The 122,506-nt window shown below is 39.9% G+C and overlaps 9 protein-coding genes across 12 annotated transcripts; 1 reads left to right on the top strand and 8 right to left on the bottom strand.

The window, feature by feature from the left end:
- Positions 1 to 19,451: 19,451 nt before the first annotated feature.
- LOC120306608 (olfactory receptor 5C1-like) lies at positions 19,452 to 24,356 on the bottom strand. Its single transcript, XM_039340178.1, has 2 exons — positions 24,301 to 24,356; positions 19,452 to 20,852 (listed from the first exon to the last, which is right to left on the bottom strand). Exon 2 carries the CDS (start codon positions 20,845 to 20,847, stop codon positions 19,918 to 19,920), a length of 930 nt encoding a protein of 309 aa, XP_039196112.1. The 5' UTR covers positions 20,848 to 20,852; positions 24,301 to 24,356; the 3' UTR covers positions 19,452 to 19,917.
- Positions 24,357 to 35,769: 11,413 nt separating this feature from the next.
- Positions 35,770 to 38,553, bottom strand: LOC120306663 (olfactory receptor 5C1-like). Its single transcript, XM_039340278.1, has 2 exons — positions 38,515 to 38,553; positions 35,770 to 36,743 (listed from the first exon to the last, which is right to left on the bottom strand). Exon 2 carries the CDS (start codon positions 36,736 to 36,738, stop codon positions 35,770 to 35,772), a length of 969 nt encoding a protein of 322 aa, XP_039196212.1. The 5' UTR covers positions 36,739 to 36,743; positions 38,515 to 38,553.
- Positions 38,554 to 41,831: 3,278 nt separating this feature from the next.
- On the bottom strand, positions 41,832 to 48,892 carry LOC120306656 (olfactory receptor 1361-like). 2 transcript variants are annotated; one of them, XM_039340266.1, is made up of 3 exons: positions 48,768 to 48,892; positions 46,241 to 46,338; positions 41,832 to 43,310 (listed from the first exon to the last, which is right to left on the bottom strand). In XM_039340266.1, exon 3 carries the CDS (start codon positions 43,307 to 43,309, stop codon positions 42,356 to 42,358), a length of 954 nt encoding a protein of 317 aa, XP_039196200.1. In that variant the 5' UTR covers position 43,310; positions 46,241 to 46,338; positions 48,768 to 48,892; the 3' UTR covers positions 41,832 to 42,355. The 2 variants fall into 2 exon arrangements, with proteins under 2 accessions (XP_039196200.1, XP_039196202.1); XM_039340268.1 differs by lacking the exons at positions 46,241 to 46,338; positions 48,768 to 48,892 and having other exon boundaries at positions 41,832 to 43,367.
- Positions 48,893 to 52,299: 3,407 nt separating this feature from the next.
- LOC120306607 (lysozyme C, milk isozyme-like) lies at positions 52,300 to 56,878 on the bottom strand. 2 transcript variants are annotated; one of them, XM_039340177.1, is made up of 5 exons: positions 56,827 to 56,878; positions 56,512 to 56,750; positions 54,988 to 55,149; positions 52,980 to 53,058; positions 52,300 to 52,876 (listed from the first exon to the last, which is right to left on the bottom strand). In XM_039340177.1, the coding sequence occupies exons 2-5, from the start codon at positions 56,645 to 56,647 to the stop codon at positions 52,792 to 52,794; spliced, it is 462 nt and encodes a 153-aa protein (XP_039196111.1). In that variant the 5' UTR covers positions 56,648 to 56,750; positions 56,827 to 56,878; the 3' UTR covers positions 52,300 to 52,791. The 2 variants fall into 2 exon arrangements, with proteins under 2 accessions (XP_039196111.1, XP_039196110.1); XM_039340176.1 differs by having other exon boundaries at positions 56,512 to 56,868.
- Positions 56,879 to 64,975: 8,097 nt separating this feature from the next.
- On the top strand, positions 64,976 to 67,774 carry LOC120306645 (olfactory receptor 1K1-like). The gene is made up of 2 exons (XM_039340254.1): positions 64,976 to 65,050; positions 66,728 to 67,774. Exons 1-2 carry the CDS (start codon positions 65,042 to 65,044, stop codon positions 67,673 to 67,675), a joined length of 957 nt encoding a protein of 318 aa, XP_039196188.1. The 5' UTR covers positions 64,976 to 65,041; the 3' UTR covers positions 67,676 to 67,774.
- An 8,379-nt stretch (positions 67,775 to 76,153) lies between these two features.
- On the bottom strand, positions 76,154 to 82,203 carry LOC120306651 (olfactory receptor 1B1-like). Its single transcript, XM_039340261.1, has 2 exons — positions 81,889 to 82,203; positions 76,154 to 78,164 (listed from the first exon to the last, which is right to left on the bottom strand). Exon 2 carries the CDS (start codon positions 78,157 to 78,159, stop codon positions 77,218 to 77,220), a length of 942 nt encoding a protein of 313 aa, XP_039196195.1. The 5' UTR covers positions 78,160 to 78,164; positions 81,889 to 82,203; the 3' UTR covers positions 76,154 to 77,217.
- Positions 82,204 to 85,170: 2,967 nt separating this feature from the next.
- LOC120306654 (olfactory receptor 1B1-like) lies at positions 85,171 to 90,222 on the bottom strand. Its single transcript, XM_039340264.1, has 2 exons — positions 90,212 to 90,222; positions 85,171 to 86,229 (listed from the first exon to the last, which is right to left on the bottom strand). Exon 2 carries the CDS (start codon positions 86,222 to 86,224, stop codon positions 85,286 to 85,288), a length of 939 nt encoding a protein of 312 aa, XP_039196198.1. The 5' UTR covers positions 86,225 to 86,229; positions 90,212 to 90,222; the 3' UTR covers positions 85,171 to 85,285.
- On the bottom strand, positions 89,677 to 95,929 carry LOC120306649 (olfactory receptor 1F1-like). Of its 2 annotated transcripts, XM_039340258.1 has the most exons (3): positions 95,452 to 95,497; positions 92,381 to 92,423; positions 89,677 to 91,675 (listed from the first exon to the last, which is right to left on the bottom strand). In XM_039340258.1, the coding sequence occupies exon 3, from the start codon at positions 91,666 to 91,668 to the stop codon at positions 90,721 to 90,723; it is 948 nt and encodes a 315-aa protein (XP_039196192.1). In that variant the 5' UTR covers positions 91,669 to 91,675; positions 92,381 to 92,423; positions 95,452 to 95,497; the 3' UTR covers positions 89,677 to 90,720. The 2 variants fall into 2 exon arrangements, with proteins under 2 accessions (XP_039196192.1, XP_039196191.1); XM_039340257.1 differs by lacking the exons at positions 92,381 to 92,423; positions 95,452 to 95,497 and adding an exon at positions 95,899 to 95,929.
- A 2,865-nt stretch (positions 95,930 to 98,794) lies between these two features.
- On the bottom strand, positions 98,795 to 121,540 carry LOC120306655 (olfactory receptor 1F1-like). Its single transcript, XM_039340265.1, has 4 exons — positions 121,427 to 121,540; positions 120,826 to 120,959; positions 119,453 to 119,950; positions 98,795 to 100,094 (listed from the first exon to the last, which is right to left on the bottom strand). Exons 3-4 carry the CDS (start codon positions 119,941 to 119,943, stop codon positions 99,140 to 99,142), a joined length of 1,446 nt encoding a protein of 481 aa, XP_039196199.1. The 5' UTR covers positions 119,944 to 119,950; positions 120,826 to 120,959; positions 121,427 to 121,540; the 3' UTR covers positions 98,795 to 99,139.
- Between the last annotated feature and the right edge of the window lie 966 nt (positions 121,541 to 122,506).

The following is a 122,506-nucleotide window of genomic DNA, read 5'->3' as shown; positions in this document are numbered from 1 at the left end:
ACATTTCCCTGAAAATAAGACCTACCGTATTTTCCTGTGTATAAGGCGACTTAGCGTATAAGACGACCCCCGACTTCGGCGCCAATTTCAACGCTTTAGAAAGTCATCTTATATGCCGGAAAATACGGTAACTGGAAAAGAAATCCTCTTTTGGAGCAAAAATTTATATAAGAACCAGTCTTATTTTGGGGAAAACATGGTATATGCTTAAATCAGTAATTGAAATAATTATATCCATCCTTCATAAACACACCCAAGTGTAAGTATGATATAGAAAGCTATTTGCCTCTCTGTGTCTAGGCAGTTGTACCCCGAGCAAAATATGGCTAATTACATTTACCTACTGTGGTTCACCATGGCTCCAAGAAAAAATGTATTAGAGTCAACCCTAGCATCTCACTGTCAGGTTCAATATTATGAAAAGATACTGGCTTATTCTGGAGAGGTTGCACATGAGTGGCAGAAAGCTTCCTTGGCCTTTCTAGAGTCAGGACTGATTCAATCCCTGTTCTTCCAGCTAATGTCAGGTTAACACATTTTGCTAAGTCGGATTTGTTGACTTGTTGACAATAGGCTGGGCTCATGGTAAAGTACTACCAAGTAAATCACAGTACAGCTTTGAGCCATGTGTGCCATATAACTGAGGATATCTTTGGATCTAGTTGGCTATCCTAATCTTCTGGAGGGCCTTTATAAAAATAAACTTCAGGTTCTCGCTAGAGAGGATATTCGAATTATAGTGGCTCTCCAGGAGATATTTTTATTGACAAAAGAATTTGACTTCTTCTCACTGGGTGGAAACTTAGATCTTCTGTATCAAAGGGTAAAAAGAAGGAAGAGCATCCAGTGCAGCCTGTTTGCAGTCCCTTATATGAGGCTGAAACCCAGCTTTCCTGTCCAACTTGCTTCCAACACCTCAAATGATGCAATGGCTGACCTCGGTGTCTCTCTTCCTCTTCTGTCGTGCTGGTTCTGAAGACCACAGAAACATTTCATAATGGCAAGTGTCCAGCTGTTGGGCTGTAAGGGGGACTGGCTAGGTTAGTCGACTTGTGAATTCCTTCTAAACCCTCTTTGCACCTGTATCTCCTGAAATCCTGTTTATCTCGGAAAGAAGCTTTGTTGGGGGGAGGGGGGGAGGAAAGCAGAGATGGAGACTATTGAGATAGGAGGAATTATAATCCTTTCCAGTCTGCTTCTCTGAGGATCAATTCATTCTCAGAGAAATGTGCAGGTAGCCCCAATGTGCAGGTGTGACTTGAGTAGGAAAATGGTGAATGCTTCAAGCAACAGATTTAAGGACTCTCTTTCCACCTCATATCAAGAGTGTGATGCAACAGAGAGCCATCTTAAAAAGCTATGGGGTTGAAATTCTAGACCACTAGGTGTGTTGTTTAAGAACATGTGAGGAAAGGACATAATCTTGGACACTTACATACCTGTGTCAACCTCCTTCACCTTAGAGTAGCCTGTCATTATGGATGGGCCACTTGCAGTGCACTCCCAATGCACTTCTCCTCCACGCTTCCAGGCTTCCAATACTGAACTCTCATGGCAAAATGAAAAGTGGGGATGTCTCTGCTTATTGGTGTCTGCCTATGAAATTTTAGAATCGATCCAATTCTCTCGTTGGCAACAAGTTCAAGGCTTGCAGAGGCTTGAACTGATATGAAGTATCATGAAGATATGAAGCCTTGGGCAGAGATTATGTTGCTGCGTTGTTTTTCTGAGCCAAAACATTCTTTCCCCTCCTTTGTTTGAACAATCTGTTTTGTTTTTGGTTGCCCTACTCTCCATCAATATCCACCAAGTGCCCCAGGATGGATGTTCAGTTCCCAAAACAGTGACCAGGCTGCCATTAAAGTTGCTACTTGCAGGGCTTCCAGCAGGGTGGGAAAGAATAGAAGAAGCTTGTGCTGTTTTATATACTGGTACTTTTACCTTCAAAAAACAGAAATCTCTTCTCTTTGGAGACATCCTGTGCAATGTTCTTTGGATGTATGATATTAAAGGACCCAATCCTACTTATTTATTTGAATGTATAAGCCACCCAATTCCAATGATCTCTGTGTGGATATTGATCTGGAGCATCCACTGAGTGCTCCATTTGTGGATCGCAGTGATTTATGCGATACAAGACTAATGTTGCTGGCTGGTGATTTCACACCAAGGAGCTTTTCATGTATTTTTTATTGCTGTAAATAATTGTAATATACTTCAATGTATATGAACTAAAATTCTTTACAAGGGTGTTTGTGGGTGGGATAGGAGTGAGAATGTGGAGTCCAATCTTCCATCGTGATTTGAGGACCTTTATATGTTCTCGGACTATCCTTGTTTACAGAGCTGAAATGGTAGTGACAACCCTCACTATCTTCTCCTGAACTGAATCTCTGTTCCCATTGCAGCTCATTTTCCCAGCAGTTGCCAAAGGCCTGGACCAGCTTGAAGCCTACACTGACACACAGAAAGGAAGTGGTGGCTTTCCAGATGGACAACTGACAATTTGTGAACTTATAGGATACCAATTCCAAATGGGCTATCCAAACTGAATTGAAGTGAAAAAACAGCATCCTGTAAGTTCTGGATCATCTACCTGCCTTTGGGAAAGGCCATGGAGAGAAATGGTATGCACATGTTCCTTGCCCCGGTACATAAAAGCAAAGGCCCAACTCTATCCAGTGTGCCAAGTACACATAACATAATACACTACATTGCTGTATAATAGAAACCATAAAAGCAACAAAACAGCTTTCCAGAGGCATATTTTCTCAATGATGTTTGTTATTTCCAGACCCTAACTGGAGATATCACTATATCAACCTTTGTAAGCGTGACTCATTTCATGAATGAGATACCACCATTGCCTCTTGGAAAAGTGAGCTACACAGTATATCAACAAGAGTGAAGTTCCAATCTAAAACCTACTCACCATGACTTGGCCCCCAGGTTGCAAAGACTCAATTACCTGGACCACAATTTCTGGGAAGTTCACAACTGAGGACTCAACCTCCAGGCGAAGGAACAATCTGTCTCTCTGAGAAGGGATATCCAGGAGATGAAAACCAAGAATGTGAAGGTGCCCCTTAAGACCTCAGCACACAGAGTGTTTTGTCAGGAAGCACACCACTGCTGTTCTTTCATATGCTGCCATCGCTGCAGAAGTGAAACCTAAGAGAGAAATGATGGGGTAGAATGAAGGTAGGGCCTGGAATGGACTTGTCTTTTGTGATCTCTACTTGGAGGTCATTATGAAGAACCTGCCAATCAAAGCACGTTCTAGACCAGGGGTAGGCAACCTTGGCTCTTTTATGACTCATGGACTTCAACTCCCAGAATTCCTGAGCCACCCATGCTCAGACGTTGGGAACCCATTCTGAGCAACTGTGAATTGGGTGCCTAATAGCTTTGCTCTTCTGAAGGAATGTGTTTGCTTAGATTATTTACTTCATTTTTTTATTTTATACTTTTACCGTGAGGACAAATTCCCCTCTGGAAGACATGAGCGAAAAATCCACCAGCTTGTAAAGACCCTTTCACACAATTTCTGCCTCTGAAGGACTGGAAGTTAGTTTCCTTTTTATAACGCAAGAGAATGGGGTGAGGTGGGAAGACTCAGCTCTCCTCCTCACACAGGGCAATAAAGACAATTCCATAAAATAGTCAAAACATTTTTTAAAGCAAAATCTAGATTATTTGTGCCTGGAGATTTGGAGAAGGGGGTGGCTGAATCCATTGGAAATACCCACATGGGAGAGAGAGAGTCATCCATTCATTTTTCTTCTGAGTTCCTACACTTTAATCTCATTTAGACATGGTACATAGCTCAGCGGTTTAAGATGCTGAACTCATCTCCTGAAAAGCTGACAGCCTGGTTTTGAGACTCAAGCACCACGTGATGGGGCAAGCTTCTATTACTTACCCCAGCTCCTGCTCACCTAGCAGTTTGAAAGCATGCAAATGCAAGTAGATAAATAGGTACTATTTCAGTGGGAAAGTAACAGCATTCGCTGCCATCGGCGTATAGTCATGCTGGCTACATGACCACAGAAATGTCTTTGGACAACGCTGGCTCTCTCATCTAAGAAACAGAGATGGACACCACCAGCCCTTAGAGCTGGATCTGACTGGACAGGGGAAACCTTTACTTTTACCTTACTAAGGCAATATGGGCTGAGTTCAAGCAAAATCATAAACTGTGTTTTCAGTAAGATCTCTGCAAGATGGTGGGTGTACGTTCCAGTCCAAGCCCTGCCTATTTTATACATTTCATATATACTGTAAATGCCGGCGTATAAGACGACTTCTGCGAGCACTGAAATCGGTGCCAAAGATGGGGGTCGTCTTATACGCCGAGTCGTCTTATACGCCGGAAATACTGGTAGTTTCTGGCGTATAAGACGACGTTCTAGGAATGCGGCCGGGCTATAAAGACGGGGGTCGTCTTATACGCCAGGTCGCCTAATACACTGGCATATACGGTACATAGTACGTGACCCTTGGATCATGATGGAAATCCTATCCATCACAAATTCTAGGAAGTTTAAAAAGAATAGTTGCTAGTATCAGTTTTTTTGTTGTTGTTGAATGAAATTGGAACTGTTCTATTTCTTCTGATAGATTTTTAAAATAAATGATATTATTGTCAGATAATAATAGGGAAACACAAAAAAATAAAATGGTAAGGTCCAATCAATTTTCCTGGAAGCATCAATTTTCCAATTTCCCTCCAAAAAGATGCAACTATTTCATATTTGTCCTGCAGGTGGCAGTATAAAACTATATTTGATCTTTTAAAAAAAAACACCTAAAAATCAGATCTGGTTTGAACAGAGAGGAGGGACCTCTGGAATTCATAATGCTGTAGGATAGATTAAGAAGTCAGAAAAATATCCTGGATGAAGGCAATGGCAAGCCACTTCTGCCAAGGAAACCAGGAGTTTGGCTTGACTTCTTTGGGATCTGGTGATTTTCATTATTGACTCTGAACATGGTAACTTCTTTGGGAGGCATACAAACCCATAGTTAAAACAAAAACACAACTTTGAAAACGCTTTAAAAAAGAAATAAAAACAAGATCAACAAGACAACAAAAACAAGATTGTGGGAGACCACTCATCTAAACAGAATACAATTACTGCCCAAACTCCCCATGAGATCCCAAGATTGCTGAAGAACCACGTTTTCACAGATTTCCCAAAGGGTAACAGGGAAAAGGCTTGGCCTGTGAACTTGCTCTCATTATTCAAGCGTTCCAGCAGTTAAGCCTGGGCTGCAAAACTCCCCATGGTTTCTAAAACAGAAAATAATTACTTCTTGTGTCTCTTAATGACCATCACAATTTATGCAACTCAGATTTGGGTGCCGTAATTTAACATTTTGATGTATATTAAAGATTAGGGGACTGGAGGCCAAAGCATATAAGGAATGGTTGCTGGAATTGGGTATGTCTAGTTTAATGAAGAGAAGGACGAGGGGGGACATGATAGCAGTGTTCCAATATCTCAGGGGTTGTCACAAAGAAGTGGGAGTCAAGCTATTTTCCAAAGTGCCTGAAGGCAGGATAAGAAGCAATGGATGGAAAATAATCAAGGAGAGAAGCAGCCTAGAACTAAGGAGAAACTTCCTGACAGTTAGAACAATTAACCAGTGGAACAACCTGCCTCCAAAAGTGGTGAATGCTCCAACACTGGAAGTTTTTAAGAAGAGACTGGACAGCCATTTGTCTGAAATGGTATAGGGTTTCCTGCCTGAGCAGGGGGTTGGACTCAATAACCTCCAAGGTCCCTTCCAACTTTATTATTATTATTATAGTGTCACCTGAAGTTTTTTTAAAATTGCATTGTATAAATGGACAAGCAGGATGAATCAAGGTTTATTAATTTTTTTATCACAAAGTTTCTTTGAGTTCAATCACTGTTAAAAATAACTTCTTGGACATTAATTAAGGGTTCCATCAATTTAAAAAGAGAGGGTGCCTCATCTTAAATTTCCTCTCTAAACTGGAAAAATGACCATTTACCCTCCATGCTATGACTGCGTGATATCTACAGTTAATAGATAACTGCTAATACAGTTTTCTTAACTACAATTTATTGAATAAACCACAACTTTCTGGGGTCACATTCTTAAAGTTAAAGGATGTTTTAAGAACAACGGATGGCACAAATGCTAAGCTACAAATAAACAAGCTACATGGTGACTGAGTTCACACACTGAGCAGCAATCATTTTAATGGTGGTTGGCTGAGTAAGCTAAAAACAGATTGCATAAAACTTAAGCTATGTGTTACAAAACACAATCATGGGTTCAAATACTAAGCCAAAAAAACCAAATAGGCCTTATAATGGATCGTTGTAGTTTATGAATTAAATATAAGACTTAAGATAACATGTAAATCTAGACATTGATATAATTCAGCAAGATGGGAGCCATTTGGGATTCAAGTGATATGATAGCCTTTTACCTTTAAGAAAGAGTTGTGTATGACACAAAACAAGTATGTATGCCTATTAAAGGTTTTCTTATTGCAGTGGTGCTCATTGCATTTCACTCAATGATGGTTTAGCATGTGAACTCAAGCCATTGTGGGTGGCCAGTCCTGATGCAAGTCTTAACATGATGCACAATCCCAGTCACTTTGGGTCAGTCAGCAAATCATGAGTCTTTAAAAAGCTACAGCAATAGAGAACCCATATTTTGCAAATTCATTTAAAATCCAGTTTGGGGATGTCATTTGGAAGAGATTGACTGAACTGTTTCATTCCCTGGATGCATCTGACCTAGCAAGGAAACTTGAAAGAATGACCTTGTTTAATAGTTTAGAAGAGGGGTCTTCCAACTTGGCTCTTTTATGACTTGTGGACTTCAACTCCCAGAATTCCTCAGCCAGACATACTGGCTGAGGAATTCTGGGAGTTGAAGTCCACAAGTCATAAAAGGGCCAAGTTTGAAGACCCCTGGTTTAGAAACTTCTGAGAAGGATAAAGGATTGTTATTTATTTGATCTTGAAGCAGATGTAGTGGCAAGATTCTGAGGAAAGTGTCTCTGCCCTTTAATCCTTCCCCCCTCCCCTCCTTTAGAATCTTTGTCCCTTTCCTTCAGGTGCTTTGGAAGACAGCCCACTCACCTCATTTGCAATCAATTAGCAATGGCCCTTGCTGGCCTTCTGATTGGTAGATATGTTGAACTAGGCAGATATGAAGGCCAACTGGGGCAAGAATGCCTATTCTTTTTTTTTTCTCCTCAAGACTCACCTTGTGGCAGATTTTTTGTCGGTAAGTATTTTTATGAGGGGGATTCATTGAATCCATGCTTCATGCTAAACCGGGTTTTAGCTTAGTGTGGAATGACTATTTGAACTTGACTATTGTGAACTTGCAAACTAGAGTCTATTGAGGAAATCCTCCTAGTAGTACTTAAATAGTGGCTCAGCATGGTATGTGAATCCTGTTTTAGATTTCTGAGTGTAGTTCTCTCTCTCCCCGTCTCCTTCTTTAAAACCTGCTTTTGATGTGTAGTTCATTTTATTTTTTATTTATTTTTTAAATTTTATTTTTCATTTTTTACTTTACAACAAACAAAATACATTTTTTTCTTAACAGTACTGTGTTATATATCTCATACATATTACAGTTATTTACAGAAATTATCATACATTTTTATTTCTCTATTCTAGCCAAACATAGCATTTATTCCATATCTCGTAAAATTCTGTTGTTTCCTTGTCCTTTATTTCTAAGGTAAGCTTGTACATCTCTGCGCATTCTAGTATCTTATGAATAATCATTTCATTTGTTGGTGTCTTTTCACATTTCCAACACCGCATACACAATGCGAGCCGGTGTTATGATGTGTAGAACGATGTATTGGATTTGTTTTCTTATCTTTGGGTTAATCACACCTAATAAAAATAATTCGGGTTTAAGTTCAATTTGTATATTTGTTATCTCCTGTATCCATCTCCTTATCTGTTCCCCAAAAAATCCTTGCTTTGGGGCACTGCCACCACATATGGTAGAATGTTCCCTCCTTATTTTTGCAGTGTAGTTCATTTTAAAGGGGCCTAGGAGATGACCTTAAGATTGTAGCAATCAGAGAAACTTCTGAAACTTTTCCACCTGTATGGATGTGAAATAGAGGTGAGGTTTGGCTGATATAGAGTTTCCTGCTTGAGCAGAGGGTTGAAGCAGAAGACTTCCAAGATCCCCCCCCAACTTATTATTCCGTATTTCTTGAGAACATTTAGTTGGCTGGAGCTCCACAGCAGAGCACAGAATCTAACATTACTGAGTGGTGTGAGTATATACAAATATTGTGTCCCTGATGTAGGGGTAACATTGGCAGTGGGATACTTAAAGGCAAAGGAGTTCTATTGCATGTTTGGCCACTGTACTTATACCAGCACAAACCTATCTTCAGTGCACATGTTAATTTCCCCTTCTAATTGCCCAGATTATTTTATATGTACAAGCGTAAATGCATCCATACAACTTTCACTCTTTCCATATGGCCCTTGGGAGAGGCTGTCCAACTGCATAGGAAGGAGAAAGCAATAGGCAGAAGAATTGAGAGGAATGGGTAAAAATGAGAGGGAAAAGGAGAACTGGAGATCTCACTTTTGTGCCCATGTTGAAGGAAAATATTTTGAAGGAAAGAGTACTTATAGGACAGACAGCTGTTGGTAGCATGCCCTAGTTCTTCTAGTTTTCAGGGTCCCCAAGTGGCAAATTGCTAAACTTTGCACATTTTCAGACTTTCAATTGCTGAAAAAATCCAGTGGGTGATCTCTGTTATATGAATGTAAATGCTTCATCTTCTAGCTTGCAAGGGACTTGCTGCAAGGACCACAGAAGCTTTTAAAAGAGTTGGCACTTTACAGAGGGGTTCAGAGTGGGCTGAAGCTTTGATGGGAGGAGCCAAGAGCTGAATTGCACCATGTTCCTTGTAAATTAAATTTGGGTTCATGGGCTTTTAAAAGTTTTACTTTAGGAAGCGACTAGGCAGGAATGGAGAAGTCCGGGCCTGTTGCCTGTCTGCCAGCTACTCCTAACATTTTATTGTCCCCATGGCATCCATGTGGCATCTGCTAAGATCATGGTAAGGATTTGAAGGCAAGTTGTGAGAATCCACAGTGCTAAATTACTCAGACCCTTGCTAAGTTTCATTTTTCAAATACCGGTGGGATGACTACATAGAATGTAAGGAAGCCTTGAGATTAGACCCATCTGAATGTTGAGGAAGGAAACCATTATATTGTCCTGAAGCCTGAATCAGCATGAGCTTGGTCACTAACTGAGTGGGGCTATTTTGTCTTTGCCAAAAAGCCCGTTATGATTTATCTATTTGCACTCTTAACCATTTCATTTCATAGTTCCTCATTCACCAAAGACCAAATTACTTGCACCACTTGGTCCCTTTTGGAGGCAGATGGACAATTGCCCCAATAAATGGTACTTTTGAAGTATAGATCTGTACTTGGAAGGAGATGGATCAACACATCTCACTTAAATGGATTCCTTGAATCAGCCAAACGTAATTCCAAGAAGGTCTTTTTTGGGGTGGGTAGGTTCCCACTGACTCTGGGTTTTTGAGCGATTGGAGGCAAAGGATGATCAAAAATGCTTATTTCAATAGCTGTGAGCCATAAATAACCAGGTTTAGACATTGCACTGTGATTTGGTATACTTAACTCTGGTTTTCCAAATAAATCTCAGTTAGCTGGGCTCACAAACCAAAATCAAACCAACTGCAAGCAAAATGATGCTGCATTGGTTAGGAAGATTTGGATCTTCAACCTGACAAAAAGAAATGCTGTACCAATTACAATTCATAATGGTTGTGCATGCTTTAAAAAACACTTTCAACCTTCTACAAATGTGACTATAGCACTTCTCTACTATTTATTAAAGCAGCCCAATTTTTATCAAGCATCTCCATGTACCTGAAAATAGGATGGTGCTGCTTTAAGAGTCTACCAACATGACTCTTAAAGCTAGTAGCATTTTTTTTAGACTCGCACAGTTCCTTCAAAAGTCTGGCTTGCTTTAATGAATCACAGAGGCTGTGCTTATATGAAGTCACAAACAAATGTTAAATATACACTACCCTATTAAAATCAATTGGCCTATGCCACTTCCCACAAAATAAAGCCTATGTGTACCACTTTCATATCATTGGCATGTTGTATGTTGGTAGAGATTTTAAGGCTGGAGTGGTGGGGATACTCTGAAGATGATCAAAGCCTATGCCTGAATTAAAATCATTATGTTCTTGTTTCAGTTAATGGCTTTGCGAATCTGGAAAGGCCTGGGTCAGCTTGAAGCCTACATTGGTGCAGATGAAGGGGTGGCTTTCCAGATGGACAACAAGATGTACTGGGATTCACTAGGAAATGGTTCACACTGGGCTGTGGAAGGCGTGCCTGAAAAGAGAAAGTCAAGCAAATTTTGGCTGATTCCAGCAACATCTGGAAAAGTTATGTTGAAAAACTGGCTAGGTTTGTTTCTTGCTGTAGTGAATGTATGTTCAAGAAAAAAAATCGTCCCCATCCAACCTGTTCAGTACTCAACAAAGTCATCCCTGAGTTTTGAAGTCTATTTCAGGGATAATATGGTAGCCTTCCGGGCTTCCAATGGTCTCTTTCTTTCCAGAACATTTAGAGAATTCAATGGCCTGGAAGCAACCAAGTTCTTTCCTGATGAGACCTGTTGTTTTCTGCCCCAGATTGGAGATGCTGATCTCCCAACTTTTGAAATTGTAAGAGTGGTCCCGAATGACTTTTCCCTGACTCAGTACCACCCTCATTTTGTAGACAAACACACCTTCTACAACAGAAGCTCGAGCTCAATCCTACACACTTTTGGCCTCAACTGGGTCGTCAACACTACCGACAGAGTGATTTGGAAGCATCTCTGGGGACTTGGATTGCCTTCTTCCTGCAGTTTCAGGATTGAGGACGCAACACTCACCGTGAAGTACACAGAGAACAATCAGCAGAACTTTTCTCTGATGAGGTCAGTTCTGGAGATCATAGTCAAGAAGGTGGAGGTACCTCCCAGCACCAAAGCAATAGCAAGCTTTTGGGTCGACATAATGTATAGTGTGGTTGTGCCATTTCTTGCCACCATCCAAAAAGTGAAACCCTCTGGCGACGTGGAGCAATTTAATGAAACCGGAGCATGGAGGGGAATGGTCTATAGGAACCCTCGAGTAGAAGTTGCAATAGAGCCTTTGTGTGAGCCTTGCAGAGGCATGTGAAGCTGTGGAAAGTGCTTGTCATCTTTCATAATAACGAGGAGTAGCCCACTTCCCAGGAAATGTGTCTACTTGGGTTTTATAATGCATCGGTCAGTGTTCTTGAAGCAGGGGTCTTCAAACCTGGCCCTTTTATGACTTATGGACTTCAACCCCCAGAATTCTTCAGCCAGCGTGCCTGGCTGAGGAATTCTGGGAGTTGAAGTCCAGAAGTCATAAAAGGGCCAAGTTTGAAGACCCCTGTTTTGAAGGATGAGATTACTGCAAGGACTTGGTCCCACCTGTTCGTGGCTTAATAGAAGGCCTCTTTCCCTCACTGGTAATTCTTTTTTAATCTCCTGCTTTAAGTGTAAAATAAAGGCAGTTTCCCTTTTTACTGAAAGGAGGAGACAAAGTTGCACATTTCACAGTGTAAGCACAATAACAAATAAAATTTGTCAAGCTTCTCTTTTGCACAAAAAGTGTCTGGGTCATTATTTGTGCACAGAGGAATGATTGAGGACACTTTTCTTGAAGGAACAATCAACATCATATTCTTGGCTCATGTCAATATTGGAGACAGCCCGGGATACAGTTTAATGTTCAAAACTGCCAACCCACTTCACTATTTTGAATCCTATAAAATTCTGAATTGAATCCTTGGTCTTTTATAGGACCATATAGAGTATTATTTATTTGGCCACTTATTTTGCACATTGTTTTCAATATATACTGGATAGAAAATTAAGTCTTGGTAAAATAATTTATCTTGATGGCTTCAATTTTTCCTAGCCAAGACAAGTTTAGTTTCTTTTTTTTATCTTAAGATGTCAATTTGGTAAATATTTTAAAATTAATCTCTACTTTTTTGTCAATGAAAATTGCTACTTACTTGACCATTTTTCCCATGATGTTGAATCCCATTACAAGATGTAATTATTGCTTTTCTCCAGTGGTGGGATTCACCCAGTTCACACCAGTTTGGCAAAACCGGTAGCTAATTTTTTGTTTCCCCGGCCCAGAATGGACTTCCAAGAGTGGCATCCACACAGAGAACCCATTGTTCAGATATTTGAATCCCACCACTGCTTTTCTCCCTCTGCTAAATTCCATGTTGATGTTGGGAAGTTGTTTTTATTAATGTGGTAACCTGACACAAAGCCATTCTGCTGGATATATCCATTAGCAGTTCTAAAAATGTTTGGGTTGAATGATTATGAACACCACTGTAAGCATATAATTTTGTTTTTTGTTCTTGAGCTATGAGTTTAACTCCTGCCTTTTGTTTGGACATACAGTATTTTCTTTGCTAATGGTAACAAAGAAGAGGAAAGAGGTGGCGGGGAGGGGAGGACCTTTATTTAATTCAGTATTTCTCAAGCTTAGCAACTTTAAAATAATGTGGACTTCAATTCCCAGAATTTCCCAGCCAGCATTTCCTCTGGAGATAGATGCAAAAGTTCCTGTATTCAGATGCACTGGTCCTCCAATCAAAGGTCTAAAAGCCCTGAGGTCTTCAAATACTAAAGATTATATTTAAGAATGGGAATAATCAAGCATAATATGCAAAAATGGACAGGGTGCAATTAAGGCTGAACTAGACGTGGTACATTGTGTACATTACAAAGTTAATTCATAATACTTTCCCCCTTCCATTTTTAAACTAGTTCAATCCATTTCAATATTTTAATTACTACCATCACTGCCACCTCATGGCTAAAAAGTCAGGTAATGGGTGATGGGAAGAAGTTTTTCTCTGCCTGAGACTTTGGAAAGACTACATAGAAAATGCCAAATTTTAGCCTACATATTGTTTTGATTAAATAAAACATTGTATTCCCTCGTTGGCAATTTGTGCAAAACTGGGGTGCTGGAAATTTGCAAAACAAATTGGGATTCCTGATTGCCCATCCTTCCCACTTAGAAGCTTTTTCAGTTAAAAACAATAAAACACTTAGCTGTTAAGAGCTGGATAAAATAGAATGGAAAACAAGGAGTTCACCCCAGGCGTCATGGCGACACAGATAAAAGAAACTAGAGCTTCAGTTTCCTAGTCCGATTTCGCTTCATCTGGAGACCCAAAGAGGTCCGAAAGTCTCCCTGAAGAGGCAACAAGGAGGAAGGGAAACCTTGGGAGTTCAGAGCCAATGGCGGTTGGCCCAAATGGACTGAGGAAGCTCTTCAAACAGGCGGGAGAAAGGCTGCTGGCAAGTACGCAGACAGCCCAAGCCACAGACAGCCGGGGAAGAAGTGAAGAGCTGCGGCAGTGCCGCCAAACAGCTGACTGTCAACAATGTGATTGATCTGGGTGAGATTCTTTTTTATTTCTCTTCCCTATGGAATTTTAAAATATAATTCCCTGAATTGAATAACTTTTAAAAGTAAAAAAATCCAGGAAGACATGGGAAGAAGAGAATTAAAAGTGGCAAGAAATCTGGAATGGGGGAACAAAATTAAGGAATATAAAAAATATGCAGAAAAGATTAGAGACTGTTTGAAAAGAAAAAATGATAATCTGTTGTTGGCTATTTTTTTTTATTTGGGAAGATTTTTTTACTTTGTTGTGAAAGAGCATTTTAAATAAAAGTTTAACTACTGGATAGAGACACTATAACTAATGAGGACATCTAGTGGTGAAGGGAGATACTACAATAATACAGAAAAAAATCAGAAGACTGATGACCTTGAAACAACATCTGTGCTAAACAAAGAAAATCCTGTGTTTCTACAAAAGAAAAAACAAAGATTTTTTAAAACTACATCTTTCAACTTTAGACATAACTATTATAGAAAGTATTTAGAGACAAGATTTTTTTTTCTTTTCTTTTTTCTTTTTTTCTCTAATATTTTTGAACTTATGCAGTTGGTGTTTTTTATTTTGCTGGATTACAGCTTAAAGTAGTTGGCCTTTTTTAAAAAAACAAACAGACTGAGATTAGCCTAAAGCAGTTGGCTCCTTTCTAAACCTGGATTATAGCCTAAAGCAGTTGGCTTCTTTTTAAATTTGGAATATAGCCTAAAGCAGTTGGCTCCCTTTTAAACTTGGATTATAGCCTAAAATAGTTGGTTCCTTTTTAAAGTTGGATTATAGGCTAAAGCAGTTGGCTTTTTTTCTCTTCTCCCTGTGGACTTACAAAATTTGCCTGATTGCACAATGAGTGCACTAAACCTCACTAAAATTACAAAAAGTCCTGCTTCTGCACCTGCTTCTGGAACAACCAGTCCAGCAAGTAGGGATCTATTGAAGCAATGTTACAATGAGAGAAGACAAACAACCTCCAAAAAGAGATGCATGAGACCTTACAATTAATGCAAGAAATGATGCAGAAGAATCATCAAGAAACAAAAAGCAACCTTGATAAGCTAAATGAACAAATGCTTGACATAAAGATACAATTTGAGGTTCACCAACAAATGATCCTTAAAAATGAACAAAGAATTCAGAAGGTGGAAGATCAATCAGAAGATACTGGAGAAAAAATTGAAGCACTAATGACAGAGAATGAAAGATTAGAACAAGCAGATCAAAACCTAGAAGAAGCGGTCGCTGTTTTGGAAATGGAGAAGGTGGTACACTATTTGAGATTCCAGAACATACCCGAAGATAAAGAGGAAAATATAGCAGAAGTGATTATTAATTTATTAGCAAAGGCCTAGAAATGGAAAGACCGGAGATGCAGCAAGAAGTGGATGAAATATTTAGAATGAATTCAAGCTATGCAAGGAAACACAAATTGCTCAAAGAAGTCAATGTAAGATTTATGAAGAAAACAATGAAGGATGAGATATTAAGAAGAGTTAGAGATGATCCATTACAATATAAAGATAAAGAAATAGTAGTGCTTAAACAGATTCCAAAGAGAATAAGGGGTACTTGAAGACAATATCATTACTTGACTACAAAGCTGATTGCAAAAGGAGTAAATTTTAAATGGGTGATGCCAGAAGGGATTTTAATCAATTGGAATAACACAAGATATCGTTTGGACTCAGTGCGAAGGTAGAGGATTTTGATGAAAGATATAGTGCATTTCTGGGAGAAAGAACGCAATATCAACAAGAGGATTGAAAAAGCCAGAAACAGACAGAACAAACAATAAACAATTACACAGGTGGAAGAGAAAAAAGAGAAGATGAATCAAGAAGATGAGGGAATAGTAAAAGAGTAGAGGATTACAAGATCAACAAGACCTTAATATAAATAAACCAAAACAAAGAAGGAAAATGAATTTTTTTCAGTGCATATAAATGGATTGAATTCCCCATCAAAAAGGAAAAGAATTTTCAAACAACTACAGAAATTAAACATTAATATAATTTGTTTGCAAGAGACACATACACAAAAAAAACATCATCATAATTTTTTGGAAAATCCAAAACTTAGTAAACTCTATTATACATCAGCTCAACAACAAAAAAGAGGAGTAGTTATATATGTCAAAGAGACAATAGATTCCAAAATGATTTATGCAGATGAAGAAGGAAGAATATTAATAGTAGAAATATTTTTAAATCAAAACAGATACTTTTGAAAACAACATATGCACCAAATAATAAACAAGAAGAATTTTATCAAAACCTTCACAGAAAAATAGTAGAAATGGAATATCAAAATATATGCTTAATTGGGGATTTCAATGCAATAGTAGACGGGACATTAGACTATAAAAGCAGTAAATCAGGGAAACAAGGAAGAAAAAGATTACCTAAGACTTTTTTCAATATGATAGCGGAAATTGGTATACAAAATATCTGGAGAGAAACGAACCCAGGGAAATCACAATACACGTTTTATTCTAATAGTCATAAATCTTGCTCCAGAATTTATATGATTTGGATGATGCCTGAATTAAGGGTTAATATGCAGGAAACTGAAATAGAATTAGGTACTTGGGCAGATCATAACCCCTTAAAAATGGTGTGGAAAGGAATGCAGAAAAAATTAAGATGGAGTTTGAATCAATCTATATTAAAAGAGAAAGAATTTATAGACTTAGCAACAAAAGAAATGGAATTTTTCTTCAAAGAAAATAAAAAGATACAACATTACAAAATGTATGGGATACAGTCAAAGCATATTTTCGAGGCGTAGCGATAACATACATGGCAAAAAAAATAAAGAAAAGAGACAACAATGTCAGTTGTTAAGAGAAGAATTAAAAAAATTAGAACTTGAACTACAAATAAACCCACAAAAGAAAATATTGAAAAAACAAATGGAAATAATAAAATATAAATTAAATTTAATAGAATTAGAAAAATTGGCACAACAAATTAAAAGGGCAAAGCAAAACTTCTTTGAAAATGCAAACAAACCAGGAAGATGGTTACCTTATAAACTTAAAAAACAGAAGGAGAAAAAAATTGATAAACAATTGAAAAATGTATGTAATGAATTTTTATTGGAGGAAAAACTCCCAAATACCTGGACAGAAGGTAATGTTACTTTGATACCAAAAGAGATCTGACCCAGATCAAAAACTATAGACAGATATCACTACTGAATGTGGACTATTAAATCTTCACTTCAATAATAGCTGAGAGGCTGAAAAGAATTTTGACTGAATTTATACACCCAGATCAAAATGGATTTTTGCCAAAGAGACAATATACAGTAATTTGAGGGTAATACTAGATATATTGGAATATTATGAACTTCATCCAGGGAAACAACTGGCACTAGTATTTTTAGATGCCCAAAAGGCATTTGATAATGTTTCTTGGCAATTTATGATTCAACAACTAAAAACAATGGACTTTGGTCAAAACTTTATAAATACAATTCAGATAATATGTCAGAAACAATCAGCAAAAGTAATTGTAAATGGGGATTACACAGAGAATTTTGATATATGAAAAGACACAAGACAAGGGTGTCCATTATCCCCATTGCTATTTATCTTAACTTTGGAAGTTTTAAATAGAAACATTAGGCAAGATCCAGTAATTAAAGGATTGAAAATAAAAGATGAAACCTACAAACTGCAAGCATTTGCACATGATTTGGTATTCAGTTTAGAGGAATCTTTAGAGACGATTCCTAAACTGTTGGAAAAGATAGAACAATTTGGAGAGATAGCAGGATTAAAGATAAATAGAGAAAAAACTAAAGTGATAGTTAAAATTTTTACGGATAAACAAAAAAAGCAATTATTAGAAAAAATAGAATTGCAAATAGTCAAAAAGGTCATATATTTGGGAATATATTTGACAGCAAGATGTTCAACAATAAAAGAAGATAATTACATTAAATTGTTAAATCAAATAAAGCTTGATTTGGAAAAATGGAAGAATCTTCAGCTGTTGATGCTAGGAAGAATTGCTACGGTGAAAATGAATATATTACCAAAAATATTATTTTTATTTCAAATGATACCTATAAAACTGAAGAAAAAATTATTTGAAGATTTAAACTCTTTAATTCAAAAATATATCTGGCAAGGAAAGAAAGTTAGAATTCAATTGAAAATATTACAAGAAGCCAAGGGAAATGGAGGCTTTGGCTTGCCGAATTGGATTTTATATTATCAAATATCAGTGTTAACATGGATAAAAGAATGGATAACTCTTAAAAATAAAAGATTGCTGTATCTGGAAGGACATGACCTGCAACTTGGTTGGCATGCTTTTCTATGGTAAGGAAAAAATAAAATACACAAATACTTCCAAAACCACTACATTAGAAATGCATTATTATTAACTTGGGAAAAAATAAAATGTAAAATTTATTTGAAAATTCCAGGATAGCTTTCAACAATGGAAGCATTCATACATCCAATCAGTCTTGATAAAATATGGACATACAAAGATATTCTAAATTCTGAAGGGAACTTAAAATCCAGGCAAGAGAAGGAAAATCAGGGCATCGATTTAACATGGTGGTCACATTTACAAATGCAAGTCGGATATGATAAAGATATTAAATAATATGGATTTTACAAAGAATAGACTATATTTGATCAGACATTAACTTCTGATGAAAAGTTAATCAAAAAAATGTACAATTTCTTATTAAATTTCAAAATGGAAGATGAACAAGTAAAAGAGACAATGATAGTATGGGCAAAGAATTTTGAATATAATATAGACTTAGAAAAGTGGCAAAGTTTGTGGGAAAGAAACTATAAATTGACAATGTCAGCTTCATATAAAGAAAACTTATATAAAATGTTCTATAGATGGCATTTGCCACCAACAAGATTAGCAAAAATGTTTAAAAACATGTCAGAGAAATGTTGGAAATGCAAACACAAACCAGTTATTTATTATCATATGTGGTGGACATGTGTTAAAGCAAGGAGATGTTGGACAATAATCCACACTTGGTTAGAAAAAATGTTAGAGAAACACATAGACTATAAACCTGAATTTTTTTTACTAAGTATAACACCAAAAAAACTTGATAAGCAAAGTACATATTTGATTCTACATGTGATAGCAGCAGCAAGAATTATATTTGCACAATATTGGAAGAACGAAGAAATACCGCCAGAAGAAGAAATAAAAAAAAATTGGACTATGCAGAAATGGACAGATTTTCTTTAAGATTGAAAGAAAAAGAAGAAACAGAATATTTTCAAACTTGGGACCTATTTTATCAATGGTTAGAGAAAAGATTTAGGGATTAGGAATTTAATTTGTATTAGTGAATAAGATACTCAGACAATACATTTTTGTTGAATAATTATTATTGAACTCTGTTAAAAAATAATAAAACTTTAAAAAAATAATTTCTGACATTTATAGGTTGCGCATTAGTCAAACTTGTATTCTGTACAGAACAATTTTTGATTTTGTATGTGGCTCTTATGGAGTTTCTGAAGGCTATTGTTTTCATTTAAAAATGGTTCCATGCTTATTTTTAGGTGCTTAGAAGCTTAAATGTAAATATAAATAAATTTAAATTATGTATGTAAAAAAAAAATAGAGTGGAAAACATAACAAGAAATTAGAATTCTGTTCTGAACTTTCTTTTACTATACCAATACTATTTGTCAGATGAAACTCTCTGCATCTTTCTTCTTCTTCTTCTTCTTCTTCTTCTTCTTCTTCTTCTTCTTCTTCTTCTTCTTCTTCTTCTTCTTCTTCTTCTTCTTCTTCCTCTTCCTCTTCCTCTTCCTCTTCCTCTTCCTCCTCTTCTTCTTCCTCTTCTTCTTCCTCTTCTTCTTCCTCTCCTCCTCCTCCTCCTCCTCCTCCTCCTCCTCCTCCTCCTCCTCCTCGAAGTTTGAGAATAACCACACCAACAGTGGCAGTCATTAATCTCCCCTCCATCAACCATAGTTTGAGCAAAAAGATGGGTTTCTTTTATCTTCTACAGTTCTAAAGCTGTCAGAGACTGCTGTTGTGCAATCTCAAGTCCTCTCTTTCTCTGGAGAAAAGTTATGAAGAGATGGTCTACTCATCTTTCTTCTGTTGTCATTAGCTCTGCTTTTAGCAGAGCCATCTTCAGTTCTCCACTTTTTCCACAAAAATCCAGAAGCAGGTCTTGCTGTTTCAACAGAATTTCCTCTTAGATACATTTGATAATTAGCTAACTCAGCCTCTAGATGTGTTATATTCCATTTCCTATAATCTTCAGATCTACAATTTGCAACTATGGAATCCACAGAATACACTAGGCTAGGAAGGATATTCTAATCTGTTGGGAATGCTTCTTTCCCTCCTTCATACTTGTGCTGCTTTTATGTTTGATGACATATCTTGCTGAACCTCTTCTTGACTGCCTGCTTGACCTCAGTGTTACGAAGACTGTATATGGCAGGGTTGAGAGTAGGTATGGCTACTGTGTAGAAGACAGAAGTCATCTTGTCTGTTTGTGGGGCATAAGTGTCATCAGGCCGTAGGTACATGAAGAGAAGGGTTCCATAAAGCACCCCCACAACTGTAAGGTGAGATCCGCAGGTGGACATAGCTCGAAGTAATCCTGTTCGTCCTACAGTCCAGAGGATAATTCCATAGGAAGCTGTAATGATCAACAGGGTGATGCTCTGGATAATTCCACACACTACTAAAAGTAAGAGCTGGTTAATTTGTGTGTCTGCACAAGCCAAAGCCAGAACTAGAGGGATATCACAGAAGAAATGGTCCAAAGTATTTGCACCGCAGAAGGGCAGGCGGAATGCCATGCTGGTATGGATCGCTCCAGAGGTCATCCCTGCTGCATAGGAAGCAATTACAAGGAGATGACAGAGATGCTGTGGCATGGCAGTTGCATAGTGCAATGGGCGGCAGATGGCCACATACCGATCATAGGCCATGGCTGCCAAGAGACAACATTCGGCATCTGAGATAGCTGCAAAGATGAACATCTGAAGGGCACAGGCTGGGATGGGAATGGTGTCATAACCTTTCAAGAGCCCCAGGAGCATTTTGGGGGCTACAGTGCAGCTGGAGCACAGGTCCATCAGGGCCAGGTGGCTTAGGAAGTAGTACATGGGTGTGTGGAAGGCAGGCTCAGCTCGGATAAGAATGGCTAGAGCCAGATTCCCTGCCACACTGAGGAGGTAGATGGGCAGGAAGAAGCTGAAGAGGAGGAGCTGAAGGTTTCGTTGAGCAGTGAAGCCCAGGAGGATAAACTCGGTCACCCTGGTGGTATTGTGATGAAGAGCCATTGTACCTATTGGCATAAAAAATCACATCATACCCTTCCTCTCCTCATCCCACAAGAAATTTGACTCCGTTCTCCTTTTGTCAAGATGCTGTTTGAACCTATTTCCCCCCACTGTCTTGGAGCTATTCTAAAGCATTGGACTGTATATGCTCTCTTCCCTTTCTGTGTGGAGAACACAACAGGAATGGAACAAATTTTAAATTACCTCATTGACACTAGGATAGCAATTTCACTTCCTTTTAAGGGAGAGATTATACATATATCACCTCAAGCTTCCCAGCCTTCAACTAAATGCAGAAACAAATGATCAATATGAAAAGAAGTGATAGCAGAAATCTGAATGAAAGATTATAATAACTGCCCAAGCTAGAGAAGTTTTTTGGGGGAAAAAGGACTCCATCAAACAATGTTCTTTTATCAATCAAGAGTTTTGGTAGAACAGTGGTTAGATTGCAGTATTACAAGCTGACTCTGTTCGCTGCCAGGAGTTCGATCCTGACAGATTCAAGGTTGAGACAGCCTTCTCTCCTTCCAAGGTGGGTAAAATGAGGTGCCAGATTGTTGGGGGCAACATGCTGACTCTGTAAACCACTTAGAGGGGGCTCTAAAGCACTATGAAGTGGTATATAAGTCTAAGTGCTAAGATGCATTCGCTGCACCACCAACCTTGGCAGATTCACAAATTTTCTGTTGAGCTGACTTGTATGTATAAAATACTGCATCTATTGATACTTATAGATAGGATATTAGCATAGTGCCCACTCCCCAACTGTCCCTAAAACTAATGCAATCGAAGTTCCAGCATTCATTCTTTGAGAACTGTCATGATTATCATACAAAGATGTATATTCAGATTTAAGGCTAAATATGGGTATACACTGAATGCCAAAACTGAATCCCCCAATCAAATAAAAAACACCTTCCTAAGGCTGTATTTCTGAAGGATTGCTCATCTATCACAGAAATCAACTTCTGATTCTGCTACTGGGCAATTTCCATTATTTTGAAGAAAAATGTTGGGTACCATTGACAACTGTAGACAAGCGTTCTTTCATGGAATTGTTAAATACTAATTGTTGGGCAAGGATGACATGATTAAACCCTAAAACTGAAGATTAATGTGTAATTGTATTTTCCTTATCCAGCTTCTGATGTAGACAATCAGTTCAGTTGACATCCATTGTCATGCCTGAAATGCTACAAAATAATCTGGAATGATGACCCCTATTCTTGCCTCTTTATTTATAATGATTCCATTGTGCAAATTCTAGAGGATTGGGGCCTAGCCCTTATTGTGCTATTTACAAAAAGAGCATTCGAGACCTGCCCACTAATTAATGATCTATTAGCCTCTTAAGTATAATAAGAAAGCTCTATGCTAGACATTTATACAACAAATTAGTTGATTGGATTGACCTAGAGCATGCACTGGCAGATGAGAAAGCGGACTTCAGTCTAGATACTCTATTAATCAACACACCCTTATTCTTCAACATCTGACCAGAATATACATGTCCAAACCAGGGTCACTATTTTATACTGCATTTATTGATTTCAGATCTCCATTTAATCTAGTTCCCAGAGAAAGGCTCTAGTCTAATCTTCTGCATATAACCATTGACAGATGCCTATTATTGCTTATTCACAATCTTTATAAGAACACTAGAATCAAAGTCTGATGCAGCATGCAAGACCACTACACCAAGGAGATTCTAATCTATAGAGGAATAAAGCAAGGATTTATTCTAGTTCCTCTGCTTTTTAATCTACATGTAAATCCACTAGTGGGCCAATTAAACCCCCAAAATTAGCTAATAGACATATTGCATCCCTATTTTATGCTGATGATATAGTACTTTTATCCCAAACCCAAATTGGACTGAGATGATGTTTGAACACCCTGGCTAGTTACTGCTCTGAAAAGGTCTTTGAAATCTATAGTAATACTAAGATCGTGATCTGGAAGATAATTGGCCAGAACATTGAACAAGTCAAATACTTTAAATATTTGGGCATGGTTTTCAACAGCTCCACTAAATACAGTGCATATCAAAACTATGTTATCCAAAATCCCCCCAAACCAGCAGTTCAATCGTTTTATTTTTCCAGTATATTCCAGCAGCGCTGGAGTTGTATTCAGCTAAGGTTCATGTATAACTACTCTTCAGTGCTGGGACCTTACTCCTCATTTACTTTTACTCCTCTGGAAACGGTGCAATCCAAATTCCTAAGAGTTTTATTTCAGGTAGCCCATTAAGTCCCAAAGATAGTATTAAGGAGGGAGGCAGGACTAGCCAAAATCGAAACAGATTGCATGGATTTACATTCTTGCAAATTGGTTATAACTACTCTTTTTCCCTTCAGGTTTGAGTTTCCTACTTATAAAAGACAATTTTGAATCAGTATGGTTCATCTCACAAAAACTCCAGTATCTTGGTCTCATCAGGGAAGTGCTTCTAATGATGAGGTATGAGTGTGCACTTCGTGCACTTAAACAACATACTAAAGATCTAGAAATCTTTTTTTTTTTTTTTTTGTAATGCTGGTCTGTGACCGTAATAAAAAATTGATTGTGTAGTTGCACTTTCCTGATCTAACTCCTAATGTAGATGATCAATTAGGTTGACATACATTGTCTCTGTCTAATAACAAGCCTTAAGGAGCTTCTACAAAGAAGAGGGGGTCAACCTATTCTCCAAAGCACCTGAAGGTAGGACAAAAAGCAATGGATGAAAATTAATCAAGGAGAGAACCAACCTAGCATCAAGAAGAAATTTCCTGACAGTTGGAGCAATTAATCACTGGAGTGACTTGCCTTCAGAAGTTGTAGTGCTCCAACACTAGAGGTTTTTAAGAAGAGATTGGGCAACCATTTTTCTAAAATGGTACAGGGTTTCCTGCTTGTACAGGGGGTTGGACTAGAAGACCTCCAAGGTCCCTTCCAATGCTGTTATTCTGTTAAATGTGTCTCAATATTATTCATCCAAGGATTCACAAGGCTGGTGCAATGAATTTTTCTCAAACAAGGATGTATTGAGATATTAATATGCATGCAACTGAATGGGGGAGAAGTCACATATACTTTCATCCTATGGGTCACTTTATTTCTTCTAAAATTTTGGACTAAAACAATCCACCTTCTTCAACTCACCCTGTAGTTTAGGAACTTTATTATTTTTCTCTCTTTTCTGGTGAACCGTCTGAATTCTTCAGTCCCTTTCTATGGTGCCATCAGGATAGGACATACAGGTAGGTTAGAAGTCTAGGAATCCCTTAATCAGAATAGATAAAGGATTCTTTCCACTCCCCCCCACCCCACCCCAATGCAGCAAGAACTGACTTATCTTGATTTTGAATGCACTGAAGTAAAATACATTACTATGTAAACAGAAAGTCCCTCTGAAACTATTACTCCTTTTGGCTAATTGTGGCATGGATCGTGATCCCATCATACCTGTGCAGAGAGTATGAATCTTCTTTCTCAGTTCTTGTGAGATAGCTTTAGAAGCCTTTATTTCATGATTTCTTTTACTGTTTTATGAAGTTCTCCACCCTCCCTTATTCCACCATCATCTTCCCTCAGGCTGAAAAGATGATGTAATTCTCACTACTTCTTGAAGAAGACTCTCATGGGAACAATTTGTTTCTTTAAATGGTTAGGTGCTTCTACTTCCACAGAGACCTCTCTCTCTCTCTCTCTCTCTCTCTCTCTCTCTCTCTCTCTCTCTCTCTCTCTCTCTCTCTCTCTCTCTCTCTCTCTCTCTCTCTCCCCCTCTCCGTTCACGGGTGAATGATGAAGACTCATGGTTACAACTAACAATGCTTTATTCTCCTACTCCAACTCCAAGCAAACTGCAAAAAGCACGCAGGCCTTTATATAAGGCTTGAACCCCGGACAGAGTGAACCAATAAGAGTTCTTCTTTCTCCACACCTTGCGCATGCACACAAGGCTGGCGCCGCTCTGTCTGGTCCCGGGCAGCTTTTAGAATGCCCAGGACCATTTGCAACAATTCTGGGCCTGTTGAGTTTCCTCATCAGGCCCAGGACACAACACCCTTCCCCCCTAGATAGAACACACATGATTCCAATTCCTTACAATCATAATAAAATAAATCAAAATAAAATAATAGTCTGCTCACATGCAGACACCCTTCTCCTACTAACAGAGTTAGCCAACCAACCCACTCTCTAATGTGGAATTCGTGTGTCTATCTTCTACCCCACAAAGGTCCCATCTCCTCAACCTAGACCTGTAAAGTCCCTTGTACTGACAAGAACCTCACATACTTGCCTAGATGCTTAGGAGGGGTCTTAGCCTGTTGTGACCTATGCAAGGTTAGGGAGGGTGACTAGCCTGTCAGCTCACCTGCCCAGCTAGGCAGACCAGGACTTGTTCTTAAAGGCACCTGGCCTACCGGCCCGTCTGTTGGGCTCGCTAGACCAGGACATTTATGCACAAATTTTGCAGGTGACCCCTGGTGAGGCGTGCTGGCAGAATTGCCAGAGCTCTCCCCAGGGTCCATGAGAGCAGCTGAAATTCCCCAACTCTCTGAATTGGCTGAGGATTCCCCAACTACTCTGGATGGCTTCAGGGAACTTAGTCCCTCGAGCCCACAACCAGTCTCGGACGTGACCTGCGTTGCAGGTGTGCCCCAATACTCCCAGTCCCCTGTGGCTGAGGTGCCAGAGTCAGGAGCCACCTCAATGGCAAACCCCGCCTCAAGTGAATTCCTGTTTGGAGCTCTTGCGGATACGCATGACTCCCTGTTCGGCGCAATAGCTGAACTCTGAGGATGTCCTTGCACCACCCCTGGGAATTCCCTAGCGACCTACAGTATATCCCAGGAACAGTGAGATTGTGTCTCATAAGGTTGACCTGAAGTGTGAGATTATGTCTCAGGAGGTTGACCTGAAGTGCGACAATTCCGGGGCCCCCTCCCCCCCAAGAGCGGAGACAGTGGCGGAATCTACAGGGGACAACTGCCAACGCAATTGATCAATGTGACGCTGCAGGATGCGGCCATTGCCCAAGGTAACTTCGTATGATAGAGGTCCAGAGATCTTACAGATGACAGCAGGAACCCACAGATGACAGGAGTGTAGTTCCTAGCCCAGACCGGATCACCCAACTGTAGTCTCCTTAGTGCCCGCGGATGTGACACCTGTGAAGCCACCCGGTCTGGGTGAAACCTGTCCAATTTAGTAATGAGTCTGCAACCCCAGTGGAGTTCAGCTGGGCTCTTCCCTGTGGTCGTGCAAGGTTTGGTGCGGTGTGCAAGAAGAAAGTCAGCTAACTTGTAATGCCAGTTACCATAAGTCAGTTTCTTGAGGGCATCTTTGGTGGTGCGCACCATTCTCTCTGCCAGTCCATTGGAGGATGGATGGAAGGGAGCCAATGGTGCATGCCGGATCAGGTTGGCCTGAAGAAAAGCCTGGAACTCAGAAGACATAAATTGAGGGCCATTATTAGAAACCAGTACATCTGGAAGACTGTGTGATGCAAAAATTCCTCTCAACACCTGGATAGTCCTGGCAGTAGTAGTGGAGGAAACAGAAACAACCTCTAGCCACTTAGAATGGCTATCAACAACAACCAGGAAGAATTGCCCCTGAAAGGGCCCAGCATAATCTATATGCACCTTGGACCACGGGGTTTGAGTTTCCTCCCACCTATGTACTGGGGCCTGCGGCATTTCAGACCGAACTGTTGGCACGCTTGGCACCCATGCATCTGGGCCTTGATGGCTTTATTGAGCCCAGGCCACCAAAGATGGCTGTGCGCAAGCGCTTTCATCCTGACTATCCCTCATGCAGAGAGATCAAGATTCTAGACCTCAATGAGGCTGTGATGACTATCCTGCTACCCCATAAAAGGCACCCATTAAAGGTAGACAGTGCATGTCTCCTTTGCCAAAAACTTTGAAATGTCGCATCTGGACACGAGTCAGGCCATCCTGACAACACCCATGTCAGCACGCGTGATCAGTGGCAGTTTCAGCAGCCACATCCCTAGCATTGAGGGGAGATTCAGGCAACTCCTGAATGGAAAGAATATTTATGGCAGGTGCAGGGTCTGCTTCTACCTGAGTTAAAGGCAAACTGCTTAGGCCATCTGCATGGCCCATTTCTTTTCCAGGTTTGTGAACTAGAGTGTAGTCATATGCTGACAGGAAAATGGACCATCTCAGCATACGAGGAGAAATGATATGTGGTGTCTGTTTCTTAATAGTAAACAAACCCAACAGAGTCTTATGGTCTGTATAGACCGTGAAGTGGCAGCCATATAAGAAATCATGAAATTTCTTTATGCCAGCCACTATGGCCAAGGCTTCTCTGTCAGTCTGGGCGTAATTCCTCTCTGCAGATGACAGAGTCCTTGAATAATAATAACAGGGACTTGAGTCCCATCAGCCTTCGGATGGCTAAGAACTGCTCCCACCCCATAAGGAGATGCATCACATGCGATGCAAACAGGCAGTTGCTCATTGAAATGCGCTAAAACAGCATTAGAAGTGAGCAAGGGCTTAGCCTCATTGAAGCTCTTGTCATGGACTTTAATCCACTGCCAAGGAGCTTGCTTGTCTAAGAGCCTATGTAATGGCTCTGCCACTGCAGCTTTGTGTGGGAGAAATGCATGGTAAAAATTTAAGAGCCCCAAGAAGGCTTGCAGCTCACTCTTGGACTTGGGGCTTGGGGCCTGTTGAATAGCTTGTAGTTTAGCTTCAGCAGGGTGAATGCCTTGGGCATCAATCCTGAAACCTAAAAAGTCAGTGGAAGTGACTCCTACCTTGCATTTATCCTGCCTTAGCTTAAGGCCTGCTTTTCGAAAACAAAGCAAGACAGCCCTTAATCTTCCTGCTAAATTTTGAGATGACTCCCCAGCAATGAGGACATCATCAAAGTAGGGACAGACCCCAGGAATACCTCAAAGTGTGCTCTCCATAACACTTTGGAATATGTCAGGGGCTACATTGACTCCAAATTGCAGTTTCTTGACCTTGAATGCCCCCCTGTGAGTTACAATAGTCTGGGCCTCTGCAGCTGCCTCATCAACAAGTAGCTGTTGATAGGCCTGTGCCAGGTCAAGTTTCGCAAAAATGCCCCCTCCCCTTGATGAAGGCCAGGATGTGGCTTACAACAGGGACTGGATAACCATGCTGTTGCAATGCCTTATTCAATGCACACTTTTAGTCTGCACATATACATATTTCGCCATTAGCCTTTAGAGGTGTTACTATGGGTGTTTCCGATGGACTAGAATTCAAAGGTTCTAAAATGCCCTGCTGGAGCAATTTGTCCAGTTCAGCATCTATCTTACCTTTGAGGGCAAAAGGGACCCTCCTAGGCTTAACCCTGATGGGCGTGATGGTTGGGTCTAACCGTAGCGAAATGGGAGGCCCCTTGTAGGATCCTAGTTCTGAACTAAACACATCTGCAAACTCCTTGTAAACCTCTGCAAGGCCCAGCATTTGCAAACTGTGCAGCTCAGTTACTTGAATTCCCAGAGCCTCAAACCAATCGAGTCCAATAAGACTCGTACAATCACCCCCAACAACCACCACATCTAGGGAACCTTCAAAATCCTTATACTATACCCTAAGGGTGGCCTCCCCCTTAATGCACAGCATAGAATTTTGAAAGTCAGTGAATATTAGATTTGATGGCCTGAGTTTAACTCGAAGGCCATTACTGCTGCAAATCTTTTAAAGGTATTAATTGAAATAATGGAAAGAGCGGACCTAGTGTCCAACTCCATCAGTAAGGGAACCCCTTGCAACCTTACATTAAGGGAAAGTTTCTTCTTAAGGGGGTTGTATGTCCCTGTTCTTAGAATGCTCCTGCGCGATGTGCAGAAACCCACCCTGTTTTGGCTGGGGACCCTGGTACCTTTCTGAAGCAATTCATCCTGAGGTTGAACCTTCTGGCGACCCAAACAGACAGATGCAATGTGACCCTGCCTGCCACACACCCTGCAGATGGCGGAGCGAAACCTGCAGTCAGCTGGCTTGTGGCGTCCTCCACACCCAAAGCATTGAAGAGGTGCTTCATCATGTGCCAACAATGTCCCTTCTGCCTCCTCTCAACTGGTTGGTGAAGTCTGTCAACCTCCTCTTCAGGATACACTTCTGATCCTTCTTGCGCGTCCTCTTGATGGATGGTAGCTGTTTCTGGAGGATTCCTGGTGAGGCGCAAGGCCTTCACAGCCCCACCTGCTGCTTCCTCAGCTGCCACTTCTCACAATGCATCTTGGAAGGAGTCATCTTCTTTTGCAAAAATCTTTTCTTGTAAGTCTCTGCTCCTTAAGCCGCAGACAAAGCGATCTCGCAGCCTCTCTTCCAGATCCTTGAACTCACAAGGCTTGGCTGCTTGCTTTAAGGCCGCAATAATGTCTGCAGCAGATTCACCTGTCCTCTGGTCTCTCTGCTCGAATGTGTGCCTCCAAGCAATGACGGATAACTTCAGCTGGAAGTGTTCCTTCAACATTTTCTTCAAGTCAGCATATGCTACTGACTCCAGAGGTGCAGGGGCCACCAGATTTTCTGCAACGTCAAAAGCTTCTTGTCCACAGGCACACAAAAGAGTTGCTGCCTTCAGGCTGTCTTCTCTAATCTGATTTACTCTGAAGTAATTTTCCATCCGTGCTACATAGGAATTCCATCTCTCTGGGTGGGAGACATCGAAATCTGTCAAGCGGGCAATCTTAGACTTCGTAAAGTTTACGATCTTCACCAATCGCTTCCTCTGCAAGCTGCTGTCCAGGGAAAGGGTCTTTTAGCCGAGCTCATCCTCCAATGATGCTATACTGGCAGGCTGGGATGCTGATTTAGATGCCGTCTTCCCCTCTTCAGGACTTCCTGGGTAAATCCTTAAAGCTTTTTCTTCAGCTTGCAAAGGATCCCACCTTTGTCGCCAGTGTTACATTCTCGGTTCGTGGGCGAATGATGAAGACTCATGGTGACAAATAACAATGCTTTATTCTCCTACTCCAACTCCAAGCAAACAGCAAAAGGCACGCAGGCCTTTATGTAGGGCTTGAACCCTGGACAGAGTTAACCAATAAGAGTTCTTCTTTCTTCGCACCTTGCGCATGTGCACAAGGCTGGTGCCACTCTGTCTGGTCCCGGGCAGCTTTTAGAATGCCCGGGACTATTTGCAACAATTCTGGGCCTGCTGAGTTTCCTCATCAGGCCCAGGACACAACAGCTACTATGTGTGTGCTGTCTTGAAACCTGGCAGAAATCTATTTTAAAAATTACCATTTTTCTTTTCCTCAGCTGTTTCTTCCTGGATTTTTGTTTGTTTGTTTGTTTGTTTAATAGGTGCATATTATTATACTACTTAGTTTTCTTGAGAAAACACAATAATTACTTTATGCACGTGACTATGTATAAATACCATTTAAAATGAGGCAAACGTAGCAAACATTAAAATGTTACATGATTTGAATAGCCTAAAATTCCTCTTGGGGATGACATAAAGAACATCTTGAGCTTACTGGAGATCTTGTTGTAGGTGCTTCATCATGTGCCAACAAGTTGGTGCTGATTCTTAGCAACTGCATAAAAAGATTTTCTCCATATCCTTGCCCTGACCTTCTCCTTATCCATTCATCTGCTCTAGAGAGTAGAAGACTGCTATTAAACTGCAGGGACCTCATCCCTTTTAATTTAGGAGAGGAAGAGCAGACAGGAGAAGCAATTCTCACATATTGGCATGAACTTCTAATAAAGTTAGAAACTTCTAATGAAGTCTAATAAAGAATCTTAATAAAGACGTGGCTTCTTCTTTTAGCGCACAGCCAATATTAACCCTAATCCTTATACTGACCTGGGGACAGAAAGGTTCACCGTGCTTGATAGGAATTATACAGATTGTGTTTTGATAGAGCAAGCAATTGAGAAAATGCACCATGATGGGCGACACTTTTATTATTACAGACCTTTGTTGTCATAGTTTCTTCTCCACTATAATTTTGATGTCATTATAAAGAGTCTTTTTAGGAACCTATAACAATAAGACAGGGGGCAGGGGGATGAGTTGGTGTAGATCAGGGGTAGGCAACCTTGGGTCTTTTATGACTTGTGGACTTCAACTCTGGAAGTTGAAGTCCACGAGTCATAAAAGACCCAAGGTTGCCTATCCCTGGTCTAGTTGGTCAAAGGCCTGGAGACTAAACATATGAAGAATGGCTGCAGGACTTGGGTTTGGCTAGTCTAAAGAAAGAAGAAATAGGGGTAACATGATAGCAGTATTCCAGTATTTGAGAGGCTGCCACAAAGAAGAGGGGGTCAAATTATTCTCCAAAGCACCAGAGGGCAGGACAAGAAACAATGGTTGGAAACTGATCAAAGAGAGAAGCAGCCTTGAATTAAGGAGAAACTTCCTAACGGTGAGGACAATTAACCAGTGGAACAGCTCGCCTTCAGAAATCGTGGGTGCTCCATCATTGGAGGTTTTTAAGAAGAGACTAGACAGTCACTTGTCTGAGATGGTGTAGGTTCTCCTGCATGAGCAGGGGTCTGGACTAGAAGACCTCCAAAGTCCTGTTCTGTTCTATTCTATTCTGTTCTGTTCTGTTCTGTTCTGCTCTGCTCTGCTCTATTCTATTCTATGTATATGCTCTGTGCTTTTTATTCTCCTTCTTAGTTCTCACCCTCATCCTATTCACAGAAGACAATTAAAGACCCTTGAACTGGATTCTCCTTGAATTGAGCAGAAGAATCCCCAGGACTATTCTGATGCAACTAAAGAGATTGGTGTGGAAAAGAAATCTCCTTTCATGCTTAGAAAGTTTGCTAAATCGAGATCTATGGGCACACATGGGTTACTTGTGTGAGACATTTTGCAACATTTTCCTCACAATTTGCCCATTAGGTAAGTTTCCAAATATGTATCCCATTGAAATGGATTCAGTGCAATTGAATTTGAATTCAGATTCAGATTATTCATGCCCACAATTCCTGATCCTGCCATTGAACATGTAGCAGACCGCTTGGATTTGCAAAAGAGGTCAATGACAAAACAATTAGCATTCATGCAGATCATCTAGGTTCTGCCCTTGCACCTATGGTTGAAACTGAGATCCACAGTTCCCAAATTTCCAAATTTCCTCCCCACAGTAGCCAGTATGCTTCCCAAGGTAGATTCTACATTTTGTGCGGTTACAAAAACAAAGGATGGGCCACTCTATAAATATTATCAATTTGTTCTTTTAAATTGTGGCCATCTTTGATTGCTGTCTGCTTTGCTGTCAAATAAATTCCACTTTCACTTCAATAGTTGTCCTTTGAAACCCAGCTTGGAATGGACTAGAATTTCTTGTAGCAATTTTTAAAGAAGCAATTTCTGATCTTCTTTGCAGAAGTTGCAAACATACCAATTACGATCTCCACTCTGCAAAATTGCATAGCATAGTTCCATCCCTCCCATAAACCAACCTTTTTAATCAATAAGTCCTGAAATCAGCAGCTTCTTTTTGCGCTTTTTCAGTAAAAAGTCTAAAAAGTTTTCCAGTCTTTTTTTTAAAAAAATAGTTGTAGTTCCTTCTTAATCAAACAAGTCAATCTGGCCAATTCTGCAAATTCAGAAAGTCCCCCATCTTTATGTATATAATAAGCTTGCTGCAGTTGCCATATATAAAAACAGTTGTCTGTGAGCCTTTTCTAATTGAGTATCATAAATCTTAATAAGAATAGTTCAAGTTTCATCTAAATGTTAATTTTTAAAACTCTCTACAACATCACATCCATTTTCTTCACTGTCATGCTCTGCCCTTTCATGTTTTTTACATTTCAAACTATAATTAGAAGTATCTTTATACATCTCGGTCAATTTCTGTGGTATCATATACTGACAGTACATCATTTTTAAAAAGGTTTTCTTCTAAATTGTAAAATAATATCAATTTTAGACTTTTAACTACATTTTCTCCCTTTGATGTATCTGAATACTATAACCAAACTACTTGACCCATTTTACCATGTTCTTCTTCCATTTCAAACCTCTATAAAAAGTATATATTTTAGCAATTATATGCTGATAATTTGTATATAATTCATTTTCAAATTCTGTTTTATCATATTCTACATCCTTTTTATTTATATTAAATCTTTTTCTTGTGTGCATGAGAACTGAAAAACTAAATCTCTTTGTAGTCAAATTGTTGATTCATCTTAAGCTCCCCATTTTTCCGTATTAGCAAATTTTTATATATTATTTGTCATTCCCTGCTGTTTATTTTCTATAAACTATTTTTTAACAATAGTTTCCTTAAGATTTATTACAGCATAAAAACACAATGAAAGATTTAAGATTTAAAGGTTTAAAAATATATAAAGGGGATGTATCTTTTAAAACTTTCATTAACCTACATAGTTTCAAATTCACTTTCAATAATATTTTGCAAACTTTAGTAACTACTCAAGATGAGGGGGGAAAACAAAGGGAAATAAAGGAATTCACTTCTGACTCTTTTCAACATAGTAAAATACTAAAACATTTACAACTTCGATTTTTATATTACCTATAATTATCACAAGCCAATTCTGTAATGACACAATTATTAAATCTTCAAAATAAATTCTAAATTTCATTTTTTTTCTATTTCAAGCATAAAACCCAATATAAACAAGAACCAATAAAATGTCCTTGTTTTTAAAATAACTTACATCACCATCTTAATCAAATCCATTTTTCCCTGATGTGGGAAATGATCTATATTACTATTTACACGTATTAATCATTCTACGCTATCATCAATTATAATAACAAAAATCACTGTACTTTTAACCTTAAGGTTAACCTTAAATGGGAAATTCTTTATAATCTAAACATTTCTATTAAAAAAAATCATCTTTAGAATTTAAATAAATTATAATGTATCTTTTTAAACTTCCATTAACCTACAAAGTTTCAAATTCACTTTCAATAATATTTTGCAAACTTTAGTAACTACTCAAGCATTCTAAGTGAAAAAAAGAAAGATCAATAGCTTCATTTTCTTCCCCTCTTAAGCATAAATGGTTTCCAAATTTAATTTTAATAATCATTTTCAAGCCCACTTTATAAGTGCAAAACAATACATTGGACCTTTCTTTTAATTACTATATCAAACCAATAGACAGTCCATCCTAACTCCAATTAACTTATTAAAGTCAATCCCTCCGGTTGTCCTCATAAAATAAAATCTTTTTCTTCTTCAGAATGTCTGTTAAATTGATACAAAGTTCTATTTTTCTCAAGATATTCTCCAATATGATTTTTAAAACAAATATGTTGACATTGCTAATTTCCATTTCAGTTTTGAAGTGGAAATCCCAAATTTGATCTCTTGAGGATTATAGATTTACTTGCAACTTTTATTTGTTCAACTCACTGGGGGACTTAAATCATCTTCATAGTAAGCTCTGTTGGAGTCAGAGTTATGTCCAAAATTACACTTAAGTATTGTCAAATACTTTTGAAATAATAAGTTTCTGTACTTGATTGCATCTCTGGATTACTCATCTTTCTTCCAATTACTAGAGTAACTTGTTCCCCCTACTCCTGCTTCACAACATCTTTGGAACATAGTTGATCTACAAAGTGATTTGTTTTTTTAAAATACTTCTCCAAAATATTTTTTGCAATCTCTGTCAAATACTTTTGATGTTTCTTCATCTTCTCTTTGTTTCTCGCCCTCTTTTTTTTTTTAAAAAAAAAAAAAGGTTTCTGTAGATCAGCTGGTGTCTCCAGGCCAATCAGAATCCATTACATTTGAAAGATCTCAGCCTCCCACAAACAGCAATCGAAAATAGCAAACTATAATTCCCAACATTAAATGAAGGTGAAAAAATTCATACAAATGACAAAAATAAACCCACAATCTTTTAAATCCTTAAGTTTTCCTATCAAAATTAGAAGAAAAAAATGTTCCACACTTTCTTATTTTAGATAATGTCTGGCAACCCTCCTCCTCATCATTCAACAATAGCGATGTCTTGAAAATGGTGCAGATCTTCAAAAAGGAGTGACAGGCTGTGACTGAAAAAAGCCTTTTGAAGCTGAAAATAATTTTATCTGATGATTAAGGCAGATATTTGAGAGTGGAGATTAATTATAATGAAATTAAGATCCTTTTAGTGGGGGTTTATGCTCCAAATGAAAATAAATCTGCATTGTAATGTACTTATGGGAAAGTTAATAGAGCTGTCATATAATAATTAATGCCTAATGGGAGATATGAATGGAGTAGTCTGCTTACCAGACAGAACATCAGCAAAAGTGATAAAAATGATGCAAGGCAAACTACCAAAAATATTTCTTGAATTGATTGATATATGGAGTCTTTATTTTTCCCCCAATGTCAAACATTTTTTAAAAATGCAATTATTAATTCCACCCCCTCATTAAAAAGTAAAGCCACAACCATTTCTTCAGAAGGCTACCAATATGACTTTTGGTTCTTCCTTGCTTCTATGTTGTTATATCAAAATGCTAACATACCAAGTTCTTATATTTTGGTGCTTTGAAGACATCCTGCAGAAATATGTAGTAATGAGCTAGTAAGACTACTAGTTGATTTGATTTAAAAAGGAACTAACATTATTTTTTTGCTTCACAACTTTGCTTTTTTTTATTATTGTGTTGTCGGATTTTATTCATGCCTGATTGTAGCCAGGCTTTATCTTCTCTCATTTGCGGACAGATGTCATCTTAATTGCTGTGCAAAAGTCTTCCTGGGGAGTGGAATAATATGCATGTGCCATCAGAAGTAGGTCTTGATGTTTCAACAGAACATTCACTTGGATATATTGCATGCTAGCCTTTTACAGCCTCCAGATGTGTTGGTTTTCAGTTCCAATAATTCTCAGGCCTTCAATTTCCAGACAGGGAGTCCAAAATAGCTGGAAGATACCAGGTTCAGGAAAATATTAGAGTGTGTTAGAAAGAGCTGTGCCCTCCTATCATAATTCCACTTTTTAAAACCTGATGCCTTCCACTCATAAGCCTCTTCTTGACTGCCTGCTTGACCTCAGTGTTACGAAGACTGTATATGGCAGGGTTGAGAGTAGGAATGGCTACTGTGTAGAAGACAGAAGTCATCTTGTCTGTTTGTGGGGCATAGGTGCTATCAGGTCGTAGGTACATGAAAATGAGGGTACCATAAAGAACCCCCACAACTGTAAGGTGAGATCCGCAGGTGGACATAGCTCGAAGTGATCCTGTTCGTCCTACAGTGCAGAGAATAATTCCATATGAACTTATAATTGCCATCAGGGTGATGCTCTGGATGGTTCCACACACTACAAGGAGCAAGAGCTGGTTAATATGTATGTCTGCACAAACCAAAGCCAGAACCGGGGGGATATCGCAGAAGAAATGGTTCAACGTATTTGCACCGCAGAAGGGCAGGCGGAATGCCATGCTGGAATGAATCACTCCAGAGGCCATCCCTGCCACATAGGAAGCAACCACTAGGAGGCGACAGAGATACTGTGGCATGGCAGTTCCATAGTGCAATGGGCGGCAGATGGCCACATACCGATCATAGGCCATGGCTGCCAAGAGACAACATTCAGCATCTGAAGCAGCTGCAAAGGAGAACATCTGAAGGGCACAGGCTGGGATGGGAATGGTGTCATAACCTTTCAAGAGCCCCAGGAGCATTTTGGGGGCTACAGTGCAGCTGGAGCACAGGTCCATCAGGGCCAGGTGGCTTAGGAAGTAGTACATGGGAGTGTGCAAGCCAGGTTCAGCTCGGATAAGAACGGCTAGACCCAGATTCCCTGCCACACTGAGGAGGCAGATGGGCAGGAAGAAGCTGAAGAGGAGGAGCTGAAGGTTTCGTTGAGCAGTGAAGCCCAGGAGGATAAACTCGGTCACCCTGGTGGTATTGTGATGAAGAGCCATTGTACCTATTGGCATTAAAAAAATGTTGCGAAAAGAGGAATTAGTCAAATAATGATCTTTTTGCAACCAAGATACATTCATTGCTCCACCCTCCACCCTCCACCCTCCACCCACCTTCCAATACATAGGGAGTCCTCGAGGTACAAACCTAATGGAACCTGCCCATTAGGTTTGTAGGTCAAAAAATTCGTCAAATGAATCAGATTCAATTTGACAATTTTTTAAAATCAGATTCATTAATTAAATCAAATGGATGGTTAAATGAACGAAGATCGGACTTACTATTTCCTTTGCTTAGTTAATTGATCTCTGCCTAAATGGAGAGCCCTTCTGGCTGCTGCTGACCACCGATCAGTTGTTTGCTTCGGCTCAGGAACTAAATGCCTGCAAACAGGCTGCACCTTCTTTTGCAAAGATTTTTGCAGTTGCCACTAATTAGCTTAAGTCTCCAGCCAGGCACTCAGAGGGAGATGGGGGAGGGGTTTATGGAACTGTTTGCAACAATAACAGAGATGGAAGGGACCTTGGGATCAACTAGTCCACGGATGTCAAACTTGCTGCATCACGTGACATGTCATGACGTATCGCAACTTTTTTTGCATTGCCAGAGCTGGGGTGGGCATGGCCTCTGTATGATGCAACTGATGTGTGGCCCAGTCTAACTGATGCATGGGCCAGTCTAGTCTAACCAATTACTCTATAATACCCAACATTCTTCTTTAAAATAATGGAAATTGCAATCCTTCAGAAATGCAGTAATTGATTTGGGGGCTCAGCTTTGGCATTTGGTGTCTACCCATAATCAACCTTAAATCTGAATGTAAGTTTTTCTAGGATAACCATGTCAGTTTCAAAGAAAGGTCTGGAAATTAGATTACAATAGTTTTAGGAACAGTTAGGGAGTGGGGTGTTAGCATAGTAATGCTAATAGCTATCTATCCATAAGCGTCAGTAGATAAGAGTGGTTTACACATTCAAGACAATATAATGGAAAATGGCTGGCTCAGGAATTCTGGGAGTTGAAGTCCACGAGCCATAAAAGAGCCAAGGTTGCCTACTCCTGGGATAGGCATTTAACCAGAAATACAGTAACTTTTTCATGGAATTGTTAAATACTGTTAGGGCAAGGAGGACATGATTAAATCCTAAAACTAAAGATTAATGTATAGTTGCACTTTCCTTATCCAGCTCCTGATGTAGATGATCAATCCAGTTGACCTCCATTATCTCTGTCTAATAATAAGCCTTGAGATGGACCTCAATATTATTCGTCCAAGAATTCACAAGGCTGCTGCAGTGAATATTTCTCCAACAAGGATGTCTCTAGATATAAATATGCATGCAACTGAATCAGGGAGAGGTTAATACACTTTCATCTGATAGGTTTTACTTCCTCCAAAAACCATGCCCTATAGGTCACTTCATTTCTTCTAAAGTTCTGGATTAAAATAATCCACCTCCTTCAACTCACCCCATAGTTTGGGAACTTTATTATTTTTCTCTCTTTTCTGGTGAACCATCTGAATTCTTCAGTCCCTTTCTGTGGTGCCATCAGGATAGGATATACAGGTAGGTTAGAAGTCTAGGAGCCCCTTAATCAGAATAGATAAAGGATTCTTTCTACTCGCCCCCCCACCCCACCCCAATGCAGCAAGAACTGACTTGTCTTGATTTTGAATGCACTGAAGTAAAATACATTACTATGTAAACAGAAAGTCCCTCTGAAACTATTACTCCTATTGGCTAATTGTGGCATGGATCATGATCCCATCATACCTGTGCAGAGAGTATGAATCTTCTTTCTCAGCTCTTGTGAGATAGCTTTAGATGACTTTGTTTCATGATTTCTTATACTATTTTATGAAGTTCTCCACCCTCCCTTATTCCACCATCATCTCCCTGAGAAGCTGATGTAATTCTCACTACTTCTTGAAGAAGACCCTCATGGGAACAACTATAGTTTGTTTCTTTAAATGGTTAGGTGTTTCTTCTTCCACAGAGACCTCTCTCTCTCTCTCTCTCTCTCTCTCTCTCTCTCTCTCTCTCTCTCTCTCTCTCTCTCTCTCTCTCTCTCTCTCTCTCTCTCTCATTAAGGAGATTCTGGAGGGTAGGAGGGAAAAATATATAAGATGTTTTAGATTTTAATCCATAAATGAAAATTCTTGCATGCCTTTAAATAAATATTAATAACTTTGCCATTTCTTCCTAAATAAATAAAAAAAGAAATGTATGTTGCATTTCTTCATTTTGCATTGCTATAGAAGCCTCTAATGCTTAAGGTTAAGGTTAGGATTGTCAGTTACCTTGAATATTCCTATCCATCTGTAATAGCACATTTGGGATTATATATGTCTGTTAATGTAGGCTAACTTCAGCTATTCTTAGCTACACTGTAGAGCAGTGGTGTCAAACTGCTGGCCCATGGGCCAGATGCGTCATGAGGAAACCGCGCCCACCCCATTGCTGGCAATGGGGAAAAAGTTCCGATGCGTCACATGATGTCACGTGATCTCGCACATTTGTCATGTCTGTTGTAGAGGAAGGAAAGCCTTCACTGCTTACTTTGCTCTCTAATAGCTTGTATACTCACTTTAGTTGTAGGATAGCTACTAAAGGCAGAATGGCTACTATCTTTGCCTAGCATATACAAGGCTGAAATTTGAAACCAAGGAAATTAAAATAATTTTTAATTTGTTGAGTTAACTAGTCCAGGTGTGTCTTTGTGTGTGTGCCCGTGCACATGCATATTATTATACTTCTCAATAAACCCCCCAAAATAGGAAGGTTACTTTTTATGTATGTGTAAAAATCTATTAGAATGCTAATAAAGGAGGCAAGATTCTTTTAAAAATTTTAAGATTTGAATTACCAAAATTGCATCTTGATTGATAGTGCTGCTCTAGTTCATTTTTAATAGCTTAATTGTTTTTCTATTACCTCGATCTTGATACCCATTATTTTAGACAGAAATATAGAAAGTGAATTGAAGACCAAATATGCTTTCAGTTAGTTTCCTATTAAACAAAATCATGGGTTCCTTACTATTTTTTTAAAAAAAAATCTCTCCAAGTGAAATAATCACTATCAATTTAACAAAACAAATAGGTATTTGTAGAGGTGAGAGACAGGCAAAGGTCGTGTGCAGAACACTGCCCCTCCAAAGCCTGTGTGCCCCTCCTCTCTGCATCTATCTCATTCCTTCACATCACCATGGCGATGTGAAAGTACGCAGGTCTGTGTGACCTTGCCAGATTGATAAGAACTAGCACGCAAACAACAAGATGTGATTGCCAACTATTCCCTGTTTATGGCCTCTGCACTTTTTACTCTTGAGGATTGGTAAGGAGTTTAGCCAATGAAATGCTATTGTCATGTAGAATTTTTGCTGCTTGTAATACTGTATAAAAGGCAATAAAATGCTGCGTGCCAGCGGCCATTTCTTTGCACTCTTCAATGACTAAGCACTGATTACTACAGGTATTCTCAAATGAATAGCATCCAGTATAGATTATCTGTCCATATCTGTCTGTTTGCCTCTGCCTCTATAGATGCACAATTATGTTTCCAAGTTTAGGAAACAGAGTATTAATAAAGGATATTAATTTTTCTCACATTGAATGATCTCTATAACGCATTGATTGTATCTCAGGAAACTAATATAGCAGGTGCAACTTTGAGAGAGGAGTGAATGAAACAAATAGATCAGTGGCAACTTGCTCATGCTGAATCTTTTGGATTCTACACTCGATGTATTGAGGATGGCAGACAATCCTTCCCTCCCTCCATTCCTTCCCCCCTCCCTCACATTCCAGGCACATCAGTTGGTGTAACATTAACACTTGGGAAGATTCACCAACATGCAATGAAGGATTCATTTGTAAGCACCTTAAAAAGAATGCAGCTATTGATAGAATTCTGCTGATATTTGAAAGGAACAATCTTATGAGAATAATTTTCTTTTCTTTTTAAAATAACTTTCTTGGTACATTAGAGCAAAGTGGTGTAATAATCTATCATATTTCAGCAAAGCCTTTGACAAAGTAGGACATTCTTATCAGCAAAATAGTTAAATATAGGATGGATAACTAATTTAAAAACCATTCTCAAGATGTTCTTCAAGTTTGCTTTAATAGCCAGATATCTTAATTAGACCTGTAGACTTTAAGGAGTATGTATTTAATGTTTAATCTGGTCCCTTCCAGATGTGATACTCATAATTTATAGGCATTGAAGCCCATCACATACAGAAAACATCAAATTGGGAAAGTCCATAACTGTTTCCACCAAAAATACTATACTTGCTTTACTAATATGGCAACTTTTGTTCACACAGGTATCAATGGGAATGGAAAAGACCAGAGGAAGTGCTCTCATTTTCCCCTCTTTTCATGTGGATAACAGTTTGTGTCTGCTGTGACCACAAATAAAGATGGAAGAAGCAAATCAGGGCAATATACTGTTATGTAAATGGAATCTAATTTGGGTAGACTTCCTAGAATCCTTTCTAGAGGGATTTTGGCAAGACCTATTGCTTGATTACAGAGCAGTATAATACTCTACCCACACCCTCTAGTTCAGGGGTCTTCAAACTCGGCTTTTTTATGAATCATGAACTTCAACTCTCAGAATTCCTCAGTCAGGCACACTGGCTGAGGAATTCTGGGAGTTGAAGTCCATGAGTCATAAAAGGGCCGAGTTTGAAGACCCCTGCTCTGGTTGGATTCTACTTTCAACTATTGGTTAAAAAATAAGTGCTTCTACTGCTTTTCCTCCTGGTAGCAGATCCTGATATGATTGGATATTTAGATAAGGTTCCAAGTCATTCAAGATTTTAACTCCAACAATTTCAGTTCATTCCTATGTGTAGCCAGGATAGCAAACTTTAGCTCAGGATGCTAATTGCTGCTCCCATGAACTCTTGCCATGAGCTATATTTATTTATGTAAACTGAAGCTGAAATTTCCATTATTTTCAAGACACTGGGGTATCTTCCTGTCCTATACCCATGCTTGCTAAGAACTAGGGAAGTGTGGAGGGCGTTTTGTTAAGGTGGGCTGCTCCTATTACAGATCTACTGTGTGATCACTGAAGAATAAATGTTTAATAATAAACCAGGCTGAAAAACGAACACCCCCTCGTGTAGCAGATTCAAAAGATTAGATAAGAACAAGGAGAACATGTAGTCCAGAAATTATTATTATTATTTTGCTTCTTTTCTTCCTTGTCTGACTAGTGTGACCAAGGCTTCCTTTGGCCTCAACTGTCTTTAGAAAGGCTGCCAACACTTGGCTCTTTCCACAGGCCTTTGGGCCATGCTGTGCTGGAGCTCCAGTTGGATGATGCTGTTATTGTTGTTCAGATCACCATTTTCTTATTTTCCTATTTTATTATTATTTGTAGGTATATGTACTGAGATTTGTATTCTTCTTGTTAGGTTTTTTTTTGTGCTTTTGGGGGTGGCTAAGCTACCCAATGTCACCTTGGCTGAATTGGGCAAACATATAAATGTTTTAAATAAGTAAATAACTGAAGTTCATTGTGCAAAACGTCTCAGGATGATACCTTGGAGCGTGGAAATGGCAGAGCAGAAACAATTACTGCACAAATATGGGAAATATTAGGGCTGTATGTCTTGGGTGCTTAATTTCCTTCTGAATAGCTTCCTCAAGGCCTCCTTCATCCTGTCAGTCCTCAGAGTGTAGATGAAAGGGTTGAGCATAGGAGTGACCATGGTGTACATGATGGCAGCCAGCGTGTCTTTCTTAGGTGAGAAACTGGATGAGGGTTGGAAGTACACCCAGATGATAGTGCCATAGAATAAGGAAACCACTGTCAGGTGGGACCCACAGGTGGAAAAAGTCTTCTTCTTTCCATTAGCTGAAGGGACCCTCAGTACAGCCACCAGGATGCGTGCATAGGAAAGGCCAACCACCATCAGAGCTCCATTGACAATGAAAGCACCTTCTGAGTGTACCACCAGAGTGTTTAGAGCTGTGTTGGAGCAAGCAATTTTGAGCAGTGGAAAGACATCACAAAAAAAGTGGGGAACGTGGTTGGAGGCACAGAAAGAGAGGCGGGACATCAGGAGTGTATGTAGGAGGGAATGGAGGTGAGAGGCCAGCCAAGAAGCTGCCACCAACAGCTGGCATACGTGTCTTCTCATCATGGTGACATAGTGCAGGGGTCGACAGATGGCCACGTAGCGATCCAATGCCATGGAGGCCAGGAGAAAGCTGTCAGTGACGCCAAAAGCGATAAAGAAGTACATTTGAGACAAACACCCACCATATGAGATCCTCCTCTTTCCAGAGAATTCACCAGCCAACATTTTGGGCACTGTGGTTGATGTGAAACATATATCTACCAGTGACAGATTGCTAAGGAAGTAGTACATTGGAGTATGACGGAGATGACGGTCTAGTCGTATGGCCAAAACAATGATAAGATTTCCCAACATTGTGATGACATACATGATCAAGAAAATGGCAAAGAGCAACATGTCACATTCTCGTTGGCTTGAGATGTCAAGGAGGATGAAGTCTAATATGATGGTTCTGTTATCTGTCTCCATCCTGTTGGAAGGTGAGGACGGAAGACAAAATAAAATAAAAGGAACAAGATTAAGTAAAGACACCATAAACACACACTTGATTTTCCTTGTTTGCCTCTGTCCAGGTTTCTTGGCTGCGCTCTGAAAATGGTTTGTTATTACTTTATATCTTTTTTCAACCTCCCACTCAAAGTCTGATTTTTTTCATCTAAGCCCTTTTGCATATTGTCATACATTCCTTTTCTGTTTTTCCGATACCATTTATTTATTAATTTGGACACTTCTCATTTTGTCAAAATTCCCAATGCAGTTTGTGTCACATATAATTACACATAGTAAAATTACACATAATAAAACCTATAATAATAACAACAGTAACAACAACAACAACAACAACAATAATAATAGTGATAGGCTCCTTGGGTGCAATCCCAAAACAACTGGAGCACCACTTGAACACCACTGGCATTGACAAATTCGCTATTAGTCAATTACAAAAGGCGGCCTTACTAGGAACTGCTTCCATCCTGTGACGATATCTGTAATACCATCAAACATCCACATCTGCCTATCCCAGGTCCTGGGTAAGGACTCAATGAGTAGACAAAATGCCAAATCCAGTCTGAACATCTGGCTGACTGTGCGAGGATCCATAATAATAATAATAATAAAAGTTGGAAGGAAACTTGAGGTCATCTAGTCCAACCCCCTGCTCAGGCAGGAAACCCTATACCATTTCAGACAAATGGCTGTGCAGTCTCTTCTTAAAGACTTCCAGCGTTGGAGCATTCACAGCTTCTGGAGGCAGGTTATTCCATTGATTAATTGTTCTAACTATAAATATGTTACTAAGCATGTTCTGTTCTCTCAAGATTTTTTTTTTAAAATATGCAAATATTTGCCTCCCGTGTGTGGAAAAAGGCATATTCCTTCATAACCAGAAACTCTTATTTTCTTATTATTGGAAATGGAGGGATTGATTAAAAAAGACTCTTATTTTATCAGTATATGACTCACATATATACCAACTCCTTCAAGAATATTAGATGTTATGCATATTTTTAATAATAATAATAATAAAATTGGAAGGTACCTTGGAAGTCATCTAGTCCAACCCCCTGTTCAGGCAGGAAACCCTATGCCATTTCAGACAAATGGCTGTGCAGTCTCTTCTTACAGACTTCCAGTGTTGGAGCATTCACAGCTTCTGGAGGCAGGTTGTTCCACTGATTAATTGTTCTACCTATCAGGAAGTTTCTCCTTAGTTTTAGGTTGACTCCCTCTTCTTTGTGGCAACCCCTGAGATATTGGAAAACAGCTATCCTGTCACCCCTGGTCTTTCTCTTCATTAAACTAGACATGCCCAATTCCAGCAACCGTTCCTTGTAAGTTTTAGCCTCCAGTCCACTAATCATCTTTGTTGCTCTTCTCTGTATATTTTTTCTAGAGTCTCAACATCTTTTTACATTCTGGTGACCAAACTTGGATGCAGTATTCCAAGTGTGGCCTTACCAAGGCATTGTAAAGTGGTATTAATACTTCATGTGATCTTGATTCTATCCCTCTGTTAATGCAGCCTAGCACTGTTGGCTTTTTTGGCAACTGCAGCACACTGCTGGCTCATATTTAAGTGATTGTCCACTAGGACTCCAAGATCCCTCTCACAGTTATTACTATTCAGCAAGGTACCTCCTGAACTATACCTGTGCATTTGGTTTTTCTTGCCTAAATGTAGAACCTTACTTTTTTCACCATTGAATTTCATTTTGTTAGATGGTGCCCAATGTTCAAGTCTGTCAAAATCCTTCTGTATCTTAAGCCTGTCTTCTGAAGTGTTGGTTATTCCTGCCAGCTTTTGTGTCGTCTGCAAATTTGATGAGTTCCCCATCTATCCCCTCATCCAAATCATTGATGAAGATGTTGAAGAGTACTGGGCCCAGAACAGAGCCCTGGAGCACCCCACTACTCACCTCCCTCCATATAGATGCAGTTCCATTGAGGACTACAAGCTGAGTACGGCCGGTCAGCCAGTTACAAATCCGTCTCATGGTGATGCTGAATAACCCATATTTTTCTATGTTATCAAGTAGTAGATTGTTTATCAAATGCCTTACTGAAGTCCAAATAAATTATATCTACAGCATTCCTCTGGTCCACTGATTTTGTCACTTGGTCAAAGAACACGATAAGATTTGTCTGGCATGATCTGTTTTTGACAAACCCATGTTGGCTTTTGGTAATGAGTTTGTTTGCCTCTAGGTGTTTGCTGATTCGTTGCTTGATTATTTTTTCCACAATCTTCCCAGGTATTGAGGTCAGGCTGATAGGTCTGTAATTTCCTGGATCCATTTTTTTTTCCTTTTTTGAAGATGGAAACTACATCAGCTCTTTTCCAGTCCTCCAGTAGTTCCCCAGTGCTCCAGGATCTTTGAAAGATATAGTTCAGTGGTTCTGAGATCACATCTGCCAGTTTCTTGAGAACCTTAGGGTGTAATCCATCTGGCCCTGGTGATTTGAACTCGTCTAGGCTGGACAGGTGCTCACTTACCATTTTCCTGCCTATCTTAACTTGTATTTTTTTATCCCCCCCACCATTACATGTAAGGAGCTTTGATCCTTCTGAAATATAATCAATGATGGAAAATTAAGGGCAAAGGAAATATATTTACAATTACTATTCCCCTTTCTGCTGCTATTTCAGGTGATATAGTAGTTGTGGTAACTGTTCCTTTCCCAGGATACCACACAGCAAACTTAGATGGTTTGAAGGAACCGAAGGAACGGAGGAGGGAAGAATGGAAGAGATAAATAATGGCTGACGAAATTCACTGGTAAGGTTCAAGGATGTGGAGAAACTAGAAATCTGAACATGTAAAGCCTGAGAAGCAGCAGGATCATGAAAGAAGCTAGTCTATCTTTCATTCACAGCCAACACAAACACTAAGTACGTACCAATATCTATAAAGGGAAAAAAGGAGGCTGGCAGGCAGACAAGCAGACTGCTAAAGTCTTTCCACTTGGGCTGATCTGGATCCAAATAAGAAATCAATCTAAGAATCAAAAGAATCAATTATCAATTGCAGGTAAAACAACAATGAGCATATTTTTGGTAACTGAGTTCTGTTTTTAACGTTTCTGCATGTGGTGGAAGTTTAGATAAAAAGCTTTAATATTTCATGATGGCGCTAGAGATATTAAACTGCATTAATTAATCAATTAATTAAATTGTATTTATGCAAAATATATTCTGTGTCTTTCTATGGCTTATTTTTAAAATATATTTTGAATTAAGGTGAATATTTAAAATTCATTCTGAATCAATTATTTTCATTGAAACCGGAGCACTGACTTGAGGAAATGGCAGGTATTCTTTTTTTTATTTATTTAAATTTTTATTTTTAACCAACAAGACAAAACAGAACAAAGCAAAACATAACACACATATACATACAATATATATACTCCTCCTTTTTTTTACAGCAATTACGTAATGGTAATCTAATATTTACATTTCCCCCTTATTCTTCTTTAGAATATTTGTCCTTACAGCCCCGTTATTTCTTATTTACATTTTTCTTCCTTCATGTTCTACTTCTTACTAAGAATAATTCATATTATTATTATACATTATTATACACATATTTTCACTTTTGACCTTTCCATATTTATTCTCCTCTATTATTTCTAGTCTCCAACCAGACATACAACTTGTTCCATACTATATAATACTCTGTGTCTTCCTTTTCTTTTATCTCTTTTGTTAATTTGTCCATCTCAGCACAATCCAGGATTTTTCTTATTACTTCTTCCTCTGATGGTATATTCTCATTTTTCCAGCACTGTGCATATGCTATTCTTGCTGCCGTTATTATATGTATTTCTTTACTATATTTCTTTACTATATTTTCTATCTAAAATATCCAACAAAAAGATCTCTGGTTTCCAGTCTACGGGTTGGTCTATTATTTCTTGGATCCATATTTCTTTACTATATTTTCTATTTAAAATATCCAACAAAAAGATCTCTGCTTTCCAGTCTACGGGTTGGTCTATTATTTCTTGGATCCATTTTCTTATTGTAGACCAGTATTTTTTTGCAACTGGGCATGTCCACCATAGATGATAATATGTTCCATATACTTTTTTACATTTCCAGCATGTTGGTGAATTATTCTGGAACATCTTGGCAAGCTTTGCTGGTGGAAGATGCCATCTGTAAAACATCTTCAACTGGTTTTCCTTGAATGCCGCCGACATACTCAATTTTATATTTATTTCCCATATTTTTTCCCATTCCTCCAATTCTATATTATATCCAAAATTTTTTGCCCATCTAATCATTGTGTCTTTGACAACCTCGTCTTCCATTTTATATCTCAATAGGTATTTGTATAAATTGCTAATTAATTTTATTTCTGTTCCATGTATAATTTTATCCAATTCTTGCAGCTCTTTTTGGATTTCATATAATTTTTTGTGCTCTGTATATTTAGATTGAATATGTGTAAATGTCCACCAATCAATCTCTCTACCAATGTCTTGTTCCAATTCTTGTTTTGTTTTCAGATTTCCCTGTTCATTTACTAATTCCTGGTATCTAATTATCTTATTTATATCCAATAGGTTTGGGTATTTCAGAGCTTCTGTTGGGGATAACCACATTGGAATTCTTATATAATGTTTTTGTTTTATTTTTTCCCAAGTCTGTAGCAATGCATTCCTAACTATGTGTCTTTGAAAATATCTGTGTATTTTATGTTTTTCGTCCCATAGGTATGCATGCCACCCAGAAATGGCAGGTATTCTTATCAATATTAAATCTGGGACATCTGCCATCTGCTTCCTTCCATACAAATGGAACAATAAGCAGATACAAGGGTAATTTGTAGCAATAATGAAAATAAAACTGTTATCTCTCAATCCGTCATTAGCACTCCTTGAGGAACACCACTGATAACATTGGCCAGGATTGGGTGACTCTGAATTTATTAGGGGGAGTAGAGGACGCTAGAGGTGAGATTAAGTATTGAAATATTATATTAAATATTTTGTATCCTAAATACAGTGCTCTAGGCACGAACACTTTTTGTACTCAAAAATTAGATTGAATAAAACCGGCTCTAATCAGCAACATTGGATATATAATATTCTGCTATTTTAACTCAGTGATATTAAACCCAGCCTTCTATATGCTTAAACATTAGCTTGAATGTAATTCTGTCAACCCATCTTACCAGTCCTTAAACAACAGCATCAACAATAAAATGGGCAAGCAGTGGGTGGTTCTGAATCTATTGGATACACATATAATCCTCCATTGGAATTCAGAAATATTAAACCCCAGCCTTCCAGATGCCTAACCCTGATATGAGTTTTTCTCAATTTCTTAAATAAGAAGCAAGCATTTCCTTGATGGATTTTGCATCATATCTGTTTCATTAGTCAATAATAAATAAGTCCTATGGCCTCTCCCACTTACCTGAGATCATTGGTAGATGATGAAATGAAGTCTTGAAAGATGCAAAAAATATGGCCAGTCCGTTCAAGTCATATTTTCCCCTTTTGTTTAAGGTTGAACATTAAAGAGGAATATTCTGTGTTCTCAGAAATCAATTTAGGTCCTATCATGGTTTTTATTTTCAACAGCTCTATTAATATATGCAGGAAAATGTCCCCAAGAGTGCTGTTAGTGAAGGAGACAGAGTTCAAAACATTAGGATCTCTTTTGAACTGTGGCTCCTATACCACAAGGGAATCAGAAGATGTTTCTGTTGAACTGGCTCCTTAAGCCCCAGTGAATGAAAGACACCAATGCTTCTAAAATTTCCCTGTGTTTCTCCAAATCATTTAGGAATGGTTGAACCTAGAGGTAGAATTAGCAAGCAAAATGAATGCTTGAAGTAGTAACCTGAGGAATACATGGCCATGATATTTATCATCATCTAAGAGGTCTTTCTCCCACCCCTGGCAATGATTTGAAATGTGTTCTCCCCACAATCCTTCTTTATCATTTCTCCTCCATGGATCAGAGATGCTGCCGCCCAGGGCTTTTTTTGTCATAGAACGCCCAGAAAGAGTTCCGGCACCTTTTTTGGATGGAACCTTGTAGGGTAGGCAAGGCGGGTTATATGACATGTGTGAGTTCCGGCACCTTTTTTTTTGTTGTTTTTTTTACAAAAAAAGCACTGCTGCTACCTAACACCCGGAAATGCCAGACAGTTTTAGGGCAGAAATCTGCCATCTTTCCTCTTCCAATCCATCATCTAATGTGAGAAAATGATCTACCAGTCACTCCCCTGAAGGAGCTGCAGGGCAGGATTGGGGACTGCTGTTTCCTGTCTCTTTATCCTCAGTTAGTTGGAATATTTTGTATTTGGGGTATTTTGGGAAAGGTGGGAATAGTTCAAGGTCAAAAGAGATGCAGTGAAGCATTTCACTGAGCTGTCTGGTGGCTTCATCAGCCTTTATTTTTTATTTTCATGCTGAGTTGCCTTAACTTGGCCTATCCTGCTTTCCTACCTACCCCTTCAACCCACCTACCCAGCTCCCAATTCCTCCTTCAACAGTCTGGTGTCTTCACTTATGAACCAATTCCAATCTTGCTGCTGTCAGGCCTCTATGGCCTTGCAGCCAGAGGTTCATTCTCAATTTTTCTATATATAAACATTAAAAAAAATTAGGGAACCACAAAGCCAGGAGGGAGCAGTGCTGTAGTGGCCTGTTGATGCTCAACACAACCCAGTCTCTGAGAGTTCCCCGTCCAAGCCTCTGGAATGTCCACATGGGGGTTCTTTTCCAGCACAGGGGGAGGCAACCATGCTTTCAACCTAGAACCCTTCAATCAGGCTTCACCTGTCTTATCAACAGACTGGTGATGAGATTGAGACCACATTTTGAAGACAGACCCTTGAGAAACCATTAAAAGGGCACCTTGATACTCCACGTGGGGCATATGTATGAACCAGTTGAGCAACAATGTATTTATAATAATTATATGATGATGATGATCATGATGATGATCATGATGATGATCATGATGATGATGATTGAATGAATGAATGAATGAATGAATGAATGAATGAATGATCAATGCAAGGCATCTGCAAGATGTAGTAATCGAAGTCAAGGAGCAGAGGTAAAAATGGGAATAAAAATAAATATAAAAAAGACTAAATTAATGACAACAGGTAGAACAACCAGCCTTAGAACTGGACAGGATGATACTAAAGTTGTGGATAGATTCTGCCTTTTAAGATTAATGATCAGTTGTAAAAAACATAAGTAGTCAAGAAATACACCCCAGGTTAGCATTTGGTGCAGCAACCAAGCTTTGAAAAATGTATTCCAATCCCATGGCATCTCTATGCCTACAAAAATCAGAATTGTGCACATTACAAGTGGAGGTTGGAGGGGGTGTTCCTGGCTCCTTTTAATGAGGCTGTGGTGTGCCCCCTCTTCAAGAAGTCGTCGCCGGACCCCATTGTTCTGGGCAATTCTCCTCTAGTCTGAGAAAGCAGTGATGCTGCAACTTCAGAGGGTCCTGGAGGAAATGGATTGTCTAAATCCTTTTCAGTTGATTTCAGGCCTGGTTATGGTCAAGCATTGGTCATACTTGTGGATGACCTCTGAGGGAAGTGGGATGGAGGTGGTATATCCATCCTTGCTCTTCCTGACCTCTCAGCAGTTTTCCACTCCATCAACCATAGTATCCTTTTGGGTCAATTTAGGGAGTTTGCGGTGGGTGGCACAGTTCCATGCTGGCTCCCCTCCATCCTCTGAGGCCAGTCCCAATAAAGGTTGACTGAGAGGTCTGGTTCATGGTTCCTGCTTTGTGGTGTGCCGCTCGGTACTCTCTCCGCTCCTTTTTTAACATCTACATGAAACCACCCAAGTGAGATCATCAATCATGGGACAAGGTATCATTGGTATGCGGATGATAACCAGTTATATATCTCCTTTACACTGACTTTTAACTCATCCTTGTCTTTAAATTTTATATAGCATTTTTATTGTTTGATTTTATCTATGCATCACCCAGGGTTCCTCTATGAGGGAAATGGATAGTTTGAAAAATTTGATAAATATTTTTAAAAAAACAAAACAAAAAACTCTTCTATGTTGTGGGGTGGATTTCCCATCCATGAGGTGAGGCCTCCAATACAGTAGTCCTCAAGTTACGATCACATTTGAGCCCGACACTTCTGCTACTGAGACAGTTGTTAAGTAAGTTTTAAGCAAATCAATGCAGTTAAGTTAGTTACACGGTTGTTAAGTGAATCTGGCTTCCTCATTGACTTTGCTTCTCAGAAGACCGCAAAAGGGGATCACAGGACCCCTGGACACTGCAACCGTCATAAATATGAGTCAGTTGCCAAGCATCTGAATTCTGATCAGGTGACCATGGGGATGTTGCAATGCTCATAAGTGTGAAAAATGGTCATAAATCACTTTTTTCAGTGCCGTTGTAACTTCAAACAGTCACTAAATGAACTGTTGTAAGTTGAGGACTACCTGTACTCTGTCAGGAAGACCAGAACTGTTCCCTCCTAGTAGAAGAGGTATCTTATTCTCTTTAGGAGTGACAAGAGGGAGGTTCCAGATGCACTAGTGTTAAGGTAACCAGATCCAGACATCAAAAATCCCAAACGTCACTAAACGGCATCAACGAAATAAAGAAAAACAATGGTATTTCCATATATGGGGCTTTGCAGCCCATTGAGGGAAGGCCTAATGTGAAAGACCTCATCCCTGTTTGCCACCAGTAGTAGTCTTTTTACAAAGGTTATGCAGACAACCCAAATCATTTTGGTTGAGTTGCACTGCTCTGGAAGTAACCTGATCTGTCTTATGTCATGAAAAACAACAACAACAACAAAACCTCACAACCATAGACTCCTATTATCATTTTAGATTGTCAGATAATGAGATAATATGTCTAATAGGAAACAATGATCTCACAACCTTTTTACTCAGACGCTGAAAATTAGTACACAGCATATTAAAAACAGGAGATTTATCTGGTTAGATATTGGCAGGTCTGCATATTTTGAACCAAAACAAAAGCCAAATCTTGATTGTATCTAGTATTGTATCTAGATGGTCCTGCTTTTCTGTAGATGAAAAAGGAATATATTGAGGGAGGGCACGTGTACATACAAAAATGGTACCAAAATGTATGCACTTCAAGGTAAAGATTAATCTTTCTTTTAAAAAAATAGAAGTACAGAAACAGTATGGAGTAAACCATATATGAATGCAAATACAGGGACAGAAATCAAAATCAAGTGTTTTTCTCTTCTATAACCATGATTGAAGGCAAAAGACTTATGTTTTTTTCATCTTCTAGGTCATCAAAGAGAAAATGATTATACATTTTCTTGAAGGCCTTCAATTCATTAAAGATGTCCCAAAGAAGTGATACAACAGGATGGACTGAAGATAATAACTCCTAAAACAGTGTGCTGAATGCTTCTTATATTCGGAAATGCATCTAATTAAAGCCCTTATCCAGAACCATGGAAATCAAATTTGCAACCCAAAGTCCACTCTGAGACATTTTTCCCTTTGCAGTTTCTTTGCCAATCGTCCCTAAAAGTCAAAATAAGAATATTATGTATCTTAGAATATTGGACGTGCTTAGCAATAATATTGAGTGATACAAGGATGACATTAATATGAGATGTGTACTCACCAAGCATTCATTTTTTGCCTGCTCTTCACAATTTTCTTAGCACAGGCAATATCATCATTGAGATCGTCATTTATGAAAGCTGAGGAAAAAATATTAATAATGAAGGCTTTCTTAAAAGGGATCTTTAAAAATTGAAATCATGTGTGAGATATTTCTCAGGGTTGGATACATATATTTAAATTAATTTCCCTAATTTGGATATTGTTTCAGAAAGCAGGCTTCAACTCAATGGCAATTTAATGATGAGGTCATTCTCCTATGAGGTGAATTTTCTTTGCTTAAAGCAGCGGTTCTCAACCTATGGGTCGCGACCCCATTTGGGGTCGATCGACCATTTTTCGGGGGTCGCCAAAGAAGGCGATCCTCCATTTTCTCCCCTCAGGGGGCGCGCCGCACATGTGCGCCATGCATGGGGGCGACGCCGCGCATGCGCGCCGCGCATGGGGGCAACGGCGCACATGCGTGCTGTGCATGGGGGCGCCACCACGCATGCGCGCCATGCATGGGGGCACCGCACATGCGTGCCGTGCATGGGGTGCACCGCGCATGCGCATCGTGCATGGGGTGCCCCCGCACATGCGCGCAGCGCAGCGCATGCACAGAACATTTGTGTGACGGGGGTCGCCGTCACATAAACGTTGAGAACCACTGGCTTAAAGGATGCGGCCTTTTGGGAAGACCTGAATAACAGTCTGAAAATCTTCCCCTCTTTGCATTCTGCCAGGGCTTAAAAGGTTTGTAGTGCACTGGCAGCTGTTTTTTGCAGAGATCCGAGATTGTACACCCACAGGTTTTTGACACCTTACTAAGCCCTGGTGGTATTTGAATACTGTCATGTCCTAAAAGTGGTACAATCTGTGGAAAGGTTGAAAAGCCATGCTCTAGAACCGGGTTTTTCAACCTTTTCACAGATTGTACCACTTAGATTCATTTGTTGTTACAGAAATGGCTAGTTTATAATATTATGAAAAAGTAAAAAGTTGAGGCTTAGTGTTAATGCTTCCTTCTTACTGCAATAGTGAAAGTCAGAAGTCAATGCCTTTTCTTTTCTTTTTCCTTTCTTCCCCTCACTTTTTCCTTTTTCTCTCACCCTTTGCTCGCAAAAGCCTCTCTCTCTCTCTCTCTCTCTCTCTCTCTCTCTCTCTCTCTCTCTCTCTCTCTCTCTCTCTCTCTCTCTCTCTCTCATTCACTCACACTTTGCTCGCAAAAGCTTCTCTCTCTCTCTCATTCACTCATCCTTTGCTTGCAAAGGCCATTCCCTCACTCTCTCCTCACCACTTTGCTTGCAAAAGCCTCTTCTCTCTCTTTCTCATTTTTTTCCCCTCTTCCTCTCCTGCTCCTTTTATAGCTTCTCCTCTCTCCACCCTCCTCCTTCTTTCCTCTTCTGGGTGTGCCAGAAGCTCCAAGCAATATGTAGCTGCACGCACAGATCCTGGGGCTTCTGGCAAGCCCTGCAGCTCCAGCTGATCTCCTCCAGGCCTGTGCAGCACTGCTTTAGTTTGTTCCCTCTCCTGCTACATTTGGCTAGGGGTCACATACCACCTGCCGGGTGCTAAAGTACCACTGGTAGTACGCGTACCATCAGTTGAAAAGCCCTGTTCTAGAGAAGTGGGGAGTTAGGTAATGGAGGGTCTTGATATAGATAGTTGGCCTGGCCTGGCCTGGCCTTGCCTTACTTACCTAGTATTTACTATTATTTGCTTTTGCTATTATTCAGTTACAGAAGTAAAAACTGGAGTGCATTAGATGATTTTTTTTACTAATTTATTTCCCCATTTGTTACACTCATATCCTTTCGTTTCTGAGTATGTATGTTCAGAGGGCAGGGATGTGCATAGTAATTTAGGGAGCAGGAGGTGCTCATTTGGGGAGCAGCTAGACAGATGAAAGAGAAAAGGCATACAGGGAAAAAGAACCAGAACGTCTCTGTAAATATAAGGTGATCCTTCTTCTTTAGGACATCTTGTAAATGTTTCCCAACTTAGCCTCATGCTAAGTGGCTACTTACCATTGCAGGACATTTTGCAGAGATTAGCTGAATATCCCTGTTTATTGTCACACCACCAGTGATTGTCTATCTGGAAAATTCCAAAGAATTGAATCTTTCTGTTCTTTCGTGAGGTTACCGATTTGCTGTTGAATCCATTCCCGTGATGAACCAGGCAGATCCCTAGATTAAAGAAAGAGAGACTCCAGTAGCAGTTGGCAGGAAGATGATGCTAATGAGGGGAAAAGTTACCCTTTGCTTCTTTTGTTAATCGAATATTTTGAAGGATAATGATTTATCCATCACAATCTTTCATGGTTTTCATGAAAGGAAGGAAAGGAAAGGAGTCCCTGCGGATATTACTTCACTAATTGTAATCAGCTATATGGGACAGTGCTCATCTCTGTTTCAAGGACCACTGAGCTAGCTCTGTCCAAAAATGTTTCTGTGGTCATGTGGCCAGCAAAACATCTCGGAGAGCTGTTTCCTCCTCGTTGAAGTGGTACCTATTTATCTACTCACATTTGCATGCTTTTGAACTGCTAAGTGGGAAGGAGCTAGGGAATCACGATAGCTCACCCAGTCGTGCAACGCTTGGGTCTCGAACCTGGGCTGTTGGCTTTCCAGCCAATAAGCCCAACATCTTAACCACTCATCCATTGTACTGCTTCATTGAGTGGGCAGTTGTGCTATCAGATACATTTTGGAAAACAACTTCCATCTTTGAAAGAATTCAAAATATTGTCATCTCAAAGGCATTCTTCATGTTTTTGTATAGCTTTTAATACATTCCCTCTGAGGTTCTTGCCTTTTACATAGATTTGATATATCTTACTGCAGACCATTGCGAATGGATAGGATCTGTAAGCACATGGAAAAAGCAATGTCCCAGCTTAAGTACACCTGAAACTGCAGCCACTGAAGCAGGCCGAGATAAAGCAATGTCAGAAAAAGGGACAGGAAGGCTTGGAACTGCAGGTCTTGGATGATCCAGCCATGGCAGCCAGGCCATTGATGGTTTGGAATGGAAGGAGCCCTGGGAGGAAGTCTGGCTGTGCTAAATGATCCAATACTTGAGGAGTCCAGAGAAGGCTCAGCAGCAGATGCAGGGAGAGTGTGAGGCCAGAGAGGCCAGGGCCACAAAGACCTATGAAAAAGACCCTACATCAGAGAAGAGCTGCCAGCTGCTATGTTGGCTGATGCTGGCTGCATTATTTTCTAGGGAGAGCAGGCAATGAACCAGACTTGAGGATCCTTTGGAGAGATTATTGTTGAGCCAGCAGCAGGAGCAGGAGCAGCTTCCTTTCTTTAAATAGGACAAATAAATAATAATAATAATAACAACAACAACAACCACCACCACCACCTCTTGGCAAGAGTGATGGTTCACATTGGAGCCTGAGATGTATAGTGCAATCCTTTTCCACTTTATTGGATGAAATTTCTGTTTCGTTAAATGAATAACACCCCACCACCACCACGACTGCTATTGGCCCCCGAAACAAAGAGTATCAGAAAGAACAGGAGAAAGAAAAGCAAACTCACAGTCATCCAAGGGGATGCCACGGTATCCATCCAGTCCATGCAATTTCAGAATAGAAGCAAGATGACATCGGTCAAATATTTTGGCTTCCGTGCCAGCAGTGAAGAAAAATAGAAGGCTGAGGGTCAAGGCCTTCATTGTTGCAGCTTTCCTGAAGATCAGCCTTCCTTGAAGTACCCAGAATTTTTTCGGGTAGCGAGAGATCTGGCAGCTTGGCCCAAATGATTCAAAGAAAATAGACCTGTTAAAGAAATTGCCAATAAAGCTTGTTACTTCACAGAAACAGCATAGGTTAACAAGTTCTGTATCAACTTTACCTTCTTTTAAACCACTGAGAGTCTCGGGAGCGTCCCTTTCACTCTTCCTCGCTCATTTTTTCCTTTTTTTTTTTTTTTTTGCATTCCATGGAATTGTTGCCACCTTTTTCTTCTTTAAAGACAATAGTCTAGTAACTGGGGCTATATGAAGGTAATTCCCAGATGACTCTTAGATTATTAAATATTAACTCTTTAACAAAAATTGCCTTGGACAAGGAGAACAAGTTATTCTCCTTGTCATCCAGAAAGAAAATTACAAGAACAGGCTGTTCTCCCTGTAGCAACTCAGAAGGAGTTCTTGTTTCCTCCTCAATCCAGTCTTCCCCATATGTCTCCTGCCATTTAGAATATTATTATGATCTGATTATTTGACTAGAATAACGACAAATAGTTAGGTCCTTTGACATTGTTGGCACACACTAATACACAAAAGGTATTGTTCTCCTTTGTGCTAATGCAATACACCTGTCTTTTTCTACTGAAAGGCATAATAAATTATTCCTTGACTTCCCATACTGCACTATATCATGGTTTGTTTCAACTATGTGTGATTGACTAAGCATCAATTGACTAGACAATGTGGATCTCTATCCTGCCTTTTGTACATCATACTATCTAGTTGTGTATAAAATACAATATATCTATACATTTATATCAAAGTATAACTCCTCAGCAATCATTCTTCTGACAGCTTAGCCAAGATAAGAAGGGAGCGCATAAAAGAAGGGAAAGAGGCTGTAGAGTCTTATCAATATATCTTTAGAAATAGGATCATTGGGACTGGCATAGCAGTGCATCTTTCTTTTTCTTTTAAAAGATGGGATATAATGATACAGAACTGCAGCTTTCTAAATCTCTAATACACAGCCCTGATAAGTAAAAACTCCTGCTGATTAAGAATTCAGATTTTATGAGAAGAATTCAGTCCCAGGCATGATATGATTGCCATAGTTCTTTCTTGCAGATCTTTCTAAAAGGTAGGACTGAGAGTATGCAAACACTGCAAAACTGTAAATGGACAGAGATCATCAGAGAAAACCTGGGCCAAGGGTTGATGGTGACAATTATTCTGGTTAAGTCGCCAACTTATGAAGAGAGATCATCCAAGTATTTTCAGGATTTGAAAGAATCAGAGAAGAAGAAGAAGAAGAAGAAGAAGAAGAAGAAGAAGAAGAAGAAGAAGAAGAAGAAGAAGAAGAAGAAGAAGAAGAAGAAGAAGAAGAAGAAGAAGAAGAAGAAGAAGAAGAAGAAGAAGAAGAAGAAGAAGAAGAAGAAGAAGAAACGAAGAAGAAGAAGAAGAAGAAGAAGAAGAAGAAGGAAAATCAAAAATTGGTCAGCACCAGGTGAAGATGAACTGCATGGGTTTTGGTTGAAACATCTAACTGTTATACACCCAATCATTGCCAAGCAGTTCAACAATATACTACAAGGAGGAGAAATTGAAAAGTGGCTAACAACTGGGAAAACCTACCTAATAATGAAAAATCCAGCAAAAGGGGCAACACCAGGCAACTACAGGCCAATTACCTGCTTACCAACAACTTTCAAATTACTAACTGGTGTGGTAGCTGATGCAGTACAACAGCATCTAGTTGAAAACAATCTCTTTCCACCTGAGCAGAAAGGAAACCGCCCCAATAGCAGAGGAACAAAAGATCAACTCCTAATAGACAAAATGATCTTGGAAAACTGCAAGAGAAGGAAGACCAACCTGAATGTGGCATGGATTGACTACAAAAAGGCATTTGACTCTCTGCCACATGATTGGATAATAAAGTGCCTAGAAATAACAGGAGTCAGTAGAAACATCAGAAAATTTGTGCAAAGATCGATGGCACAATGGAAGACACAGTTGCAGATCAATGGTGAGAGACTGGGAGAGGTTAATATCAAGAGAGGAATATTTCAAGGAGATTCATTGTCACCATTACTATTTGTTATTGCACTGTTTCCTCTGTCAACAATACTGAATAACTCAGGACATGGCTATCAAACATCAAAAACATCTACCAGACTATCCCATCTCCTTTACATGGATGATCTGAAGCTGTATGGAAAAACGTCATCTGAAATAGAATCACTGCTCAACACTGTCTGTATATATAGCCAAGATATTGTTATGGAGTTTGGCTTGGACAAATGTGCCACACTTACTGTCAAACAAGGAAAAGTAGTAAAAACTGAAGGAATCAAGATGTCCCATGAAAATAACATTAAGAGTCTGGATGAGGAAGATTACTACAAATACTTGGGTATCCTTCAAGCTGACAACATCAAGCACACTGAAGTCAAGAAAAAGATTAGAGGTGAATACATCAAGAGAATGAAGAAGATCTTGAAGTCCAAACTCAATGGAGGAAATACCATAAAGGCAATCAACACCTGGGCAATCCCAGTAATTAGGTACACAGCTGGAATAGTGGACTGGACTCAAGCAGAACTAAAAGCAATGGATAGGAAGACCAGAAAAATAATGACAATGAATCATGCCCTTCATCCACGCAGTGACATTGACATACTTTATCTACCAAGGCAAATAGGTGGGTGTGGAATGCTACAAGTACATCAGATGGTTGAAGAAGAAAAAATGGCTTTGGAAGAATATCTGAAGAACAATGATGAAGATGCACTGAAATTAGTATATCAGGAAGGCTTACTGACTACTGGAGAGACCAAACTGGCCTATAAGAAAGACCAAATGAAGAACAGAATAGAGGCATGGGAAAACAAAGCACTACATGGCCAATACATTAAAAAAATAGCTGGGGAAGCAGATAATAACAAGATCTGGCAATGACTAAGAGCAGGAAAATTGAAGAAAGAGACCGAGGGACTAATTCTGGCTGCACAAGACCAAGCCTTAAGGACAAATGCATATAAACTCAAAATTGAGAAGACAGCAACAGATAGTAAGTGCCACCTATGCAAAGAAGCTGAAGAAACAGTAGACCACCTGGTAAGCTGTTGCAAGAAGATTGCACAGACTGACTACAAGCAGTGGCATGATAAAGTAGCAACAATGGTGCATTGGAAGATCTGCAAAAAATATCATTTGCCTGTAAGCAAAAAATGGTGGGATCATAAAATAGAGAAAGTCATAGAAAATGATAAAATTAAACTGCTCTGGGACTTCAGAATTCAAACAGACAAGCACCGGCAACATAACACCCCAGACTTAACAATTGTCGATAAGAAAGACAAAAAAGTCTGGATAGTGGACGTGGCAGTGCCTGGAGATAGCAGAATAGAAGAGAAAGAACTGGAGAAGATAACAGAATACAAAGACCTACAAATAGAAATAGAAAGACTGTGGCAAAAGCAAGCAAGGGTAGTACCAATAGTCATAGGCTCCTTGGGCGCAATCCCAAAACAAATGGAGCACCACTTGAACACCATTGGCATTGACAAATTTGCTATTAGTCAATTGCAAAAGGCGGCCTTATTAGGAACTGCTTCCATCCTGCGACGATACCTGTAATACCATCAAACATCCACATCTGCCTATCCCAGGTCCTGGGTAAGGACTCGATAGGTAGACAAAATGCCAAATCCAGTCTGAATATCTGGCTGACTGTGAGATGATCCATAATAAAGTTGGAAGGGACCTTGGAGGTCATCTAGTCCAACCCCCTGCTCAGGCAGGAAATACTACACCATTTTGGACAAATGGCTGTCCAGTTTCTTCTTAAAAACTTCCAGTGTTGGCGCATTAACTGCTTTTGGAGGCAGGTTGTTCCACTGGTTAATTGTGCTAACTGTCAGGAAGTTTCTCCTTAGTTCTAGGTTGCTTCTCTCCTTGCTTAGTTTCCACCCATTGCTTCGTGTCCTGCCTTCAGGCGCTTTGGAAAATAGCTTGACTCCCTCTTCTATGTGGCAGCCCCTGAGATATTGGAACACTGCTATCATGTCCCCCCTCATCCTTCTCTTCGTTAAACTAGACATACCCAATTCCAGCAACTGTTCCTTATATGTTTTAGCCTCCAGTCCCCTAATCATCTTTGTTGCTCTTCTCTGTACTCTTTCTAGAGTCTCAACATCTTTGAATTACTATTGTTCAACCCAGTCAGGAAAATGAAGCGGTTAATGTATAATCTAAGAGTTGTTTTGGGACTACAGGCTTCTCCAACCCCAGCCCATTTGTTGGAGCACCAATTTAAAAGAAGAAAATCTAGTGCAAGAATTGCATGGACATAGAGTCAAGTGGGAAGACATTGGGAAAGAACTCAGGTAGAGTCATATAATCATAGTGTTGTTCCAGGGACCCTGGAAGTCTTCTAGTCCAACCCCTGCCCAAGGAACGGGCCCTCATAACTTCTTGGGCAAATGGTTGTCCAATTTTTTCTTGAAAATCTCCGGTAATGGTGCACCCACAGCCTGAGGCAAGCTGTTTATACTGCTTAATATTTCACACTGTTGGGAAATTCCTACTTGCTCTCAGGTTGGATCTCTCTCTCTGGCAAGCTTCCACCCGTGGCTTCCTGATATGCTTGCAGCTACTATGGAGAATAAATCCTGACAGTGTGAACTATTAAGCAGTAAAACTGCTGGAGGTCCTTCTCCATCTCTCCCATCCAGCAGATGAAGGACAGTCTTACAAGGAAAAGAGGCTTTTCAGTGGTGGCACCGTATTTGTAGAAGACACTCTTTGGAGAAGCTTGACTGGTGCCTACAGTAGTATTATTTTTGTGACAGATAAGGAATGTTTTATATTCACAGACTTTTTAATTCTATGGCAATCATATTTAATTCAGAATGTTTTGGAGTTTGATGGCAACATTGTTGCTACCTAGTTTCTATAGTATTGTTTTTTTGTGTATTTTATTGGATAAGTTTTAATTTGAATTATATTATTTCTTTTTTGGTAGGTTTATTGTAAACACTTAAAAAGCTTCAGCTATTCAATGGTTGAAAATTTAATGAAATCATATCAAAATATTAAACCTGGATCTCCCCGGTTGGTTCCTTCCCAGATACCTCTCTAGATGTGAGTTTGGAGGAGGATGAACCAATCCCTGGCACATCAGGAGGGGAGTTGGTCAATGGCTCCGAGCAGCCAGCTGAGAGGGATTTGGCTGAAGCACAGCTGCAGCAGGACAACCCTGAGGTATCAGGTGGGGAAAGCATACAGCTGTAACCAGCCAATGATGAGGAAGAGAAGATGTTTCTATTGTCACATATCACTTATACATGACTGTAGGTCAGTGGTTCTCAACCTTTTTAATGCCGCGACCCCCAACCGGTCGTAAGTTGAGGACTACTCAACCGGTTGTAAGTCGAGGACTACTCAACTGGTGCAGCACCGTTTGCAGAATGGGACTTTTGGCGGGCTCAGCAGGGCAGAGACAGCCTGGACAATTCCTATTGGCTTTTGAAAGCCAATAGAATTAGACTCTATTCAAGAGAGTCTATTCTATTGGCTTTCAAAAGCCAATAGAATAAAAGGGAGTAGCACAGCTAAGGAAAAGGGGGAAAAAATGGCGGACTGCGTTGTTTGGCGACTCCCGTGAAATGGTTGTTCGACCCCAAATGGGGTCCCGACCCACAGGTTGAGAACCACTGCTGTAGGTGGAGATTTGGATGGAGTGCAACTTTTTTTTTTCTTATATTTCTTGAAAACATTAAAATGATGTCTTCAAACCTTTAACATTTGACTTTTTTAAAAAAATTGCTGACTATATCTCCTCTCCTCCCTATCCCTTTCACCATGTGTGAATGATCTCTAAGGTGGTTAAGGATTTATGACATAGTTTATTTGAAAATAGATCACTAGATTCAGTAACCAGTTGCCTCACTTTAACTTGCCAAAGCTACATGCAATACTGTCTGCATTTTGTGATATGCTTCTCACAATTACCAGCATTCAGAAATTTTTGATAGGGGCAAATACCTTTCTCTAGAACTGCACACTCAGGCATCATATAAGACTGAAAAATAATGGTGCATCTTGATAGAAATTCTTAGTAGGAATAGCAACAAGAGTGAATTGGCATGGAGACAGCCTCAGGCAATACTCAGCATGTGGTCCTCAGTGGAACTGCATTTACACAGAGGGAAATGTGTAGTGGGGTGCCCCAGGGCTCTGTTCTGCGCCCAGTGCTCTTCAACATCTTCATCAATGATTTGGATGAGGGGATAGATGGGGAACTCAACAAATTTGCAGACAACACCAAGCTGACAGGAATAGCCAATATTCCAGAAGACAGGCTTAAGATACAGGAGGACCTGGACAGACTTGAACATTGGGCGCTATCTAACAAAATGAAATTCAATGGTGAAAAAAGTAAGGTTCTACATTTAGGCAAGAAAAACCAAATGCACAGGTATAGTATAGGCGGTACCTTGCTCAATAGTAGTAACTGTGAGAGGGATCTTGGAGTCCTAGTGGGCAATCACTTAAATATGAGCCAGCAGTGTGCTGCGGCTGCCAAAAAAGCCAACACAGTGCTAGGCTGCATTAAGAGAGGGATAGAATCAAGATCACGCGAAGTGTTAATACACTTTACAATGCCTTGCTAAGGTCACACTTGGAATACTGCATCCAGTTTTGGTCACCGCGATGTAAAAAAGATGTTGAGACTCTAGAAAGAGTATAGAGAAGAGCAACAAAGATGATTAGGGGACTGGAGACTAAAACATATAAGGAACAGTTGCTGGAATTGGGAATGTCTAGTATAATGAAGAGAAGGTGACATAATAATAATGTTCCAATATCTCAATATCTCAAAGAAGAGGGAGTCAAGCTATTCTCCAAAGCCCCTGAAGGCAGGACAAGAAGCAACGGATGGGAACTAATCAAGGAGAGAAGCAGCCTAGAACTAAGGAGAAATTTCCTGACAGTTAGAACACTTAATCAGTGGAACAAACTGCCTCCAGAAGCTGTGAATGCTCCACACTGGAAGTTTTAAAGAAGAGATTGGACAGCCATTTGTCTGAAATGATATAGGGTTTCCTGCCTGAGCAGGGGGTTGGACTAGATGACCTCCAAGATACCTTCCAACATTATTATTATTATTAAATGAGAATCAAGCAAAAAAATGAAAAAGCTGCTAATGAATTTAGTTGCTAAAATAACTTTTAATGAGAACTACTTACTTCTATAATTAATCATGTAGGATTTTTAATGACAACAGAAATCCTTTGGGAGTGAGGCTCTGAGACATTAAGCAAGACCAATTAGCACAGTGATTTATTTATCGTCCTTTGAGGGAAGATAAAATCACATGGACATTTTTTGAAAAAAATGGAAATAATGTTTGAATATGTAAAAATACCTACCATTGTCTGTGCAATCAGGTACGATCAAAATTGTAAGAATCAGAGCAAACTATAGAAAACAAATTACAGAGGGAAAATTTGTTTGAAACTTAAGAAATATGTATTCAGGCCTACTGAAAACATTTTTTACCAGCCCTTGGGATTATTCTTCTCTCTTTTGCATCTTTGAAGAGGCAGTCTTTCTTATTTCTCATTCAGGAAGTATATAATCTTCTGAAGTGGTGTCTGCTTTGTTACACACACATGTATAAATGTAAAAGAGGTCTGCTTTTCATTCAAATAATTACTTTTTGTAACATGCCAATATTCTAATCATTGCAAACCTCAAAGTTAATGGGCAGAGATGGTTGCTGATTTGAAGAAGTCATATTCTCCAGCCATGCATTCCAATTCACGGCTAGCTGTATGCTCAAACGTTTATTTACTCTTGATTTTTCATCTATAATAGCTCCCCCAAATTTAGTGGTATCCAGCCTGGTTGGGTGTGATGGGAGTTGAACACATCAGGAGTGCTCCAGTTTGAGAGAGGTTGTGATAAGATCTTGCAGTTGAAGGAAGGTGCTCTGGGGAGCCAATTAGGAAACAGTTTGGTCACAATCGCTATCTATCTGAACCATTGTGTGTAGTTGTGTTTTGATGTACTTTGGAGAGATTTAACTTTTTTTACAAAGAGTAAAATAAACATGTTTGCTATCTCATGTTTCCAGCCCCAAAGTGAGTCTTGAGCAATTAATGTTTATCTGTTTGAGCTCTGGGGAAGATACCCTGGGGGGATTTATGGCAATGGTAAACATAACACCCCACCCCCCCAGAATTACATTTCTATCTTTAACATCCCATTTCTGTCTATCACTTGGTACAGAAACCCATCCAGTTTTGTATTCTTTTCTGCTGGGTTTGTTCCTCTTTGGTGAAACTACCTTTGGAGATCTTAATTCAGATGAGCAGAGTAAGCTAACCTTTATGATACTTATTGAGTAGTTTGCCAACTTGGCAGCTGAGTTTCTAAACCCGTAAAGAGTCGTTGGTATCAGAAGCCATTGAAAGAGGAAGATCACAAATGTTAGAAATAAGGGAATGATTGAGAGTGAAATAAACTCCACACCTTGATGGTGCTACATTTTGCTTTGATCTGCATAGACAGGCAAAAAGGATACAGACAAGCTACAAAAAGATGGAAAATAAGGGGATAAATTATTTTGTTTTCTACTTTGAAACATGGAAAAGGATAAATTGGTAGATAAATGCATTCTTTTATCAATACGATGCCACAGGTGAATAAGGAAAAACACCTGGTACACTAGATTTGGACAAAAGAGAAAACACTGGGGAAAAAGTAAGGAACAACAATTGGATTATTTTATTTATTTAATTTTTAAAGCCTCCCAACAGACAAAACTCTCTGGATGATTTGCAATTAAATAGATTAAAAGATAAATTTGAATAAAGACATATACTTCATTATCGAATCAAATCGAATGAAAAATGAAAGCACCAGACAGACTAAGCATTGGAAAGGTAGGCTTTCAAAATCTAAAACAACGTGAATAAAAATACTGGTAAAAAGTCAATTAGAAACCTTGGGATGAGACAGAAAATCTGTGACCTCCAGATTAGTTGGCCTTCAAATCCTAGTTTTCCCAACTGAGGTGAACAATAGACAGGGGTAAGTAGAAGTTGTAATCCAACTACATTTGGAGAACTATAGGCTCTCCACTGCTGAAACAAAGGGCTTATGGAAGGATTTAATAAAGAAGAAGGAAGAGAAGGGGAGAGGATATGAGGGAACACAAGGGGAGGCAAAGGGAGGACCAAGCAGAGAAAGTAAGAGAAAAACAACCTAATATTTTTTAGATCTACAATTGCCATGTTGACCAGGACCGATGGAGCTATACTGCAAAGCAGCAGGTCTAAGGTTGATACCAGTGGTGGGGTTCAAATATGTGAACAACCAGTTCTCTGTGTGGATGCTGCTTCTAGAAGTCCATTCTGGGCCTGGGCAACAAAAAATTAGCTACCAGTTCTACCCAGCTGGTGCGAACTGGCTGAATCCCACCACTAGTTGATACTTATAGCATAGTCATCACTTTGCCAACCTCCAGTATAAATCCTTCAGTTATTCCTTCTTCTCCAATTACTAATTCTAATTAGCATAAAGAAAGCACTTCCGATAATATCAACATTTGTAAAATACTCAGTTATATTTTGCCCAACATTTTCAGCAAATTATCTTGATCCAGAACAGAATTTGGGTCTACAGACTATAAATCCAGCTTCTGGTCTATATGGAAGCTATAATGAAGTAAAAGGATATATTTTACTACGGTGTCCCCTTCTAGTTTCAGATGGACTAATATTGAAGTACTTAATGTGTTTGCTTTACCCTAAAGTTGAAAAAATGTAGTTGTATCCTATTTTATATTTGATCTGTTGCTCTAGATGTTTTTTAAGGCTTGCCTAGTGTTCTATACTAGTAACTATATGGGAGTATATACTCCTATATAAATGCAGAATAAATTGTTTTGCTTGACTTTTCCTGATTATCTTGTCCTTCGATGTCACTTACTCATACCCTCAATTGAAGTATTTTAAAGGCTTGACGAACCCTATCTAACTTTTCTCTCAGACTACCAGTTACATGGACAGCAGAAACCGCACACTTCACCCAGACTTCATTCTCCTAGGTTTGTCCTCCGATCCAGAACAGCGAAAGTTCCTCTTTGTCATCTTCTTGGTGATGTATACAGTGGGTATCCTGGGGAACTTCTTGATTATCCTGCTGATCCTTCGGAATTCCCAGCTACGTGCCCCCATGTATTTCTTTTTGGGACATCTTTCCTTGGTGGATGCTTGCTTCACCTCAGTCACTGTCCCCAAGATGTTAGTCAACCTCCTGGTGCCAGAAGCCACAACCATCTCTTACACTGGTTGCTTGACTCAAATGTATTTCTTCTTTGCCTTTGGGGTCACTGACAGTTTCCTCCTGGCTTCCATGGCTTATGATCGCTATGTGGCTATCCGTAACCCTCTACATTATACCACTATGATGAGCAAGAGAGTCAGAGTCTTTGTAGCCATTTCTTGGATTATCTCACATCTTCACTCCCTGCTACACATTATTCTCATGTCTCGCCTTTCCTTCTGTGGTTCCCGGGAGATTCCCCACTTCTTCTGTGACCACCAACCTGTGCTGGCCCTATCTTGCACTGATACAAGCTTAATTGAAATGTTGATTTTCACCGAAGGGTCCTTGGTGGTATTGAGTCCTTTTGTCTTCATTGTGATTTCCTATGCCCTTATCTTGGTCACTGTCTTGAGGCTGCCAGCAGGAACTGGGTGGCGCAAGGCATTCTCAACCTGTGGGGCTCACTTGTCTGTTGTCATTCTCTTTTATGGCACAGTAATTGGGGTCTACTTTCAGCCTACAGCAAAATATTCAGCTGAAAAGGGAAGGGTTACCACTGTCATGTATACTGTTGTCATTCCCATGCTCAATCCCTTTATATATAGCCTGCGGAATGATGATGTTAAAGGAGCCTTTCGCAGAACTTTGTGCAGGAAAGTGGGAATGTAGAGAGTCCTTTTCCTGCAATGTATTGTGCTGAATGTTAAACCATAAGTGTTGAGTCCTCTAATCAATGGCGAATGAATACAGCACATTCTGTAGTTCCAACAGCTCTTTATTGAAGTCTTTTCCACTCCGTCACAGCTCTGAGGCTCACAGGCCTCTCAGACTCTTTTTAACAACGTCCCCGGGCAAAATGGTAACAATTAGGCGTGCTCCGCACCTCGTGCATGCACGCGAAGCCGGTGCCAGCCAGTCTGGTCCCGGGTAGCTTGCAACTGCCCAGGACCATTGCAACGTCCCGAGCCTGCCTTTGCAGGCTCAGGACACAACACCCCTTTCCCCCCAGATGAGACTTATTAACTATATAGGTAGTTATACGCGACCTCAACATGAGCGTGGTGTGCCAACCCCAAACCTGCACATCTATTGCAGCTGTGCAATACCCACACCACAAATGGTAATGGGCTATTGTTCTGGGATTAACTACCCAACGCTCATACTTCCATTTTCCACAACAGCAGGCACCCTCTCACTTCCTCTGCATTGACAGCAGGGTTACAAAGTCCTCAAGATACTTGGGAGATCTTTTTACTCTCTGTGACCTCCTTAGATTCTGAGAATCCCCTACTTCCTCTTGTGCAGAGGATGACGTGGAGTTGCCCCCTCTTTCAAACCCTGGTGGTCCCCGTGAACTGTGCCCCATTGCCTGGTCTGCTTGCTTGCCAACCGGCTCGTCAAACCAGGACTTTGCTCCCCCATGAATCTGGTTGACCTGCCTAACTGTAGGCTCTCGGGCCCCTCTGTAAGCCTGCCACTGTTTGGCATTTCTATAGAGTCCTCCAAGCCCACAATGGACCTATTAAAGGGACGCAACCCTTCACTCCCAAGCCCCGTAACGGGATTGTCTGGGGTTTCTGCAGTGCCCCAATACTCAGGTGCCCCCCAATCTATGCCAGAAGTGCCAGAATTGGAATTGGCCTCTCTGACCACCTCCCTGTGTGAAGACTTCCTTCTGGAAACAGTAGCAGTACTGGGCCAACTTGACTGTTTGTGTGCCAGTTCTCTTGCAATGTTTGGGTTTTTAGGATGCTCCCGGTTATTCTTCCTGACTGGAGTGCTGAATGGTAGTTGTGAATGATGAGTATGCCCCCTGGGTGACTCCCTGGCTGGAGTAGACACTGGTGCCTGTATGATTTCTTGTTCCCTTGAATTCCTGTTTGGAACACTTGCGGAACCTTGGAACAGGCCATCTTCGGCCTCTCCGTTTGGCCCCGGCTGCTGCCAACACCCTTCCCTTTGCCCATAGTGGTCCCCCTCGCCCCCTGGAGAAAGCCCAGGAGCTTCAGAGGGTAAGTCCAGTCTCATGCACAGCTGATCGATATGCTGCCGAAGGACACGACCGTCATCCAAGGAGACCTCGTATGACAATGGGCCAGTAACCTTGCATACTACGGCAGGAATCCACAAGTGACCAGGCACGTAGTTCCAGGTCCATACGGGGGCACCCACTTGCAGACACTGCGGTGCCCTGGGTTGGGTGACCTTAGGAGGCAGTCTGTCCGGGTGCAACCTGTCAAGTTTGGTGATCAGTTTGCGTCCCCAACGGAGTTCAACTGGGCTCTTCCCAGTGGAAGTTGAAGGTGTGGTGCGGTAAGCAAGAAGAAAGTCTGCCAACCTGTGGTGCCAGTCCCCGTAGGTCAGTTTCTTTAAAGCATCCTTGGTGATGCGGACTATCCGTTCAGCCATACCGTTGGTGGAAGGGTGGAATGGTGCAGAGGTGGCATGATGAATCATGTTGGCCTGTAAGAAAGCTTGGAATTCAGAAGAGGTGAATTGAGGACCATTGTCAGACACCAGGACATCAGGGAGCCCATGTGCAGCAAAAATCCCTCTCAGTACTTGAATGGTCTTGGCAGCAGTGGTTGAAGAGACAGGTACAACCTCAAGCCACTTTGAATAGCTATCAACAAGGACCAAGAAGAATTGACCCTGAAAGGGCCCAGCGTAATCAGTGTGCACCCTAGACCAAGGTGACTGTGTTTCCTCCCATCTATATACAGGAGCCTGAGGCATTTCCGGGCGTGAGCACTGACACAAGTGGCATCCGTGCACTTGAGCCTCTATTTCTCTGTCTAACCCTGGCCACTACAAATGGCTGCGTGCAAGCGCCTTCATCCTGACGATGCCAGGATGGCCCTCATGAAGGAAGCCAAGACCCTAGGCCTCATTGAGGTAGGAATAACAACTCTGCTGCCCCATAGCAGACAACCCTGAAAAGTGGATAACTCATGTTTCTTAAACCAGAAACTCTGAAACTCAGTACCTGGACAACTCTCTGGCCATCCAGACAAAACCCAGGACAATACACGAGTGAGTGTGAGGTCCGTGGCTGATTCAGCAGCCACATCCCTGGCATTTAAGGGCGACTCAGGCAATGCCTGAATGGAAAGAATGTTGATGGCAGGGGCAGGGTCAGCCTCTACCATTTGTAAAGGTAATCTACTAAGGCCATCAGCATGGCCCATTTCCTTGCCAGGTTTGTGAACCAAAGAAAAATCATAGGCTCACAGAAAGATGGACCATCTCAGCATTCTGGGGGAGATGATATGGGGGGTTTGTTTGTTCATAGTAAACAACCCCAACAGAGGCTTATGGTCAGTGTAGACTATGAAGTGTCTGCCATATAGGAAATCATGGAATTTTTTAATTCCAGCAACAATGGCCAAGGCTTCTCTATCTATCTGAGCATAGTTTTGCTCAGCAGAAGACAAAGTTCTGGAGCCTTTCGCAGAACTTTGTGCAGGAAAGTGGGAATGTAGAGAGTCCTTTTCCTGCAATGTATTGTGCTGAATGTTAAACCATAAGTGTTGAGTCCTCGAATCAATGGCGAATGAATACAGCACATTCTGTAGTTCCAACAGCTCTTTATTGAAGTCTTTTCCACTCCATTACAGCTCTGAGGCTCGCAGGCCTCTCAGATTCCTTTTAACAACATCCCGGGCAAAATGGTAACAATTAGGCGCACTCCGTGCCTCGCGCATGTGCGCGAAGCCGGCGCCAGCCAGTCTGGTCCCAGGCAGCTTGCAACTGCCCAGGACCATTGCAATGTCCCGAGCCTGCCTTTGCAGGCTCAGGACACAACAATAAGAAATGTATCAGTTATCACCCCTAAGTTCTCAGGGAGTCTCAGAATAAATGGCACTTCCTCCCATGAGAGCCTTAGTGACGTGATTAGCAAGAATGGACTTCCCTTACTGATCCATTTTTCACCAGGGACAGAAGACATGATCCTATTGGTATGGCAAAGGCAGCCATGTTGCCATGGTATGACCCCCTTCCATTGCTCAGTTCATTTTTCCATCTCCCTTGCGTACCTGCAAGGCTGTGGCCTCATTTATAGTGGGCTCAGAAGCTTTGAGGGACTGGTGAAATGAATAAGCTGAATCAAAATCATATGCTTCATGTGGGAGTTGGGCAACAACAACAACAACAACAAAACAAATAGGAAGAGACAAGGAAAGACAGGAAAAGTGCAATGCACTGACTTTTTGAGGTTCAGTCAATGGAAAGAAGTGAGAGGACTACTCAGATCTGACCTAAAATCAATGGTTTTCAATCTTTTCTTCACCATGGATCCCCTTTAAATACCTTTTGTGGCCAAGGACCAGGGCCATGGGCCCCCGAGATTTAACTCAAGATTTAAATCATAATATTTCTTCAAGTCTTTGTGAGCCCCCTGTGACAATATCATGGCTCCCCAGAGGTACGTGGACCACAGATTGAGAAACACTGATCTAAACTGTAGAGTTATCTATTTTGGACAATGAGTCTCCCTCTTCCTATTGATGTTCCATTGTAAAATCGTTTTGTTTGTCCTTTCACCAGAGTGGAAAGACACTGAGGTTGGTCCTTTCAAACAATCCCTTAGGCTCTCCCCACTATCACATTACAGGGCTATCTACCTATTCATGATTCAGCAAAAAAAGAGAAAGAAATAGATTTACTGTGCTCACTGCTAATCTCTCTCCTGCTTCTATTCTCAGTCACTGCCAATCATCTGATGTCCCTCCAAAATAACAGATTTTACATTCTTTGAGACTGGCCTTGAATGGTGTCAGGATAAAGTGGATGATATTTCTTTAACTGTACAGCTAATGTCAGCTTCAGTTTTTTTCATTCATGGGAAATGAGGGAAATCTTGAGGGTGAGGTGGACAAGAGGATTTAACCATAGGTTGGCATGTGGATGCTTAATCCTGGTGCCAGCTGTTTAATGTAACCTGCCCAGAGTTCGTGTGTGGCAAGATGGGCAGTAATAAATTTTACTGATAAATAAATAATGTTTATAGTTGTAATATATAATACAACCTGTGCCTTGTTGGGTCATTGTTTTAGCGATATTTCTTTACCTAAACAGAGAAACAGAATGACCAAAGGTGGGCAAAAAAGCACTAGGAACAGGAGTGACTTCCAGCTTTCTGCTGCCTTCCCCATTGAGTTACATTTTAGGATTCTAACATGGAGCTTTGGAAATCTTCCTTCCTTCCTTCCTTCCTTCCTTCCTTCCTTCCTTCCTTCCTTCCTTCCTTCCTTCCTTCCTTCCTTTCTCCCTCCCTCCCTCCCTTCCATCCATCCATCCATCTTGCTTTCTTTTTCCAGCAGGCAGGTGAGTGGCTGCTGCTAGTTGGGGGAGGGTACAAAGGATTGCAAAACTGGCTAGGAAACTGTCACGGAACATTGAAAGTGAAGATCACATGACCACAGCAGCATCCCATCAATGCAGCAGCAGCCAGTAGCACTGAGGCAGCCACAAGTTCCCCAAATTTCATTTCCTTGGAAGCCATGTATCTTGGATTTTGGAAACATTCTGTAAGTTAGCACATCTGAAGTACCATATATTCCGGCGTATAAGGCGATCCGGTGTATAAGATGACCCATGACTTTAGCGCCGAGTCACATGCCTAGAAAGTTGTCTTATACGCCAGAAACTACTGTTATTTCCAGTGCATAAGATGACTCAGCGTATAAGATGACCCCTGACTTTGGCGCCGATTTCAACGCTTGCGAAAGTCGTCTTATACCCTGGAAAATACGGTACTTTGGTTCAAAAATTGTTTATCTGTGGTGCATCCTTTCACCAAGCTAAAGGTCATCACCATAAAAGTTTTAGTGCTGAACTTAGTATTTAGATATTATGTTGTTTTAATATGGATGTCATTTTAATTGCTGGGTGGCAGCTGCCCAGAAATTGATATAAGATGGATGGCTATAAAAATGTTTTAAATGAATAAATAAATAACACGGCAGAAAAAGGATATTGCCAGGGCATGCTTGGGCTATGGTTAGGTGCAAGCAGCTTTGTACATTATGTTAGTATTTCCTCTCATGAAGTGGCCTAACATTTTAGATGCTTTAGAACAAATCAAGTGGTCTCAATAAGCTTTTAAGAACTTCTCTCCTTTATGCAGTGGATTAGTGATTTTGAATTCCAGAGAACATAGCTTTTTCCCCTGTGAAAGGATTTTTCTCAAAATATCAATGGGAAGAGAAGCTACCTCTACCTCAACCAATAGGCAAAAAGAGATTCAGTATGGTGAAATGTTAACTTTTTCAAACTATGGGTTATGACTGCAACTGATATACCAAAATACTCAAAAGCTAAAAGAAGGTCTTTAAAAGGGAGTAGCAGCACAAACCTATTTTGCCCTCTCTTGCTGGACAGAGGGATGAGGAACAAAGGAGCTGGGATAGTGACTGCCAAAGTATGGAGGTCCTCAAGAACCCAGGACCACTCCTATTCTTAATTCTTCAGGCCCAGGTCTTAAAAAATATGTTTCTCATTATCTAAAGACAACAATGAATCTTTGGGGACTTTACTGGACTCCACAGTGGACGTTTTGAAGATGCGATAATTTTCAAGGGATACCAATACACATGCTTTGGTTATCTTAATCAGTTGTTTCTTATTTGTTGCATATTGTTACTAGGGTGACCCAGATTCCTGCGAGCAAGCTAAGGTTCAAAGATATTGATGAGTTTTTATAGTGTATCCCTAAAATTTGGAACCTGTTTATTTTGCATATATACAGGAAATCCTTGACATACAGCTATTCATTTAGTGATGGTTCAACATTGTAACGGCATTGAAAAAGTGACTTATAACTGGTCCTCACAACAGTCACAGCATCCCCACTGTCACATAATCAAAATTTGGGGGAGGGGGTTGAGGGTTGGCAACCAGCATGCATTTCCTATGGTTGAAGTGCCCTGGGGGGGGTCATGTGATTGCCATTGGTGATCTTCCCAGCTGGCTTACGATAAGAAAAGTCAATGGGAGAAGCCTACTTTGCTTAACAACCATGTGATTCCCTTAACAACTGGAGTGTGGCAAAAATGGTCATAAAATCAGGCGCAACTCACTTAACAAAGGTCTTGTTTAGCAACCTAAATTCTAGGATTCATTGTGGTTATAGGTTGAGGACTTTCTGTAGTGCTTGAACTGTTGCTGAAAATATGTCTATGGAGATTCTCAGTCATCCAGATCATGGTTGTCCCAAAGATGCTTTTTCAAGAGGCGACTGGATTTTCTTTGTTTTGCTTTGAAGAGGTTTTGCTTCTCATCCAAGAAGCTTTTCAGCTCTTTCTTCAGTTTAAGAGCTGAAGAAGTTTCTTGGATGAGAAGCGAAATATCTTCAAAGAAAAACAACTAAGTCCAGTCGCCTCTTGAAAAAGCACCTTTGGGACTACTGAAAAGATGGTTATTGTTGAGTCCTCGAGTCAATGGCGAAAGAAGAGCACACATTCTGATGGTAATAACAGCTTTTATTCTCTTCAGCTCTCTCCGACACAACTCAGAGGCTCGCAGGCCTCTCTGCCTCTAAATAGAATCCCCAGGCAAAAAGGTAACATGAGATGGCGCGCTTTCGCGCCTCGCGCATGCGCGCAGGCTGGCAGCACTCAGTCTGGTCCCGGGCAGCTTGCAACAGCCTGGGACCATTGCAACGTCCCGAGCCTGCTTTTGCAGGCTCAGGACACAACAGTTATATATTCTTCGAAAGATGCACATGTGCTAACTAGACTCTAAATCAGTGGTTCTCAACCTTTTTAATGCCGTGACCCCCAACCGGTTGTAAGTCGAGGACTACTCAACCGGTTGTAAGTCGAGGACTACTCAACTGGTGCAGCACCGTTTGCAGAATGGGACTTTTGGCGGGCTCAGCAGGGCAGAGACAGCCTGGACAATTCCTATTGGCTTTTGAAAGCCAATAGAATTAGACTCTATTCAAGAGAGTCTATTCTATTGGCTTTCAAAAGCCAATAGAATAAAAGGGAGTAGCACAGCTAAGGAAAAGGGGGAAAAATGGTGGACTGCGTTGTTTGGCGACCCCCGTGAAGTGGGGTCCCAACCCACAGGTTGAGAACCACTGCTCTAAATGTTAGCGTGTTGAACTGTGTCACTTCTCAAGCCTTCATACTGGTTCTTAAGACACAAAGAAAACACTGTATTCAAATTTCAATTTGATATTTAAATATTGAGTTGTCAGAATTTTTATGAAATGTAACCATTACACCTGTATTGTAGAGAACTGCATTTTGTTGTTTTAAAATACATTTCATTTTATGTTAGCTTGATTTATTTAGTTTTTCATATATCATTTGTTCTTGATTATATTCACAGGTTTGGTGTTTTGTATTTTCACTTGATTTTTTTTTCTTTTTACAACTCTTTAATCCCTTGTTTCAGGGAGGAGTTGGGGCAACTGAGAGGAGTTAAGCGTTTACTGACTGGATGCCCTTTCTGAGGCCTACACAGAATTCACAGCAGTTATTTTCTCTTTGCACCCTAGGAGAGAAAGATCTGGCACTGCCTAGGATTGAACGCTTAACCTTCCAAGTGGGAGGCAAGTGTCTTCACCTCTAGGCCATCGCACTGCTTATTGTGTTTTCACTTAATTAAGTTTAGTTCATTAAGCTCAGCTGAAATATCAAATTATCAAATGAAGCTGTGGATCAGCACTGGTTCTGTGCCGTTGTGAAGCATATCAGAGACCCCTTTCTGAAGTGCTTTTATATTATTATACACAATGGCTCATCCACGTTTCCTGCTTCCGGGAGGGAGAAACATATCACTGTTTCTCAAGGATAGGAATATATAATGTCATTCTCAATCCATTTTTAACCCTCTTCAAAGGCAGCCTTGGCCCCTTTTTTCTTCTCTCCATCAAAAAGTAGTGTTTTCTACAAAACTTTGGACACAATATAGTGTTTGACCAATGGGAGAATATGAGGGTATGAAGAGTAAAGGATTGAAATTTACACTGAATTATAATTTATAACTTGAAAGAGAGCTATTGTATCATTGGTACTTAACACCTGATAAATCCTCAAAAATGTGTAAGAGTTTTGCAAGCACATGTTGGAAAGGTAATCAACTTGAAGGTACTTTTCATCATCTTTGGTGGACACAGAAGAAAGCTAAGAAATATTTGGATCAGATGTGTATTTTAATTTAGAGAATTCTCAAAGTAAGCATACAACTAAAACCAGAAGTTTTTCTCCTAGGTTTGATGGACAAACAAACTGGGGAAAAAAACCATGGAGCTTTATTCTTATAAGGAACAGACAGCAGCAATATTTCTCTATGCACAGAGATGCAAGGACTCAAGAAGGCAACAATGGATGGTGAAGTTTATGGAGATGGCAGAGATGGCAAAATTGATTGCTTTGATTAAAGACATGACTTTGTCTAGCTTCATTTTTACTTGGAAATCACTTTTAGACTATTTTCTTGAAATAGTCACTTGAGAAAAGGGAAGGGAAGGGGAGGGAAGGGAAAGGAATCTGCTTTCTGTAAGAAGCTGTGTTCAAGGCCAAAGGGAACAGTCTTAGACATATAACTATTTTGTCCCAAATGAAAGCAGTTTCTGTCTAAGCATACTCTTTCCCATTTTGTGTGCTAGGTTCTCTCCATTAGCTTTTTAACTGAGGAAAACATAGTTTTGAGTAAAAAATATCAAGAACTTCAAATTAGGGAGGAGGTTTTTTTTTCAATCATCCCCAAATACACCAACATGGCAGGTTAGCCAGATCATTTTGGGACATGCTTTTAGGAGGAGAACCTAATGCAAGGTTGGATACTGTTCTGCCAAAGAAGTAAATTCATGATGTTTTTGAAACAGCCAACCCTCAAAATTATTAACTGAGGCCCTTTGTGAAATTCAGAAAGGGCTAGTTCCTTCCAAACATTAAACAATCAGTTGTCATTTGATTGTTTCATTGTTTCAAATATTTATATTTCAGGTGAGCATCCATTCATGAGTGAAGCCTGGGGCAAGTTATCCTATTACCCCATTTAAAAGGGTCTAGTATTAAGCTCACATTTTATGATTCCTCAACTACACTGTGGTTGCCAAGAGAGGCCAGGTATGAAATCTGAGACTATTTGTATGCGAAGAATATGTTCCATCAGCATGGGCAGCTCTCCCCCTATTCTCACTTCAAACCAGCTGGATGGCAGCTCTATGGCAGAGCCAAGATTTCACTAAGATTTCAGTTTGGAGGAAACAAGGATCCTTTTCCCAAGAGATTCCTCACAGCCCCCTTCACTTCTTTATTCCTGAGACTGTAGATATAAGGGTTGGACATTGGGGTGATGACAGTGTACACCAGAGCAAAAACTGACCCTCGCTGTGAAGAATACTTTGAAGTGGGTGAGAAATAGACAGCAATGATGGTCCCATAAAAAAGAACCACCAAAGTGAGATGAGACCCACAGGTAGAAAAAGCTTTGCGCTTCCCCGAAGAAGTGAATTTCATTATAGTTGCCACTATGTGAATGTAGGTGAGGATGATGAAAACTAAAGGCCCAAAGATGATGATTCCACCTTCAAAGAAGATGACTGCCTCATTGACACTGGTGTCTGAGCAGGACAGCTGCAGCAAGGGTTGATGATCACAGAAATAATGGGCCAAGTGATTTTTCCCCCTATAACTGAGACGCAGGAGCAGGCCAGCATGCAGCATGGAGTGTAAAGTAGAAACGATACAACACCCAGCCACTAAATGCCCACAAACCTTCTGGTTCATCACTGAGGCATAGTGGAGAGGATTACAAATGGCTACATAGCGATCCAGGGCCATGACACTCACAAGAAGGAGATCAGTGACACCAAATACATAGAGGAAGAAGAACTGAGCCAGGCAGGAATAGAAGGGGATTGTTCTGGAACCAGTTATCATGCAAACCAGCATCTGTGGCATTGTGACTGAGATGAAGCCAACATCAATGACTGAAAGGCAACGGAGCAGGAAATACATGGGGGTCTGGAGTCGCGCATCCAAGGTGATGAGAAGAAACATTATAACATTCCCCAGAAGTCCAGCACTGTACATGAGCAATAAGAGGAAGAAAAAGAGGAACCGGTCTCTAGATTCAGAAGAAAAGTCCAGAAGAACAAAATCTTCAATATCTGTCCCGTTCTCACAATCCATGAGACCTGCGTGGAAAATCAGTTAAAATTAGAAAGTAATATTGATTTTTCACAAGCAAAAAACTCGTTGAATGATTGAAAGACTGTCTGTTATAGAGTGTCAAATTTCAATTCAGATATTTCAGCATTTAATGTTTTTACACATGTTGTTGGGATTCAACAAAATCTGCAGCCCTGGGTTATCAATATTTGTTCTTCAACATTTGCAAAGACAGTTGGTTTTTTTTTCAACAAAAGTCCTTGGAGGACGACCTTCAACAGTGTGATTTTTTTTTTTAGTCTTATTGTTTTTTTATTATATAAATTTCTAGAGCCTTTCCCTGTCTTTTTAGTCTGGTATCATTTCACTTTATAAATCTATGTACTATTTTTAAATGTTAGCTTAGTTTTTTGTAATATTTATTAAAACAGTGAGTCATCCAGCCTTTCCTTCATATTCCCACTCTTTATTATAACCAGGAACAAATTTATTAATAAAAAACAAATTGCAGTGTTCTGTTTTTGTCTATGCGTGTCTGTATATTATGTGCTTGTTCTTTCTAGTTGATCTGTTCTCTCTCTGACTTTTTTTTTTCCAGCAGCCAGAGTTGGTAGATTTTTCTCCTCATGGACCAAATGTGCTGGTACTATTTTTTGTATAGTCGTTCTGAAGATCTGAGACACGTGAAGGACAATAAGGTAGAATTTAGTTTTTTGTTCCAAAGGGTAAAAACCAGCCAAATACACAGGTTGGCTAGAGAAAGACTGAACTGTGGATTGGGAGAAGCATGGGAAAGAAGACTAGGGGTGGGGTGGGGATAGGAAGCTGATGCTGCTCCCACTTGTTTTATGAGAGAAGAGTTGGCCTATTGGCCAATATTCCTCTAGCTGAGCTAGAGCAGCATAGAAATAAATAAACGTAGAAATAACATCAAATAATCAGGTTCTTCTGACAACATCTGAGTTATCTTTCATTCCTCAGCTGAAGAATACTTTCTAGTGGGAGGGGGTGACAGAGAAACAAGATTCACTTCTCTGTTTCCCAGCTGATAGACAGAGGGGTCTACTGGTTGTTAGCTATCCTTCTCTCCTTTGAGCTGGAAATAATATTGAACACAATATTTGAGTAATGGGGAACATGAAAACATTGGTATTATTGGATGATGCTACATTGCACAGAAATTCTTCATTTTTTTTCTTTCTCTCCATTTTTCCCTTCTTTTTTAAATGGTGGCTTTAAATGCTTCAGAAACTGAGTCATGGATTAATATGGAAGAATATGTGAATGTATAGAAATGCATTAGTTTTTAACTTTTGGAAATCTGGTCTCACTAGTCCCGAGGCAGAGATGTGCCTTTTACTTTCCACAGACATTTTGCAAAGAGGTTTAAAAAAAAAAAAGCAGCATAGATTTCTGTTGCAAACCAAGATGATGAACAGAAATAACAAAAGCTTCATCTCAATATAACTAGACATTCTGGTTTGTTCACCTCTATATAACAAGACATTACTTGTGTGGCAACATCAAGCACAAAATGTGTTTGCAGAGATCTGAACTCGTATGCACGAATACGAGAAGATAGTTTTTTTTAGGTCAATAATCTATTTTATCACACCATCATTTGAAACATATGTGTTATCATCCTTTGCTTTCTCAAATCTGAGGGTAATCTATCTTTGGGGAGGTGGGGAGAGGTAAAGACAGAATATTGCATTTTCCCAACCCAGAACTATCACAGCATATACTTTTTAACACAAAAGCATAATTTCTCTGGCAAAACAAACAGGTATTTCATGCACATGCAGATTTTTTGCATGACAAATGCTCAATCTGGATAGGGAAAGAAAAACAGAATAATAGAATAACAGAGTTGGAAAGGATCTTGGAGGTCTTCTAGTCCAACCCCCTGCTCAAGCAGGAGACCTATACTATTTCAGACAGATGGTTGACCAATCTCTTCTTGAATGCCTCCAGTGTTGGACCACCCACAACTTCTGGAGGCAGGATGTTCCACTGATTAAGGAAATTCCACTTTAGTTCAAGGAGAGATCCAACTTAGAACAAAGGCAGAATTTCCTGACAGAACAATTAATCAGTAGAGCAATCTGCCTCCGGAAGTTGTGAATGCTCCAACACTGGAGGTTTTCAAGAAGAGACTGAACCCTCTTATGCTGGGGGAGGAATGTAACCCTCTGCCATTATAGAATATGCATTTTCTTACATTCATATCCTTCTGCCCAAAAAGGGCTCATTCTCACTTATTATGAAATAACTACTGAGATTACTGTACGGAATTCACTCTGTACATAATAATAATAAAGTTGGAAGGGACCTTGGAGGTCATTGAGTCCAACCCCCTGCTCAGGCAGGAACCCTACACCATTTCAGACAAATGGCTGTCCAGTCTCTTCTTAAAAACTTCCAGTGTTGGAGCATTCACCGCTTCTGGAGGCAGGCTGTTCCATTGGTTAATTGTTCTAACTGTCAGGAAGTTTATCCTTAGTTCTAAGTTGCTTCTCTCCTTGATCAGTTTCCATCCGTTGCTTCTCATCCTGCCTTCAGGCACCTTGGAGAATAGCTTGACTCCCTCTTCTTTGTGGCAGCCTCTGAGATATTGGAACACTGCTATCATGTCCCCCCTCATCCTTCTCTTCATTAAACTAGACATACCCAATTCCAGCATGGTCAATATAGCCTCCATACGTTTATGTATATTGCTCCCTAGTGCCCACTTTCTCATGCTGACCCTGACAAAGAACTAGGTTTGGTAATTTTGCTCTAGGAAGTTTTGTCTTATGTTTATTTCTGCTCCCAAGAGAAAATGCTACAAAAAGAAAAGGAGAGGGACTGAATGAGAAGAGGAAGAATGACGGGATTGATATTATTCCGTGTTCATCACATTTATATCCCATATTTTTCCAAGAAGCTCAAAGTAGTACACACTAATTAATTCTTGTTTTCTTGTTCTTATTTGAGTGGGATAAACCCTGTGAGATGTTTACACTAAAAGTTAGTACCTCAGCGTGTCATGAGTATGAGAACCTGTAATCTCTTGGTTCACATCTAATATTCACTCTGTTATGCTTCCCAGAAAGAAGATGAATCTACTGAAAGACAGTGAATGAGAATAGGACAATAGAAGACTAGGGATGGGTGAAGAAAAGAGTTCAAGAAAGGTGTCTAAAAGATGGAGAAATTAAGACAATCAGGAGAGGCTCCCAGTCATTACTGGAAGTCTGAGTCTGTTCAGAAAAGCAATATTCTAAGCCATCCATACTCTAATTTGAAGCTCTCAGTATCTATTGAAATATGACTTCCACATTGCCTGCTCATTGCTAATTCAAATGTTGTGAGATGTAATGGAACATAAACAGCTAGATTTGGGAAGGGTCTGAGATGTCAAATAAGCCATCTACTTGTTCTGGATTTTGTCATCTCCAATTGTTTGGAATGGCAAAATAATGAAAATTACAGCTCAACATCTCTAAAAGGCACCAGGATGAGAAAATCTGTGCCTGTTCTGTTGAGCAACACAGATGTCAGTACTCAGTGCCAAATCTCACATAGTTGTCATGGGATTTCATGCCTTGCTTTGCTCTGGGTGAACAATTCAATTGCTTCCTCAGCCCATTTATTTCAGAGTTGCCTCTATCTACTAGAAACTGTGGCAGATTCTGTATCAGAGTGAAATGACAACAGTTACAGCAACACTAAAAAGGTGTGTTGTCAATGAATCAGTCTCTTACTTACCTGTATCAACAGATTACTCTTGATCTGGCACCAAACTGATTTTTTGGCAATGGACCAGACCTCCAGCCCAACTGAACATTAAAGATAGTCAACCAGGATTGTTTTGTTTCAAAGTCTGTAACTTCCAACGAGAAGCCAGCAGGATTTCATTTAAGGATCAGCTACAGAACCCACCAGGGATATTTCATAAGCAGCTAAGCAAGACAGCAGAAATTCATATCCAGTGAGTGGCGGCCATCTGGAGACCACAGAGAATGGTTTGTTATTAAAACCAGGAGTCAAAATGCAGAAAAACAAGTGTCATTCTCTAGCACAAGTAGCATGCACTTCAGAAATTGGAGGAAGCAGGGTGGAGGAAGGAGGGTGAGCTTTGAGAGAAAAACTCTCTGGGGAGAAATAAGAAAGTGTTTGGAGGCCAAAGAAAGGCACAGCAATGCAGAGGTTTCCATGAAGATTGGCGAGTTTACTAAAACTAAATTCTAAAGAAGTTAAGCACCTTTTTTCAGTTCTGACAGGCTCTTTTAACTAGAGTTAACTATAATACCTCAGAACTCTGGAGTTTCTGCCAAAACTTGAATTCTTCATCTCGAAGACTAATATGTTTCTAGGAGAGATCCTTATGGTGCCTTAGCAGAGAAGACCAGATAGAGAAACATTATTGGAAACAATTTTAAGATGTATTAAGATGGATCTAATTCTCTTAATGGCGGGTTGGCATTTTGAAGAATACAAATATAGCAGAACTTTGAGAATGAGATGAGGGAATCCTTAAATTTGATAGAGATGATGGAGAGATAGATGAGAGAAGAGAAGAGAAGGGAAGGGAAGGGAAGGGAAGGGAAGGGAAGAGAAGAGAAGAGAAGAGAAGAGAAGAGAAGAGAAGAGAAGAGAAGAGAAGAGAAGAGAAGGAGGGAGAAAGAGAGAGAGAGAGAGATAAATGGCATATGAATATTTACATTATGTCTGTTATGGACTGTATGTCTTTTGAAACATTTTTCCTGAGAAAGAGAATGTAGGAAAATCATTGAAATCAGTGACTAGGATTTGACAAAATAAGCACAATTCAGCAATTTAGCAAGTATTTTTTAATATGAGCTATTGCAATAGAAGGATTTAAAAGAACTTAATATATTTGTAACTTGGGTAGTGTTTACATTGGCTGGAAAGTGCTCTCAGTTTCTGCATTTTTCTCTTTTTTATATATTTTTTTCATTTTGCAAAATCTAGGTCAAAAACACAGAACTCCCAGGATGCCAAGGACTGCACATTATTTTACCCATGTGGGGCAAAACTTCCAAAGTTGCTTCTGCCAACTAAAACCATCATGTATAAGTAGATGTGGTCAAAGTGATTGAAGCGATTAAAATGAAATAGCTATAAAAAAAACCTGACATAAACAGATGGACAAGTGCACAAATTTAATCAAGGATATTCTTTATTGAATATTTAAATGATTAGGAGGAGCTCAATGCAAGGTATTAAAGACTACTTCCATGTGAAATGTTTTATTTATTCATTCATTCATTCATTTATTTAAATTAGTTATAGTTGCCCCCTTTAATAGAGCTGGCTTACAAAATACAAAGACAATAAAAATAGCTAAAAACATATGACAGCACTGAGAGCCTGGGTGAAACCACCATAACAATAACATGTCAGGGGCTCACAAACATATTGACCCCAAGACAGAGTTACCTCTCTACCCTGGGAATTGCAGGAGAGAGGGTGCCATTCATATGTCAGTGGGATGCAGTTACAGAGGCAAGGGCTGTGACAGAGAGGGCTACTTCCTTGGTTTCTTAAGAGGACAATGTTTAACAGAGAGGACCTCGAGCGTACCCATTCTGCTGGAATATATCAAGCGAGCAAAAATAGTGTTTCAGATATGCAGGCTCTATGCCAGGGGTCCCCAACCCCCGGTCCGTGGACCAGTACTGGACCGCAGCATGCCACCAACTAATCTGCACAAATAAGCAAAGCTTCAACTGCAGGATGCAGGCAGCACACAAAACCACACACCCTCTGGTCCACAGGAAAACCTCTCTCCATCACAAGATTGGGGACCTCTGTGCTATGCCATACATGGCTTTATAGATAATGACCAGGACCTTGCATTGCCTCCAGAAACTGACTGGCAACCAATGCGGTTCATGTTCAACCAATGACACTTGGTCATACAGATAGTTCCTGATTAGCAATGACAATTGGATTAAAATTTCCTCTGTTAAGTGACATAGTCATAAACTGTGATGTCATGTGAAGTGCTATTGCTACTACTATTGCTAATGAATAGTCAGATACGTGCTGAATGAATAATCATTAAACAAGGACTACATCTACTGAGAATTGCCCATTATTGTTCATGCCACACCATTTTGTACCAGTTGTAGTTCCTAGATGGTTTTTAAGGGAAGAACCTACATACCATGCATTGCAAAAATCCAGTTGTGAGCAGACCAGTGCATGAGTAACTGCTGAAGGGCTTCCCAGTTGGGAAGGATGAAACTGACACACAAGATGAACTTGTGCACAGATCCTTCTATAGTAACCACAGCTGCCCCTGCACTTCAAGCATTATCTATGAGTCTAGAAAGACCCCATATTGTGCACTGGTCTTAAATGGGGATGTACTATCCCATCCAAGTCCAACGATGAAACATTGTTGACCTGATGGACCAAACTGCCACAGTCACTCAGTCTTATCCAGATAGAGCCAAAGTCTGTTGCACCATATCCAATTCTACACAACCTCCAGACACTGGATCAGTACATCAACAGCTTCACCTGTGAAGCCTGGGGTTGATATTTAAAGCTAGGTATCATGAGAATACTGATAATACCAAACTCTGTACTGACAACCTCACCAAGCATTTTTCTGTAGATGTTAAACAGGATTGGAGGAGAGTGTCAAGCTCTAAGGCACCCTACAAGTGAAGGGCTGTGGAAATGATCTCTCCCTCTCATCAACTAATTGAAATCAACCTCTGAGGAAAGAGGCAAATTACTATAACATAGTGCCTCCAGTGGTGGTATTCAGCCAGTTTGCACCAGTTTGGCAGAACCGGTAGCTAATTTTTTGTTGCCCAGGCCCAGAATGGACTTCTGGAAGCAGCATCCACACAGAGAACCGGTTATTCACATATTTGAATCCCACACTGAGTGCCTCCCATTCCTAACCCTTCCAGTATAAATCCTAGATATGTTACCCTATTAATCTCCCCCTCATCAAAAGGGCCCAGTATTAAGGCTACACTTTATGATTACTCAACTGCACTATGTTTGCCAAGAGATGCCCAGTATTAAATCCAATGTCATTTGTATACCAAGAATATGTTCCATCAACATGGGCACCTCAAGCCAGCTAGAAGGCAGCTATAGGGTACAGCCAAGTTCACAGTCAGTTTTGAGAAAATAGGGATCTTCTCAAGAGATTTCTCAGAGCATCTTTCACTTCTTTATTCCGGAGACTGTAGATATAAGGGTTGGACATTGGGGTGATGACTGTGTACACCAGAGCAAAAACTGAACCTCTCTGAGAGGAATAGCTGGAGGTGGGCAAGAAATAAACAGCAATAATGGCCCCATAAAAGAGGCCCACTATAGTCAGGTGAGACCCACAGGTAGAGAAAGCTTTGCGTCTCCCAAAAGAAGTGAACTTCATTATAGCTACTACAATACGAATGTAGGTGAGGATGATGAAGACGAAAGGTCCAAGGATGATAATGACACCTTCAAAGAAGATGACTGCCTCGTTGACATGGGTGTCTGAGCAGGACAGCTGCAGCAAGGGCTGATGGTCGCAAAAGTAATGGGCCAGGTGATTTTTCCCTCGATAACTGAGACGCAGGAGCAGGCCAGCATGCAGCATGGAGTGTAAGATAGAAACGGTACAACACCCAGCCACTAAATGCCCACAAACCTCTTGGTTCATCACTGAGGCATAATGAAGAGGATTACAAATGGCTACACAGCGATCCAGGGCCATGACACTCACGAGAAGGAGATCAGTGACACCAAAAATGTAGAAGAAGAAGAACTGAGCCAGGCAGGAATAGAAGGGGATGGTCCTGGAAGTAGATATGATGTGAACTAGCATTTGGGGCACCGTGACTGTGAGGAAGCCAAGATCAATGACTGAGAGGCTCCGTAGTAAGAAGTACATGGGGGTTTGGAGTCGCGCTTCTAAGGTGATGAGGAGGATCATCATGGTATTGCCCAGGAACCCAGCAGTGTACATCAGCAGAAAGAGGAGGAAGAAGAAATATTTGTCTTCAGGCTTGTAGGAAAAGCCCAAAAGAACAAATTCTTTAATGTTTGTCCCGTTCTCACAGTCCATGAGACCTGAAGAAAAATAACCTCATAAAATTAGAAATTAACATAGTCACTAGGAACAGCTTCTCAAACAAATCTCACAAAATAATTTAATTGTCAGTTGCAAAATGTCCAAACTGAATTTGGAGATTTCCACATTTAATGTCCAAATGTTTTTATAATTGTCAGATAATGCAGGTTTTTTAAAAAAAATTCAGATAGGTCCATCTTTATTTGAAATGAACACACACTTAGCAAGAAACATGTGTCTGGGGGGGAAATTCCAAGGATTCGTGTAAAACTGATTTTATTCAATTTACATTTAATGTAATATAATCCAATTCCTCTCCAGTCAGGTGCAATTCATCCTAATCATATTCAGTTGTTATCGAAAATGCATTTAATCCAGAGTTATTCTCCCTACCCCTACTGCTAAATCAAAAAAAGAGTAACCGAAGAATACTTAATCCTTTGTATACCTTGTTCATTGCTTGAACATAATGACTTATGATTTGTGCTGAATAGAAACTTAATAATCTTTGACTCAAGCCTGGCTCCTGATATTGTCAAACAAGGACAATCTTTTTCAATGTTCCAGTCTATCCTACAGCAGTATTATTCTCTAACATCCATGTACTGACTACAATAGACCAAAACCCAGTTTAGTTCCCAAGCCCAGACAAGCTCAGCCAACACCATCAAAATAAAGTCAATAAACCTTAAGGGTTCATAATTTCAACAGGTCTATTTTTCTTTAGGCAGGAAATCGGGCATTACTGGGACTCAAAATTTCTTTCATGTAATCTGAGCATCAGAATCAAAGATGGGCAAATTAGGGGTATTACTCCATTTAAGAAAGCCACAAGAATGTATGAATGTATGAATTTATGTTGTTGTGGGGAACAGAGGAGGAGGAAGAAGTATTATGTATCTTAATCATCTTGAATTATTTATAAAAAATAATAAAGGTGGGATCAAAATAAACAAATGGCTGTTTTTCTAGTCAAAGTTCTTATCAATTTCTTGATGTGCTTCTTAACAGATCAGGAACATTCTAAATTCTTTCATCCTCTCCCTGATTGGGATTAGAATCTCTTGTGAGATTTGAACAGCTTCCTTTCTTGAACATTTTAGCCAAGGAAGACATTCTTTAGGTTACTCAGTGAAAAAGAAGAATGAAATCTGATGTACCCATTCCACGAAACTCAGTGTATCTATTTTAGTATGCTTCAAAGTTGGTAGAAAGGGCTGGCTCTCAGTGGATCTTTAGGTGCAGAAAATCCCAGGTTTAATTCATAAGCTCTCCAGATAAAGCTGGAAAAGACTCTTGGTTGAATCCTTTAATTAAACTAAACACAGAGCAATGAGCCAGATGGACACAAGCCTGGTTGGGCCTGGTTCCTATTTTAAATCTTTTTTATGGCAGTTGTGGAATTCGTAAACTTGTTGAACTTGTAAGAGTTATGAAAATGCTGGTATTGTCTCCAAATACCCAATAACAAGCATCCAAGACAAATGGTAAGGTGTGTTTTTCCTGTGGGGATGCTGTTTGCTTGCATTACATTACAATCACTCCAGAAAAATCCTGCAGATGACTCCTCTCCTTTCCCATTTCTCCCCACCTTATTCTGCTTCCCCCTTGGCTCCCATCTGGACCCCTAGATGCAAATAATGAGGCATCTCAGAAACAGTAGGTTGCTTTCATTTCTTACGCTTGCAAGTCAGTCAATGATCTGAGGCAAAAGCCAGCCAGTGCAGGGAGGGCAGTACAATGTAGGATTTTTTAAAAATAGGTTGCATGCGCTTTGCTTGCCTGGGTTGGGATGAACAGTAGAGAAAGCCTTCTTGCACTCCATTTAATTGTTAAGGAACTAAAGATTTGTAAAACTGAATCCAGACAGATACTCTTACCTGCTGCAATCACACCCTCTGGTGGGGGACCACTCACAGATCTAATCTCAAATCTATCTTTTCCATCACCTAGTCCCTTTTCTAATGGCTGCCATTTATGCCCCAGGCCCTTCTCCACAAACTAGTCAAAACCCACACAGAGGCACCTTTCCTTGAGATGAAAGTCTGGTGGTGGTGGGTAGAGTATGAGTTTTCACCTGCTAAACTGTTGTCTGGATACCTCTTAAAAGACATTGCAATCTGCCCATAGAAAGATGGCATTCCTTTCCAAAAGCTACCAATTGCCCCTCCCTTAAGAAATGGGAGAGCTCCCGCTTAGAAACACTCCTTGAGGTTTTTCCCCATTGCATCCATCCATGGCAAAAACATGCAACATCTTCATTGTTTCATGCTGGGTTCTCATAATGGTCCTTTTCTCATCGATAACCAGTTAGACTGCCTTAGGTTCTCTTTGACCATCCCAATATTAAAATAGTGTTTTTCCTGTTGCTCCAACAACATCCAAGAGCAGCTTCAAGATATAGAACAACTTGAGGCTTTGTTATTTGGAGGGAAATCAGGGGACTGCAAAGGCAGTTGAGGCAGGATAGGGATCAGCCATGAAAACAGTCCATTTCTGGCTACTACGGTCTTCTGCTGACTACAGGATGGCTGAAGAGCACCATGGTCTCTTTGACTTGTATCATCATATATTCCAAAGTTTTCTTAAGGGGACATTCTTAAATTTACATCAAAGCTTGCTACAAGATTTCAATGTTTGGTTCTTGCTTCAGGGATGGAGTAGCCATCCAATGTTCCACATATAATCTTTCAATGCAATATCAAACCACTATGGATTTGCTATGGGTTATACTATCAGATGTGTCCTAGTTTTATATTGCATTTCTAGGCATTTCTATGCCTCTTTCCCTTCTATAATATGTTAAATTATAAAGTCTGACAATCATCTACTGTCCTGTCTCCTATTATCTGGGCTCTAACAGTGATACTTCAGTGGTCTACTCTACAGCAGTGACTGGGGAAGAAGCTAAGGAAACTGTGTATTGTATTGACCTGTCTCTTTTTGATGTGTGTGTGCTTTTTAGTCATTCTTGATCCTGCAATCCCATGGACAAATCCATACCTTTTTCTTGGCAACATTTTTTTGAAAATGTTTTGCTATTGTCTTCTTTCTGGAGTGACTGACTGGCAAAAGTCACCCAGCTGACGTCTGTGCCTAAATAGGACCAGAATACACAGTCTCTTGTTTTTTAGCCTGGTTCCTTTAACCACTAACCAAACTAGCCTTCATGTGGGCCACAGATATACCTATATCCTAGGCATAGCCCATAAAAGTCATCATACCACATTCGAATCTCTACCTTGTATTTGGCTAATCATCTCACAGAACAAACCTGTCTGTCTCTAGTCCAAATATTCCTAACTAGGGGTACCCAGATATCTTGGAGGTGTATGTGTATAAAATATACATTTGAAGTGTACACTATGAATTTAATAAATTAACAATAAATAGTAAAACTATTATCTTTTAATATTTTGATAACTATTTAAGGGTAATAGTTTGAGGGTTTCCTTTGTAATACACACAAACACACACACACACACAAAGGAAAGCTATTTTATACATTTAAATACATTTTTCTGAGAAAAGATACAAAGTATTCATCATTCTCTCAAAGAAGTTCATGTTATAAAAAGATTATAAACTCCTGCCGTAAACATGAGAAAAAAGTCATCTACTGTTTTCCATATGTATGCAAATCAAACAGATTTTTTTTATCCTTACACAGATCCAGATGCATACTAGCCATATTTTGGATACTCCAAACCAGATCGTGCTTATTCATGGACACAGAAAAAGTAGAAATTCAAGCATTATTCCTTCTCATCTTTCATGCTAGGTTATCCTTGTGTTAGAATCATGGCTACCCTGTTTTATTTATCTTTAATTTAAAGGGTTCAAACACATGCAACTTCTCTGTCTACTTCCATCAAGCTCGATATGGCTTTAGAGGTAAGATAGCATTGGTAGCATTATGTGCAAGTCAAAACATCAGAGACTGCAGCAAACCCTAAAGATAGCAATTCTACTCCTTCCTACCTCTATCCAGATGCTCTAAGTTTTTCTCCTGGGTGTGATGATCTTCAATAGTGGATCAAAACACTGGCTAAAATAGAAGAAAGCCAGACGAATCTGACTTGGTTGAATGTCTCAAGACTCCAGCAACGAGCAGAAAGAATTGCATTAGAGGTTTTATATTGAAAGCCCTAGAGATATTTGACAAATAGTTTGAATAGCTCCTGGGATGCGAGTCTCTAATGCCAAAACTTTGGAGTCCTGTCCTATAAAACAGGCACAAAGTTTGCATCCCAAATCACAAATGAGTTTGTTTATTTTTGAGGTGTCCTTCTGTATTTTTAGATGATTTTGCTGCAAGAAAAATTAATAAGGCTATTGCTCTGGGAAGTTTACACCACGGGCTTCCTAGGTTTTGAAAGGAATGTTGATAATTGTAGAGAATATGTCTGCATACGAGATGATGATGATGGCCCTAGTACCTTCCACCACCCCCCAAAAAACTCAGAAACCATGGAAATGTCGCTCTGCTCTTATTTCCTTAAGAAAGTTCTCAGCCTACCGAGAAGTCTCACTATTGCTGACTTTACCTCCTGGTTCCTTAGTGTATAGATGAAGGGATTCAGCATTGGTATCACCACTGCATACAAGAGAGAGATAAATGTGCCTTTTTGGGCTGAGTAGGCAGAGGGAGGCTGGAAATAAAGGCAACTGATAGTGCTGTAGAACAAGATCACCACAGCCAGATGTGAGCCACAGGTGGAAACTGCTTTGTATTTCCCAGCGGTTGAGGGAATTTTTATGATTGTGGAGAATATTAGTGCATAAGAGACAATGATGGCAGCTAAAGGTCCCAGCAAATCCACCACCCCTTCTGTCTGTGCCAAGATTTTTATGAGTGTTGTATCAGAACAGGAGAATTCCAGGAAAGGATACATTTCACAGAAAAGATAGGGGATTTCCATAGAGGTGCAAAAAGAAATCTGTGATATCAAAATTGTGTACAGTAAAGAGTGGAGACCAGAAACGATCCAGGATCCAGAAACCAAAAATAAGCAGGACCTGTGGCTCATCACAGTGATGTAATGCAAAGGATGACAGACAGCGGCATAGCGGTCATAAGCCATGCAGGCAAGGAGGAAGTTATCTGTGTTACCAGAGGCGAGAAAGAAATACATCTGGGTCAAGCACTCATTGAAGGTGATGGTCTGAGACTGAGACATCAAATTTATCAGGATTTTGGGAACAGTAGCGGAAATAAAAATGATGTCAGCCAGGGAGAGGTGGCTTAGGAAGAAGTACATTGGGGACTGAAGGAGACAGTTGTCTAAGCGAATAAGCAAGACAATGAGAATATTCCCTAGAAGGGTCAACAAATAAATAGACAGAAAAAGCAGGAAGAAAAGTCTCTGATATTCAGGTCTACTGGAGATCATCAAAAGGGTTATTTCTGAGTTGTCTGTTTGGTTCTGGTTAGCCATTACACAGCTGAAAATGAATGAGAAAGAGATTAATACCTGATGTAATTAAACATTTCTCTTTGATCTTCTGGGGGAGGCTATAGATGTACTGTATATGATAATTTTATTTCTAATGTGGGTCTCAGCCTGGATGTTTTTACTTCTTTCCCTTTGGCCTTATTTACTTTTGGGTTGATATGGCAGTATTGCACACTGAAACACACATATACCAACTCATGCCTACAAATTTTAAGCTAGTACAATCTTACCTTTTACAGAATATATCTCAATTATCCACAAGATTCAAAGCACATCTTTGAATATAAATTACCCACTAACAACAATTCACTGAATTATAAATTGACAATTTCAGGAAATAAATTAAGGACCCTCTGAGTTTTAGATGTCAGCAACAGTTGAATTTTTTTGGGGGAAGGGGGATTTTGATCATACACCAGACTTTCTGCAAGGCAACCTAGCAGAATTGTTGAAAAGCCTGATCTAAAATCAACACAACTGGATCTACCTTTATTTGATGGTATTGTCATATTTATTTTTTCCTTTCCAACCTATCTAATAAGTCCTTTTCAATAAACCCAGTTTAGAGAGATGCTAACCACTTTCTATAAGTTAGTGTAATCAACTAATCTGTGTCAAGGAACCATACCCTGCCAGAGATTCATATCAGCAAACTTCAGCAGAAAAACAGATAAATTCTAATTATTGAGTTTACCTGAATTTCTTGGATCTGTAATAGTATCCCTTTTCTTGATATCCTTTTTAGAAATAGTATAATGTTTATTGATTTGTTAGTTGGAAAAGCATGCATCTATTACATATATAAGCTTAACATAGTAAATTATATTCATTTTCAATAAAAGAACATTTTTAAATATTTTCTACAACTTTTCATATTCCTTCTGAGCATTGTTACTGTTGTTGCTTTGATTTTAAAAATATGGATAAACATGCTGCACATGAATAAAATTTTGCTTGATTCCTTATTACATAATATTTAAAAGTACTTTTTTCCCAATAATGTAATATTGGATTCTTGTTTGCCCAGTTTAATTATACTGTTTAATGCCATTAATTTCCTAGTTTCAGTTTCTATTATTTCATTTCTCTAAGGAAATAATGTAATATAGGCAATCATTAATTTACGACGACAACCGGGAATGGAATTTCGATCATACTGTAAGTCATGATGGTCGTACATCAAGGCACTCACATGACTGGACTAGATTTAACAGCAGTTGTTAACTAAATCACACAGTCATAAGTCCAAATATATTCTCTTAAAAGGGCATTTTTTGCTGGAAACTGGCAAAAAAGTCACAAATTGCAGTCACATGACCATGGGATACTGCAATTCTAAATGTGAGGCCATTGCCAAGTGTCCCAAATGCCATCATGTGAATCTGGAGGAAGACATGTTGTGACATATTTTTGAAGGCCAGAATGCTTTACAGACTGTAAAGCATCATTTCCAAGGCCACTGTAACTTGGAATGGTCATTAAATGACCACTAGTGAATTGAGGACTATTTTTATTATATCATTTTAATCACAAAACCGGAATTTTCTGCTAGAATTTGTATCTCTGCAGAAGCTCAGCAAGTAAAATAAATCTTCCTTCCATTAACTGGGTGCTCCTTTATCTTTCCTTATATCAAAATCAGGATACAGGAAAAAAAAATGGATAGTAATAATGCAAAGCATGAGAAAAGTTTAAACTATCTTCCATGCTACTGTATACCCGATGTACAATATTTGTATACTATTATCCACTTCTATTAAAAGCTCCACCTCTATTTTTATAAAGAATTGTCCTTTGAGCTTTGAGGATTGCAATCAATAATTCTCTTCATGATTTAGGGAAATAATTCTTTTGACAAATTTCATATATTGTGATTAACAGAAGCTCTTTTGTTAACATTTATGGAACTCTGCATTGATCAGACCCACAATTTCCTCCATTTGTATTAGTCTATCTATATTGTCCCAAATGAATCTCTTCTGGCAACAGTTTCACTTATCTTTATGCCAAATTCTTTCTGATCTTTTATATATTTAACTTGGGAGTGGTATTTACATTATGATAAAAAATAACAAAGCTGTATTTACTGGAGATGAAACAGAAATGCCTGTCACTCCAGAGCTAGTATTAGGGTTCTTTCATCACTCACTATATTGAATATGAGTCTGCTGTTATGAATTTTTGTAAATAGATTCACAATATTTTTGTTTTAGATTTATCGATGAAATTATAGTCCAGTATTTCTACAAGGTCGCATTCTTTTATTCCCCCCCCCCCTTCAAATGCAGGATGGTTAATTTGTTACTTGGCTTACCTTGTATCTGTTTGAAAGTTGTTGCATTTCAGATTTAGTCTGAACAGATTTTTCCCTTTATAGTATTTTAAAACATCCCAATGTTTCATACATTGATTCCTAAAAATGCTTCCAATTTGTTCATGTCTGATAACAGAGGGTTTTTCCTGAAGCCAGTTTTGTTGGGTTTCTTTTACTGATTAAGAGCTGGAAATATTTGCTGCTAAAGCAATATTAAATTTTAACTGAGGGCCGTATAGGATCTCATTTACATTGAATAGAGTGAAATGTGATCTGGAATTATTATCATACCAGTATCTGTCAAAGATGATTTGTGCTGTAAAAGAGATGAAACAAATCTATCTATACATTTTATGGGCTTGTGTATCATAATCCATAAACCAAAAACCATAATCATAACCAATTTTTCATCCCATCCTTTCCTTAATTTCAATTCAATAATTCCTTAAGTTTACCATTTAGCTTATTCAATATATGCTTCTTGGGTACTTTTCACAGGTCTAGAATTCTAATTCACATCACCCTTCCCCCCCCCAATAATTTCATATTCTACAAAAAATTATTGTAAATCTGAAATGTATGTGATGCTTAGACCCATGGAAAAAATCCTTTAATAAAGATAAATCTTCCTTTTTATCACACAAATCTCCTCGCTTTTAGAGGCTGTACAGCTATAAAAGATAACCAAATAACCATGTTGGGACCCCATTTTACAGATATTTCCTTACCAGATTCAATGCCTTCAATAATGACAGAGCTTCTAATGTACTTGAAAAATTCTTAAAAATTCATGGAGATATTCAGAAATATTTCTACCTTGAAACTGCATTTATTCCCCAGGCCCTTCTCCACAAACTAGCCAGAACCCACACAGAGACACCTTTCCTTGAGGTGAAAGACTTGGGGGAGGGGGAAAGTATGAGCTTTCAGCTGCTGAATTGTTGTCTGCTGGACATTTCTGAAAAGGCATTTCTATGCGCCCATAGAAAGAAGGCACCCTTTCCCAAAAGCTACGTATTGTCCCTCCCTTAAAAGATGTGAGAGCGAATTGCGTGTTCTTCACCTCACTGCTCCTGCTTAAAAAGCATCAATGCATACTCAAACTCCAACTACGTTAATAAACTTAGTACAGTATGATATTAAATGGTTATTAATTTAATAAATTAACAATACATAATAAAACTATTATCTTTTAATATTTTGGTAACTGTTTAAGGGTAATAGTTTGAGGGTTTCCTTTGTAATATACAGGGCTTTTTTTGTTATAGAACACCCAGAACGGATAGGCAAGGCAGGTTGTATGGCGTGTGTGAGTTCCGGCACCTTTTTTTTTTTTTTACAAAAAAAGCACTGGATACACACACACACACACACACACACACACACACACACACGAAAGCTATTTTATACATTTAAATACATTTTTCTGAGAAAAGATACAAAGTATTCACCATTTTCTCGAAGAAGTCCATGTTATAAAAAGATTAAAAACTCCTGCCCTAAACATGAGAAAAAAAGTCATGTACTGTTTTCCATTATGTATGCAACTCAGATTTTTTTATCCTTTAGAAAGTTTAGATCCAGATGTGTACTAGCCATATTTTGGATTAACTGGTAATCCCAAACCAGATCATGCTTATTCATGGGCATAGAAAAAGTAGAAATTTGAGCATTATTCCTTCTCATCTTTCATGCTAGGTTATCCTTGTGTTTGAATGATAGCTACCCTGTTTTACTCATCTTTAGGTTAAAGGGTTCAAACACATGCATCTTCTCTATCTACTTCCATCAAGCTGGATATGGCTTTAGAGGTAAGGCAGCATTGGTAGCATTATATGCAAATCAAAACACCAGAGAATGCAGCAAACCTTAAAGACAGCAATTCTACTCCTGCCTACCTCTATCCAGATGCTCTTAGTTTTTCTCCCAGGTGTGATGATCTTCAATAGCGGATCAAAACACTGGCTAAAATAGAAGAAAGCCAGACGAATCTGACTTGGTTGAATGTCTCAAGACTCCAGCAACGAGCAGAAGGAATTGCATTAGAGGTTTTAAACCGAAAGCCCTAGAGATATTTGACAAATAGTCTGAATAGCTCCTGGGATGTGAGTCTCTAATGCCAAAACTTTGGAGTCCTGTCCTATAAAACAAGCACAAAGTTTGCATCCCAAATCACAAATGAGTTTGTTTATTTTTGAGATGATTTTGCTGCAAGAAAAATTAATAAGGCTATTGCTCTGGGAAGTTTATACCTTCCATCTCTGAATGGTGTCATATACTGAAATATACTAAGATGTAAGCCTCTCACCAGCTGTAATCCACATGGCAACTCTATTGGAAAGGAAAGAATTAAATGTATGTATAGGAAAAAACTTGGCTGAAAATGATAGATCAATACATGAGTCTGCCATGGCAAAAACCACAAGTTAACTACCAACTTGCAAATAATAATAATAATAATAATAATAGTAATAATAATAATAATAATAATAATAATAATAATAATAATAAACAACTAGTGTGTATGTGTGTGTGTATACACACACACACACACACAGCTCGAAAATAGCTATTCCAGTTCTCCCTTTATTCTTTGTTAGCAATCTAAAAAAAAAAATGTATGTATGTATGTATATATATATATATATATATATATATATATATATAGAGAGAGAGAGAGAGAGAGAGAGAGAGAGAGAGAGCTGGGAGTCCTTCTTATGCTGCCGGGTGACTTTGCGCTTGGCTCCTTGACTAGTTACCAGTCCATCCATTCGCAAAGTCACCCAGCAGCATAAGAAGTACTCCCAGCAATCTTGCATCATGCTCTGATGATGTCGGTAGTGTTGATTGACGAAAGGCTCAGCTTTTAATTAAACACTTTTGTTTTTAGTATTATCCTGGTGTTCGGATTATTTTATGGTATGGATTTACCCAGGATTTGCTCGGCTCCTGGCTGACTAGTTACAGTCCATCCATTCGCAAAGTCGCCCAGCAGCATAAGAAGTACTCCCAGCAATCTTGCATCATGCTCTGATGATGTCGGTAGTGTTGACCGACGAAAGGCTCAGCTTTTAATTAAACACTTTTGTTTTTAGTATTATCCTGGTGTTCGGATTATTTTATGGTATGGATTTACCCAGGATTCGCATTTTTAGAATAATTAGAGACTATATATATATGTTTTCTGAGGTTTTCGCGGGTATTTGTATATAGGTCTTTGGTTGTTCGGGTTTTCTCCCGCGTAAAATTGGAAGTGTCTTGGCAACGTTTTGATGAAGTCACATTCGTCATCTTCAGGCTGGTGTTTTTAGCTTCTTGCTTTGAGCAGCAATGTGTGGTCTTAGCTGTTTCTTCCTTTTAACTGCCAGTCGGGGTATGAACTGATTGGGTGGGAGCTTGGCTGTGTTCTGATTGGGTGGAGGTGTGTTCTGAATGGTTAGGGGCTTGGCTGTGCTCTGATTGGCTGGGGGAGTGTTCTGTTTGGTTGTGCTCAGGTTAGTCTGAGTTGCAGAGGGGTTTAAGATTTTGGGGTTAGGGAGTCGTTTGTCAAGAAGGGCAGGTTTCCAAATGGCTGGTAGGCGGGAGGTATCATCTCGCTTGTTCATGCTGTGTGGGCGTTTTCTATCTCGATGGCTTCTCTGATTATTCTGTTATTAAAATGTTCACTTTTGGCAATGGTTCTGGTATTTTTAAAGTCAATTTCATGTCCTGTGGCTTTAAGGTGTTGGACCAGGGAAGATGGTGGTTCCTCTTTTTTGACTGAGTTCTTATGTTCTTCAATGCGTGCACTTATTCTTCTGTTGGTTTGTCCGATGTATGTGGTGGGACAAGTGGTGCATGGGATTTCGTATACTCCTTGATTTTCTAATTCAATTTATCTTTGGGGTTTCTAAGGATGGTGGATATTTTTCTGTTTGTGCAGAATGCTGTTTTGATGTTGTGTTTATGGAGGATCTTACTGATTCTGTCTGTGGTGCCTTTTATGTATGGTAGGAGGGCTTTGCCGTTTTCTTGTTCTTTGTCTTGGATTTTAGTGGGGGTTTCTTTTTGGATTAGGTTTGTAATCTTATTTCTATGGAATCCATTGGATGTTAGTACATTGGTGAGAGTGTGTAGTTCGGTTTTTAGGTGTTGTTTGTCAGTTAAGCGTTTTGTTCTGGAGATGAGTGTCTTGGCTACAGAGTTGATCTGTGCTGGGTGGTGGTGTGAGAGAGCGTGCAGATAGCGGTTTGTGTGTGTTTTCTTCTGGTAGATGGTGTGTCCTAGGGAGCCATTGGATTTCTTGTAAACTAAGACATCCAGGAGGGGAAGTTGGTTGTTAGCTTCTGTTTCCATGGTGAACTGTATGTGTGTGTGTGTGTGTGTGTGTGTGTGTGTGTGTGTGTAAACGTATGTATTTTCTTTTATTATTGTTCTTTTCCTGAGCTATCTACCTTACTACTGAGCTTTTCCTATTTTTTAAAAAAATCAGATCATGAAGAACTGAAGAAATGTTGGAGCTTTCTTTATATTCATTTTAATTTGAACCTGATCAATGCAATAATAAGTAGTTCGCAGTCCTTGTTCACCTGGACTATTTGGAAGTGAGGTGAAATCTCCCTATCCAAAGTGACAACAAAAATAATGAAAGGGTACACCAGTGAACCATTATTTAAAGGCAGTAAAGTGGGTAACTCAGGGAAAAACAATAACAGCAATTTTAGAAAAAATATGATATTGTAATAGAAAGTTACAAAACTGACAAGAACAATGCATGGAAATGCCCCCTAATTTCCTTTAAAAAAATCCCTATTCTGTTCTAACTATAGTTCTTTCTGTATCCTGATTCTATGGGTTTTGGATGAATAGATTCAACACAAATGTCACTGGCCCAGACAAAGGTTGTTTGCGGGTTGAGTAAACAGAGGCAAGCTAGAAACCAATACTACCAAAGAACAAGATGACCAGAATCAAGTCAGAACCACAGAGGGGAAAGGCCGCCAGCTTCCTAGGTTTTAAAAGGAATGTTTATGATAATTGTAGAAAATATATCAACATAGGAGATAATGAAGACAGCTAAAGGCTAAAGGCCCTAGTATCCTTCACCTCCTACCCCCCCCCCCCCAAAAAAACAGCAACCATGGAAACATCACTCTGTTCTTATTTTCTTAAGAAAGTTCTCAGCCTACCGAGAAGTCTCACTATTGCTGACTTTACCTCCTGGTTCCTTAGTGTATAGATGAAGGGATTCAGCATTGGTATCACCACTGCATACAAGAGAGAGATAAATGTGCCTTTTTGGGCTGAGTAGGCAGAGGGAGGCTGGAAATAAAGACAACTGATAGTGCTGTAGAACAAGATCACCACAGCCAGATGTGAGCCACAGGTGGAAACTGCTTTGTATTTCCCAGCGGTTGAGGGAATTTTTATGATTGTGGAGAATATTAGTGCATAGGAGACAATGATGGCAACTAAAGGCCCCAGCAAATCCACCACCCCTTCCGTCTGTGCCAAGAACGTTATATGCCTTGTATTCGAACAGGAGAATTCCAGGAGAGGATAGACATCACAGAAAAGATAGGGGACTTCGACAGAGGTACAGAAAGAAAGGTGTGAAATCAAAAGTGTATAGAGTAAAGAATGGAGACCAGAAACGATCCAGGATCCAGAAACCAAAAATAGGCAGCACCTGCGGTTCATCACAGTGATGTAATGCAAAGGATGACAGACAGCCACGTAGCGGTCATAAGCCATGCAGGCAAGGTGGAAGTTATCTGTGTTACCAGAGGCGAGAAAGAAATACATCTGGGTCAAGCACTCATTGAAGGTGATGGTCTGAGTCTGAGACATCAAATTTATCAGGATTTTGGGAACAGTAGTGGAAACAAAAATGATGTCAGCCAAAGAGAGGTGGCTTAGGAAGAAGTACATTGGGGACTGAAGGAGATAGTTGTCTAAGCGGATAAGCAAGACAATGAGAATATTCCCTAGAAGGGTCAACAAATAAATAGACAGAAAAAGCAGGAAGAAAAGTCTCTGATATTCAGGTCTACTGGAGATCATCAAAAGGGTTATTTCTGAGTTGTCTGTTTGGTTCTGGTTAGCCATTACACAGCTGAAAATGAATGAGAAAGAGATTAATACCTGATATAATTAAACATTTCTCTTTGATCTTCTGGGGGAGGCTATAGATGTACTGTACATGATAATTTTATTTCTAATGTGGGTTTCAGCCTGGATGTTTTTATTTCTTTCCCTTTGGCCTTATTTACTTTTGGGTTGATATGGCAGTATTGCACACACACAGACACACACATATACAAAGCTACCATATTCTTCCTTTTACACAATATGTCTCAATTATCCACAAGATTCCAAACACATCTATGAATATAATTACCCAATAACAGTGATTCGCTGCATTATAAATTGACAATTTCAGCAAATAACAAAGAAGCTTCTTTCAAAATGTAAAAAACAAGAAAAAAGTTAAGAAAGTGATAGCTCCATTAATGGGAGAAAGTGGCAAGAAGGTGACAAGCAACTGGGAGAAAGCAGAACTACTCAACTTGTTTTTTTGCATCTGTATTTACACAAAGGGAAAAACAGTCCAACTTATCAAAAATAGTCCCATAAAAAACAGATTAGAAACACAAGTTAAGATAGGCAAGAAAATGGTAAGTGAGCAATGGTAAGTCCACCCTAGAAAAGTTCAAATCACCAGGACCAGATGGACTACACCCCAAGGTTCTCAAGGAACTGGCAGATGTGATCTCAGAACCACTGAACTATATCTTTCAAAGATCCTGGAGCACTGGGGAACTAGCAGAGGACTGGAAAAGAGCTGATGTAGTTCCCATCTTCAAAAAAAGGGGGGGAAATGGATCCAGAAAACTACAGACCTATCAGCCTGACCTCAATACCTGGGAAGATTCTGGAAAAGATAATCAAACAAATCAGCAAACACCTAAAGACAAACAAAGTCATTACCAAAAGCCAACATAGGTTTGTCAAAAACAGATCATGCCAGACAAATCTTATTGCATTCTTTGACCAGGTGACAAAATTAGTGGACCAGAGGAGTGCTGTGGATATAATTTACTTGGACTTCAGTAAGGCATTTGATAAAGCAGACCACAACCTACTACTTGATAAGATAGAAAAATGTGGTTAGAGAGCATCACCACCAGATGGATTTGTAGCTGGCTGACTGGCCATACTCAGCATGTAGTCCTCAATGGAACTGTATCTACATGGAGGAATGTGTGTAGTGGGGTACCAAAGGGCTATGTACTGGGCCCTGTACTCTTTAACATCTGCATCAATGATTTGGATGAGGGGATAGATGGAGAACTCATCAAATTTGCAGACAACACCAAGCTGACAGGAATAGCCAACACTCCAGAAGACAGGCTTAAGATACAGAAGGATCTTGACAGACTTGAAAATTGGGCGCTATCTAACAAAATGAAATTCAATGGTGAAAAAAGTAAGGTTCTACATTTAGGCAAGAAAAACCAAATGCACAGGTATAGTATAGGCGGTACCTTGCTCAATAGTAGTAACTGTGAGAGGGATCTTGGAGTCCTAGTGGACAATCACTTAAATATGAGCCAGCAGTGTGCTACAGCTGCCAAAAAATTCAACACAGTGCTAGGCTGCATTAACAGATGGATAGATTCAAGATTACATGAAGTATCTTGCAATGCCTTGGTAAGGCCACACTTGGAATACTGCATCCAGTTTTGGTCACCACGATGTAAAAAAGATGTTGAGACTCTGGAAAGATTGCAGAGAAGAACAACAAAGATGATCAGGGGACTGGAGGCTAAAACATATAAAGACTAGTTGCAAGAATTGGATATGTCTAGTTTAATGAAAAGAAGGAGTAGAGATGATATCACAGTGGTGTTCCAATATCTAAGGGCTTGCCAGAAAGAAGAGGGAGTCAATCTATTCTCCAAAGCACCTGAATGCAGGACAAGAAACAATGGAGAGAAACTAATCAAGGAGAGAAGCAACCTAGAACTAAGGAGAAATTTCCTTACAGTTAGAACAATTAATCAGTGGAACAACTTGCCTCCAGAATTTCTGAGTGCTCCAACACTGAATGTTTTTTAAAAAGAGTTATTATTGTTAGATAAAGATAACATAAATCAAATAGTTTAAGGACTGGCTCAACAGAGCTCAACACTTAAATACCCTCCTCCTCCTCCTCCTCCTCCTCCTCCTCCTCCTCCTCTTCTTCTTCTTCTTCTTCTTCTTCTTCTTCTTCTTCTTCTTCTTCTTCTTCTTCTTCTTCTTCTTCTTCTTCTTCTTCTTCTTCTTCTTCTTCTTTATTGTTGCTGTTGTTTTTGCTAACCTTGAATCATTCCTTGACTCTTGATGACTGCCTGCATAATTCCACAGAGTTTTTCAAGATTTTCAGAAGTGATTTGCCCTTGCACACTTCCAAGTGTTGAGAGACAGTAACCCAAGATCACAAGACTGGCTTCATGCCCAAGACAGATTAGAACTCATGGGCTCACAATTTCTGGCCTGATGCCTTTTAACCACCACAACAGACTGGCTCTTTTAAGTATTCTGATTATGGCCAGAAATGCAAATGACAATGAGGGTTACAGGAAGATAACAGCTATGTTAGTTGTATAACATAACTGATTTCAGAGTGCTCCTTGTCTCCCACCTGAGTGACAAACACAGTTTCCAAAATAGTTTGTTTCACATGTGGAACTTTGCTGCCCTCTTTTGCACCTGATCATCCTAAACAGAAAGGGTGAGAGATGGAAACCAAGCACTGTGTTATCTAAAGCGCATCCTATGTTGAAGGTAGAGATTAGAGTCTGTGACTAAAGCCATTGTTTATCAAGTTACTTTGTCTCTTAGTAGAGGCAACAATTTGGAATCTAAAAACCTCTTGGCTTGCAAAGGAATTGATGGGAATAGTAGAAATCATCCATCTAATTTTTAAAGTAAAAGAGCTGAGACTCACCTCATCAGTTCCCCTTCTGCATCTATGGGTGAATGATCTGTTTTAATCTAAACTGAAAATGAACTGAGATGATCTTGGTTTCTTTTTCCTTAGATTCCATAGGAACCTATTTCGAAGCTTTGCGAAAGAGAACAGGATCCCAAAGCAGATGGAACTGTAGTTTAAAAACAAACCAGGTATTTCTTTTATAGTTCTTATCTTTTGTGGTTTGACTGGAGATGAAGTTTCAATTCAATTGTTGGTTGATTTCCCTCCAAAAAAAGAAAGTTTTTTTTTCCCCAATCATTCCACAGTAGGGTTTGAGCACTACTGTGACATATTTTGGATTATAAGTATCTTGATAATAAAACAACTGTAAACATTTTATTGCTCCAGGGAATTGTCCACAGGAGTTTAGTCAATGGTGAATACAATTCTAAAGAGAACTTATTAACTAAATAATTGTTGATTTGCTATGACTTCATCAGTGACTATAATTTATGACTACATTTCAGGCAAAAGAGGAAGCAAGCATGTCTGCCCTCTTTTGAAGCTTAGGGACTGAAGAATGGATGTCAAGAGATTCGAAGAAACCCAACAGTTCCTCTTCGTTCTTTCTTTTTAATATATTTTTTTTAATTTTTTTAACAAGCATAAGTCACTCAATAATTGGTAAACAGTGTGTTGTCTGGGTTACATTTGTAAAAACACTCCTTAACAATTGATTTCTATAATCTGTATTCCATATATTAATTTTAATTGATTTCCTCTTTCCCAAAACATCCTTTTTTGCAAACATTAATACAATTCTTATTGTTTTAATAAATGACAATTAAGTATATAATTTTTCCAATATTCCTAAAAAAATAATCATCATGTTAGTATAATATTTCTTTTCTTTTCAGTCATTGATGAGTTGACTTATCTTCAATCCTCTAAGAACAGTTCCTCTTTCTAGTTTGCTGGCCATCATACATTTTTGACTCTGATGTCTGGAGCTTATGGCAGTTATAATCCAAATCATTCTTCCCCTGCTCTGGGCATCTTCTTAGGCTGTTACATAGTAGAACTGGCCCTCACCAAAGCTCTGAGAGCTTTGCTTATAAGGCTGCGGTTATTGTTTTGGACGGTGTGATTCCAATGAGAAGTTCTCTCTTAGGTATCTATAGACAACAGTAATCTATTCCATGCAGAAGTACTAATTATTTTAAATGAGCCAATAAATGTACTTATACTCTTGTTAAAACCAGATCTGATATGGGCCAAAAGAAGAAAAAAAACCATGACCATTATTTGCTTGAAATGGCAAATTTGTAGATGTAATTGTAGCAAACTTTTAATGTGGAGAAAAGCAAAGATTTATATTTAGGCAGGACACATCAAAGGTATAAGTACAGATTAGGTGAGACCTGTACAGTTCAAAAACTGTAACTGTGAGAGGGATCTTGGAGTCCTAGTGGACGATCATTTGAATATGAGCCAGCAGTGTGCAGCAGCAGCCAAAAAAGCTAATACAATCCTGGGTTGTATAAACAGAGGCACAGAATCAAGATCACGTGAAGTATTAGTACTGTTTTATAAAACCCTAGTAAACCAACACCTGGAATACTGCAACCAATTTTGGTCACCATACTACAAAAAAGATGTTGAGACTTTGAAAAAAGTTTGGAGAAGATGATCAAAGGCCTGGGGGACTAAAACTAAAACCCTAACCCTAAAAGGGCTGCAGGACATGGGTTTGGCTAGTCTAAAGAAAAGAAGAAATGGGGGTGATATGATAGCAGTATTCCAGTATTTGAGGGGCTGCCACAAAGAAGAGAGGGTCAAAATATTCTCCAAAACATCAGAGGGCAGGACAGGAAACAATGGTTGAAAACTAAACAAAGAGAGAAGCAGCCTGGAATTAAGGAGAAACTTCCTAATAGTGAGGATAATTAACCAGTGGAACAGCTTGACTTCAGAAATCATGGGAGCTCCATCCCGGGAGGTTTTTAGGAAGAGGCTAGACAGTCACTTGTCTGAAATGGTATAGGTTCTCCTGCTTGACCAGAGGGCTGGACTAGAAGACCTCCATGGTCCCTTCCAGCTTTATTCTATTCTATTCAATCCCTCTAACGCTACCCAAACAATCACTTTCTCTGATACCAGTTTTATTTCCTCCACTTTCCTCCACCTGAGGTTCTCAGGATGAGCAGAAGTAAAGTTCCAGAGATAAGTAAGGCATTCTATAGCTCAGCAAACCTCTGTATTTTCCATTTTAAAAATGATCATGACTTGTTTTAGAAAATCACTCCTTTCTAATGCTTGAAACACTGGTTCTTTCTTAATGGCTGTGTTGAAGAGCTCTCTGCTTATCTTTAAGTACAGCTATTCCCTGACTTACAACACTTCATTTAATGGCTGTTCACAGATACAACAGCCTTGGAAAAAGTAACTTTACAACCTGCACATGCCCTTATGACTGGTCACACCACCCTCTCATTCACATGATCACAATTTAGGTGCTTGGCAACTGTCCCGCATTTATGACCAGTTGCAGTGTCCTGCAGTCATGTGGTTGCAATTTGCAACCTTTTTTTACTGATTTCCAGTAAAACTATGCCCATTGGGGAAGCTGGATTCACTTAATGACCATGTGATTCACTCAACATCCATGGCGACTTGCTTAACCACTGCCCTAAAAACTGTCATAAAATTGGGTCTGACTCAAATTACGAGTGGAAATCCTGATCCCAATTGTGGCTGTAAGTTGAGGACTACCTGTAGCAGAAAATAATACTGCCATGAAACCGGTTGTTCCTGCTACCAATCATCCAATCTCAGTTGTGTTTTTCCCAGTTACCATGCTATTTGTATTTATCTATTTAAATTTATTAGCTGCTCAATTTCAAAGATTCTGACTTCCTCCAAGATAATGAGTGACAAAGCCTGAGAAAAGTTATACTCTTCAAAGTTGTTATTAGATAGTGTTTGAACAAGAGAAAAAAAACTCTATTTCAACACCAGTATAGCTAAATATGAGTTAAATCTATACCTGGGGTGTAAATGAAGGTAATGTAATTAGCACACAAAAAAAACCATGCTGCCATCTTTGTGCCACAATTAAGAGCAAGTGAGGAAGGGCTTTGGCCATGAGGCTGCTATGGATAATTTCAAAGGGAAACACTGACTCTTTCCCATCTTCTCAGTTCTTACTTCTTCAACAGCTTTTCCTTGGCCTCCTCCAAGGATTTGATGTAGTTCTGTCTTTTATCAGCAATGATGCTTTTGCTTCCCCCGTAGCTCTTGACAGTGTTTATTCCCATTGCCTAGGTTACCTTCTTCTCCCTCTAAGCTCTGAGGTTTTGGCCTAAGTGGTTATCAAACAGATAAGCAAGACTATGAGAAAATTTCCCAGTAGGCTCCACAGGTAGATAGACAGAAAAACCAGGAAGAGAAGAGTCTGGGAATCATCGAAAGAGTTATTTCTGAGTTGTCTGATTGGTTCTGGTTGGCCATTTCACAGCTATAAAAAGGAAGGAAGGAGAGACAAAGATGGGATTGAGCTGGTATTATACATGTTGTCACTCACAAGAACAGATGAAAAGAGTTATACCTGAACGAGGTTAATTTTTCCTCTGCTAGAATTTTCAGTTGGGTTGTGTCAAGTTGAAATTCAGTAAATAAGGAGATGTTTTTTAAAATATGTTTGTGCAATAAATAAATAAATGTAGGTAGTCCTCGACCTATGACCACAATTGAGCCCAAAACATTTGTTAAGTGAGTTTGGCCCCATTTTACAACTTTTCTTGCTATAGCTGTTAAGTGAATCACTGCAGTTGTTGAGTTAGTAACATGGTAGTTAAGTGAACCTGATTTCCCCATTGGCTTCGCTTGTCAGAAGGTCTCATATGGTGGTCACATGACCCCGGGACGCTGTGACCATCATAAATATGAGCCAGTTGCCAAGCATCCGAATTTTGATCACGTGACCGTGGGGATGCTGCAACAGTCGTAACTGTGAAAATGGTCATAGGTCACTTTTTTCAGTGTTGTAACTTTGAACAGTCACTAAACAAACTGTTGTAAATTGAGGACTACCTGTATAATAATAAACATGATTAACTTCTAAGTAAAAGATGCTGGGTTCATCATATCTACACATATATGCATCTCCATCCAAATCCATATCTCATGGTAAGGACTTCTTATCATTTGGGATACACAAATTATATCCATTACCCCCAGTATGATCTCTGCAGCAAGATCCGTATCTGCCAGTTATCCATCTTCTGCTGAGGTCTGGACTTTCAAGGCTGAATTCTTAGTTTTCTTAGCTACCTAGGAATTTCCTTTCAATTCTTTCCAGTCTAATAACTTCACCTATAATATTATAGACTCTTAGCGCACTGGATCATCTCAGTCTGGCATCACAACCATTTGAGATGATGAGATGTAGCAGTTACTTCTGTGAGTTAAGAAACAAATCTGATATTAGGAGGCATTTCTCTCACCCTTGAGAGTTTTCTCCTCTGATGAAATTGCTTTTTCTTTACAAATAAAAAACTAACCTTGTTTCCGTTAATTTTAGAAAGAAAAGGAAAGGTGATATGGTACATTAAATAATTTGGACCGTAACTGAGAGTTGTTCTCAGCAAGAATTAACCCTAAATCTGCAATCCTAATAAGCACTTATTCTCTCCATCGGGCAATGTAGCATGAAATACTTAGGGCTCACAGTAAATGAATGAGAAGAACAGGTGTGATCTGTCTAAATATTTGATTCTCACCAGCTCTAGGTCGACTCAGCTTTCCATCCTTCCGAGGTCGGTAAAATGAGGACCTAGATTGTTGGGGACAATAGGCTGACTCTGTAAACTGCTTAGAGAGGGCTATAAAAGCACTGTGAAGCAATATATATAAGTCTAAGTGCTATCGCTATTGCTATATCCTGAACTTTTAAACAAAAATGGTAAAGACTCACTTTCAATCCACAAAATCTTCTTTTGAACACTGAAATGTGTTTTGTGATTGGAAGTTTTATTCCATCTTGGAAACTGACTCACAGATGCTGGCTTCTTTTCTTTAGGTACTAGAGATCCATATTTTTGCATTATCATCATTGTAATTTGCTATTATTTATTAATGTTTTAATAATTAATGTATTAAATGTATATGCCATCTGTTATGTCCTGAGCCTGCAAAAGGGCAGGCTCGGGATGTTGCAACGGTCCCGGGCAGCTGCAAGTTACCCAGGACCAGACTGGTTGGCGCTAGCGCTCGCGCGCATGCACAAGGCGCTTCACGCGCCTAAATGTTGCCTTTTGGCCCGGGAAAAACGTCCTTAAGAGAGGCTGAGAAGTCCGTGCTGCCTTGAGTTGTAGCAGGGCTGCTGAAGAGAAATAAAGAAGGTTACTGAACATCAAGAATGTCTCGCGTCGTCATTGCCCTTAGCCGAGGACTCAACACTGGCGAAGAAGGTGGGATTGCCTTGCAATTACGCAAACAATTGTAAGCTTACCCTGGAGTCCAGCACAGCGAGGAAACGGTGTTAAATTCAGCAACTGCCTGCCAATACAGCTTTGTTGGAGGTAAGCTGGCTGATAGACCCTTCCTGCTTTACTAAAATGGCAAAGATTGGAACACTTTCAGAGTTTGATATTACACATCCCGAAAGATGGAAATCTTACGTGGCCCGGGCAGAAAATTATTTCAGAGTTAATCAAGTAAGAGAAGAGGGCTTAAAGGCCACCACCCTACTCTGCGTTTGTGGTCAAGATGCATTTGAAATTGCTGAAAAGTTAGTAGCCCCTGCACCTCTTGAATCTGTTACCTACACAGATCTTAAGAAATTACGGAAAGAGCATTTTCAACCCAAGTTGTCTGTTATTGCTTGGAGACATAATTTTGAACAGCAGGATCAATGGGCTGGTGAATCAGCTAAAGAGTACATTGCTGCATTAAGAAGGGCAGCTAAGCATTGCGAATTTAAAGACTTAGAGGAAAGACTGAGAGACAGATTTGTATGTGGACTGAGAAACAGAGATGTACAACAAAGGCTTTTTGCCAAAGAGGACATATCATTCCAAGATGCCTTGAGAGAGGTTACTGCAGAAGAGGCAGCAGGTGGGGCAATCAAGAATATGAGACCCATCAAAAGCTTTCCAGAAGCTGTTTCCGTGCATCACGAGGGAGTTCAAGGAAGCTCAGAAGAGGAGCCTGATGAAGAAATAGATCATCTCTACCCAACCAAAGAAGGAAAGCAGAGGGAAGGCAAAGAGAAGTCTTCACCAGTACCGAAGTGCTTCGGGTGTGGAGGTCGCCACAAGAGGACCGACTGCAAGTTCCGTTCTGCAATCTGTAGAGCATGTGGGAAGCAAGGCCACATAGCAGCTGTGTGTCTGGGCCGACAGAAGGTACAACCCCGAGAAGAATTGCGCCTGAAAGGTACCAGGGTCCCCAGCCAAAACAGGGTGAGTTTCTTGCTTCACGAAGAAGCATTTTTAAGACAGGCATACACAGACCACTTAAAAAGAAGTGTCACTTAGGGTGAAATTGCAAGGAGTTCCATTGGTCATGGAACTAGACACTGGGTCTGCACTTTCAATCATCTCCATTCACACATTCAGAAAGATTTGTTCTGGTAGTGGTTTCCAGGCCAAGCTTAGGCCTTCTAACATAGTACTAACAGACTTTCAAAACTCCAAAGTGTGTGTTAAGGGGGAGGCCACCCTTAACGTGCAGTATAAGGATTTTGAAGGTCCATTAGATGTATTGGTAGTGGGGGGTGATCGTACAAGTCTCATAGGATTCGATTGGTTTGAGGCCCTGGGAATACAAGTTACAGGGCTCAACAGCTTGCAAACGTTAGACTTACAGGAAGTCTGCAAGGAATTTGCAGATGTATTCAGCCCTCAGTTGGGCACATACAAGGGTCCCCCAGTGTCTTTGAAATTAGACCCCACTGTCACTCCTATCAGAGTAAAGGCAAGAAGGGTACCTTTTGCCTTAAAAGGGAAAATTGATGCTGAATTGGACAAATTGATTCAGCAAGGAGTCTTAGAACCTGTTGACTCCAGTCCATGGGAAACTCCCATAGTAACGCCTCTTAAGGCTAATGGGGATATTCGCATTTGTGCAGATTACAAATGCACGCTCAATAAGACATTACAACAACATGCCTATCCTGTGCCTATTGTCAGCCACATTCTGGCTTCCCTCAAAGGGGGGCGTATTTTTGCAAAGCTTGATTTAGCTCAGGCTTACCAACAGTTGCCTGTGGACGAAGCTGCTGCTGTGGCACAAACCATTGTAACTCATAGGGGGGCATTCAAGGTCAAGAGACTGCAATTTGGAGTAAACGTAACTCCTGGAATTTTCCAAAGAATAATGGAAAATACCTTGAAGGGTATTCCAGGGGTTTGCCCCTATTTTGATGATATCTTAATTGCTGGAGAGTCTATCCAAAATCTGGCTGAAAGATTGAGGGCTGTCCTGCTGAGGTTTCGGAAAACAGGACTCAAACTCAAAAAGGAAAAATGTAAAATTGGGGTGTCTTCTATAGTTTTTCTGGGGTTCAGAATTGAGGCCAATGGGATTCATCCTGCTGAGTCCAAATTAAAAGCTATCACACAAGCTCCCAGACCTAAGTCCAAAGCTGAACTGCAAGCTTTTCTGGGACTTTTGAATTTCTACAATTCGTTTATTCCTAACAAGGCTGATGTAGCTGAACCACTTCATAGGCTTCTTGACAAACAAGCTGTGTGGGAATGGTCACAAGCACATGAAGCAAGCTTCAATAAGGTTAAGGCCTTGCTAACATCTAACAATGTGCTTGCACATTTTAATGAAACACTCCCTGTGTGCATTGCTTGTGATGCCTCCCCTTATAGGGTGGGAGCAGTACTTAGCCATCTTAGACCTGATGGAACTCAGGTTCCTGTTGCATATTACTCCAGAACTTTGTCCTCTGCTGAGAGGAATTATGCCCAGATAGACAGGGAGGCCTTAGCTGTTGTTGCTGGAATCAAAAAATTCCATGATTTTTTATATGGCAGACATTTCACAGTCTACACTGACCATAAGCCTTTGTTGGGATTGTTTACAACTAACAAACAGACCCCTCACATTATCTCTCCCAGGATGCTCAGATGGTCAATCTTCCTGTCAGCTTATGATTTTTCTTTAATTCACAAACCGGGCAAAGAAATGGGCCATGCTGATGGCCTCAGTAGATTACCCTTACAGGTAGTTGAGGCTGACCCTGCCCCGGCAATCAATATTCTTTCAATTCAAGCACTGCCTGAGTCACCCCTTAACGCCAGGGATGTGGCTGCTGAATCAGCCACGGATCTTACACTCTCTCGAGTCTTATCCTGGGTTTTGTCTGGATGGCCAGAGAGTTGTCCAGGTACTGAGTTTCAGAGTTTCTGGTTAAAAAGAAACGAGTTGTCCACCTTCCAGGGCTGTCTGCTGTGGGGTAGCAGAGTTGTCATTCCTACCTCAATGAAGTCTAGAGTCTTAGGGTCCCTTCACAAGGGTCATCCTGGCATTGTTCGAATGAAGGCGCTTGCGCGCAGCCACTTGTAGTGGCCTGGGTTAGATAAGGAAATTGAGGCTAAGGTGCATGCTTGTCACCTTTGTCAACGCTCACGCCCAGAAATGCCTCAGGCTCCCGTACACAGTCCCCATGGTCTAGGGTGCACATTGACTACGCTGGGCCCTTTCAGGGTCAATTCTTCTTGGTCCTGGTTGATAGCTATTCAAAATGGCTTGAGGTTGTACCTGTCTCGTCCACCACCACTGCAAAGACTATCCAAGTACTGCAGGGAATTTTTGCTGCACGTGGGCTTCCGGATGTTTTGGTGTCTGACAATGGCCTGCAATTCACTTCTTCCGAATTCCAAGCTTTCTTACAGGCCAACATGATTCGTCATGCCACTTCTGCTCCTTTCCACCCTTCCACCAACGGGATGGCTGAACGGATGGTCCGCATCACCAAGGATGCTTTAAAGAGACTTACCTATGGGGACTGGCATCACAGGTTGCTGACTTCCTCCTTTCATACCGTACTACACCTTCCACTTCTACCGGGAGGAGCCCAGCTGAACTTCGTTGGGGGCGCAAACTGATTACTAAACTTGACCGGTTGCATCCGGACAGACTGCCACCTAGGGGTACACAGCCCAAGGCACCGCGGAAATTGCAAGTGGGTGCCTCTGTATGGACCTGTAACTATGGGCCAGGCCATTTATGGGTTCCTGCCACTGTTTGCAAGGTTACAGGTCCTTTGTCTTATGAGGTCTCCTTGGAAGACTGCCGCATCCTGTGACAGCATATTGACCAGCTGCGTACAAGGCTGGACTCACCTGCAGAGACTCCTGGTTCTTTTCCAGGGGGGAGGGGGACCCTTACGGGCAAAGGGAAGGGTGTTGGCAGCATTCAGACTCTCACAGTGAGGCCACAGACGGCCTGTCGCATGATTCCGCGAGTGTTCCAAACAGGAATTCAAGGGAACCAATTAGCGCACAAGCTACAGCGCAGACTCCAGCCAGGGAGTCACCCCGGGGGCATAATCATTGCACACGTACACCTTTCAGCACTCCAGTCAGGGAGAATAACCGGGAGCATCCTAATAACTCAAACATTGCAAGAGAGCTGGCACACAATCAATACAATTGGCCCAACACAGCCACAGTCCCCAGAGAAGGACACTGCCACAGGGAAGTGGGAGAAGAACCAATTCTAGACATTGGACCCTCTGGTTCAACGGAGGGGGGAATTGAGTTTTGGGACAATACTGAAATAACAGACAGTCCTGCTATGGAACTAGGGAGTGGAGGAAGCCAGCCTCCCGTTAGGTCCAGTGTGGGCTTGAGAGGCCATTCAGAGCTACCCAACAATGGCAGCTTAATAGAAGGGTCAGATCGCTTGCAACTAGGCAGGTCAACCAGGTTAGAGAGAGAGCAAAGTCCTGGCCTGACGAGCCCGGTGGGCAAGCAAGCAGGCCAGGCATCAGGGCACAGTCCACGGGGGCCACCAGGGTCTGAGAAGGGGGGTGAACCTATAACCTCCACAGGACAAGGTGTACTTGTAAATAATCCAGGCCTACATAGGTCACAGAGAGATAAGAGGTCTCCCAAATATCTTGAAGATTTTATAACCTTACTGGCCAGGCAGAAAACTTAAGTGTATTCTGTGGAAGCCGGAAATGGGAACACTGGAGTTAATTCCCAGCACTATAGTGTGGTACATTTAACACGAGTGTACACCACGCTCGTGTTGAGGTCACGTTAAAATTGTCATGTAGTCTTAGCCGGGGGGGAAGGGGTGTTATGTCCTGAGCCTGCAAAAGGGCAGGCTCGGGACGTTGCAATGGTCCCCGGCAGCTGCAAGTTGCCCGGGACCAGACTGGTTGGTGCCAGCGCTCGCGCGCATGCACGAGGTGCTTTGCGCACCTAAATGTTGCCTTTTGGCCCGGGAAAAACGTCCTTAAGAGAGGCTGAGAAGTCCGTGCTGCCTTGAGTTGTAGCGGGGCTGCTGAAGAGAAATAAAGAAGGTTACTGAACATCAAGAATGTCTCGCGTCGTCATTGCCATTAGCCGAGGACTCAACACCATCCATCTCCCAGTGAGCATAAAGCACCTATTGCTTTTAAAACAAACTGGAAGCTTCCCCCATAATTGGAAACCCAGTGCCTTTTCTAATTTCGAATGATCACTACAAAGTGATACAACAAAGATGATTAGGGGACTAGAGGCTAAAACATATAAGGAAGGGTTGCTGGGACTGGGTATGTCTAGTTTAATGAAGAGAAGGACAAGGGGGGACATGATAGCCGTGTTCCAATATCTCAGGGGCTGCCACAAAGAAGAAGGAGTCAAGCTATTCTCCAAAGCACCTGAAGGCAGGACGAGAAGCAAAGGATGGAAACTAATCAAGGAGAGAAGCAACCTATAACTAAGGAGAAATTTTCTGACAGTTAGAACAATTAACCAGTGGAACAACCTGCCTCCAGAAGCAGTGAATGCTCCCAACACTGGAAGTTTTTAAGAAGATACTGGACAGCCATTTGTCTGAAATGGTATAGGCTTTCCTGCCTAAACAGGGGGTTGGACTAGATGACCTCCAAGGTCCCTTCCAACATTATTATTATTATTATCATTATCATCATTATCACCATCGTCATTATTATTGTTATTGTTATTAATCACTGAGATTGAGCAGGTCTTTTGTTTCAAATACCTGGAGTAGTTCTTCATTCTGCTAGTGCTAGGAAAGGCTATAGGGACTATATAGCTGAAAAGGCACAGAGGACCTCATTTGCCAGTCTTAAATTCCTTAAGATAAGTGGTGGCCGCTATATACCTGCAGTATTCAAATTATTTGAAGTCAAGCCAAATGCACAACTTCTCTATGATGCTCAAAGGGCCCTTTCTCCAATTTTGCACCATTAGAACTTGTACAATCCAAATGTCTTTTAAGATCAGTCCCAAATTGTGTCTCTAATGACACCTGTAACTGTTAACAGGCTTCATGAGAGTGGAGGTTAGAGTGGGGTGGCCGTGCTTACCTATTGGCTCAGACTATCCTTTTTTTTCTCTTAGCCTTGCTCCATTAACTATGAATGATGATTTTTTTTCAATCCACATGGAAACAGACAGTTGCAACTTCAGTAACATCTCAGCCCTGGGCTTCTCTCCAGATCTTCTATTCAGCATAGAGTACGATCAAAGCACTCATTAAACAGCATGTAGCAGACACAGAGAGCCAATTGGATCTAGTCAGGACTTCATCCAGATTTATTGGCAGTGAAAAGGTACTCTCCTGTGGCACATCTAAACACTGGAGGGTTTTTATTCATGCACACTGTCATGCCTCTCCTCAGCTGTCCTTGAAGACCAATACAGGAAAATTATTGACCCAGAGAAACAATGCCCCTGTAACGCTGGATACATATAAGCAATGCAGCATGTGCTTCTCCACTGCCTGTGCTACATCCATATTAGTCTCATCTCACTTTTTTTCTTCTTTTTATGATCCTGTAGTCCCTTAATTCAGGATAGAGTCAGGGAGACTTGGTGGAGCTGAACATTTACTGGCCAGATGCCCTTTCTGATGCCTATGAGAAGTTCACAGCAGATATTGTTTTCATTGTGCTCTAAGAGAGAAGCATCTGCCGCTACCTCGGATTGAATTTTCAACCTTTAGTCTCATCTCACTATTACTGAATAAATAGCCTGGCCACATAGACAATTCTACACCTCCCTGCTCTGTGTTCTTGTGCACCTTTTTCTCTTTCTAAATTTAAAGTTGAGGTGGGGAGACAGTAACAACAATAGTAATGACCATAATAATTCAAAGCCTGAATTACAGGTGCAAATTACTGCACAAGGCAGAGACCTACCAACTGAGGAAAAAACAATCCCTGCTAAAAGTTAAGGATGTGACTAGTACAGTGAGCCAAGTCTTCTTTGTGATGAGTCGCAATTGTATGTGGTGGATGGGGTGTATGTGTAAAGTTAAATATTTTATTCAAATATGAGAAAGGAAGGAAATACATGAAAAAACTGCCAAAAGCAAAAAAATTAAAAAAACCGATGTCATGGTTCCGACAGATGAAACTCTTCAAAGACCATCGAGGCATTGTTTACCTTAAAGAATATTCGAGTAGCATAGCATCGGCACGTACATAGGAAAAGCCAAAATCTGAATTCCCCTCCCCTGAGCACATGGTATCAAAGCACAATTCCCTCCTCTAATTAACAGTCATAAATCACATTCTCCAATTAGTTTGAAATGAAGGCTTTCCCTCCAGTTCTTCAATCCGCCATTTCTTCTCATCTCTTATTTAAAAAAACCCTGGTTCTCACACTAGTTACAATATTGTTATGTCTAACTAACTCCCATGTATGTTCCTCCTCCTCCTCCCCCCCCCCAGTTTCATCTAATTCTAACTCTAATTCTAAGAGTAAAACATAAGAAGGAAAATGGCTGCATCTCCATATGTTGTCAAAGCAAGAACATCCAATGTTAGCAGCGTTGACACCAGAAAAGAGGGAAACAATATATGTCATATATTAATGAAATTTACTTGTTTGTTTTATTAAATTTATGTGCCACTCATCTCACAGTCATGCATGATGTTAAACACATTTCTATATCTACCAGGGAGAGGAGGGGAGATTAATTACTCTCTAACATTAAAAAAAATGCCATAAAATCTGTGCCAGAAGAAAACACTCATTTTTTGAGTATTTGATAAAATTGCCCTTTTAAAATAGATGATACATCTCTGAATATAGTCCTTAATGTGGAATCCTTGATGCTTTCTGAATTTGTTACCTTCTTAGTCTTCTTATTGTCTCATTTTAAGTGGTAAAACAAATGTGGTTTATCCCTGTCTGTCTATCAATAACAGATTTGTCTGAACGCCAAGCTTCTAGGAATTCCCTAGCATTTTTGGATTTTGGATGCTCACAGTTTCCGAGTTAAAGCTATGGTTGAATCAGTCCATGTGTTATGAGATTAAGGAATTTGTCATTGTGTCTTCTAGCTGCTAGTTGGTATTCATGTTCATACATTCCGCTAATCTTCTGTCTGTCTGTCCTACATGGTGGCTGTTGCAGTTCTTACACTGAACACTGTAAATGTCTCTTGTTTTTTTCTTCTTGGGCTATTGGGACTTTTGGTTCTATGTGCAGAAATGCTGTACTTTCTAGATGCTGCATTACAGTCTCTGCTGTAAGTCATGAGAGTGGTAATCCTATGGTTGTTCTTCTAATTTCTTGGTATGCTTGTCCATCAAATTAAACCTAGGTAGTGGGGAAAGGCTGATGAGGTCCATTATTTTGAGTATTTTAGTATATTTGGTTAGGTTGGGTGTTTTTTGTAGTACTACCACCACAGATTCTTTAGCTAGGTCCAGATCTATGGACATAAAGAGTTCTGCAACATTGAATGAAATCATAATTTCATTTTCTTCTGTTTTCAGGTCTTTGATTTTCTGGAGGCACTGAGGGAGAGAGTTGATGGAATATTCACTTCCCTCTGTGAGATGTCTGAACTTTTTTGTAAGCTCGAACTTTCTGTAAGAACATTAATCAATCATTCTAGAATTTGTCCATTTGTTTTCCACCAGACTACAAGGCCTATTCAGCCTCACTCCATATCACCCAGCAGAAAGAGTTTTATCTACATATTTTGACGCATTGTTGATTGCTCTTTGAATGTACACATTTTGAGTATTTTGAAATATTATAGATTTTAGAACAGTTTTATTGGAAATACATTTTCTGTACATATGTTTTTATAAGAAAATAGCTCCATGACTATTTTCTTCACACATATGTATTTTTACTTGTATTTGTATGTGTGTGTGTATTTATGTGTGTTTGTGTCTACGTATGTATAGGAAGTGCATCTCAACATTCTAAAGTCAGGGTCTAAGACACATATGTATTCCAAGTCCTCCCATGGCTTCAGCATATCCATTCCAAATGAGCATATTAAAATGCCATTCATCTCTATTAGAAAATTTGTCAGAGCTTGTTGCTATCAATATATCTGGTAATATTAAAACTCATAAATGAATTATTCCTTGGATGGATGAGTTTTGTCTTTCATCTATCCTTAATGGATTTCATCTCAATTTTATTAAGTTAGACTAGTTGCAGTCTCTCAGAACAGTTTCCTTGTGACTGCAACATGTCCAAGAATCCCAAATTATTCTACCAGTAAATACATTTTAAAAATTAACCAATACATTTCTTTAAAAAACACCGGAAAACTGTGTGGCCCTGCCTATTTCAGATCTTGGAATTCAAGTAATCATCTCCATTCACAATACCAATCAAAATCTATTTGTATGATTCATTTTATTGCATTATTTGCATTTTTTTTTAGTTTTTCAAAAAGCCATCATTTGCAACGGTATTCTACTACTTGTAAATATGGTGAGTTCTACACTGTTTGGTTAGTTCAGTGGACATGTTTTACAGATGATCTTGCTTTGCAAACAAAAGAACAAATAAAAGAATGTTCTCATTATTTTTTTGTAAAGGGAAAAGTAAAATTCTTAGAAAATTAATACCAATACCAGTTTTTAAGAGTTTTGTAGACTAAGTCTGGGGAAATAGTTTTATGGGATGATCTTTCAGCTTTCACCCAACAGAAAGTTACTAGAAATTGTGCCTATTAATAGCAAATTCATTTTTGATTGCTTAAACTTTAAATAGCAAGCATTAACACTCCCACAGATAATAGGGAAGCATCAGCAGCCCAGGAGCAACATCAAGTTTGGAGAAACATAAAAGGACTATGGAATAGTCTGCATGTTCACTGGCCATAGGAGGCTTGCTAACTGATGGATTGGGAGGATGGAAAAACAGAACGAGAAGAATGGAATCAGCTTGGCAAGCTGGCTGGGATCCTAAGCAAGACAGTTCGAGGTGGCATTTGCAACAGATCCCATTTCCACCAGTCATCTAATAAATATTTGAATACTGAAGTAAGGAAAATCTACTTCTAGATAGAATATTTTTTCACAATTATTCAGCTTGCAAATATGTTTACAAACCCTATCCCACTGCAGTTTGAGCCCAGATTATACCAAAGATTGGCAGTGATATGATAACAATTATATATGCTCCATTAGTGCAAGCACTTATTTTCAAAAGATGAGGAATGGGGATCTATTTGCCAGAGATGACAACCTATCACGTAGCTGTGCTTTCAATTCACGTCTTCAAGTTTCAAATCTAGTTGTCTCTCTACCAATCCACTTTAATTCTCATAAACTGCTGTTCATCATGCACCATTAACTATAACCACCCAACAATCACCCCTTAGATTTTGTTTTCCTTATTGTTTCTATAGGTATTCATTAAACAAGCATTTAACATTTTACGTGATTTCTGCAACAGGACAGTCCATGTTTATGAATGAAATTGTAATTCTTGGTACAATAGCCCTGGTACACGTTTAGATTGGGACATAGCCATGATTCAAGTTGCTGAGATTTCCATTCCCTCTCTCACAGAAATGCAGACTTTGAGGAGCAGAGAAAGAATTGAAATAAGTCTGTGGCTTTTATCCTTCCAAGAAATCTTTTCAGAGCAGCTTTTATCTCTGTGTTTCTCAGAGTGTAAATGAATGGGTTGAGCATGGGAGTCACCATTGTGTACATGAGAGAAGAAATCATGTTCTGTTCTGGATTCCTGGAGTTTGGCTGCAAGTAGACCCAGCAGAGGGTGCCATAGAAGAGGGCTACCAAGCCCAAGTGAGAAGCACATGTGGAAAAAGCCTTTTGTTTCCCCTTTGTGGACGGGACTCTAAGAATGGTGCAGAAAATGCAGACATAGGAGACCATAATGAGGACAAATGGGCCCAATATATCTGTATAGCTCTCAATTAGAGAAATGGTTTCTATAACACTTGTGTCTGAGCATGCCAGTCGTAACAAAGGGAAGAACTCACAGAAGAACTGGGGGATCTCCTTGGAGGAACAGAAAGAGAGAGGGGACATTATCAGTGTATACAGCACAGAATTGAGGGATGCCAGGAGCCAGCAGATTGCCACAAACAAGAGGCAGCGCTTGTGGCTCATTCGTGTGGCATAAAGTAGTGGATGGCAGATGGCCATGTAGCGGTCGTAGGCCATCACAGCCAAAAGATAGTTATCTGTGTTGGCAAAAGTCATGTAGAAATACATTTGCATCAAACAACCACTATAGGAAATAGTCCTGACCTGGAAGAGAACGTTTTGTAGCATCTTGGGGACAGTCACCGAGGCAAAGCCCACATCTGCCAAAGAAAGGTGCCTGAGGAAGAAATACATGGGGGTCTGCAGAAGACGAACATCTGAGGAAATCAGCAGAACAATCAGTAAATTTCCTAAGACTGTCAGGAGATACATGGATAGGAAGATCAAGCCCAGAAGGTGTTGATGCTCTGGCTGGACAGAGAAATCCATAAGTATGAACTCTGAAGAGTCTGTATAGTTCTGTTTTGCCATTACACAACTATGGAAAAAGAATAAAAAAGATACAGAGATATGCAGCAGTTCAGTTCACTCAGAAAGGTATCAGGCTGAATGTGACAAAAGGTAGAAACAGAGGAAAGAAGGAAGACAGGCCCTAACACAGGGGTAGGCAACCTTGGCTCTTTTATGACTCGTGGACTTCAACTCCCAGAATTCCTGAGCCAGCCAGAAGAGCCAAGGTTGCCTACCCCTGCCCTAACATACGCTGGATCCCCTCCTGCCTCGTTTCAATAGGTAAGCTAAAGGGTTTTGAAACCATGCATCCACCTTGCCGAAACACAGCAAGTTTGAATTTGGCTAGTACTTCGAAAAATGGCTTCAGATCTTTTTCTGAAGACTGCAGGAGGCTGCTTTTGAATCAGCAAAGGTTTTTTTCACTCTAGAATATACATTAAAAACTGACATCAAAGTTATTTTTATATGTTTTGCTTTGAGGTATATGATGAAAGGAACGGGAGTCATAAAAGCCCTAAAGAAAGCAATTCAAAGCTGATTGTGTTTCTGTAAACATTGGAACCCACATTACAGGAGTATACTTTAGAAGCATTTGTTCTTGTTGTTATGTACTGTGCTAACATCTAATTACATTACTAAATAATTTCATGAGATCTGAGACCTTCTTTTTGTGTACTACCCTGCCTTACACATGTCAGTGATATCACTGAAGTCTTGTGTTACTCGAGTCCTCCAAACTACAACATTCTTGCCTCCTGGAGGAATTTACTTCTGATTTAACATTTACATTTAGAAACAAAGCCCTGGGAGACTTTTAAGAAGAGGGAGGGGGGGATGCTGAAAAAGGAAAGGCATGATGGCTCTGTGCACTGATACAGATCAAACAGAAAATGAGCTTACTTCACTCATTCCTGCTCAATCTGAGAATACGTTTCTTCGAATCTTCTTTCCACAAATTACATCCACAATATTGGACCTCTCATTAAACTATCCAAGATGTTTTCTAAATGTAACTTTCGACCCTGATGTGTCACCTGGATGGAAAAGATGTGAAAGTAAATACGTTTAATAATAAATAAACCTGAATATTTTCTACCTAACTGAGTCCTTTCCCTTCTTTTGGAGACAGCTTGATTTCTCTGTTACATTTGATCTATGCTGGGTTAATCTACTGTTTGTTTATTCATTATTTACACTTTATTTAGAAATCATATTTATGTAGCCTATACAACTATAGCTATTCTATGGTCTCTCAATAAAGACACTTCCCATATTAGAGCATCAAACTGGTTGAATTATTCTACCTCTCTGATGGAATATATGAATATATGAAAGGCAGGAGAGCAGATCAAGCCTATAAACCAGTAGTTTGCCATAAAGTTAAGCCAGGCACATTAAACATGTCACAAATTTCACATAATAGTGTATCTATTTATTCATATCACAAGAAGCAAAAGAACCCAGAGATCTCAATGTGGAAAAGTCCAGGACATTTGCAAACCTTTTTTTCATGGAGTAAGGTTTCAGGCAATCCAAAGCCTGCAGGCAGCCACCAGATTCCAGCAAGAGAAGTAAAATTCAGTTGCTGAAGGAGTACTGCAAACATGGGGATAATCAACACCTGTACTTGTAACTGTTCCTTTCAATTAGAAGTTCTATTGCAGACATGTCAAACTCGCGATGTCACGTGACGTCACGCGACGTATCAGAGCTTTTTTGCCATTGCCGGCAATGGGGTGGGCACGGCTCCGGTATGATGAAATCAGCCCGCGGGCCGGCAGTTTGACACGCCTGTTCTATTGTCTAATATAGTGCTATTACCTCTTTGCTTTAGAAAATACTATATAACAAGGAGAGAAGAGAAAGATGGATGGCACATAATAGTGGCATAACAGCTGCATTTTCTACATTACAAAGAGTATTCCCTTCCTATTCTGCACGCCCCATGGGTTCCAAGGTGGAAAAACACATAGCTAAATGCCAATGAATATTTCTATGGATACTTCCCATATAATGCCTTAGGCCACTGGGATCTTGTTAATTATAACATTGCATCTCTTAGGATTCCTTCATTTATTCAAGCCAAGAGTGAGCTATCAAAATATTTTATTCTGATGCAATCGAAACCTATGGTAGGCCTGAGTAGACTTTGATAGATTTTGTGGTTTCAGACTGATGATTACAAAATAAACTAGCATGCTAGGAATGTAACTGGGCTAAAATCCTACATCTTAATGGATAGATTTCTGTGTGAAAGGGATGCTTATGAAGCAGAATTCTATCATATAAAGGCCCATTGCAGTCTATAACAATATACGACCTACGTGGAATGATTTCACTGTAAATTTGGCCCACAATTCTCTTTTTTCTTTTCCACGCTTGCCATACTTAGCCTGAATTTTTGTAGAAAAATAAACTTTGGAAGCAGTTTTAAATTAGGTAGATTACAAGGTGCCTCATAGAATGTGGTAGCTTTGGCAACTCATTTTATCATCAGAATAAATGTTCTGGCTTCTCTGTACTTATGCTATGGTTGTTATCATAGAATTTCCTTTTTTCTATATTGCTATATGCTTTTCAT

Source organism: Crotalus tigris, unplaced genomic scaffold (assembly GCF_016545835.1).
Source record: "Crotalus tigris isolate CLP2741 ecotype Arizona unplaced genomic scaffold, ASM1654583v1 scf7180000017742.2353718, whole genome shotgun sequence".
NCBI classification, from domain to species: Eukaryota; Metazoa; Chordata; class Lepidosauria; order Squamata; family Viperidae; genus Crotalus; species Crotalus tigris.
This window is presented reverse-complemented; position numbering and strand designations above follow the sequence as displayed.

Bases quoted from the DNA above. Each gene is read 5' to 3' on its own strand.
- LOC120306608 (XM_039340178.1), bottom strand. From the start codon at position 20,847: ATGGCTCTTCATCACAATACCACCAGGGTGACCGAGTTTATCCTCCTG.
- LOC120306663 (XM_039340278.1), bottom strand. From the start codon at position 36,738: ATGGCTCTTCATCACAATACCACCAGGGTGACCGAGTTTATCCTCCTG.
- LOC120306656 (XM_039340266.1), bottom strand. From the start codon at position 43,309: ATGGAGACAGATAACAGAACCATCATATTAGACTTCATCCTCCTTGAC.
- LOC120306607 (XM_039340177.1), bottom strand. From the start codon at position 56,647: ATGAAGGCCTTGACCCTCAGCCTTCTATTTTTCTTCACTGCTGGCACG. The intron at 55,150-56,511 runs GTGAGTTTGCTT...TCTTTAATCTAG, and splicing joins TGGCATCCCCTTGGATGACT to GGATCTGCCTGGTTCATCAC. The intron at 52,877-52,979 runs GTGAGTACACAT...TTTGACTTTTAG, and splicing joins AGGCAAAAAATGAATGCTTG to GGACGATTGGCAAAGAAACT.
- LOC120306651 (XM_039340261.1), bottom strand. From the start codon at position 78,159: ATGGATTGTGAGAACGGGACAGATATTGAAGATTTTGTTCTTCTGGAC.
- LOC120306654 (XM_039340264.1), bottom strand. From the start codon at position 86,224: ATGGACTGTGAGAACGGGACAAACATTAAAGAATTTGTTCTTTTGGGC.
- LOC120306649 (XM_039340257.1), bottom strand. From the start codon at position 91,668: ATGGCTAACCAGAACCAAACAGACAACTCAGAAATAACCCTTTTGATG.
- LOC120306655 (XM_039340265.1), bottom strand. From the start codon at position 119,943: ATGGCAAAACAGAACTATACAGACTCTTCAGAGTTCATACTTATGGAT. The intron at 100,095-119,452 runs GTCCCCTCTCTC...ATTCATTTTCAG, and splicing joins GTGCTGTATACACTGATAAT to CTGTGTAATGGCTAACCAGA.